The following is a 126,545-nucleotide window of genomic DNA, read 5'->3' on the forward strand; positions in this document are numbered from 1 at the left end:
GGAAGGACACTATGCAAGGGACCAGGCTGGTCCCGGGGGCAGGGGCTGCGAGGGCAGTAGTCCAAGAGGGCAGGGAGGGCCTGCCTGAGGTCATGGTGGTCGTGGTCAGTTCCCCCTCCCACCAGCTGTGGAATGTGAGGCCTGGCCTGGGAGATATTTTGGCTGTACTTGGAGCCCTCCCCGCCCCCTGGAATCAGACCCTGCTCACTCCATGCCATAACAATGACGACCACTTCCAATTGTTTCCTAGCTGGAGGGGGGGGAGGGGAGCACGGTTTGGGAAAGGAGGGGGGAGCCTGGGGGAAATGCTTCTAGTGACAACAGTCCTTTCTAAATCCGGCTGGGGACTGGGTGCAGGTGGGGGTGGGGGCGCCCTGCTTCCCCATATATACAGCCCCCGCCTGTCCAGGTCGGCTCCACAGCTCTCTCCTGCGCTCCAGTCTTCTCTCCTTGCTGCTCTCAGGTAGGGGCTGGGAGCTGGCGGCCCTCCTCTGGGATAAGGGGCCCAGGTTTAAGAAGGGGCTCCTCTAGGAACAGCACACTGCATTCAGGGCTTCATGCACAGTGTCAGGTCCAGTCACTGAGAAAGCATGGGCAGGTCTAGACGTGTGTGTACATGCCAGGGGAATGGGGGGCTCATGTGTTACAGGGGGAGGTGTCTGTGTCTGACTGAGGATGTGGGACCAGAGCGGGGGTGTGTGTGTGTGTGTGTGTGTGTGTGTGTGTGTGTGTGTGTGTGTGTGTGTGTGTGTGTGTGTGTCTGTCTGTCTGTCTGTCTGTCTGTCTGTCTGTCTGTCTGTCTGAATGTTTGGTGAGGGAGGCTATGTGCCTCACTGACTGAGACACAGAAATATCAACAGGGAGACGAGTTTATGATCAGGCCCAAGGACATGTAGGAAGCGGCAAGAGGACAGCAGAGAACAATTATTTAAGAAGTTTGTGCATAAAAGCTAGTTCTGTGAGGTTTGCACTGGGTAACTACCCACATTCACACACACACAATGGCTCGTGTGTGCAGCTGGGAGTCAAGCCCGTGGGAGTATGTGTGCCCCCTGCAAAAGTTGCTCCCGGGCACGGGAATATGGTGTCCAGTCTTCATGCCCTTGACACGGTCTCTGTGCTAGGCACAGACTGAATGTACAGCTTGCCACATGCCTGTTGTGGAGCACATTCAGCTGTGCCATGGGTGTGTCTATGAGAACATGCCCACGGGGGCTCCTCTTTGACAACATCTACCACCACTGACCATAGAATGGGGACAGGATGGATGAGAACTGGCTCCGGAGTCATGAGACTTGGGTTCAAGTACCGGCTCCACCACTTACTGTGATGTGTTTTTGGACAAGCAAGCTCATGAACCTAGATTTCCTCCTCTGTAGAATGGGGTGAGGACTAAGGAGGAGGACGGGCATGAAAATGCTCTGTAGGCTGTAATGCCCCAACCATGTGACCACTGGTTGTATGTCAGGTGGCTCAAAAAGGCAAGCTTCACTAGATGGGGGAGGCCAGGGCAGGGCCATCGGCCAGGAGTGAGGAGTGAGGGGCTCACTGAGGTGACATCAAGAACCTGGGTGGGAAAAGCGAGAGAGAGAGCAGGGCCAGAGAAGCCCACCACCACCGCCCACCCCTTTTCAGGCCTTGGGGTGGAGGGGTGCTGAAGGGTGGGGCCGGGGTGAGGCAGGGACACAGCCCTGACCAACCTTCCTTCTCTACAGGCCCCTGCCACCTTGAGCCCCTTTCCTCTCGAAGGCACGTTCGAGAAGCCAAGGTAAGGAGAGCCGAAGAACGGGTGGAGGGATCTGGGAAGACACACAACTCTAGTTTCTGCCTCGCCTTAGGGAGCATGGCCAGGAGTTCTTACCTGTGACTAGTGAAGGAGTCAGGTGGTGAAGAGGTTCAGAGATGTGTGTAGTGTGTATAGTTAGCTTCCTGTTCCCAGAAGACCAGGACACTCTGCCCTCCGCTAGGAGGGCCCCAGGCTGGACCAAGTTAGCCTCCGCCTCTGCCCTGATAGATTTGCGAGGGCTAGGAGATGAGCTGAAGGAATGAGGGACTCTCGGTGACCCCTCCTGACCCATGAGCACTGTGCTAGGCTCTGGGGCTCCTGCTGCAGGGGAGAAGAGTGGAGGGAAGGGCAGTCAGCTCCTTCTCCCTCCCTTTGCAGCCGCAGCCATGGTGGACGCGGAGATGGCCGCGTTTGGGGAGGCCGCCCCCTATCTGCGCAAGTCAGAGAAGGAGCGGCTGGAAGCCCAAACCAGGCCTTTCGACCTCAAGAAGGACGTCTTTGTGCCTGATGACAAAGAGGAGTTCGTCAAGGCCACGATTTTGTCTCGAGAGGGTGGCAAAGTCACCGCCGAGACGGAGCATGGCAAGGTGGGTGGCGGGGCCAGCGTGAGAGGCCACCCTGGATGCCCCCCAGGCCTGGGGTGCCTGGAGGCGGGTGCCACCAGGATGCACCCCACAGAGATCTGGTTCTCCCTTCCTCTGGGTAGGGATCTACTCTCTCCAAATAGCCCTTCTCATCCCCAACATCCCGTCTATCTTTTCTGGGACCCTGGATTCTTTTCTCATGAACATGGTTCTCCTATAACCTGCCTAACTCCCATCCCTGTCCGTGGGCTGTTGCAGACAGTGACTGTAAAGGAGGACCAGGTGTTGCAGCAAAACCCACCCAAGTTCGACAAGATCGAGGACATGGCCATGCTGACCTTCCTGCACGAGCCTGCGGTGCTGTACAACCTCAAGGAGCGCTACGCCTCCTGGATGATCTATGTGAGTGCACCCCCGGACAGCCCTCTGAATCGAGTGGCTTCCTGCTCCAAGAAGCATGTCCACTTCCTGGAGCCCAGCGTGTCTGTCCTTTGTGCCCAGGCAGTACTTCACTCTGTCCTAATCCTTACATCTTTGTGTGTGCTAAGCTGCTTCAGTCATGTCCGACTCTTTGTGAGCCTAAGGGCTGTCGCCCACCAAGGTCCTCTGTCCATGGGATTTCCCAGGCAAGAATACTGGAGTGGGTTGCCATTTCCTTCTCCAGGTGATCTTTCCAACCCAGGAATCAAAGTCGTGTCTCCTGCTTGGCAGGTGGATTCTTTACCACTAGCGCCACCTGGGAAGCCCACCTACACCCTCAGGTCATTCTAATGACCCGAGGGTTGGGATTGCTCAGATGGACTGCGTTCATACAATTTCCTTTCTCTCCCTCTCCTAAGACCTTTCTCTAACTCCGAAAACTGCCACCCCTCCCGCTTCATCACTTCATCAACTCACTTCTTTTCCTCCCCTAGACCTACTCGGGCCTCTTCTGCGTCACCATCAACCCCTACAAGTGGCTGCCGGTGTACAATGCCGAGGTGGTGGCCGCCTACCGGGGCAAGAAGAGGAGTGAGGCGCCGCCCCACATCTTCTCCATCTCCGACAACGCCTACCAGTACATGCTGACAGGTGACAGGCCCCAAGCGAAGGGTTTCTTGCGGGCCCCTCCTCCCGAGGGGTTCAGGCCTCTGGGAGAGAGGCAGGGAGCTGGGGCAGGGTGGGGAGAGCACAAAGCAGCCCGTGCAACTCCTGACTTGTCCTCCCCATCTTCTCCCCACAGACAGAGAAAACCAGTCCATCCTGATCACGTGAGTGTGGCTCCTTCCTCTTCCCTTCCACAATCTCCTTGAGCCCAGCCCCCGTCAGGACCCAAAGCCCCCATGCACAGACTCCCAGTTCTCTTTCCCTCCACCTTCTAATGCCAGCTCTGGCCTTGACCCTGGCCTTCTCCTTGCTCCTCCCCTTTCTTTCTCCTCCCCACCCCTCTCTTATTTTTCCTCTCCCATCTCCTTCACTCATGCCCCTCTGATTCATCACTCATCTATCCATAAGCCTGGGAACACCGTGTCTTCTTCCCCTCTTCATTTTCCTTCATTTTTCCCTTCAGAAACCCTCCCCATTCTTCCAGCACCACCCATTCTTTTCCAAAATGGCCTGGGCCCATCTCCTCTGATTGACCTTGCCCAGCCGAGACCATATTGAGCTGTGCTTAGTCGCTCAGTTGTTCACGACTCTTTGCAACCCCATGGACTGTAGCCCACCAGGCTCCTCTGTCCATGGGGATTCTCCAGGCAAGAATACTGGAGTGGGTTGCCATACCCTCCTCTAGGGGATCTTCCCAACCCAAGGATCGAACCCAGGTCTCCCGCCTGCCCAAACCCACTTCTTCTAGCACATCCTTCCTAGTTGCTACCCTTGACCCTGTGTATGTCAGAGCACAGCTGTGTGGCTGGGATGCATATTATCTGGTGGCTTCCTGCTGCAGGGCTCCCCCTGCCAAATAAAGCTAGGCAATCTCTCCTGACTCGAGGCTTGTGGTCTCAAACAATGCTTGTTCACTGCCTAATAAGCCCGACTGTCCCAACAGCGGAGAATCCGGGGCAGGGAAGACGGTCAACACCAAGAGAGTCATCCAATACTTCGCGGTCATTGCCGCCATTGGCGACCGCAGCAAAAAGGAGCAGACCACAGGCAAGGTAAGCCTACTGTCCTCCAAGGGCCTGTATCACAGAAAGGGAGGAGGAGGAGGAGGCCTCTCACCTGCCATCCTTCTTGACCTCCGCAGGGCACCCTGGAGGACCAGATCATCCAGGCCAACCCCGCCCTGGAGGCCTTTGGCAACGCCAAGACCGTCAGGAATGACAACTCCTCCCGCTTTGTGAGTGGGCCCTGCCTTTGGACTTGGGATTTGGGCTGGTCAAGGGCTGTGTCAAACAGGAGCCCTCCCTCAACTCATCACCACTTTTCTCCATGTCTCCAGGGGAAATTTATTAGAATCCATTTTGGGGCGACCGGCAAGTTGGCGTCTGCAGACATCGAGACCTGTGAGTGTCACAGATCTGCTAGGACTCATCCTGACCCCGCCCTCACTCTAACTGTCTCCGTCTCAGTCTCTCTCTGTCACTGGCCAGCTCTGCCCCTCCGTCTCTCTTCCTCTCTCCCTGTCTCTGTGTCTCTATGTCTATATATTCCTCTCCCTCTGAGACTTCCTCTGGTCTTTCTCCATCCCTGTCTCTGCATGTCTATGTGTCTTTCTCTGGGACCTTCCACTGCTCCTGGGACTTCGTCTCCCATCTCCATCTCTGTGTGTGATCTCTGTGCATCTGTGGGCGCATCTCTCTCCCTCTCTTGTCTCTCCCTTTCCCTCTGTCCTGTTCTCTACATTTATCAGTCCTTTTTCTCTATTTCCTTATACTTAAATCCTAACGTTTTCTTCTTCTCTTTCTTCTCCCCTCCTATTCACAGACCTTCTGGAAAAATCCAGAGTTATTTTCCAGCTGAAAGCAGAGAGAGATTATCACATTTTCTACCAAATCCTGTCCAACAAAAAGCCGGAGCTGCTGGGTGAGTCACAGCTACCAACTGAGACCAACTATCTCCATGGCAACCTGGTCCCCTCCACTTGCAGCTGCTTGTTGACAGGCCCTGGGTTTATCACATGGCTGGATTCAGTTCCATGGGATGTAGGACCCCATTAAGCCCTATCACGTGCTCTTTCGCAGGTCATGTGTCATGGCAGATAGCCCCAGAGAGGGCCAGGGGTTTGAGCCCCCATTCTAACGTCTCTCCTCCCACCCCCCAGACATGCTGCTGATCACCAACAACCCCTATGACTATGCATTCATCTCCCAAGGAGAGACTACTGTGGCCTCAATTGATGATGCTGAAGAGCTCATGGCCACTGATGTAAGTGTGTGAGGACACAGCTGGGAGGCAAGGGGATTGGTGGTGAGGGGCAAATGGGTCCAGTTCACTGGCCCAGAAATAGAGCTAAGACCCTGGCTGGCTGTTGTTCCTTCCTGAGGGCCAGAATGTGCCCTGTGTCCTGAGTGTGCTGGGATACAGGTGAGATGAGACAGGGTGGGCCAGTGACTGGTATTTTCAATCAAAGCAGAGAGGGTTGAAAGCCATGGACAGAGAAACAGACAAGCCAAAAAACAAAGCATTACTAAGGGAAAGGGGCGGGTGGTGGTCATGCAGCTGCCGTGGGGCTAGAGAAGGCTGTTAGGTGAAGAACAGGTATTGATACATATGGGAGACCCAAGCATGGATGTAAGGGAAGGGCCTAGAAGAGGGACAGAAGTAGGAAACATTAGTGGGTCATCCAGAGCAGCCCCAGAGAACAGCCTAACTGCTGATACCCCGGCCAAGGCAGTCCACACCCACCTGGCTCTTATACTTCCCAGCTTAGTTGTGGGGTTCCCCACTGGGGATGGGAGTCTCAGCACCCACAGAGATTCAGGAGATAAGATCTCGCTCAACTGCAGAGGGGTCTCATTTACCTTCCATACTCCCTTTTCTGGGGTCCACCACCATGGGTCCTGCCTACAGAATGCCTTTGATGTGCTGGGCTTCACTACGGAGGAGAAGAACTCCATGTACAAGCTGACGGGCGCCATCATGCACTTTGGAAACATGAAGTTCAAACAGAAGCAGCGAGAGGAGCAGGCCGAGCCTGACGGCACCGAAGGTGGGAGTCAGGGGTGCGGGGAACAGCTGTGGAGCCATGAAGCCTTCGTCTGCGGAGGAGGCGTCCCTCTTCCAACTCTGCCGTCTGCCCTTTCCTTCCAGAGGCCGATAAGTCCGCCTACCTCATGGGGCTGAACTCAGCCGACCTGCTTAAGGGGCTGTGCCATCCTCGGGTGAAGGTGGGCAACGAGTACGTCACCAAGGGGCAGAATGTCCAGCAGGTGGGTCATCTTCAGGTGTTAAACGGCAGAAGTGCTGGCCCGGTGCAGCCGTGGGAGCTTTGCAATCAACTCTTCCCACCACTCTCTCATGTGGGTTTCTCCCCTACCTTCCAGGTGGCGTATGCCACTGGGGCGCTGGCCAAGGCCGTATATGAGAGGATGTTCAACTGGATGGTGACGCGGATCAACGCCACCCTGGAGACCAGGCAGCCACGCCAGTACTTCATAGGTGTCCTGGACATCGCCGGCTTCGAGATCTTTGACGTGAGTGGGGAGCCCAGGGTCTGGGAGAATAGGAACTCACTGGTTCACACAGGCAGCCACCGCTGGCCAAGCCCCGGGGAATGCCGTGGGCTCCCCAGGGGTGGAGATGGCCATGTGTCTTCAGGGGGCGCTCCCTCCCTGCCCTGACCAGAGAGAGGCCAGCCACACCCATTGCCAGGCTGGACGCCACACAGCCCTGCCCGCCTGACCTACTCCTCCCCATCCCCGCCCTGCAGTTCAACAGCTTCGAGCAGCTGTGCATCAACTTCACCAACGAGAAGCTGCAGCAATTCTTCAACCACCACATGTTCGTGCTGGAGCAGGAGGAGTACAAGAAGGAGGGCATCGAGTGGGAGTTCATCGACTTCGGCATGGACCTGCAGGCCTGCATCGACCTCATCGAGAAGGTGCTGCCTCAGCCTCTCTGCCTGAACTCTCCATTCACGCCCCACACACATGAATGCCCCAGAAGAATGGCCACCCCACCCTTCTGGGCATCGTGATCTAGCTAACGGAAGAAGCCCGAGCCCTAGTTTCCAGAGCCTTGTGCTATCCCTGCCACCCGGGACAGGGTGGTCCTGGAGAGCTGAGTTCCAAAGCTTGAGAGTGGACATGCAGAGGATGGGCACTTCAGGGATGGCCTCCCACACCTGTGTGTTTACTGACTCTGGTTTACCTATCAAGGAGCAGGAAGTCTGAGGGTGGCGTGGGGAAACATAAGACAGCACTTCTTTTCAACCCCAACATCTCAGGGATCTGGGCGATGGAGTAGGGTGTAAAGCACCTATAGCATCCATGTTCCCAGACGTTCACAAAGGTCCCTTTGAAATCAAAGTACCACCTTGGGAAGGTTTGAACAGGTGCCAGTCAACAGGTAGCTGCTGAGAGCCGAAGTACCAGCTAACAGGCAAAGGGGCATCTCCATCGACACTAGAGCAGGCAGGGTCCATCTCCCTCTGCTCGAAGCAGGCTCAGTGACGCTCTCCTCTCCCCACTCAGCCCATGGGCATCATGTCCATCCTGGAGGAGGAGTGCATGTTCCCCAAGGCCACCGACATGACCTTCAAGGCCAAGCTGTACGACAACCACCTGGGCAAGTCCCACAACTTCCAGAAGCCGCGCAACATCAAGGGGAAGCCGGAAGCCCACTTCTCCCTGATCCACTATGCCGGCACGGTGGACTACAACATCATAGGCTGGCTGCAGAAAAACAAAGACCCGCTCAACGAGACAGTGGTGGACTTGTACAAGAAGTCTTCCCTCAAGATGCTCAGCAACCTCTTTGCCAACTATGCTGGGTTTGACTCACGTAAGTGGAGACTGGGACCCAGGGACCGAGAGCAGGTTTCTACTGTGGTTCTGAGGCAGGTCAAGTGCTAGCCCCCCACCACTTCTGTGTCAGGCTGGGCCCCGGGGTTTACAGATGCAGTGAGGGAATTGGGCAGAGAAGTTGGAGCACCCACAGTAAAGACCATGGCCTGCAACCAAATGTGGAGAGAGGTTGGGATTCCTCACCTGCTGCCCTGACTCTGCACATGCCCACTCGTCTCCTTTGCTTGACTCTCCTTTCCATAGCTATTGAGAAGGGCAAAGGCAAGGCCAAGAAAGGCTCATCCTTTCAGACCGTGTCAGCTCTGCACAGGGTGAGTGTGTGATCGGCACCACCCCAGCCCTGCTTGTCCCCTGCCTGGCTCAGCCCTGACTCCTCCCACTCAGTCTTCTCAGTCCCTTCCTGACCCTCTGCACCCTGTCTTCTCTCCCCTGTATCTGCTGGCCTCGGCTCTTACTCCTTTCTCATCTCCCCTGGCTTCTTTATCCCTTTCACCTCCCACCGTTTCCTCCTCCGTATCTTCCCCTAGCCCTCCTTCATTCTCCAGCTCCTTGCATTCTCTCTTTCCTTTCCTTCCCCTCTGCTCTCTTTCTTACTTCTCTTTCACTTTCTTAACTTCTCCCTCTTGGGTTTTGGGCCACAGGAGAATCTGAACAAGCTGATGACCAACTTGCGCTCCACACACCCCCACTTCGTGCGGTGCATCATCCCCAATGAGACAAAGTCTCCAGGTAAGCCCAAGAAGCCAGGCCCAGCCCACTGCTGAGATGTACTGCCCCAGGGGCAGGGTCTTTTAGATCACCTCTTGAGCTCCCACCATGGAGATTTCCAGATCACATTCTTCCCCTCCTATTCCCCAGAGAGGCTCACACACAGCCTCCCACCTTGGCCCCAGAGCTGCCCTCCATTTAGAATGTGTAGCTCAGGGTAATGTGCAACTACTTTGATGGACATTCCCTCCTAAGTGCCTTACAGCCCCTGATGAGACATGTAAGGATTGTTTCTCCCTTTCTGAATCATAAGGAGATGGAGGAGTTCAGGTGTCTGGGTTCCGGTGCCTGGCTCTGCTCTGATCAGTTCAGTGATCTTGGTCAAGTCCCTTAACCTGTTAGGGCTTAGAAAATGGTCTATATTGGCCCTGGCTACCACCTATGAAAATAGGCATAAACCCTATAAAATAAGGACTGTGAAAGCCTTTTGGTTACTCTCAAAATTTATGGCAAGAAAAAAAAAATACTGACTTGCTAAGGTTACAAGCCCGTCCATGACAGAGCCAAGATCAGAACCCAGAACCCTCGGCTCTTAGCCCCATGCTCTCCCCACACACTCCTCTCCCTTCCCTCCTGCTGCAGGGGTGATAGACAACCCCCTGGTCATGCACCAGCTGCGCTGCAACGGCGTGCTGGAGGGCATTCGCATCTGCAGGAAGGGCTTCCCCAACCGCATCCTCTACGGGGACTTCCGGCAGAGGTGGGTACCAGGCGCTGCAGGGCCCAGGGGACGGGGGAGCCTGGGCAGCCTTAGCAGGACGCGGAAACTGCGAGTGGCCTTGGATTCTGTGGGCAGAGCCGATCACTGCAGAACATAGGTGACACGGGGCACCTCTCTCCCAGGTATCGAATCCTGAACCCAGCGGCCATCCCCGAAGGCCAGTTCATTGACAGCAGGAAAGGGGCAGAGAAGCTGCTGGGCTCCCTGGACATTGACCACAACCAGTACAAGTTCGGCCACACCAAGGTAAAGAAAAGGAGGGAACGAACTGACTACAGGGAGACCTCTCTTGTCCTTTTGCTCTATGACTCCTTTCTTTTTACCAACCATCATTTTACCAATACTCACAAGCATTACTGAACCACATGCTAGCCCTCCCCATGGACCAGACAGCCCTGCTCCCCCATTCTAGCTCCAGTTGCCACTGACCTCCTTCCTCCAGTTCTTTCCTGCCTTGTCACCCTCCCTAAGATAAGCCCCACTTCATCCCCCTCCTGCCTGTCCCAGTCATGTCCACACACTACTTCCCTGCAGGTGTTCTTCAAGGCGGGCCTGCTGGGGCTGCTGGAGGAGATGCGAGATGAAAGGCTGAGCCGCATCATCACCCGCATCCAGGCTCAGTCCCGAGGTGTGCTCTCCAGAATGGAGTTCAAGAAGCTGCTGGAACGCAGGTGAGAGATGTTAAAGGGAGGGTCTCAGGCCTCGAAGGCCCAGGTTGGCTCAGAGCAGTGGACGGAGAAAGAGCGCCCCAGACCTTCAAGTGACAAAGGGCCACAACACAGCTACCAACAGCAGCGGTGGGCGTGGCAGGGGTGGGGGTGCCTCACTGTCACAGGATGGATGGAGGAGCCAGGGCCTCTGGGCGGGAAGGAGGGAAGAGGCTGTCTCACCGACCTTCTCGCTCGCCCCTGCAGAGACTCCCTGCTGATTATCCAGTGGAATATTCGGGCCTTCATGGCGGTCAAGAACTGGCCGTGGATGAGGCTCTTCTTCAAGATCAAACCACTGCTGAAGAGCGCAGAGACAGAGAAGGAAATAGCCACCATGAAGGAGGAGTTTGGGCGCCTCAAAGAGGCGCTGGAGAAGTCAGAGGCTCGGCGCAAGGAGCTGGAGGAGAAGATGGTGTCCCTACTGCAGGAAAAGAATGACCTGCAGCTCCAAGTGCAGGCGGTAAGACCCCCAGGCCCCTGCCCACATCTCCCACACACCCTGCACCTCCCTACCTGGGGGTCACCATCCTGTGCCCTCATAAGCAGAGAATTCTGGAATCAACACTTCCAAAGGCCTCCAAAGAGAAAGAAAGGGAAGGGGAGAAAGGATTAACTTAAAAACACAGGTTTTCCATCAGGATTTAACCTGGACCCATAGCTTAATAATTCTGTGACTTTGGGCAAATGATGTGTTATCTCTGGGTCTCCATGTCCTCATCTCTAGACAGGGAATAAAGCTGCCCATTTCACCAGGCTGTAAATATGCGAAGTGCTGACATCAACAAATGCAGTTCCCTCCCCTTTGATGGAGGAGACCAGAGGAAGAGGGCTAGATAAAGAGACTTCTGGTTCCCTTCCTCTCTGCTCTCATTCCCCAGTGCTCCTATCACATTGCCCTAAAACTCCTCCTCTCCCCATCCTTCTGAGGTTCTTCTCAGCTGGGGAGATCCTGGGGTTGCCCTCTTACAGTGAAGGTGGAGCCTGTCCCTCCAAGCTTTTGCCATCTACCCCATCCACCGAATAGCTTCCCCTCTGCACCTTGCCCTCAGGAACAAGACAACCTGGCTGATGCGGAAGAACGCTGTGACCAGCTGATCAAGAACAAGATCCAGCTGGAGGCAAAGGTGAAGGAGATGACCGAGAGGTTGGAGGACGAGGAGGAGATGAACGCTGAGCTCACTGCCAAGAAGCGCAAGCTGGAAGATGAGTGCTCTGAGCTGAAGAGGGACATTGATGACCTGGAGCTGACACTGGCCAAGGTGGAGAAGGAGAAGCACGCGACAGAGAACAAGGTGAGGGCGGCTCCCTTTGACTCCAGACTGAGTCTCAGGATTCCCAGACCTGAGTGTGGTCCTGGCCCCTGGCCTTGGAGGTCTCCATGGATGTCTCCGGGTTGGTGATGTTTAGCCCTAAAGCGGATGGGGTTCTTGGTCAACAGGTGAAGAACCTGACAGAGGAGATGGCTGGGCTGGATGAGATCATTGCTAAGCTGACCAAGGAGAAAAAAGCTCTGCAAGAGGCCCACCAGCAAGCCCTGGATGACCTTCAGGCTGAGGAGGACAAGGTCAACACCCTGACCAAGGCCAAGGTCAAGCTGGAACAGCATGTGGACGATGTAAGTAGACTGTTACAAGGGCCTAGATATACCAGGTCCATCAGTGTCTGTGCGTGCATGTGTGTGTGTGTTTGGGGGTGTGGGGTTAGAGAGTGCTTCTTCTCCTGATACCTTTCTAGAAGGGAACTGGGGAATAGACAAGGGGAGGGGTGATCAGTTCTGAGCTATGTATCTCATTTTGCTGATGTGATCAACAGTAGAGATGGGCTTCCTTCCTTCACTTTAGGTTCAAGCCTATATGTCTGTCTTCAACCACAGAATTTAGAGGGTTATCTCATAAAAACATAATAAATTTCCTTGGGAATTTTCCCTTGGGATCTTCACAAAGATCCTCCTTGAGGATCTTTGGACTTCTAATATTTTAGCCAGGATCTGGCACTCAGTGATCACTGTTCCCATAGGTAGTCCTTCGCGTATATCTCTCCTGAATCATTCTTTATTGCTCTGTGTTATCATTATTGAAGTATTGGTCCCAGCCACAGACTGGAAGCTGCCTTTAGGTGGAACTTCGTTTTATTCAATTTTGTGTCTACAGTGCCTAGGATGGGGCCTGGAACCCAGTAGGTGCTTATAGGATGCAGATTAAATGAAAGTAGCTTTGGGATTTTAACCTAGTCATTCATTCAGTCATTTATCATAGTTACTGAGCATCCCTTCATGCTAGGTTCTCTCACAGCCCCCTGGCAATATTTGGCCCATTCTGGGGAAGTTTTCCCAAGTCTTGACACCTCTGAGGATCCCGCAACCCCAAAAAGAATGAGTTCCCAAATTATCAAGTCAGGATACTTGGCCTAACAGGTCACACTGGTCCTTCTCTTCATCAGCTGGAGGGATCCCTGGAGCAGGAGAAAAAGGTGAGAATGGACCTGGAGAGAGCCAAGCGGAAGCTGGAGGGTGACCTGAAGCTGACCCAGGAGAGCATCATGGACCTGGAGAACGACAAGCAGCAGCTGGATGAGCGGCTCAAAAAGTAGCGTGTTCCCTGCCCCATCACCCATCCTCCTCCCACACCCAGCAGCCTGTTCCACCCATGGCAATACTAGCTGACCCAACAGATCCATCCTCAGAGGCAACAGCTTCATGCGGCCTCCATACGGGGGTGCAAAACTGTGGGCAGAGCCTCCAGGAAGAAAGCTTTCCTCCCCCAGACACGCACATCAGGGCCCAGCAGGCCTCCCTGGCAAAAGTCTAACCCAGATCCCTCCAGCCCTCTCTTCCTGCTGGGCACTTGCCCCCTTTATACACAAGTCTCTTTGGAGACCAGTTGCTTAACACAGAGGAAAGTTCCACACAAAAGCCTCTCAGGAAAGTCCTTTCAGGTCCTTCACAGAGAGCCCAGAGGACCACAGAGAAATTCAGTCAGCCACCATACGTGAGCAGTGCAGGGTCTGGCTGCTTCTTTGTTCAATGGTCTTGTGGTTCCAATTCTTATTGCAAGACCTTCCAAAATGTGTAGATTCACATTTCACACCTGGCAAAGAGTGAGTCTGTGGGACATATTCGATAATCAAAGATCTTCTGTTGCTTTAGGGTCAGGACTCTGAAAGCCTCTGAGACTCATCCTGATCAACAGCCTCCCCAGAAAGTCTTCACACTTCCCCAGGCACAGTACTTACTGAATGAATGAATATATGATCCCACTGATCCTCAAATGACCTTTTAAGAATGGTACTTTAACCTCACTTACCAAAGAGGAAAGGAAGGCTCAGAAAGGTTACCAAATTGCCCAAAGTAACAGAGACAGAATTAAAGACCATCAGACCTAAAAGGTGCCTTTGAGTTGATCTAGTCCAATGCCCTCATTTTACAGACCAAAGAAGGGATCATCTTGGAGCCCAGGTCTTGTCACTTCACCTCTCCACCTACAGTGCTCTTCCTATTGTAATTCCTATTGAACTTCAATCCTCCAGCAGGTGTTACACTTTCAAGGACCCTACAACAGCCCTGGAAGCTGTGGTTTTTTTTTTCCCATGAAATCCTGCTCCTCATTTGTTTCATTATCATTTCCAACCACTGGCAGCCCCTCCTTGAGCCTGATCAGCCTTCCTTGCCTCACGGTCCCTTCTTCCTCACAGGAAGGACTTTGAACTGAACGCCCTCAATGCGAGGATTGAAGATGAGCAGGCCCTGGGCAGTCAGCTGCAGAAGAAGCTCAAAGAGCTTCAGGTAAGGCCCCTGGGCTGGTCCTCAGGCTCCCGACGCTCCTCCAGGCTGTTCTCGCCCAGCATCACAGGCACTGGCTCTGTGTCTGTGAAGGGAGATGCTGGCTATCACAAATCCCCCATGGAGCACTTCCAGGAGGGCCGGCTAATCCAAGGATGACATAGGAAGAGATCTGGAAACACTCACCGGTCTGAGGACAGAAATCCCAGCTTCCTATGTCAGCTGTTGTTTAGCTGGTGACCATGGGGAGCGCACTGCCAATCTCTGGATCTATATGTCCTCCTCTGTTCCCCATGGCTTTTCAGGACCCTTCAGCCCAGCTGGGCTGTGACTTCAGTTCTTACCTCTAGAGTGGACACTGTGTTGGGTCTTAGTTGTCCGGTCAGACGAACCTGACTCTCTCATTCCAACTTCAATTATTTTTGCCACAAAACTGCCTAAACTGTCCCTGGAACACTGGTCCCTTTGTCCTTCAGCCACTTTCCTTCCCATAAAGAGAATGTAGCATGTTTTGGCCCAAAGGCAGGCTAACTCAACTATCCAAACCATCTCACCGAGGTGATCCTTTTATTTCTACTTGTCCCCTGGTGGGACTAAGCTGACAAGCCAGGAGCCTTCTAGAGTCCTGGGAGGGGGCTCCGATAGAGGGCCAAGGGGCTGGGTCTGAGCCCCCTCCGTGTCCCGCCCAGGCACGCATCGAGGAGCTGGAGGAGGAGCTGGAGGCCGAGCGCACGGCCCGGGCCAAGGTGGAGAAGCTGCGCTCAGACCTGTCCCGGGAGCTGGAGGAGATCAGCGAGCGGCTGGAGGAGGCTGGCGGGGCCACGTCCGTGCAGATCGAGATGAACAAGAAGCGCGAGGCTGAGTTCCAGAAGATGAGGCGGGACCTGGAAGAGGCCACGCTGCAGCACGAGGCCACGGCGGCCGCCCTGCGCAAGAAGCACGCCGACAGCGTGGCCGAGCTGGGCGAGCAGATCGACAACCTGCAGCGCGTGAAGCAGAAGCTGGAGAAGGAGAAGAGTGAGTTCAAGCTGGAGCTGGACGACGTCACGTCCAACATGGAGCAGATCATCAAGGCCAAGGTGGGCCCGGCTCTCCTCTCCTCTCCTCCAATTCCCTCCACCTGCCTCTGCTTTCTGTCCACATCTCCTCTCTTTGTCTTGTTCAGTTTCCTGCTTCCTTCTTCTACCCTGTCCTTGGACTCTTCCTCTATGCCTTCCTCTTTCCCTGCTCCTTTAATTGCACTGCTCGCACCCCATCAGCCCCCTGCATACACCGTATAACTCTCCTTCCCATCTCAGGCTAACCTGGAGAAGATGTGCAGGACCCTAGAGGACCAGATGAATGAGCACCGAAGCAAGGCTGAGGAGACCCAGCGTTCTGTCAACGACCTCACAAGCCAACGGGCCAAGCTGCAGACCGAGAATGGTGAGCCCTACTCTTGTCTTCTGAGTTCCTGAGCCAATCCAGGCTTGGGTATGCACACATCTCTCCAGAGAATGGGACCTGAGGGTTAGGGGAGGGGTGGGGGAGAGAGGAGTGACCGGCCCTTGAGAGTTGAGTGTGCTTCGGTGCCTCTCCAGGTGAGCTGTCCCGGCAGCTGGATGAGAAGGAGGCGCTGATCTCCCAGCTGACCCGAGGCAAGCTCACCTACACGCAGCAGCTAGAGGACCTCAAGCGGCAGCTGGAAGAGGAGGTTAAGGTGAGGCCAAGAGTCAGGCCACTTGTCCAGCATACTGGCTGGCCTTGCATCCACATCACTTCTTTCCCAAGAATGAGGCTTGCTGTCTACCCAGTATTTTCCCATTTTCCAAAAAGAAAATGCCCAGACCCTACCATGTGTATGTGTATGTGTGTGTACATTCAGTCAAGTCCAATCTTTGCAAAACCATGGACTGAAGCCCGCCAGGCTCCTCTGTCCATTGGATTTTTCAGGCAAGAATACTGGAATGGGTTGCCATTCCCTCCTCTCGGGGATCTTCCAGACCCAGTAATCGAACTTGTGTCTCCAGCATTAGCAGGCAGATTCTTTACCACTGAGCCCCCTGAGAATCCCAGGCCCTACCATATGCCTCCTAATTCTACCTCCCACTCAGAGGCCCTCTGCCTTTCTGCAGCCATCTCGGGAGGGCATGGAGTAAGAGGTGGGGGTGGGGGTGGGGGGAATGAGATGAAGAGAGGAAATAAATTAGAGAGCCGTGATGGCCTTGGCTGGGCATAGGTATGGGATGCAGGAACTGTACAAGTGGTCCTGGGATTTGCAGGGCAATCTGAAAACTGGAGAAAGAAACTCAACTGGATTCTATTTCGAGCACTTTGCAGGGCTCATTAAAAAGGGGAAAGAATATGAATTTTTAAAAAGGTCAGGGCTCAAATCCTAATCCGCCTCTTAAGAGCTTGGTGATCTTGGGGAAATTGCCTAATATCTCTGAGCCTCCGTCTCCTCCGCTGTAAAATGGGGGTGAGGATGGTAAAGCCTGCTGCGTGAGGAGCATGAGGGGGGTGGGCACAACGCACTTTGTAAACAGTGCGGCACTGTATGGACTTTGTTAACAGTACTTGGTAAACTGTTCCAGGTCCACTAGGGATTTAGAAACAGGTGAGACTGTGGGAGGATGCTGAAATTAGAGTGGGGAGACAAGCAGTGCATCACAGGGCAAGCTGAGCCCCTCTCGGTGCCACCCCTCGCAGGCAAAGAACGCCCTGGCCCACGCACTACAGTCGGCCCGGCACGACTGTGACCTGCTGCGGGAGCAGTACGAGGAAGAGACGGAAGCCAAGGCCGAGCTGCAGCGCGTCCTGTCCAAGGCCAACTCAGAGGTGGCCCAGTGGAGGACCAAGTACGAGACAGATGCCATCCAGAGGACCGAGGAGCTGGAGGAGGCCAAGTGAGTCCCGGGCAGCCTGCCTCTGGCAGGGGCCCCTGTGTCAGCAGGCCGCAGCCCAGCCCACTGCTCACTGGGGCCGGCTGAGGGGGTGGATGCTAAGCTAGGTTTTGACAATGCAGAGGACCCTGCCCCGGCCCCACCTCCTTCTCCTCTCAGGAAAGCTTTTTGCTCGCGTTATGTTTCTCATCCGAATATAAGACGAACAAAAGGTTTGTCTGAGGGCAGAGTGCTCCCACCTGGGGCAGGGTGCCATGGCAGGTGAGAAGCGGGGTGCTGGGACTGCATGCGTCCTCCAAGTCTGCAAGCCTAGAGGCTGGCCCAGGGTGGGAGGGATGCCTCGCAGAAGGCTCCCTGGGTGCTGTGGGTCTTCACACCCTGTCCCCCAGACCCTCCAACTGCCTTGCTTTCTGCCCCTGGGCCTGTCCTCAGGCTTCTCCAACAACGCCTCTGAGTTTTCAAAGACTGTTTTCCGCAAGACTCACCATGTTTCCCCTTGTCCAAATCCACACCCTCCATCTTCCCCACCCACTCCCACCACTACTCCCCCGCCCTCACCAACACGGGCAGGAAGAAGCTGGCCCAGCGGCTGCAGGACGCTGAGGAGGCCGTCGAGGCCGTCAACGCCAAGTGCTCCTCGCTGGAGAAGACCAAGCACCGCCTGCAGAACGAGATCGAGGACCTGATGGTGGACGTGGAGCGCTCCAACGCGGCCGCCGCCGCCCTGGACAAGAAGCAGAGGAACTTCGACAAGGTGGGCCCGGGCTGGGGGCCGCAGCCAGGGGACAGAACAGGTGGACAAGCTGGAGTCAGGAACATCCTCCCAGGAGGCTGAGGCCAGGGGAGGCTGGGCCTAGGAGGGGGACCTGGGTCCCGGAGGCGGGGCTGCGGCTGCCCCTTGAGCCGCGTCCGTCCGTCGGGTCCCCGCAGATCCTGGCCGAGTGGAAGCAGAAGTACGAGGAGTCGCAGTCGGAGCTGGAGTCCTCGCAGAAGGAGGCGCGCTCCCTCAGCACCGAGCTCTTCAAGCTCAAGAACGCCTACGAGGAGTCCCTGGAGCATCTGGAGACCTTCAAGCGCGAGAACAAGAACCTGCAGGGTGCGGGCGCAGGCCGGGAGGGGCGGGGCAGGGCGGGTCCGCACGTGGTGCCGCCCCGCTGCTCCTGCAGGCCTTCCCCCGTCGGAGCAGGCAGCCCCCGACTGAGCTGCCCGCCCCTCCCACAGAGGAGATCTCCGACCTGACTGAGCAGCTGGGCTCCAGTGGCAAGACCATCCACGAGCTGGAGAAGGTCCGCAAGCAGCTGGAGGCCGAGAAGCTGGAGCTGCAGTCGGCCCTGGAGGAGGCCGAGGTGCGCACACCGGAGTGGAGGAGGTGCAGAGGGCGGGAGAAGAAGCTGAGGGCTAGGCTATGGTCCCTGTTCTCATCTCCTCTTTCCTTTGTTCACGGGCCCATCCTCAGAGCCTAGGACAGTGCCTGACACTTAGTAGGCACTCAATAAATATTGGGGAATGAACGAAAGAACCGGTCACTCACTTGCCTTCACACAGACATTTTACCTATTACATCTTAGACAAGATTTCCTGTTTCACTCCCCCTCTTTTCACCTCTGCCTCCCTCTTTGAGCTTTTACATTCTGTGCCTGATTGCCTCTGTTTCCTTGGCAACACCACTCTCTTCATTTTCCTCTTTGTCTTTATAGCTCACTCTCCTCTATAAAAGCCTGAATCACCTTCTCTTAGGCCTTTTTTTTCCTTTCAAATTCTTTTCTTCTTCCTCCTCCTGCTTCTTTGACTGAACCACTTATACCACTCTTGAACTGACTTTGTATCCACGATTCATGGACAGCCCCCTGGCCCCATCCTGTGCCCTGAATGCCTCAGACCTTCTCTTCCCAACCCCCTCCAGGCCTCCCTGGAACACGAGGAGGGCAAGATCCTCCGGGCCCAGCTGGAGTTCAACCAGATCAAGGCAGAGATGGAGCGGAAGCTGGCAGAGAAGGACGAGGAGATGGAGCAGGCCAAGCGCAACCACCTTCGGGTGGTGGACTCGCTGCAGACCTCCCTGGATGCAGAGACGCGCAGCCGCAACGAGGCCCTGCGGGTGAAGAAAAAGATGGAGGGCGACCTCAACGAGATGGAGATCCAGCTCAGCCATGCCAACCGCTTGGCTGCCGAGGCCCAGAAGCAAGTCAAGAGCCTCCAGAGCTTGCTGAAGGTACACGGTGATTTTGGAAGCAGGAAGTCGCCTCATCCAGAGAGGGGCAGTGGCATCCCACCATCACAGCACCAGCTCGCTCCTGCCCCTGAACCATCACTGACCCCTCCCACAGGCCCTGCCCGAGCCACCACCACAGGCTCCCTGCAGCATCCAGTTCAGCTAACAGCCTTCTGATGGGTTGAGCCCAGCTCCCTCCCTCATGCATCTCTCTTGATGCACAGGACACCCAGATCCAGCTGGACGACGCAGTCCGTGCCAACGACGACCTGAAGGAGAACATCGCCATCGTGGAGCGGCGTAACAACCTGCTGCAGGCCGAGCTGGAGGAGCTGCGGGCCGTGGTGGAGCAGACGGAGCGGTCCCGGAAGCTGGCGGAGCAGGAGCTGATCGAGACCAGCGAGCGGGTGCAGCTGCTCCACTCCCAGGTGAGCAGTGCCCTTGGGCAGTCCCAGAGGGGAGCACAGGCAGGACTCCGCAGATGAGTTTCAGGAGGCAGGCGTGGATGCTCAGTGCTGCTTTTCCTGCTCTGCCCACCCCAACCCTCAGAACACCAGCCTCATCAACCAGAAGAAGAAGATGGAGGCAGACCTGTCCCAGCTTCAGACTGAAGTGGAGGAGGCGGTGCAGGAGTGCAGGAACGCCGAGGAGAAGGCCAAGAAGGCCATCACGGATGTGAGTCCCCCTGCCGGGTCTGCGTGCTCCACGCCAGGGTTTTCTTGGACTGGAAGACTTAGACCGAGTATCACTTCTCTCCCATGCGCAGGCCGCCATGATGGCGGAGGAGCTAAAGAAGGAGCAGGACACCAGCGCGCACCTGGAGCGCATGAAGAAGAACATGGAGCAGACCATCAAGGACCTGCAGCACCGGCTGGACGAGGCGGAGCAGATCGCGCTCAAGGGCGGCAAGAAGCAGCTGCAGAAGCTGGAGGCCCGGGTGCGGGAGCTGGAGAACGAGCTGGAGGCTGAGCAGAAGCGCAACGCGGAGTCGGTCAAGGGCATGAGGAAGAGCGAGCGGCGCATCAAGGAGCTCACCTACCAGGTGTGGACCCAGCAGCTGCTCCCGGACGGGGCCCTCTGCATCATGGTCTGAAGCCAGGGTGACAACCACCTCAGAGGGATGAAGTGTTCTTTCTTAGCCTCTTAGAGGGCAAAGAGCCGGAGTACAGCCTATGGCTACCCAGTTTCTATTCTGCCAGGCCCTGTTCTACCCTAAGTGCCGCTGGCTCAGGGGACAGTCTCTGAGCCTTCTGGCCTTCAAGCTCCCAATCAACATTCACCATCAACCTGTCCCTTCAGGACACACCCGGAGCTCCAGCAGAGCTCACCCAGCACAGATGACCAGAAAGCAAATATGTAGCCAGATCTTAGCCTGGCATCATCACCACCAAAATACACCAAAGCCATTGGAATGAATCTCAGAACTTTTCAATTACTCAGGGAAGCATAGACTTTAGCTTTCATGGTGTTTTCCAGAATCAGACTATCAATTAGATTTTGTTTCCGTTCCAGTCCAGAAAGTCACCATCCCTCTATGCATACTTGTCCTTAACCTAGATCAAGTCTATGTCATTTCCCAGCAGTCCAGGAAATCCCATCAGGCCTGCAGTCCCAGAGTTCCTGCCAGCACATGCTGGGTTTATCCTCCGTGGGGCCCCAGGAACCCCCCAGGGCCCACTTCCAGAACAAGGCCCATGCATAATTTTGTGTGCAATTTCAGGAGGCCCATCAGCTCCCTAGACTCTTTGTTGGCACATACTATTAAAAGTATGCATATGTTTTTGATAAGAAATTGTAAGGAGAACTCAAGTGTTTGGTGAGGATCAGAAACTTGAATTGGGTCAGGATACTACCTTCAGGGTAAAGCCGATGAGTGCGGGAGGGGCCATACTGCTTCCTAAGACCATGCCATACTCACTGCTGCCCGCCTCCTTCCCCACGACCCCCAGACAGAGGAAGACAGGAAGAACCTGCTGCGGTTGCAGGACCTGGTGGACAAGCTGCAGCTGAAGGTCAAGGCCTACAAGCGCCAGGCTGAGGAGGCGGTAAGTGACCCTGCTGGGGCCCAGGCCTGGAGGAGGGAACCAGGCAGTCTCATAACCCCTGGCTCCTCACCTCATCCTCTCATCCCCTGAACCCCCACAGGAGGAACAGGCCAACACCAACCTGTCCAAGTTCCGCAAGGTGCAGCACGAGCTGGATGAGGCTGAGGAACGGGCGGACATCGCCGAGTCCCAGGTCAACAAGCTGCGGGCCAAGAGCCGCGACATCGGCGCCAAGGTGGGTTCCCCCCACGGCAGCAACCCCACAGCCCCTCAGACAGAGCCCCTCACACCAGGACTCCTCCCCTTCACTTACTCCTGCAGCCAAACCCCACAGCCCCAGAGGCGAGGTAACTCAGTCCTCCATGATTTTTAAGGTTCTTCCCACTCTCACTTTGAATGGTTTTTGATTCCCAGCCCTACGGTGGTCAGCAGAAACCCTAACTGACACACATTTAGAGTGTCCCAACTTCCCCCAACAGCTATTTCTGCTTCTCTGCCACCTGGTTTAGACCTTCAGTCTTGTAACTCCCACCTGAGATGTACGTCCCAGAGGACCTTGTCCTTGAGGCAGCGTCCCTCCGTCTGACCCCAGGGCCCTTCCCTCCAGAGCCCTCCTCTCCACACTGACCCCTAGGGCCCATCTCCCACCACCTTGGGGCCTCCCTCAGGCCACGCAGTGGTGCTCCCCACCTCGGTGCCCACCTCTGCTTTGCTGCTTGTACCCATCCCTGCCCAACACCCACCTCTCCGGAGCTAGTGTGGACTGTGTTTCCTTCCCAAAGGGCTTGAATGAGGAGTAGACGCGCCACATCTTCTTGGTCTGCCCCATCCTGAGGGTGCAACGAAGCTCCCAGTCCCGGAGCCTGGAGAGCTGCCCCTTTGGAAGAAGCAGAATAAAGCAATTTTCCTTGAAGTGAGATCCTGCCTCTAGACTCTTCTTCACAGCCTGGCAGCCACAGGAACACGAGGACATGACCACGGGACGGGGTGGGGGATGGGGGCTCCAGGGGAGGAGGCCAGACCCAGGAGGCCTCCCTGGGGAGCCTGGGAGGCTCCGAACTTCCTTGGTGCAGCACTGCCATGTTCTCCAATTATCTCCTTCTCAGCAGATGACACCTCTCCTGTCAGCCCTCTCCCTGGCCTAGAGACCCTCGGGGTTAAAGGAGATTTAGAGATGCCCCTAAAGCTCTCCTAGAGCACGTGAGCCCATCTGTGTTGACCTACGCCCCTGATGTGATCCACACTGCCCCCCACTGCTGACAATACCTGGGCTGGGCCACGGGAAGGAAGTTTAGTGTGTGAGGGTGCCCTCCAAGGCATGACCCACTTAAAGTAATGACCCCCCAGTCCCCATGTGAGCTAAGTGTCTGAGAGGGCACAGGACTAGCATCCATAGCTCCTTCCCCTTCCAGACACAGCCTCTACTGTCTCCGACTACCTCCCACCATGACCAGGAGAACTGCACTCCAGCCCACCTCCCCATCACCTGGGACCTGGCCTGTGGTCCAAGACACTCTATTCCTCTCCCTCATTACTTCCTACCATAGCTTTTGGCCTTGCTGGAAGATGGAGGTTCTTTGGCCCATTTAGAGCAGGTCATCTGGAGGGGAGGCAGGCAAACGAGGGGCTGGGGAGAGTCACAGCGAGCAGGACCCTGGGGAAGGAAGGGGCTGGGGAGGATCACCAGAGGGCTGAAAAGTGGAGGAAGGAGTAAGCTCCCTCTCAACTAAACAAGCCCAGTCCTCCACCTCCCCCAGACTCAGTGCCGCACCTGGGCTGCTTAGGGAAAGCCTGGACCACAGAGCACAGGGACTGAGGAGGCCCTGGCCTGAATCCTTCCCAATGTACTACCCATGGCCACTCCCAGGCCCTCTGGGCTCTGAGCTCCCAATGCAGCAGCTAGAGTAAGTGCCCATTCCAGGGAGGAGAGGAAGAGGAAAGAAGGGGAACAGGGAAGGAAAAAGGAAAGACCTAAGGAGGTGGGCAGTGGAGAGAGAGGGAGAAGGTTCAGGAACCCAGAGGATGGTGACCAAGGAAACCAACAGAGAGAAAATATAGAGGAAGTGAGGTGGGTGCCCTTGAAAGACCCACAGGCTGTCCCATCTTTCTCTTCACATCCTCCTCCACTCTCCCTGCCTAGCACCAGTCTTCCTAGGACAGACTTGGAGAACAACGAGGAGATAAGTGGAGGAAAGAGAGGGACACATGTGAAAAGGGAGATGTGGGGGATACTCAGAGAATCCAAGCTTCCAGAGCAGAAAACAGAGGCAGAGAGAACAGCCAGCGACCATGCAGCAGACAGGCCACCGAAGGAGGGTGCTGAGAGGGGGTGGGAGAGGAGACAGAGAGGGCCAGCCTTGGATAGAGAAGCTAGAAGAGCCAAAAGGGTCTGGTACTGGGCAAAGGAAAGAATCCTGGGTCACCCTCAGATGCTGGCAAAATCAGGAAAGTGGAGAACAGTTAGGTTCGAGAGAAGTGGATGAAGACCCAGGAGCAGGATGTGCAGGCTGAGATGGGACATGCAGAGGGTGAGTAGAGGCTGGGCAGAGAAAGGCAGAGATGTGAGGAAATACAGGCACGTCAGATCGTGCGATGCACAGAAATATGGCGCCAGGGAGAACGGGAGCCCAGGTCCAACTTTGAGACAGGGAACCAGGCAGAGGGGAAGGGAGACAGACACAGAGAAGGACAGACATACAGGGAGCCAGGCAAAGGCAGGGCAAAGCTGGCCCTCTCTCCTCGGCTCCTTACCTGCAGCAGGAGTGTCCAACCGGCATGCTCACCCTCCAGGACTCCTGGCAGAATGAGGAGCTGCTTCGGGAGGACAGAGAGTAGGGATGGATGTGAGAGGGGGCTAGGATAGGGAGAGGACGGCAAACCAGACCAGACGGGTGGGGCAGAACCCTGGAACTGAGTTAAGCCCTCCCCTCTTCCTCCTTCCATAGGAAACAGTGGGAACCGCCTGCCTACCTCTCACCACCCGCCAACTCCATCTATACCAGTCTGGCTTGCTCAGGACATAGGGTTCCCTGAGGACAAAGCCTAGTCTTTGTCACCTGGTCCTGACCCAGCCTGACCTGATGTTCTCAGCCCCTTATCACGTCCCCAGGGCAATGGGAACCAGGCAGTGACGCATTGGGCCTCAGACTAAACCCCCGGCTTGCATACTAGGTCCTCGAGTGACCTGGAGCAGGGGACAAGTAGCTTTCATCCCAGGGGGAAATGAGTTGGCATATGAACCTGCAGGAGATGGGAAAGTGGGGTTGACTAGGGTCCCCCCAAGGACATGGATATAGGGTACAAGTCCCCTGGAGACAGATATGTATTCCTGAGTCCAATGATGGGGCAGTGGAGGGCCCTAGGGAGCTGAGGACCATGGGGGAGAGACCACATATTTGGTGGAAAGCAAAGAAGTCGACCCCCATCTGTCCTACCCACCTCCACACTCTGGAGCTATATTGAGAGGTGACAGGAGATGGTTTGGGAGGGGGAGCTTGGGAGCATGTTCCTGGGTGTGAGGGTGTAGGGAAAGCCAGGGCAGCGGAGTCTGGCTTTGTTTCCTGAACACAATGTGCACTTAGTCATAACAGGCATGGCCTGCTGAAGACCTGACACCTACTGCCTCTGAGAGGTGGCATCACTGGAGGCGGGGAGGGGGGCCATGAGGGCCTGGGGCGCTTGGGGACACCCACCAAGAAGGACATGTGAGTATGAGCCCCACGAGGGTTGAGAGGGGACACCAGGGTTCTACCTGGGGAGACGGGAGCGGACTGCAGAGCCCCCACCCAGTGGAATGCCGAGCTTGGGGCCCAGCTGGTGTAAATCCCGGGGATTGCCAGGGCCCCAGCCAGCCTCAGCAGCACCTGCACCCTCTGGCAGCCCAGAGAGGCGGAAGGGAGCACCCCCACCCTCACCCCTCCTGCCTCAGGCCCCAGGGATTAACGCCTCTCCCTACCCCCATCCCATCCCACAATGGGAGCAGAGGATGGCAGTGAAGGGTAAAAGCTTCTGTGTGCAAATGAGTGTTTGGGTGTGTAAAACAACACAGAGGAAAATCTGCAAACTGAAGTATGCAAGTGTGGAAAATCCTCATGTGTGTGTTAAGACCGGGCATGGACGTGCGGTGGTCAAGTCTGGACGGTAGATTACTGGACTGCGGCTCTCTGTGCACATCTGCCATGGTGGCATGGGGCAACTCCGTCCTCTGCTTGACAGGTCAGACAGTGGCCACTGTATCAGGAGCGTCGGGGAGGGGCTGGGGGCTCTGGATGTGTCCCTAATGTAATGCAACCTCACGTTCCCAGGAGGACACCTGCCTGCAGACTGGGGAACACACAAAAAGAGAAGGCAGCACAAAATCCTTTTCCTGTCAAAGGGAAACTGAGTCAAGGACCCGGGCAGAGGAGCCCCTCCCTGGGCATCCTGGCTCCAGCTGCCAGGCCCCAGCACCGTGGTCCAGAGAGGGTGGGGAGTTGCTCCCAGCCTGGGGCCGTGTGAGGACAGGCCAGGGAGGAAGGGAGGAGGGGAGCCCGTGGCTGGGAGGCAGGGGACAAGCCTCTGGTCTGCAGGAGAAAGTGGCCCTCACTCCGTGTGCTCAACTCACCCTTCTGGTTAAAAATAACCAAGGTAAGGGCCTGATGGGGGGCGGGGGTGAGGTGGTGTGAGAAGTCCTGTCTTGCCACTATCTGCCCATCAGTCCTTTGGAGGGGAGGAATGTGCCCAAGGACTAAAAAAAGGCCCTGGAGCCAGAGGGGCTGGGGCGACAGACCTTTCATGGGCAAATCTGGAGGCCCCAGTTGTCCTCTTGTCACCTCCAGAGCCAAGGGATCAAGGGAGGAGGGGCTGGGAAGAGAGAGAGGTGGAAGGGAGGGTCCCTCCGGAAGGACTCCAAATTTAGGCAGGGGGTGGGGGCAGCAAAATATAAAGGAGTGTGCTCCAAGGACAGACTGACACTCCTCTGAACCAGGTAAGATGGGGCTCAGGGTGGGAGCCCCCATCTCGAAGGGAATGGGGTGAGATCAGTCGGAGGCCCAAGGGTTCTGCTTGAACTATCCTGCTCCAGCCCTGGGAAGTTGCTCCCGACAGAGGGGAGGTTCCCAGGGGAAAACCAGCAACCTCTTTTCTTCTCCTACCTGCATGTCCTCCCCGGCTTTCGTCTCTTCCATGTGCTTTCTTCACCTTTGTCCCTCCTTGGATGGCTTCCCTCTTGCAGTCCAGTTTGTTTTTGTTTTTTTTTAAAGGGAGCATAGTTACAATATTGTGATGGTTCTTGCCATACATCAACATGAATCAGCCACGGGTGGTTCAGTTTTATTTTTCCTCCTGGTCTTTGTCAGCACTTGTCACTATCATACTTCCTGGTCTGTCTCTCTTCCTGCCCCTCTTGGCTGTGTGGTCTTATCTCCTTGCCTCTCTCTGTTTCCCACTCGGATTGCACACCCCACTCCTTGAACTTTTACTAACTCTGCATCCTTCCTTTCCTGCCTCTCCACCGCTCACCTGCCCCTGACTGCCCCTTTCAGTCTGTCTGGCTCGGCTGACTCTCTGGGTTGAGACTCGCAGGTTACTTCTGCCCATGGGCTGCCTCCCTTGTTCTTCATTCTCCTTGTCTCTTCTTCTCTCTGCCTGGCTGTACCTCTGTGGCTCACGGTCCAGGGTCTTCAGGATTCTCTGTGAAGAGGTCACCAGGTGAGAACCACCCCAGTTTTCTCCTGGAAGCCAGGTTGCTGGACCAGGGCCCCCTGTCTCTCCTCTGAGTGGCTCAGCTCCTTGCCTTAGCAATCTCCAGTCCATTCCAGCTCACACAAACCCCTCACAGATTCCCCTTCAGCCTCATATCAGAGAGCGAGAGAGGGCTGGATGCAGGCCAGGTGCTTCTCAGCTGGGGAGGTGAGAGTGACAGGACCCAGGTGGTGAGGAGATGCGGCAGGGAATGGGGGCTGCAGAGGGCAAGGCCACCCACTGAGGCCCGGGCCCTCCTGTCTCGGCCGCAGAGGGTCGACAAGATGACCGATGCCCAGATGGCCGACTTTGGGGCAGCAGCCCAGTACCTCCGCAAGTCAGAGAGGGAGCGACTGGAGGCCCAGACACGGCCTTTCGACATCCGCACCGAGTGCTTCGTGCCGGATGACAAGGAGGAGTTCGTCAAGGCCAAGATCCTGTCCCGGGAGGGAGGCAAGGTCACTGCTGAGACAGAGAGTGGCAAGGTACGTGGGACACAGCGCAGGGCGGGGGTGCAGGGCCGAGCCACATGCAGCGGGTGCCGAGGGGCCCTGGTGGAGGGCCAAAGCCAGTGGGGGTTCAGGACGACCTCCCCTCAAGTGGCCCAGCATCTAGGTGAGAACTGACTGTTCTTGTTGGATCTGAGCAAGCATAACAAGGCCACACCAAGGATGCCCACCCCTTGCCAGGAAGGATGCTGCAGGCAGGGAACCTCAGCTGGTTTCCTCTTTCGAGGGGTTATGTAGCTAAAGAGGGCACAGACACTGCATCAAATGAAGCTCCCTTCTCAAACCTGCATCCCTCCACTCTGTGCCTTAGTGTTCTCCATGGACCAACTCTCCCCAGTGCTCCCCAACCATACCAAGAGCAAATTTTACAGATGAACACAAAGCAGGAACTCTTGAGCCAGATGCTCAGTCCAAGGCTGATGACTGGCACTCAGAAGCCCACGGTCCCTGGTCCCTCATGCCAGCCGTGAGAACTGCCACCCGTCAGCAGCGGTGGCTCTGAACTGTGTGCCTTGTAGACTGACTGTCTACGAGTCTGACCGTCTATACTGGCTGACTGTCGCGTCCCCTTGAGGTGTGCAGTAACAGGCCACAACCACTGGGGGCTTTAACTATAATCCCAGCTCTGCCACTAGCAGCCACCATATACTGGCAAATCATTTATCATTTGCTCCACTGTACAAAAAAAAATGCTGGAATACCTACTCACAGGATCTCATGATGCCAGGGCATGACAAACTGGCCAATGGCAGTCAAACCATTTGATAGTGACCAATGAAGACTGTAGAGTAGATGGGTGAGATGTTTCTCCAGTAGCAGCAAAGTTTGCCTTGAGCAATTGATGCCCTCAAGCATGCCCCCAGGAGTCAGGGTAAGATGCAGATCAGAGAGCCTCTTGCCCCAAGACCCTCAGGCAGGGACTGAAAGGTGATGCTCATGGGCACAGAGTGTGGGGAACGGGCAAGACACAGAGACTCTAGGACAATCCATAAGAAGGGAGAGACAGAGGGCAGGTGAATTATCTGGCATCATAGGAAGCTATGGGGTAGGGCCCAGGCACTATGAGAAAAGAACCAGAGGAACAAGACCAGGTCACAGCCTGTGTTCTGGGAGGAGGTAAGTGGGCAGGGCTAGAGAGGGTCCTGGTAGACGTGTCTGTCCTACCCTGCCCCCCCAGACGGTGACCGTGAAGGAGGACGAGGTGTTGCAGCAGAACCCACCCAAGTTCGACAAGATCGAGGACATGGCCATGCTGACCTTCTTGCATGAGCCTGCGGTGCTTTTCAACCTCAAAGAGCGATACGCAGCCTGGATGATCTACGTGAGTGCACCCTGCACACGGCGGGCAGCGTCCAAAGTCAGCCAGGGCAACTTTCTCAAGGGAAGGGGATTGGAACTCTCCCTCTGCTCCCTCCCCATCCCCGGTTAGCTGCAGGAAGACAGGAGTCAGCTGGCATAACCGGGGATGCCTCTGCCTAGCACCACTGCCCATCCCAGGCTCTCCCCTCCGATTTCTCGTGACTGCCCTGTCTCCTGCTTCAGACCTACTCAGGCCTCTTCTGCGTCACTGTCAATCCCTACAAGTGGCTGCCGGTGTACAATGCTGAGGTGGTGGCTGCCTACCGGGGCAAGAAGAGGAGCGAGGCACCTCCCCACATCTTTTCCATCTCCGACAATGCCTACCAGTACATGCTGACAGGTAGGCTGGCAGCCCTGACCTGTGGCCCCTCAGCGCCACAACAGAGACTGAGGCCCTGAGCCCTGACCCCACTGCCTCTCCTCTTTTCTCTTCCAGATCGGGAAAACCAGTCTATCCTCATCACGTGAGTGAGCAGCACCCATCCACAGAGGGACCTGGTAGAGGGGAGGCCCAGGCTGATTCCTGGGGTGCTAGGGATGGTTTAAGGCTGTGGTTGCCAGGAGCTGGGCTCTCTGAGGAGTGCCGGAGTGACCTACGGCAATGGGCAGATTCTGCAAGGAGCTAGGCCCTGGGAGAGGAGATTAGATGGCTGGGACTTTGAGGGTGCAGTACTGAGCTTCGAATGGAAAACAGTGGGAATCTGGGTTCTTATGGGTCCATGTTGCCTCCAGCGGAGAATCCGGGGCAGGGAAGACTGTGAACACGAAACGTGTCATCCAGTACTTTGCCAGCATCGCAGCCATAGGTGACCGTGGCAAGAAGGACAATGTCAATGCAAACAAGGTAGGAGGTGGGCCACAGGCTCAGCAGAGGGGTTTGGGGGGCAGGCTAACCAGGTGACCCTGAGCCCTGCCCTGGGGAACAGTGCAGACAGCATCCCTGAGCCCAGTACCCGAGACCTTCCCAGCAGGAGACACATTTTCTGAGGTCTGAATATGGCCCTCTTGAGCTGCAGACCCACCAGCAGTCCATCCCATTCCACCACCACCCTCCCCACCACCACATAGAGATGAAGCCCTGTGCTCTGCCCCCTCTGCAGGGCACCCTGGAGGACCAGATCATCCAGGCCAACCCCGCCCTGGAGGCCTTCGGCAATGCCAAGACCGTCAGGAATGACAACTCCTCCCGCTTCGTGAGTGCACCTGACCACCGCCCACAGGCTTCATGCAGCGTTGATGAAAAATAGGGTAGAGGTGTAGTTTTGCCAAAAGTCTCCACACCTGGCTGATTGTCCTGCATTTGGTTTTGGGATATCGACTAACACACACGCACACTCCAAACCCTCCCCACTCAGCCTGGCCCCCGAGTTCTGAGAACTCAAGAAAAGAGACCCAGAGCCACCAAAGCTATTGGTTGCAGAACCAAGTCATCGGGCTGACTTGGGTAGCATTCTATATTTTTTTTACGACTGTTCCCAAAGCTCTTCCACGCAGTAAGTGGAAGAGCTGGAAGGAAGACAGCAGGGGCTTTTGAGCCAATTCCCCAGCCTTCAATCTGTCCAGCAAGTCCCCACCCCTCTCTGAGCCCCAGGTCCTTCATCTGTGAGACCAAGGTAGTAGTCTCTACCTTGCTGGTTTTTGGGAGGATTACATGAGATCATATCAGAAGCACAAACAGGACGCATTCTATTTTGTTCATGATACTAAACTGGGACTCCAAGGAAATCATTTACATTTCCAAAATCATCCAGAGCATTCTAGGTTGCACTGAGGTGCAGGATCTCCATCTGTCTCTTCTAGCCCCCTTCCTCACTCTTTGTCCCATCTACCCTCAGGGGAAATTCATCAGGATCCACTTTGGAGCCACTGGAAAGCTGGCTTCTGCAGACATAGAGACCTGTGAGTATGCAGGGAGCCTGGCCCCCTCCTCCAGAGTCCTCCACCTCTGCCTTCATTCCCCACTGGGCGCCATCTTCTGTGGACATTTCCCCTCTGTCTCCTGTCTCTCTCTACTTGCCATGAGAGCCTTTCTCCCCTGACCTCCACCCTTGAGCTGATTGGCTCTATTCCTTCCTACCTGCCCTCCCACACCTCCCCTACTCCAGATCTCCTGGAGAAGTCCCGGGTGATTTTCCAGCTGAAGGCTGAGAGGAACTACCACATCTTCTACCAGATCCTGTCCAACAAGAAGCCAGAGCTGCTGGGTGAGCCCCGTCAGAGGTCCCTGCTGCCCCTGGCGCCCCCCGCAAGCCCAGCGGTGCAGGGCGGACCCCTCCTCCTCCTCACCCGCCCCGCCCACCTGTCACCTGTCCCCTCCCTCCATCCGCCTAGTACCTTTCTCTTCCTCCTTCACCTTGGACCCACCTGTGTCAACTCTTGCCTCCCTTTCACACCCTTCCTTCTCTTCTTTCTCCTCCACTTTACTTCTTTTTTCCTTTTCCTCTGCGTTTGTCTCCCCCTCTCCCCCCGTCACTCCCCCACCGTCCTCACTCCCCGTGTCCCCACCACCCACTTTTCCTTTTCTTCTGGATCCTCCCCTCGGCCTTTGCTGACTGTCCTCCTCTCTACCTGCTCCCGCTTCTCCCTTCTCCCCACCCCTTGCCCCACTGTGCCCCACTCCCTTCCCCTTGTCCCCGGCCCTGCCCCTCGGCTGGACAGACATGCTGCTGGTCACCAACAACCCCTACGACTACGCCTTCGTGTCTCAGGGGGAGGTGTCCGTGGCCTCCATCGACGACCCTGAGGAGCTCATGGCCACCGATGTGAGTGAGGAGGCAGTGGCAGGGCTCCGGGGGCTCCTGGGCCACCCGCCCCATCACCGACTCTGCCTCTCTCGCCCCGCCTCAGAACGCCTTCGACGTGCTAGGCTTCACTTCTGAGGAGAAAGCCGGTGTCTACAAGCTGACAGGCGCCATCATGCACTACGGAAACATGAAGTTCAAGCAGAAGCAGCGGGAGGAGCAGGCAGAGCCCGACGGCACCGAAGGTTCGAGGACAGGAGGCCAGGCTGAGAAGGCCTGAGGGGCAGCGTGTCTGCCTCTCGTGCAGGGACAGTGCTCCGGGAGCAGAGTCTCCTCCATGCCACGTCCAAACGGGGTGCCTGTCAGTGATTCTTAAGGAGCAACATTCACAGCAGCAATGTTAGGACCACAATACAGAAAGTGGGAGGAAACCCAAAGCAGGAGAAGCAGGTGGTCGGAAGGTGGTGCCTTTTCCCAGGGGTGGGTTCTCCCCACCTGATCTAGACTCGAGGTTTTCTGTTCCATTATAACCTAGCCAGACACCACCCTCCACCCCGAACAGGCTGGATCCCAGAGGACCTGAGGCTTGTGGTTGGGTGAGGGCAGGGACATGGGAGAAGTGGGAAGACAGGAGGCCCCTCGCAGTCCTGCTAGTTTCTCAACCCCAGCTGCACCCAGCAGAAGTGAAATGGAGAGATTTCTTCCTGTGCCCAAGACTCTGCCAGGCCCAGGAAAGCACAGACCTGAGTTCTGAGTATCCCCATCACTAAGGCAATGTGTATGTGAGGGTGTCCAACCCTCAGGAGAGTCCCTCACAGGCTCTGTGCCATATTCTGCTGGGAGACAGGAGGCCAGAGGTAAGGACACAGCTCTGGGCATTGGCACATCACCCACATCACTGGGTCTCAGCTTCCTCCTCAGTGGAATGGAGCAGTAGCCCTTCCCAGCTCCCTCTGAGGCTGATTCAAGAATCCCTTGAGAAGGAGATGTGAAGGTGTAAACAGGGCTGGGAAAACGCCTGAGAATATTCCTCTTGACCTACCTTCAAGGATCCCTTCTCTGTATCTATCCAGATCAAATGCCAAACCTGAGTTTCACAGAAGCATGTCACCAGTTATCATAAAACTCTCAAAATTAAACCAAGGAAGTCTCCTCTAAATAGAGATCATGGGGCTTTCCAGGTGGTTCAGTGGTAAAGAATCCACCTGCCAATGCAGGAGACACAGGAGATGCAGCTTTGATCCTTGGGTTGGGAAGATCCCCTGGAAGAGGAATGACAACCCACTCCAGTATTCTTGCTGAAAACTCCCATGGACAGAGGAGCCTGGCAGGCTATAGTCCATAGGGCTGCAAAGAGTCAGACACAGCTGAGCACGCATGCACGCACACACACAAATAGAGTTCATATGTTGGATAGCACATTTGGAGAGCTGAGGGTCGGTGGGCTGACCAACACACTGTTAGGAATCTTGATTTCCCAGCGAGTCAATTTGGTGGACACATAGATTCACTGTAGACCAAGCCCAGTCCTGGGCTAGGTCCTGGGACTGGGGACAAAGGCAGCACGGAGCAGAGGACATCATCAGCCACAGTCCCTGCGCTGAGAGAGGAGAGGATGCATGAGGGCAGGGGACATGCCTACAGCTGTGCTGGCAATGGGCCAGGTCCAGAGACATGCAGGAGAGGTAAAGATGGAGGTGAGGTGGCAGGGTGGCGGGAAGTCTGGGGTGACGGAGGGGCCTCAGGCACACACTGGCTATGTCACTGTGGCAAGCCCTGTGCCCTTCGGGCCTCAGTTTGCAGCTCTTTAATGAGAGGGTTAGGACATAGTGGCCCTGGGCAGGGAAGGACAGTCTATGGAAAGTGCTTCCCTTTCTTTCCCCACCAGATGCTGACAAGTCCGCCTACCTCATGGGGCTGAACTCAGCAGACCTGCTCAAGGGGCTGTGCCATCCTCGGGTGAAGGTGGGCAACGAGTACGTCACCAAGGGGCAGAATGTCCAGCAGGTGTACTACTCCATCGGGGCGCTGGCCAAGGCGGTGTATGAGAAGATGTTCAACTGGATGGTGACGCGGATCAATGCCACCCTGGAGACCAAGCAGCCACGCCAGTACTTCATAGGTGTCCTGGACATCGCCGGCTTCGAGATATTCGATGTGAGTGGGACCGGGAGAACGGGAACTCACTGGTTCACACAGGCAGCCACCGCTGGCCAAGCCCCGGGGAACGCCGTGGGCTCCCCAGGGGTGGAGATGGCCACGTGTCTTCAGGGGGTGCTCCCTCCCTGCCCTGACCAGAGAGAGGCCAGCCAAACCCATTGCCAGGCTGAACGCAGCCCTGGGCTGACCCCTCGGGCCACAGACCCCTGCCCGCCTGACCTACTCCTCCCCGTCCCCGCCCTGCAGTTCAACAGCTTCGAGCAGCTCTGCATCAACTTCACCAACGAGAAGCTGCAGCAATTCTTCAACCACCACATGTTCGTGCTGGAGCAGGAGGAGTACAAGAAGGAGGGCATCGAGTGGGAGTTCATCGACTTCGGCATGGACCTGCAGGCCTGCATCGACCTCATCGAGAAGGTGCTGCCTCGGCCCCTCCACCCGGGTCCCTGCACCTGCCATCCCAGACGAAGTGGCAGCCCTGTCCCTCGACACCCAGGAAACTAGTCCCCACATCCCCCAGCCTCCTTCCTGGCCCTGCTTCCCCTCACTGTGACATCGCAGGCATACACAGGTCCAGCCCTTCCTTCTCTCCCCAGCACCTAGGCCCTTGTCCCATATGGGGGACACCTCCCAGGGCCTGAAGAGAGAGATGTAGTGAAGGAGGGGACTCCTGGCCCCTCTGACGCCCCATGAGAAGCAGCATTCGTGGAAAGGACCTAGGCTGAAACTAGACACATTGGCTTCCCATCCTCCCCCAGTTGGCTGAGGATAAGCCAGTCTTCAGGCCCTCTTGTCTGTGGAGCATCCTCAGAGGACACCCCTTGTCCTGGCTTGCTTTCAGTGAGCCTTTGCTGAGGGAGGCAGAGCCCGCAGCAACTGATGGTCCCCCAGCCCAGCCACGACCAGTCTGAAATAGGGGCCTCCCCCCACAAGCTTTGCCTAGTGATCCAGGGCCCTGCGCTTCTGGAGGCCTCGGATTCCCCCGAGATTGTATGGAAAAATGTGTGTGGACTGGTGGGGTGGGGGTGCATACACAAGTATGTATGTGCAAGCGAATTCTGGGGAGGAAGTCTTGGGGTTCACCAAATTCTCAGTAGGATCCTTGTCCCAGGAAAAGCCAAAAGCTGCTACACTTTCTGAAGTGCAGGACATCGTGCAGAACCTGAATCCCTCTAACCACTCCTTGGAACACTGTTCTCTGACATACAGGCACAGGTCCGGCCTGCCCTGCAGTCTGACACCTCCCATCCCATCTGTCCCATCCTCATCCCACTCTGGGGCAGGGACATCCAGGAAGAAGGGGCTGTGCTCTGAGCCCTGGGGGTAGGGACTGGGAGTACAGGGCTCTTCTCTGGGTCCACCGGGCCAGAAAGAGGCTCCCTAGGCCAGATCTGAATGTTCTCAGATTTAGGTTGAATTCAGGAATGCTGGCTTCCGGTACCAGGACATGAGGTAGCAGCACGGGCTCTCTATGGCCTGCCAGCTACACAGCTGCAGTTTCTCCTCAGTCAGGGTGTGGGGTTCTGAAAGCCTGGGGATGTGTTCAGTGACGCTCTCCTCTCCCCACTCAGCCCATGGGCATCATGTCCATCCTGGAGGAGGAGTGCATGTTCCCCAAGGCCACTGACATGACCTTCAAGGCCAAGCTATACGACAACCACCTGGGCAAGTCCAACAACTTCCAGAAGCCGCGCAACATCAAGGGGAAGCCGGAAGCCCACTTCTCCCTGATCCACTATGCCGGCACGGTGGACTACAACATCATAGGCTGGCTGGAGAAAAACAAAGACCCGCTCAACGAGACAGTGGTGGGCTTGTACCAGAAGTCTTCCCTCAAGCTCATGGCCACGCTCTTCTCCTCATATGCCTCCGCCGATGTCGGTAAGAGGGCAGCCCTCCACTGCCAGAGCAGTTCTGGAGGTGCAAGGGGCCAGGGGCCCCCTGCTTCAAACCACGTGACTCCAAAGGCAGGAGGGGGTCTTCCCTGGTGGTCCAGTGATTAAGGCTTCATGCTCCCAATGGTGGGGGCTGGGAGTTTGATCCCTGGTCAGGAAACTAGATACCACATGCAGCAACTAAGAGTCCACCTGCTGCAGCTGAAGATCCCACATGCCACAACTAAGACTGGCACAACCAAATTAAAAAAAAAATACTTTTTTAAAATTAAAAAAGTAAAGGCAGGAGGGAGCCATAAGAGGGGGGACAAGAGAGCCCACAGCAGCCCATCGGTGCCATTTCTGTGGGAGTGTGATTTTCCCCTCTGAGTTATGGATGTTGGTATACGTGTTCTGCATCTCTTCAAGACTCAGAGCAACTGAAGATCAGTGCCAGAGGCACCCGCGCCACTGCAGCAGGCCTGGCATAGAACCATGTCTGCAGGAGGCCACAGTAAATGTTGAGAGCATCCCTGAACGTGCAGTAGAACAAATGAGCCTCCCCTTCAGAGAAGGGAGAGAAAGAGTGTGGATTGAAACGAGGAGGGTAAAATACAAGAAAAAAAGTAGAAAGTGGAAAAATGTAAGCAAGGTGTGGGAGGTTAGAGAGAGAGGGAGGAGAAAGCACTAACGTTATTTCAAGACCTACTGTGTGCCAAACAGTGGAGAGGCAGTCTAAAGCTTTGATCTTTTCTAATCTTCTCTATACCATTTAAAGGGACTCACTCTCCTCTTCATGGGAAAACTGAGACTTGGAGATAAATTGTCCAAAGTCACACAGCTAGTGAGCAGCAGAGCCCTGCCCTTGCTCAAAGGGTCTCCGATTTCAAGCCCTGGTTCATCATTCCTTCTCTTATTAGGGGACAGCAGTAAAAGCAAAGGAGGCAAGAAAAAGGGTTCATCATTTCAGACGGTGTCAGCCCTCCACCGGGTAAGAAGGGCCCAGAGATACCAAGAGACTTGTGGCGGGCAGACCCAGCCCAGAGCATTTTGTCTGCACCACCCCTAACCTGATGCTCTTGAGTCTGGGGAGGAAAGAAGCTAGAGTTATGTGATTGTTTTTGGCATATAAATTCTACACAAGCCTGAATTCACATCATAAGTTATATATCACCTCCCAATCCCTTAGAGGGTTCTGGTGACAGGTTGTCTGGGGCCCGGGGTCAGGGACTAAAGGGATGGTCACTGTGGCTCCTGACCTCCACCTCTCATCTGCCTCCAGGAGAATCTGAACAAGCTAATGACCAACCTGAGGACCACTCATCCTCACTTTGTGCGCTGCATCATCCCTAATGAACGGAAGGCTCCCGGTGAGTGACGCACAAGGGTCTAGTCTGGATAGGGCATTTGACATCCACTTGTCCTGAGGCTGACCCCCTGCCTCTCCCCTCCTGCCGCAGGGGTGATGGACAACCCCCTGGTCATGCACCAGCTGCGCTGCAACGGCGTGCTGGAGGGCATTCGCATCTGCAGGAAGGGCTTCCCCAACCGCATCCTCTACGGGGACTTCCGGCAGAGGTGGGTACCGAGGAGCCGCCGGACTCAAGTAACAGGGAGACCCTGGGCAGCCTTGGGGGGAGGGGAGTCTGTAGCTGGCCTCAGATTCTGTGAAAGTGAAAGTGTTAAGATTGCTCAGTTTTGTCCGATTCTTTGCAACCCCACGGACTGTAGCCTGCCAGTCTCCTCTGTCCATGGAATTCTTCAGGCAAGAATACTGGAATGAGTAGCCATTTCATTCTCTAAGGGATCTTCCCGACCCAGGGATCGAACCCAGGTCTCCAGCATTCCAGGCAGATTCTTCACTGTCTGAGCCACCAGGGAAGCCCCTTGATTCTGTGGGCAGAGCAAATCAGTGCAGAACATGGGTAACTCCAGGCACCTCCCTCCAGGTATCGCATCCTGAACCCAGCGGCCATCCCCGAGGGTCAGTTCATTGACAGCAGGAAAGGGACAGAGAAGCTGCTGGGCTCCCTGGACATTGACCACAACCAGTACAAGTTCGGCCACACTAAGGTGAGTCTGGAGGCCCTTAGGGTGGAGGTATAGGATACCCAGCCACACTGAGTGGAACAGCTGGGAGTTCGGAAGGCAGACTCTGATTTCTGGCTTCCCGTGTCAACCAAGAGTTGGGACCCAGCTTCTTTTCAGTCTTGTTTTTCACATTTCACTCCCAGGTCTAGGGTATGCAGGTGTTGGGGCCCTGGGAAGCTCAGCCAGGGTCTCCCACACTCTCCCTCCACCTTGGCTACCCTTCTCTGAGGCTGCGGTCCCCTTGGCTCTACCCCTTGCCCCCAGGTGTTCTTCAAGGCAGGGCTGCTGGGGCTGCTGGAGGAGATGCGAGACGAGAGGCTGAGCCGCATCATCACCCGCATCCAGGCCCAAGCCCGGGGTCAGCTCATGCGCATTGAGTTCAAGAAGATCCTGGAGCGCAGGTGAGGCTTGGAGGGAAAGGGAGACGCACTCTCAGAGATGTAAGAGGCAGACAAGCAGAGCTCAGAGGTGTGGGCCAAAAGACCTAAATTCAATCCTGGCTTCATCACTTACTAGCTGGTCTGGACAAGTGACCAGTCTGGGTCTCATTTTGAGTTCTTTTTAAAAAAAGAAAATTCCCCATAGTGAAGTGAAAATTAAGACTCCAACGAGATACCATTTTAAAACACTAGACTGTAGCCTGCCAGGCTCCTCCGTCCATGGGATTTTCCAGGCAAGAATACTGGAGCGGGTTGCCATTTTCTTCTCCAGGGGATCTTCCGGACCCAGGGATCAAACATGGGTCTCTCACATTGCAGGCAGACTCTTTACAGTCTGAGTCACCAGGGAAATGTGTGCAATCTCTTTGGAAAACAGTTTATCATTTTCTTTGGAAGTTGAACCGTTACATAGCTTTCCACTCCTGAGGGCATTCCCACAGAGAAATACCTGCATGTGAGAGAAACACCTGCATGTGTTCACAACATAGGACAAAAATGAATCTTTATAGCAGCATTGGTCAAAATAGCAAAGTTCTGGAAACAATTTGAGTTTTCATCTGCAGGAGAATGGGTAAATAGTAGTAAACTCATTTGGGGAATATTATCAAGTAATGAAAAGGAAGGGACTAAAACTACATGGTACAATACTTTTGAGCCTTAAAAGCATATTGCTGAGTTAACCGAAGCAAGTCACAGAAGGATACATATATTGTGATGCAATTTTTATAAAACTCAGTAATAATTTTAAAAGAGCATCCTCCTGCAATGCAGGAGGTGCACAGGAGACTTCCCAACCCAGTTGGGAAGATACCTCATAGGAGGGAATGGAAACCCACTTCAGTATTCTTACCTGGAAAATTCCATGGACAGAGGAGCCTGGCAAGCTACAATCCATGGGGTCGCAGAGTCAGAAGTGACTGAGCACACACACACATCATTTAAAAATACATACACATATGGTTAAAATATTTTTGAAAGAGTTAGGAAATGAAAAACACAAGATTTGAGGTAGTGACTGCTTCTGGTGAAAGGACCAGAAAGGGGATGGAGTGAAGTCTACAAGTAGAATCAATGAAGGCAATGCTCTACTTCTTGTCTGGGTGATGAGTTCACAGATAAACCATTTTGCTTCATTCTTCATAACTTACACATACATTATAGACATTCTTAAATGGAAAATACCATTTTCTTAACATATTTGAGGTTCTTAGGATATTAGAAACACTGAACACAGTAGAGATGCTATCATTGGTCGCTTCCATAGCTACTACTACCCCAGTAAGGAAGATATAAACTGCCCTTTTGTTGAATTGATCAATTAACAAACATTTATGGAGCAACTCCATGTTCAGTGTGGTAATGCTGGGGTGGGGTTGCATATCAAGGCTACAAGAGCAGGTTCCTGCCCTCAGGTGCCCAAACTTGTTCAGATGTGCTGGGATCCCAGTGCAGTGGGATCTGGGCCAGTGCAGCTGGCCCCATGACTGGAAAGTGCTCCTTCACAGTGCGGGCTCCCTGCCTCCATGTTCCTTTCCCAGGGATGCCCTGCTGGTAATCCAGTGGAACATTCGGGCCTTCATGGGGGTCAAGAACTGGCCCTGGATGAAGCTCTATTTCAAGATCAAACCACTACTGAAGAGCGCAGAGACTGAGAAGGAGATGGCCACCATGAAGGAGGAGTTTGGGCGAATCAAAGAGACACTGGAGAAGTCGGAGGCTCGGCGCAAGGAGCTGGAGGAGAAGATGGTGTCCCTGCTGCAGGAGAAGAATGACCTGCAGCTCCAAGTGCAGGCGGTGAGACCATCTCTCTATTCCCCTCCCCTGGATCCTAACCCATCTCATCACCAGGGACTATGAGTCTCCAAGCTTCAGCTCTCTTTAAACACTCTGGATCTCTCCTCTCTTTCATCACCAGCTCTCCTCTCTGTCCTCTTCTCTCAGGAACAAGACAACCTGAATGATGCGGAAGAACGCTGTGACCAGCTGATCAAGAACAAGATCCAGCTGGAGGCAAAGGTGAAGGAGATGACCGAGAGGTTGGAGGACGAGGAGGAAATGAATGCTGAGCTCACTGCCAAGAAGCGCAAGCTGGAAGATGAGTGCTCTGAGCTGAAGAAGGACATTGATGACCTGGAGCTGACATTGGCCAAGGTGGAGAAGGAGAAGCACGCGACAGAGAACAAGGTGAGGGCGGCTCCCTTTGACTCCAGACTGAGTCTCAGGATTCCCAGACCTGAGTGTGGTCCTGGCCCTTGGCCTTGGAGGTCTCCATGGATGTCTCCAGATTGGTGATGTTTAGCCCTAAAGGGGATGGGGTTCTCGGTCAACAGGTGAAGAACCTGACAGAGGAGATGGCTGGGCTGGATGAGATCATTGCCAAGCTGACCAAGGAGAAGAAAGCCCTGCAAGAGGCCCACCAGCAAGCCCTGGATGACCTTCAGGCTGAGGAGGACAAGGTCAACACCCTGACCAAGTCTAAAGTCAAGCTGGAGCAGCAGGTGGATGATGTGAGTAGGAACAACCATGCTTCCTTTGTCTCTCTCAGGTCAGGATTTTGCAGGCAATGCCAATGGCAAGGGGTTTGCAATCACTAAAACTAACTTCCATCCCCCCGGGGACCTTTTCTTCCTGTGCATGCTTGTCACTTCAGTTGTGTCTGACTCTTTGCAACCCTATGGACAGTAGCCCACTAGGCTCCTCTGTCCATGAAATTCTCCAGGCAAGAATACTGGAGTGGGTTGCTGTGTCCTCCTTCAGCAGATCTTCCTGACCCAGGGATTGAACCTGCAGCTCCTGCATTGCAGGCAAATTCTATACCACTGAGCCACCTGTGAAAGCCCCTTTCTTTCTACAGTTCTTCACTAGGCTGGGTCTCTGAATCCTTCATGTCTGCCGGGATGACTCTGCTGGCTTGACTTCCAGTCCCACTGGACTTTGGGTTTAGAAGGGAGCAGAGGGGGATGTATTGTGGACCTCAGGTTTTCTACACCCTGTTCATTTTTACTTTCTCCACCAGCTGGAGGGATCCCTGGAACAGGAGAAGAAGGTACGCATGGACCTGGAGCGAGCTAAGCGGAAGCTGGAAGGTGACCTGAAGCTGACCCAGGAGAGCATCATGGACCTAGACAATGACAAACTGCAGCTGGAAGAAAAGCTCAAGAAGTAGGAGCTTATGGAGGCCAGGAGGGGGTCCTGGGGGTGTCTGGCCTTAGCGTTAGAGCTCAGGGTGCTGCACGGCCTCTGGCCAAGGTTGCCCAGGGCACAGTGGGAGCAAGCAGGTCAATCACAGCCCTTCCCCTGCCTTCACTCCTGGGGGCCAAAGGGAGAGGAGTGGTCCTTGCATGCAGAGGCAGGAGGAGAGGATGAGGGCAGAGAAAAAAAAACCACCTGTCACCTCCTTCTTCTCCAGGAAGGAGTTTGACATTAATCAGCTGAACAGTAAGATTGAGGATGAGCAGGCACTGGCCCTTCAGCTGCAGAAGAAACTGAAGGAAAACCAGGTGAGGTTCTTTTGGGTGCAGCCATCGGGGAGCTCAATGGCGCTGAGACAGCTGGGACTGCAGGATCTGCTTAGGGTTCTAGACAGTATCTAGACCTCTGAGCTCCCCGGAGGCCCTGCGAGCCCTGACTTCCAGGCACCTGGGAACATCAGCCTTCCCCCATTAAGCCAATAATGTCTTATTTCATCTGGGCTATTTGGGGAGGTAGGTGGGGATCATACTTACTAAAACAGCTTCTCTTGCTGAGCTATACTCTGCCTAATGGGTTTTCTTGTGCTTACTTGCTCAGTCGTGTCCAACTCTTTGTGACCCCATGGACTGCAGTGTGCCAGGCTCCTCTGTCCATGGAGATTCTCCTGGCAAGAATACTGGAGAGGGTTGCCATGCCCTTTTCCAGGGATCTTCCTGACTCAGGGATCAAACCCAGGTCTCCCTCATTGCAGGCAGATTCTTTACCATCTGAGCCATCAGGGAAGCCCAATGGGCTTTCTGCCCTGGGACCATTAGTAGGGCTCGGTTCTCCTCCAACCCTTCCTTTGGTGCTTCTCTCCCCTCATGGGGGTGAGAAAAGCCTTCATGGAGCCCCTTCTCCTGGGGAGCTCTGTTCTTATCCTTCCCAGGTACTTGCCTTGCCACTAACTTGGGCTGAATCCCCACAGAGCACTTGAGTCAACTCCTGAGACCTTGAGCAAATCACTTCCCCTCGTGCAACTCAGATTCTCCTCTCATCTGTAAAATGGGACTAATGACCCCTGCCTTGCAGAGGACCAGAAGAGATACTGTACAGGAATCCACGTTGTCAATCAGGAGGCTACGTATACATGTGATTTTTAGTATAGCTCAGGTTACAGAAGTCAGCCAGCCCCTTGCAAGATGTTCGTTTGTCTGCCCATGGCTTTCCCATCCCTCTGCAGGAGGAGACTGAATTAACAGCCAGAGTCTCCCTTGCCTTTCACGCACCCTGAATTTTAATGTGCTTTTAGTCCTGTGTTTGTCAGAAGAGCCCTGGAGGCAAGAGAGGCAGGTACTCTCCTCCTCACTTCAAAGCTGCAGAAGTTGCATGACCACATCTGGATACAGTGACTCCCAGGCCAAGGGGATTCAGCTATTGACCCCCTCATTTCCTGAAGAGATTACAGCTGGTGGAGAGGGCCAATCTCCCCTCCGCATTCAGGGCCGAGGGTCCAGGCTGCAAGTGACACGTGAACACAGTTCCACTCCTCTGGGGGCTACTCAGGGGTTGGCCTGCCTTCAGTGATGCTCTTACCTCCCATCTTCTTGGGTGCCCCTTCTGGGTTTTAGCCAGAATATTAGAACATCCCCAGGTTCTTCTACCCTGGGTCTGGGCAACCTCTTTGACTCTTAGACCCAGAACAACAGTGCAGTTAGCCTCACCAGATTCTGGCAATGCACTGTGGTTCCTTCTTCCTGTCCAAGCTCTTGCCCCATCCTGGGAGCAGAGGTATCATGGTCCTCTCTCTCCTGCTCCCAGGACCACCCCCTCTACATACACACACACACACATTCCATCAACACCACCCATAACCACAGATGAAAGGATCCCACCAAACCTCCCTTTTGCTCCTGGCTAGTCAGACAACAGATTAAAAGGTAGATGGGCCAAGGCTAAGGCCAAAAAAATGAGGTGGGAACATGATACAGAAAAGGGCATCCTGCTAGCACTCTCCTGGCCTGGAAGGGAACAATCAAGCTGGAACCCAGCCATGGGCATAAATACAGTAGGCTCTGGAGAGTGAGGAATAGGTTGATTAGACTTGGTGGTTAACTCAGAATATTATAAAAGTTTTTGATTGAGGCATATTGTTATAAATATTTGTAAAACACAATCACCAGCTTTCCCGTCTCATCATTAGCAGAGTCTAGTGAATCTGTGGAATTTCTGAGATTCAGGATCTCACGGGATCTCAAGATCCCTCTCAGAACACAGATTCTCAGGATTCAGGGCAAGAGATGCTCAGACTGGGTCTGAGATGCCCCTCCAGGAAACGCCTTAAAGGTGTGGCTTCACCCAAATTCCTATTGGTGGTCTGTGCATTATAGGATGTTTAGCAGCCTCCCTGGCCTCTGCCCACTAGAGGCCAGTAGTAACACCTCCTCTCCAAGTCGTGACAATCAAAAATGTCTCCAGACCTTGTCAACTGTCCTCTGGGGCACAGACTGTCCCCTAGTGGGAACCACTGCTCCGCAGGACCTGGGCATCTTGGCCAAGAGCCTTCTAGAGTCCTGGGAGGGGGCTCCAATGGAGGGGCCCAGGCACTGGGTCTGAGCCCCCTCCGTGTCCCGCCCAGGCACGCATCGAAGAGCTGGAGGAGGAGCTGGAGGCCGAGCGCACCTCCCGGGCCAAGGTGGAGAAGCTGCGCTCAGACCTGTCCCGGGAGCTGGAGGAGATCAGCGAGCGGCTGGAGGAGGCCGGCGGGGCCACGTCCGTGCAGATCGAGATGAATAAGAAGCGCGAGGCTGAGTTCCAGAAGATGAGGCGGGACCTGGAGGAGGCCACGCTGCAGCATGAGGCCACGGCGGCCGCCCTGCGCAAGAAGCACGCCGACAGCGTGGCCGAGCTGGGCGAGCAGATCGACAACCTGCAGCGCGTGAAGCAGAAGCTGGAGAAGGAGAAGAGCGAGTTCAAGCTGGAGCTGGACGATGTCACGTCCAACATGGAGCAGATCATCAAGGCCAAGGTGGGCCCAGCTCTGCTCTCCTCACCCTCTCCTCCATCACTGCCTCGCAGGGTGCCTTCCTTCCACTTCTTCTCTCTGCCATCGCTTATTCTCACTCCCTTCCTCACCCTCTGGTCTCTCTCCCTCTCACCCTTGCACCCGCCTTGCCCTCCCTCTGCGTGTCCATCTCCTCACCACCTCCCCCTTCTTTAATTCATGCACCCCCTTCAGATGGTGCCCCTCCAGCCCCACCCCATGTCGCCTCCCCATCCCCCCACTTCTGTGTTCTCTCCCACCTTGGCCCTCCTGTCCCTCCTCCAGTCCACCCAGCCCCTCCCACATTCACCTCTCCCGTGTCCCATACCGTCTGAAGGCCAACCTGGAGAAGATGTCCCGGACACTGGAGGACCAGGCCAATGAGTACCGGGCGAAGCTAGAAGAGGCCCAGCGCTCCCTCAACGACTTCTCCACCCAGCGAGCCAAGCTGCAGACCGAGAACGGTGGGCACCCCTCAGCAGCCCTGTGCCTGCCCCGGGGTAGAGCATCAGTCGCCCCCTTCCCTAGCCCACAAACCCTCCTTCCCACCTGCAGGTGAGCTGTCCCGGCAGCTGGAGGAAAAGGAGGCGCTCATCTCCCAGCTGACCCGAGGGAAGCTGTCCTACACCCAGCAGCTGGAGGACCTCAAGAGGCAGCTGGAAGAGGAGGGCAAGGTGAGGCCAGCCGGGTGGGCAGTGGACGGGACTGAGAGCTATCCTGGGGCAACCAGCCTCAGGAATGGAGGCTGGAGTGAGGCTGGAGACTACAGATAGGCCTCCAAAATAGAAAGACTTTCAGGCCAGGTTCTTCTACTCTTCAGCTAAGCCACACCCAAACATTACTGAATGCCTCCTTCCCTTTTGCTTAAACAAACAAACAAAAAAAAATTATTTATTTGGCTGCACCAGGTCTTAGTTGATGCACCTTTTTTTTTTTTTTTTTTTGAGGCATCTTTACTTGCGGCATAGGGAATCCTTTTTTTTTTTGCACATGGAATCTTTAGCTGTGGCATGTGAACTCTTAGCTATGGCATGTAGGATCTAGTTCCTAGAGCAGGGGTCAAACTCAGGCCCCCTGCATGAAAAGCACAGAGTCTTAGCCACTGGACCACCTGGGAAATCCCCCTCCTTTCCTATATGGGACAAGGTGGGCAAACTGGGAAGGTACCTCAAGATGTTGAGATTCCACAACACCAGCCCTCACCCCAAAGGAGGCTGGGACCTGATTCAAGCTCATAGATATGAAAAGATCTGAAAAATGGGGAGAGGGTCTTCCCTCCCACCTTCCCAGAAGCTGAGCCCACCTGCTGGTTCCGCCCCTCCCAGGCGAAGAATGCCCTGGCTCACGCGCTGCAGTCTGCCCGGCATGACTGTGACCTGCTGCGGGAGCAGTACGAGGAGGAGACCGAGGCCAAGGCCGAGCTGCAGCGCGTCCTGTCCAAGGCCAACTCAGAGGTGGCCCAGTGGAGGACCAAGTACGAGACAGATGCCATCCAGAGGACCGAGGAGCTGGAGGAGGCCAAGTGAGTCCCGGGCAGCGCCCCCACCCCAACTCTGAGAGAGGAAGGAGCAAGAGGACCTCGGGGGAGACAGGCAGAGTGGGCATGGGAGCAGATTTAAGAGGGAAGACAGGAAGTGGGGAGAAATGTGGTGGGCAACAGAGGTGCTTGGGAGGGAGCCTGGATCCTGCACTCTTGAGTGACCCCTGGCTGGCCCCGACTCACTTCCTGTGACGGGCGAGCTTTTGGCCCGGGTTATACCTGATGCTCACGTATAAGACGAGCAAAAAGCTTGTTGGTCAGAGGAGCTACCGCCGATCAGCCTGCGTGGGGAGGGGTAGAGACTGCCACCCAGAGGCCGCTGCGAGTAGGGAGGAAACTCTGTTTTAGGCACCCGCAGCCTTGGCTCCCTGGAGGCTGGGCTTCCAGAGCATCCCAAGGAGCTGCGGGGAGGGGCCTGGTTCTTCTCATCTGGCAGTTCTGATACGGGTGGTTCCAAGGCACCACGGTTCCCAGGTAGAGTCACACACACACACCCAACCACCCTGGGCAGGAAGAAGCTGGCCCAGCGGCTTCAGGACGCCGAGGAGGCCGTCGAGGCCGTCAATGCCAAGTGCTCCTCGCTGGAGAAGACCAAGCACCGCCTGCAGAACGAGATCGAGGACCTGATGGTGGACGTGGAGCGCTCCAACGCGGCCGCCGCCGCCCTGGACAAAAAGCAGAGGAACTTCGACAAGGTGGGCCCGGGCTGGGGGCCGCAGCCAGGGGGCAGAACAGGTGGACAGGCTGGAGTCAGGAACATCCTCCCAGGAGGCTGAGGCCAGGGGAGGCTGGGCCTAGGAGGGGGACCTGGGTCCCGGAGGCGGGGCTGCGGCTGCCCCTTGAGCCGCGTCCGTCCGTCGGGTCCCCGCAGATCCTGGCCGAGTGGAAGCAGAAGTACGAGGAGTCGCAGTCGGAGCTGGAGTCCTCGCAGAAGGAGGCGCGCTCCCTCAGCACCGAGCTCTTCAAGCTCAAGAACGCCTACGAGGAGTCCCTGGAGCATCTGGAGACCTTCAAGCGCGAGAACAAGAACCTGCAGGGTGCGGGCGCAGGCCGGGAGGGGCGGGGCAGGGCGGGTCCGCACGTGGTGCCGCCCCGCGGCTCCTGCAGGCCTTCCCCCGTCGGAGCAGGCAGCCCCCGACTGAGCTGCCCGCCCCTCCCACAGAGGAGATCTCCGACCTGACTGAGCAGCTGGGAGAAGGAGGGAAGAACATGCACGAGCTGGAGAAGGTCCGCAAGCAGCTGGAGGTGGAAAAGCTAGAGCTGCAGTCAGCCCTGGAGGAGGCGGAGGTGAGGGCCTGGCTCTGCCTGGACCCCTGCCTCTGACCCTCTCCTACCCACCTACCATCACCCTCCTGTCTCTGACCCCCTACTCTCCCTCACCCGGTGGTGATGCTGACCGAAGACAAACTCTATTACATCATTTTCTTAGTCTGAAGTCATATACCCGGTACCCACTACTACCTTCAAAACCAGAGTCTGCACAGAGGAAAATGCCACAGCTTGATCATAGGTTTTTGTTTCCCACTGGGTTTGTAAAGTTGAAACCTGGCCATCATAACAACTCAGACAGGGGGTGAGAGTGTCAGCTCCAGAGTCAAACAGATCTGAGTTTGAAACTTGGCTTGAGGACCTCCGCTGTGTCATTGGGCAAGTTCCTTAACCTCTCTGTACCTCAGTTTTCTCATCTGTAAAATGGCATTAATTGTACATACCTCGATCCCTGAGTTAGGAAGATTGCCCTGGAGAAGGAAATGGCTACCCACTCCAGTATCCTTGCTTGGAAAATTTCATGGACAGAGGAGACTGGTGGGCTACAGTTCACAGGGCTACAAAGATTTGGACAAGACTGAGTGACTAACACTCATAAGATTTTCAGTTCAGTCATTCAGTCATGTCCAACTCTTTGCGACCCCATGGACTGCAGCATGCCAGGCTTCCCTGTCTATCACCAATTCCCAGAGCTTACTCAAATTCATGTCCATTGAGTCGGTAATGCCATCCAACCATCTCATCCTCTGTCGTCCCCTTCTCCCGCCTTCAATCTTTCCCAGCATCAGGGTCTTTTCAAATGAGTCAGTTCTTCGAATCAGGTGGCCAAAGTATTGGAGTTTCAGCTTCAGTATCAGTCCTTCCAATGAATATTCAGGACTGACTTCCTTTAGGATTGACTGGTTGGATCTTTTACGCATGACTATTATGATGATTAAACAAGGTAACGCACTTAAGAATTCAATATATATTAGCCATTGTTCACTGTTCATTTTTAAGAACCTGGGACTTCCCTGGTAGCTCAGACGGTAAAGAATCTGCCTGCAATGCGGGAGACCTGGGTTCAATCCCTGGGTTAGAAAGATCCCATGAAGGAGGGCATGGCAACCCACTGCAGTATTCTTGCCTGGAGAATCCCCATGGACAGAGGAGCCCGGTAGGCTAAGGTCCATGGGGTCACAAAGAGTCAGACACGACAGGGACAGTACAGCACAGCACAGACATAGCCCTGAGATTTGGGGCTTCTGACTTTTTTCACTATAGGGTGAGGGACTTGGGAAACAAAGAAACGTTTGAATTTGTAGTTGTAGAAATCCTTCCTTTTTCTATAGTATGTTAGATGGGTCAGGATCATGCAATATTAATGTTGGAGCGTCTTAGCAATTGTGAGGTCAAAACATTTCCTTGATGAAGGAACCCCAGGGTATCCAGCATGTCCTCCCCCACAGCACCCAGGTGGCCTGGGATGCAGGTCCTGCCTCACTGTCTCCAGCTGACACCTTGCACCCTCTCGGCCTCCCTCCATGACGTGCCCTGAGCCCTGACTGTCTAATTTGGTCCCTCTCCCCTCAGGCCTCCCTGGAGCATGAAGAGGGCAAGATCCTCCGGGCCCAGCTGGAGTTCAACCAGATCAAGGCAGAGATTGAGCGGAAGCTGGTGGAGAAGGACGAGGAGATGGAGCAGGCCAAGCGCAACCACCTGCGGGTGGTGGACTCGCTGCAGACCTCCCTGGATGCAGAGACGCGCAGCCGCAACGAGGCCCTGCGGGTGAAGAAGAAGATGGAGGGCGACCTCAATGAGATGGAGATTCAGCTTAGCCAGGCTAACAGGACAGCCTCAGAGGCCCAAAAGCACCTGAAAGTTGCCCAAGCCCATCTAAAGGTAAGAGAAGTGAGGGCTCTCGGAGAGGGATAAGTAGGTTTGCTCATAGGAATGGTGAAGGCCCGAGGAAAGGGTCCTGGGCTAACAAATATGAGAACATGGGGACCACCAACCTCCTGGATTCGGAGGCTTGAAGGAGGAGAACTGATCAGGCCCTGCAGCGTGTTTTGGACCAATCCCACCTGTGGGCCTGGAGATCTGAATGTGTCTCCTGAGGTTAACACGAGCTTAACACTATAGGGAGGTTAACACTATAGGGAAGGGTGTATCAGATCCCGAATGGAGGCCCTGATGGGGGCCTCCCCACATCACCCCTATCCCTGGCAGGACACCCAGATCCAGCTGGACGACGCGGTCCGTGCCAACGATGACCTGAAGGAAAACATCGCCATCGTGGAGCGGCGTAACAACCTGCTGCAGGCCGAGCTGGAGGAGCTGCGGGCCATGGTGGAGCAGACGGAGCGGTCCCGGAAGCTGGCGGAGCAGGAGCTGATCGAGACCAGCGAGCGGGTGCAGCTGCTGCACTCCCAGGTGAGGAAGCTAGGGGAAACCTGCTGAAGGCCAGAGACAGGATGTCTAGCAATGTTCTGAACCCGATGCCCAGAGAAAGCGTATGTCCAACCAGAATCATAAATTATTTCATCTCCAGCTTACACCTATCAGTCGTGGCTGCAGAACTACTACCTTGAGAAAGGGGTCTAAATGTAAAAGCCAGTCTCAATTTGCTGTATTAATGGGACTTGTGGAGTTTAAAGACAGCTTCCTTTGTGGCTCAGATGGTAAAGGATCTGCCTGCAATGTGGGAGACCGAGGTTCCATCCCTGGGTCAGGAAGATCCCTTTGAAAAGGGAATAGCTACCCACCCCAGTATTCTTGCCTGGAGAATTCAATGAACAGAGTAGCCTTTAAGGCTACAGTCCATGGGGTTGCAAAGAGGTGGATGACTGAGTGACTAACACACACATCTATTTGCAAGTCAGATTCTCCACAGAGCACCATTTTTGTGCAACCCCATATACACTGTTTTCAGCTATACTCAGCAATGAGTTTTTATGTCCATCTTATTGCACTGCCCTGTGGAATTCTGTTCCATAATCTAGTACATATGGGAATGACATCACCCACTGACATCATCCTCTCTTCCTTACCTCATTGCATTCTTTCTATAACTACAATCTCTTCCAGGATACAGTCCTTTTAAAAAAGTTGTACCTGTTTTTCTTGGACTTCCTGCAAGGAGGGATTCCTTGGAATTTCCTTTCATTCCCCTACGTAGACATGTTACTAAAGAGCTCACGAGTAGAACTACAGCCCCTTTCCTGCTTGAAGTCTTCAGATCTGAGTCATTTTCCATATAATGTCTAGAGTACACATATTTTCATAGGAGAAAAAGAAAGCAGATACAAAACAAGGAAAATACTAAAAGCAAGGCATGTTTTTTAAAAAAACTAGTTCTAATTTTCTCTGGATAAAGGTGTAGAATCATGTAACAAAGGATATACATCCAATAGTTTTCTTTACCCTTTTCTAGAACACCAGCCTTATCAACCAGAAGAAGAAGATGGAGTCAGATCTGACTCATCTCCAGTCAGAAGTGGAGGAGGCGGTTCAGGAGTGCAGGAACGCTGAGGAGAAGGCCAAGAAGGCCATCACGGATGTGAGTCACTGCACCTTCCTGCCTCCCCGAAAGACTCAAACAAGGGCTCTGGGCCCAGGCCAGGCCACTGTGCTGTAACAACAGTGACTCCGCCATTCTGTGGGCTTGAGGGCCTCCAGGACCAAATGTCAGGATGAGAAATGGGTGATCCTTACGGGAAAGAAGAGCCCCCCCCCCACCCCCCAGCCCTGTTCTTTTCCATTCTCTCCCGTGCGCAGGCCGCCATGATGGCGGAGGAGCTAAAGAAGGAGCAGGACACCAGCGCGCACCTGGAGCGCATGAAGAAGAACATGGAGCAGACCATCAAGGACCTGCAGCACCGGCTGGACGAGGCGGAGCAGATCGCGCTCAAGGGCGGCAAGAAGCAGCTGCAGAAGCTGGAGGCCCGGGTGCGGGAGCTGGAGAACGAGCTGGAGGCCGAGCAGAAGCGCAACGTGGAGTCGGTCAAGGGCATGAGGAAGAGCGAGCGGCGCATCAAGGAGCTCACCTACCAGGTGCGGGCGCTGGGGCCACGCCCTCAGAAGTAGACGTGAAAACGTATCCCTTGCCCCACCTCCTGACCCACGCGGGCTCTGCGCAGAGCCCCCCTGCCACCTGCCTCTTGAGAAGCTGTCTTGGGATTGGTTTTCTTTCACATTCTCTGAAGACAGGTTGGCTTGAGTCCATGAATTTTCTTTTAGCAAAGGGAGAATCTGCTTCTACTTCTTGAAAGCTCCTGAACCAGCATTTTCGTAGATGTTTAATAACCTGAAGTGCTACCATGAAGGCTTCAGAACCGTCCAAGGCATCTTTCCACCAGCCTCAGAGGCAGGGGCGTTGTGTGGCATTTAGTGATAAAATCAGGGATGGGAAAAGACTCAGATCTTCCATGGAATTCCTGGGACAACAGATAGAAGGCCTTAGAGAAGGAAGATTCCAGAATGTTCTCATCCTTCCATCTGAATAGCTCACAGCTTTTGTTTTTGACCTATTACTTCCCAATATGCCTGGGCAGGAAGGACAAAAAAAAGAGCTCATTGGTTCATTTGACAGCTGGCTATGAGAGGCATGGGAAAGAGGTACAAATGAAGAACTGCAGGTGTGTTGTGTGGGTGTAAGTAGAAACAGCATCCTAGCAGAAGCAGTGATCAGGAGTGGTTAAGCGATGTAGGAACCGTTGATCCTGGTGCTCAATACCTGACCCAGAACAATATATACTAGGTTATGATAATTAGAATGATCTGGATTATGATACTCCCTTCTTTCTGCTTTCCTCCTGAGTCCTCTCGTCACTCGAGGCTCACTGCTAAGGAGAGCATCTGTGGTGTTCCAGATTAGATCTGGAACAGCCCTGACCTCTCCACATTATCAAATGAAGAAATCCTGTTTTGTTCCAAGTCTCTCCTGTTTCTCACCTCAGGGCCACAGCCCTCTTTGCTTTTTAGACCCTGGCATGAGAACTTTGCCATGCCCTTTGACCTACAAGTTGCGTCAGAGATGAAGTTTGTGCACAACCTCTTTGGCCTGGCCCATGGGAGGGAGGGGCGGCTGAGGCGTGGGAAGAGAATGGGATGGTGAGGGAGGGAGAGATGACTGCTCTTGCTCCTTCCCCAAAACTGACCTCTCCCACCCGTTTGCCCCCAGACGGAGGAAGACAGGAAGAACCTGCTGAGGCTGCAGGACCTGGTGGACAAGCTGCAGCTGAAGGTCAAGGCCTATAAGCGCCAGGCCGAGGAGGCAGTGAGTTCATGGTTTTCTCCACTTCCTGTGTTGTCAGAGCCGACAAGGGTCCACCCCAGTGTGGGACCCGGACGGAGGGATTGCTGTTTACTTTAACTCTCAGAGATGTGGCAGGCACTCCTGAGTTAACAAAAGCAAAGCTTATTCGACCCAGGACCTACCCACAAGCTGCTTATAATCCATGTACCAGTGAGCCCAAGAGAAGGCAGTGCAGCTGCTAATGCAGCTTGGAGGGCAGCCAGTGCTGAAAGCTGAATGGTGGCAGGGGAACTGGGCCTGGAAAGGGGCCTGAGCAGGCACAGCACGGTGGGGAAGACATCCCAGTGAGCAGAGGTGCGGCTGTGAGTTGCTGATGAACACACCCGTGCAGGAACCCCTAGGGGTCGGGGAGCGTCTGTCAGGGTCACAGTTGGACCGGGGTGGTCAAGCTGGATTCTGAAGGGGACGGACCAGGCAGCATGGGATTCCTCTTGGGCAGTGGGTAGCCTGGATTCTGAGTGCTGGGCAAGTTTGTGGAGAGTGCCAAGCCAGGAGGAGCAGGACACTTTTGTTGCAGGAACATGGGTGATGCATGACAGGGAGCCCCTGGATTAGGAGCCTGGGCACCCCCTCACCTCATCCTCCCATCCCCCTGAACCCCCGCAGGAGGAACAGGCCAACACCAACCTGTCCAAGTTCCGCAAGGTGCAGCACGAGCTGGATGAGGCGGAGGAGCGGGCAGACATCGCCGAGTCCCAGGTCAACAAGCTGCGGGCCAAGAGCCGCGACATCGGCGCCAAGGTGGGTCCCTCCCCAGGCCCTGCCACTCACCCCCATGGCAGTGCAACCCCAACATCAGTGGCCCTGAAAGCAGGCACTGCGTCCTGTATGTGGTTAGTCCTGAGGGTCCCACAGCCCCCACACCTGGGCATCCCCCTCCTGCTCAGACAAGCCCCCTACAGGCTGGAACATCCTTAGAAAGTCCAGTCCCAACCTGCCTAAACCACAAAGACCTCTAAAGGGGACCCCAAGATTCCCAAGGCCTGAACCTCTCCCCCTAAGGGCATCTCCCTCAGGCCCCTGAAAGCCCCGGAGATTTCTCCCCACACCCTTCCTTCCTCTCACCAGCTGCTCCCTCACACCTTTTATTCTTTCTCAGCAAAAAATGCATGATGAGGAGTGACGCTGCCTCGGAACCTCACTCTGGGTGACCTCCAATAAACATGAGTGCCAGACTTTGCCTGAGCCCCTGTCCTTCCCGCCGGCTGGCCAGGAGCCGTCCTGGACTCCTTGGGGGGAGGGTGGCCTGGCCCCTGCACCAGAGCTGGAGGAATCAAGACACCCCACATCTCCAGGGAAGGAGATGAGGACCAGAGGGGTGCGGCAGCCTGTCTCACCTGATCCCCACACTGCTCAGTCAACCAGCCACAGGGGACGGGAGGGAGACATTTCAAAAATGGAAAGAACAAAGACATACAGAGGGTGATCCAATTCCAGACACCTAGAAACAGAATTTCACTGCTGGAACTGAAGCCCTCCTCCACCTACCCCACCTCCGAAGCCACAGGGGTTATAGGTGTCCTGTTCCCTCCAAAACGAACTCCCCACTGATGCCAGGAGAGGCTCAAAGCTGGCTGGGGATGGAGATGGGATGGCACAGGTGGTTGGAGCCTGGGTGTGTGGGCCCCACCTCCCCATCAGGGCATCCTGAGACCGGAGCCAGCTGATGCCAAGCTGAACTGAAGTGCGGTATGGACCAAACCTGGGCCTTACGTGCCTCACGTTGACCTCCCACACACACGAGCAGAGCACGCAGACGCACACCACAGAGCACATCTCTGCTCCTTCCAAGCTCCCACCAGGGACAGGCTGGCCTGGGTCACACAAGGGACAGGGCGGGTCCTGAGCCCCCTCTGCCAGCAAACCCATGCTCCCCGCTGTGCTTTATGGCCAGGCTCTCCTGACCACCTTCTCATCCCTTCACTGCCCCCCCATCTCCTGGACTCCCCAGCTAAGCCCTTCTGATCCCTCCTCTGAGGCCTTCACCACCCCCTGTCCAGGGTCGATCACCTGTCTTGAGAAGGGCCTGTACAGAAAGTCCTGAGAACCGTGAGCAAAGACCAAAGAAACACAAAATTCAGTTGGTTCTAGCCCTGGAAAGGCCACCGGCCGTGGTGAGGAACCAGGATGTGAGGACAGGAGAACAGGACGTAGGAGGCAGGAAAAGCCAGACCAAGAGAGGCAGGTGGATAGCATCAAGGGGAGCAGAGTGCCTCTACCAGAGCTCAGGTTCAGGCAGGGATTGGGGGCCAGGGCCTGCATCTGGACAGAGCACCCGAGAAAAAGGAAGACATTTCAGGGCAGGGGCACATGAATGTTGGAGAGGGGCTATGAGCAAGTCAGCTTGGAGGAGCTCGGCCATTTGGGGATCTGCAAGGCTGTGCAGGGTCACCCCGGCCACACTGGGCTCTCATGAGCCGGGAAGGGCAGACTCCAAACTCCCTCTGAGCTGTGACTACCCTTCACTAGAAGGTCTCCTTTCCCATCTGTGAGGCTCAAGGAGGGGAGGCTGCTGGCCACCTCTGAGTCCCTGGGGCCCAGCACAGAGTCTGCTCATGAGATGTTCAGGAAGCATCCTGCTGGGGTGCTGGCAGTCTGGGAAGGTGGCCCTGTTGGTGGATAGAGATGGAAATGAAGCTGGGCCATTTTTAATGAGCTTCAAGGGGCTCAATATAATATCCAGAACAGCTGTTGAGGTGTTAGGAGTGCCGGGCTCCAGCCCTGTGTGTGTGCTCAGTCATTCAGTCGTGTCTGACTCTTTGCGACCCATGGATTGTAGCCTGCCAAGCATTTCTGTTCATGGGATTCTCTCAGCAAGAATACTGGAGTGGGTTGCTATTCCCTTCTCCAGGGATCTTCCCGACCCAGGGATTGAACCCGGGTCTCCTGCATTGCAGGCAGATTCTTTACCGCTGGGCCACCAAGGAAGCCCGGGCTCCAGCCCTAACTCTGTGACAAATAAAGAGGTCACTTCCCCTAACTGGGCATGTCCTCTCTTATGTGAAATGAGGGCATTGAACCAGCTGGTACCTGAGGGCTTGTCCAGCTCCAGTAACATGGGAATCTCCCTCTTACATCAGATGCTGACCTCTCCCTGGTGACCTGTGGGTCAAGTCCTCCCCACACCACCAGGAAGAGCTCTACACATGCCCCAGGCAAGCAACCCTGGACAGGTGGGCCTTCCTGTCCAGGCCTGGGGAAGGCTTGTGCTTTCTCAGACACAGGACCCGCGGTGCCCAGCCACCAGGCTCACCACAAGGTAGCCTTGCACCCAAGAGTCATGGCATGGAAATTTTGTGCTGAAGGGATATCCTTCAACAGCATCTTCAGTCTAAAGCCCCACTTGCTCATTGTTCAGACCTGGTCCCAGAGAAGGGACCATGACCTGCTCCATGCAACATTCCCATGAATACTCCTAGCATTCCTGATCTGCCTAATTTCTGAGGAAGAAAAAGATTCACCAGTAGGATTCAAATCTTTTAATTTGGGAATAACCAGCTTCCTCCTGCACCCTCCCTTTAGTCCATAACACCCCCTCCCTGGCTGAGCTTCATCAAATGTCAGACTAGCCCCCACAGACAAGTCCGCGTGACTTCGCAGGCCTGGCTCCATCACTGTAGGCTGGGGTAGTAGACAGTAGGCTAGGGAGCTAGTGAATCCAAAGGAGAGGAGTCTGGGCTCCCCTGTCCCACTTTCTGGCTGGGCTCAGAAGCCAGGTATCCCCAGGGTCACTGCTGGTCCCCTGTGAAGATGGAGCCAGGTGGGGTAGGGCATGGGTGGGGTAGCTGGGTTGGGGGGCAGGGGGCATCTCCTCTCCCCAGAGGATAGGCACTCACCCTGGGCAGCCCTGGGCACCAACTCGGTCCGGTAGATCTTGAAGGCATCATAGGCAAAGACAGAAACCAGGATGATGCCAAACACCTGTGGGAGCAGGAAGAGGATGCCACAACAAAGGCCAGCGAGCCACTGGACACTAGGGAGAGGGAGGTGGGTGATTCGGGGCAAGGTGTGAGCCAGCCCCTGGGCACTGACGAGAGGGGGCTGGGTGGACAGAGGCACAGGAAGTGTGTGACCATCAGCCAGAGGTCCCCGGGGTGGGGGAGGGGAGCCGGAGAATTCTGCGGGGCTGGACTCACAAAAGCAGCAATGGCAGCTCCATCCCGGGAGGTCACAGCCGCGAAGGAGACCACCAGGAAGATGATGATGGCGCTGACACAGCGGAGGAAGTCCTGGAGGTTGGGGGTGCAGGGTCAAAGGGAAGCAGAGGGCAGGCAGCATCAGCCTGGAGTTTTCCAGGCTAGTCAGCGGCTTGACCCTCAGGTACTGGGAATCCCTACATGGAGATACCCTTGGACACAACAAAAGGCGCTTGAGAGACAGAAAGCAAGAGAGAGCTCACACAGCTCCCCGGGGAGGGATGCAGATGGACGCAGAGGGACAGGGATCAAGATGAGAAGCCAGGGGGCTGGGCTGGGGCTGGACCTGCATCGTGGAGCAGATCTGAAGGATGGGGTCAAAGCCATGCTTGAGTATAGGACGTGGGGGCTGGATTCCTTGCTTACCCAGGAAAAGGAGAGAGGCTAGAAGAGGAAAATTCAATGTTGAAAGGAGATGAAAGGGCCCAGAATGGGGTGGGGGAGGCAGCACGGGGGGAGGCAGACCCTCACCAGACAGGGCCAGTTCAGCCGATCGAAGCGCTGGTAGTACTGGGTGGCGTAGAGGAAGAGGAAGGCTAGTGTGATGAAGAACTCCAGCAGCGCGGCAGCCATGTAGGCGGAGATGGAGGCCGTGAAGCAGATGAAGATGATGAAGGTCAGGGCCTGCAGGACGGAGGGTGGGACGTGTACCAGGGAGGGAACACAGGCCCGGCCAGGCCTTTGCCTCCGTCTTTCCAGGAAGCTCCCCCAGCCGACACACCGCCTGCCCTCGGAGGTCTTGCCAACCCTGGTGGCAGGAGCCACGCCTAGGGCCTTTGCCCATCAAGGGCCAACTCCAGCCTCCCACCTCTGCCAGCCCAGGCTCCCCCTGCTCGGGGGCCCCAGCAGCTCCAGCAGTTTAGCCAAGCTGCACGGCTCTGGGGAACACCACTCTTTGAAATCCAAAAGAGAGTGGGTCCCCCTTTAGCACTGGGAACACCAGCCCCTCGAGTGGGGGACATCAGCCCATGCCCCCAGGAGGTACCCCATGCCCCGTAACAATTCCAGGATGCCTAAAACTCCTCTAACAAGGACGAGAGCCCCTGGTTCCATGCCAAGAGGCGAGGATTAGAAGGTAGATGCTCCAGAGTGGACGTGAGTCCCCTCAGCTCTCAAATGTAGGATGAGGTATATACTGAAGACTCAAGTTTACCCTGAGGTCTTGCTAAGCAAATGAGGGAAGGTACTTTCCGAAGACAGATGTTCACAGGGAGCAGGCAACAGATAAAGTGGGGCTGCAGAAAGTCTGCCCTTTCGGGTAACTGAACTTCTTGGACATGCTGAGAAGTGGCCATCTGAGAGCCCAGGGAGAGGCCGGCTGGTGTTACCCCCGTCCCAGCCCATCCTCAGGCTCCGTCAGTGTCCCAGACAGTGGTCCTCTGTCTAGCTTCAATCCTTCCTGAGGCACTGAAACCCACTGTAGCCGCCTCCAGGTGAAGGAGCAGCAAGAAGGCAGGGGAGGGGAAGCGGGGAGGGTCGTTGGGGCAGGCGGGGTGTCCTGAGAGCCGGGGGAGGGAGGCTCCTGAGGGGTGAGCCCTGAGGGGCCAGGGGGTTGGGAGGTGAAGCTCTAGGCTGGGGAGGTGGCTGTTACCAGCTCAGTCTCCAGCAGGATGCCTTTGAGGGAGGAGAGGAAGGTCTTGTCCACCGCGAAGCCCTCCAGCCCTGCAGCTGTCCCCGCCTCGGGGGGCCGATCCCGACGACTCCAAGCATTGAACATCTCCAGGAGGCCCACCGGGTTCAGCCCCCCACTGCCACCAGCCCAGGAAGGAAAACAGGAAGATGGAAACCTGGTGGGATGGGGAAGCAGACAGGAGCAGGAGAGGCACTGTGAGGAACCTGTAAGTGAAGCGGGCAGGCCTGCTGTGGGGCCCCAGAGAAGGCGGCAGCGGGGTGGGGGCGGGGGGGGGGGTGCTTGCCCAGATGGGCCTTCACCCAGCTGCCCAGAGTGCCCTGCTGGGGCCTGCACTGGTCCCCAGGAGGCACGTGGAAGAAGAGGGGCGGGGAAGAGGGGAGGGGTCAGCTCTCCTCTTACTTGAAGCCTGACCCCGCCCACCCGCCGAGGAGGAAGGGAGGAGGGGAGGGGGGGGCGGACTGCGGAGAAACCGGGAGGAGCTGGGAGGTGAGCCAAGAAATGGGCGAGACGGCTGCTGCTGGCGAGACTAGGAGCCCCCAAAAACCCAAGACTGAGGAAGTCTGCTTCCTCCCTTCCGTAACCTTAACCCTCTTCCTCGCCATCCTTTCTCTCTTTTCCTTTTAGGAAGGGTGGGAGCTTCAGCCCGGCCCAGGCAGCACCCCTCAGGACCAAGCTGTAGCAGCCAAAACTGAGGACAAAGGCAGATTGTTGGGGGGACAAGGGGGCGCTGTGTGCCTGCTGCAGTGCCTCAATGGGCCTCTGTTTCTCCAGTATGCCAGGAGGGCAGCCTGACCCCCACCCCGGTGTTTAGGGCTGGGCCAGGGAGCCAGGGAAGGAGGGGGGACCACAGCGGAAACTCTGGAGGGCAGTAGGTGAGGGCTGACAGTGGGGAGGAAATGGGACTGGGCTGGGGACCACAAGATACTCAGGCACCAGGGATGCCAAAGACAAATTAGGCCACTTTTAAGTACAGATTATTTATTTGAACAATTCTCTCCCTGCTCAATAACAGCCTCTTCCTTAGCAGCATTCATGTCAAAAGACTAGCAACTCCACCCGGAGGCTTAAGGTCGGTGCTCCAAAGTCGATGCTCACTAAGTGTTTGATGAATGAATGAAGGAGCGAACAAACTAATGAATTGAAGGGCTCTCCACTGGAGAAGGGAAAAATATCTGAAAGTGCCTGTGCTGCACCAGGGCAGCTGGGGGTGGGAGGAAAGAAGAGACAGACATAGCAGAGCTTTGAAGACCTTTCCCAGAAGGAAATGACAGGATGCCAGTTTCCAGGGACCATAAACAGCCGCTGCTGCCTTGGATTTGTCCTGCATTTCTCATCCACTCCAAAAAGTGCAAAGTGCGGTCCCCCGAAAGTCCCCCATCCTGTCCCAAGATCCTGCTGCTACAGGTGGTCCTTTGGAGGGGCTGTGCCTTCGGGTGTCCTGGTTCACCACAGCAGGTGGTTGTCCAACCAGCTCCAGTGTTTGCCCAGGGACCAGCCATGGTCGGCACAGCTAGGCCATCACACGGGGCCGCACGCACACGCAAGCCAAGGAGACACGGTATAGCCTGCGTTCCAGGCAGTAGCCATGGTGGGCGCCCTGCTGTCCTGGGCACGGCCGCCGGTAGAAGACGGTCTGGTTGTGGTAGAGCAGCTCTGAGTTTCCCAGGGGGTCCATGTGGGAGCCCGTCTTAAGGCTGACACAGTGTGGACACAGGCAACGTGCATGGTACAGATCCTGCGGGAGCCGGTCCAAGTCTCTGTCCAACCTGTGGGGCGGCAAGAGTCAGGTCCTAGAAGGAGGCTGGCTGGGAGACCGGGGGACCGGCCAGGAGCAGTGAGGACCCAGGGTGGAAATGCCAGGGCTGTTGTCAGTTCTGTGGCTTTGGTTCCAGCTCTGGTACCCACAAGCCAGGTGGCTGTGAACAAGTCACCCCCTCTTCCCTGGGATTTATTCTCCTGAACTGTGAGGGTCGGGGATGGAAGAGTGACTTTCCAAATGGTCCCGGAGCCCTGAGGGAGGTGGGCCAGGTGGGGAGCTCCACTGGGGCTTATACCAGACCAGCTGTGGTTCCATGTGATATATATGCTGGGTTCTAGCATCAGGTTTCCTTTTGTGATTGTTAGTATAGGTTTTTTTTTAATTTTAAAGTAAAAATTGCTCTTATATCCAAGTATAAGAAAGCACAAAGTGAAGACTGACAGTCTGTCTCCCACCAGCCCGACTCCCCTGAGGGAGTTACTGTCTGCCGTGTCCTGCCCATCCTCCAGATTCCAACTGTGCATGTATTTATAAGCACATGTTAGGGTGTATGGTAAGACTTATTGACTTATTCTGAAAAGGTTTCATAGCCCCCAGAAGATGTGAGAAGTCAGTGCTCCAAAGGCCTGTGCTCCAGAAACCCAGTAGGAAACAGACAATAGTTTAGAAAACCATCCTCCAAACAGACAGGCCGTCGCAAACTGGGGCTCAGCTAGTGTCCTATTTCCCAGAGTGGATTCCTTGATAAATACACTGTAGTGGAAGGGGTCTGTGGTCAAATGATTCTAGGAAACGTTGAGTCTTCTCTCTGTGAGAAGCAGACTTCTCACTGTGAATGTGCTGAGCACATTGAGAACCTCCAAGGGGGTGGGGACTGCAGCAGTTTTCCCCCCGCTTACACGACATCATCACTTTTTTCCTGAGGAACAGCTTTTGTGACACATGTTGCAAAGCACATGCTTCAGGGAAGACCAGCCCAAGTGGTTATCAAGGGTTCATAGCCCAGGTGTCTAGACCCCAGCCAAGTCAGCCGTCTGGCACCCAGCATCCCCACAGGGGTTCCCAACCTCTTTAGATTTAGTCTAGAAGATAGCCAGGCTACTGAGACCAGTTCAAAGCATAATGGCCTGGAGTCTGCACCCTTGATCTAGTCTCAATCAAAGCTGGCCCCCTCCCTACCCACTGACCTTCTCCTCTCATCCCCAAAGCCAAGGCTAAGCCAGAAATAGACTTACGGTGGGTGGAAACACAGATACCCCATGAGAGTGCGCGACAGGAGGAGAAATATGTTTGGGATCCCTACAGTACTAATTTTTACTATTTTCATTCATTGTCCCAATTTCAGTACTTTCTAATATTTGTTTACACCATGACATAGAGAATTATAATATGCGGCAGCACATGGAGAAAGAATAAGACAGTTCATGATCAAAGACAACCAGCCTGGAGGTCCAGCCACCCAGTTGCCCCCCTAGAGCAGAAAGAGGGTATAATTATAGCCCATCCGTGGCTCAAGGCACTAGCATTTGGTATTGGGCTGCATTGCTCCTATATTGTACATTATTCCATGATATTTTTAGAAATTGGAAAAACACAGCCATTGTAGGGGAAAGAAAAGGAGAAGGGAGAGGAGGAGGAAAGATAGAAAAGGAGGAAGAGGGGAAGAAGTAGACGAAGAAGAAGAAAGAAGGAAACCTACATTTTCTGTACTAAGTTTAGATTTTTCACTCTTGATTTCATATGATCTGCATCAATAGGCTATAGAATATTATTTCATTTTACAGATGGAAAAAAACTAAGCTTTGAACCCTTGAGCGATTGGCCCAAGGTCACCAAAAAATGTGTCAGGGCTAGACCTTGTCTAACACCCAAACTGGGTAACCTCCCTGAGGTAAAAGGGGGGCAGATAGGCTGGAGTTGGCTGGAACTCCCCTGGTCCCTCACACACATCCTGACCAGCACGTGAGCAGGCGTTTAGGAGGGGGCAGGGGCTGGCAGACTCACTCATATATCCAGGGGGCGATGGAGCGGCTGTTGAGGGGTCCATCCTTGCTGGAACTGCAGGATTCTGGGTGGTGGGCGAGGCTGGTGGTCTCTGGGGGAGACATGAGCATACTGTTCCACTTCAGCCACTCCTCAGTGGGGTTCTGTCCTTTGCTGGGGCAGCAGCCGGGCCAGTGGGTGCAACGCCTCTGGGACCCCAAACAGAGGGTGTGGGTTCCCATGACCATTGCCAAGAATGCCACCGCCTGTGGGAAAAGGCCAGTGAGAAAATTGCTCCCACCTAGTCTGGATGCCCCCTCCGCCAGCTGTTCTCTGAGATTCTAATTCAAGCCCCATCTGGTCCGCATGAGCTCCCTCCATCCCCAGCCACATCTCTGCTCCTGCCTCACTCAGCACCATCCCAGCCAGGCCCCTGAACACTTACCTGGTACATGCTGGATGCTGCTTGCCAAGCCTCAGTGCCACGCTGGCTGACAGCAAGGCCTTGTGGAAGCTGTTTGACTGGAGCAGTTTAGGAGTCCTGGTTTTATTTTCAGCAAACCTGTTTTGTTTATTCAAATTTATTTCCACTACCTTTTGGAGGGTGTGACCTGAGATTAAAAAACAAAACAAAACCCAAGAAAAAAAAAAAAACTTGAAAGTCTTTCCAAAAGCTGCTTTAAATGCCAGACTCATGGAAGTTGTGATTAACATGTCGTAAGCCTATTGAGTAAACGTTGTTCTTTGCCCTTTTCTGGGCGTGGGGTCAAAGTAATAGTATCCTGTTATTCTGTGCCTTGGGGAACAGGCATTATGAGAATTCTGATGGTTCACTTGATAGCCAATGTTAGGCACCATCACTTGGACTCTCTCTAAGAGGCCTTGCTGCTATAATCCCTGCTGCTCCCACCCAGGGTCTTGTCTCTTCTCTTCCCTTTCTTCTCAGATGTCCTCAGGATCCTCCACCTTAGCAAACATCTCCCTCTGTCTGCTTGTTCTCTGACCCCTTCCTCACCCTCCATGACCCCAACTTCTATGACCACAATCATCTATGACTTCCCAATGCCCATTATTTCTCCCCAACTTCCCCTTGCCCTCCCCAAGGGCCACCCACTCCCATCCCTGTGCATCCCCTGACCTCCTCTGGACTCAGGATACAGGCTTAACCCCATAGGCTGCCAGGAAGGCCTGGACTCCAACAATGTGTTGGCTGGATGTGCAGGGTCTGATGGAAGAAGTGGTGGGTGAGTGTTCCCATGGCACAAATGAGAAGGCAGGGCCAGGAAGAGAGGCAAGGTGACAGCCTTAGCTGAGAGCCAGCAGAAGCACCCAGCTCCCAGATCAGCCTGTCCCACCCCTACTCACTAGTTGAGGAGCATGGCAGGGGGAGCTGCTACTCTCAGGCCATGGGGTAAGGCCATGCAGTCACAGGTCCGTGGACCAGTGTCAGCCAGGAGAGGATATGTGTGCTCTGGCAAGGTTTCAGCTGGGCCTGGCCGCAAAGACACAGGTCAGTCAGGGGCCACCCATCTGGGGGGCTCTCTGCCTATTTTGCTCCAGTCTTTTTCTCTGCATCCTTGTTCAACAACTCTCCTCATCCCCTCACCACCACCCCCCCTCACTCCAACACACTCATATACAGACACCGTCTCTAGAGTGATGTATCCTGATTTGCATGTGCTTTCCCTTAGAAAATACTCCTCTGGTAACCAACGACTCAGGAAATAAACAAAAGGAACCAGGAATAACTTAAATGGCCAAGTGATAAGGAATCTTTTGAATGCTTTAGGGCAAAGCAGCCCTAAAACAGAGGCGTGATGAGGTCAGAGGGCATTCGGAAGTGGGTGAAGCTGATCTGGTGGTTCTGAGGGTCCTAGAAGTGGACAAGCGGTGAGAGCTTAGGGTCAACAGGTGATGGCTAGGAGAGCAGGGCCAGTGGGAAAGAGCACTGGGCCCAGGAATACACTGCCCCACTCCCACTCACCCACTCTCTGGCCCTGTGCTCCCAGGCACCCTCTCACTTCCATCCGCCCCCTCAGCTCCTGAGATCATGTGCCAGGATGGTGCCAAGCCCTGCACATGCATCAGCTCGTTTTACCTTTATAATAAAACCATGAGATGGCAACTACTGTCCCCATGTTAAGATGAAGAAACTGAGACCCAAAGAAATTGAGTAAGCTCATCAAGGTTGCACAGTTAGGAGGAAGCCGAACTGGTTCCCTCCCAGCCCTGAAAAACTCCAAAGCTAAGCTCCTGGTATGGAAATGCCACACTGTGGTGACCTCTGGATGGAAGGGAAGCCCCTGCTATAAGGGATTTCCTACTCACCCAGGTGTGGGCTGGACAGATCTCACCTAAACCCGCCCGAGGCCACAGGGCTTTCCTGCCCACTCAGGCATTCAGCCCAGCTGGCTGGGATCCACAACTCCGGCTACCTCTCCCCCAGCCTCAGGTCTGCCCCTTGGCCCCCAGAGTGGCTTCTGGTGTTCCCGAACAACCCCCAACCCCAGCAAAGGCTTTGCGGGGAACTTCCAGAAGTGCTGGATCCCTCGGGTTTCCCCAAAACCGAACAGAGTCTCAGAGGCTGACACAGGCCCAGACCTCTTGATCTGGGCCCGCATCCAGGACAGCATGCCTGAAAGAACTGGAAGGGAAACCAAACACTTGTTTCACTTGCTGACGCTGCATATGACCCACACTGATTGCATGGGATGTTCCCTCCAGGAGAGGCTGTGGGGTTGTCCCCCTGCCTCTGTACCATGACTTCCTCTGAGAAAACTGCTGAGAGGCATTCTCCCCTGTGATGACCAGGCCTGACACAGAACCTGTCCTTTGAGACACACACCCCTGCCCCCCGCCCCCGCCCACCTCCTTGCAGTTGCTCAGCCTCCACCCTTATCTCAGGAGCAGCTGTGGGTCTCCTCAGGGTGACTCCCTGCCATGAGAAACATTTTCCAGAGGGTTTTCCTCTTGGGGTGACTAAGAACCCCTGAGTCACCTCAGCTTCCAGGGAATCCCTGGGGGTGTAGAGAGATGGGGGTGGCCATGGGGGAGAATGTGGAGGTAGAAGCAAAGTTCGTCCAGTATCTGATATCAGCGGTGCCTCCCCATGTGTCCTCACCTGCCTGGGGCTGACCTGGCAGCCACAGGGGAGATCTGAGCATGCCACCCCAAGCCACTGACACAAGGTCAGCCCCTAGCAGGAAAGAAGAGGGAAGATGTGAAAGGGAGCATCCCACCTGGGCCAAGAAAGCCTGAAAGATGCTACAACGGCTGTCCTGCCCTTCCTCAGAAAGATATTCGCGTTCTCATCCATGGCCTTGAAGTCTTGCCCCTGCCCCTGATCAGCTCTTCACCGAGGGCCCTCTCTTCTTGTTCATAGCGATGGGCATGCTTGGTGGGAGGCTGAGGGGGAAGCGGGCAACAAGGATGGCCGCAAAAATATCTTCCTGGTGGCTCAGACAGTAAAGAATCTACATGCAGTGTGGGAAACCTGGGTTCGATCCCTGGGTTGGGAGGATCCCCTGGAGAAGGGCATGGCAACCCACTCCAGCATGCTTGCCTGGAGAATCCCATGGACAGAGGAGCCCGGTGGGCTACAGTCCATGGGATCACAAAGAGTCAGACGTGACTGAGCAACTAACACAAAAATGCCAACCAGCCTAGCAGCCCCTGAAATAGTGCTGAAACCACAGGGCTCCGCAGGGCCATGGACGCTCAGGTGCACTCACCTGAAGGGACAGTAGGGGCGGCGGTGGTTGAAATGTAAAAAACACTTCTGCCCCCTGCTGGTAAATAGATGCTGTCCTAAGCACTGGAGCACCCCCACACTGCAACCTCCCTGGGATCCCACAACTGAAGGAAGACTGCCTGGCCCAGATGGAGGCCTTCAGAACAGACTCCCATGACCTGTTAGGGACACCATGATGGCACTGGTTACTAATTATTTATAGGATCACCTTTGGTTACAAAGATTCCCCTGCCTTCAAAAGGAGCCTGCCTTCGTGTGAAGTAATTAGCCTCCAACTAATAAAAAAATTTAAAAAAAAAAAAAAGGAGCCTGCCTTCAAAGAGAACCAATCTTGCCTGGGAGACACGCAGAGAATCAGAGCGAACAGGACAAAAGGCTCAGCAACTCCCTCCCCTAGCCAAGGGCTGGTTCTTCCCCAGGCGGGCCTTTGCCTTTCTCAGTCCTACAGTCATGGCTGCCCTGTTCATTCATCCATTTGCCAAACATTTATTGAGCACCTACTAGATGCCAGACACCAGTCTAAGTGCTAGGAAGGCAGAGGAGGACAAGTCAGATAAGGCTCCTGCCGCATGAAGCTTATGTCTTAGGAGGAGAGGGATGGTAAATAAGGAAACAAGATAATTTTTGATAATAATAAGTGCTATGAAGAAAGTGAAACAATGTTAAGAGATAGGGAATTACTGGGGGTAGGGGATTGGTGGAGGGAGAGGGCAACTTTAACTTAAAAAGTCAGAGAAGCACATTCTGAAGATGTGGAATTTGACATGATGCTGGAAAGGTTCTGGGGAAAGAGTGTTCCAGGCAGAGGGAAGAGGACAACAGAATCCTAGAGGTGGAAGGTCTTGGCACATTTAAGAGACAGAAAGGACAATGTGGTTGGAAAACAAAAGCTAAAGAAGAGTGTAGAATGAGATGAAGTGAAGAGGTGGGCAGGGGGACTTCAGTAGCTAAGACTCCTTGCTCCCAGTGCAGCGGGCCAGGGTTCAATCCCTGGTCAGGGAACTAGATCCCACATGTCACAACTACAGATCCCAAGGATGAGGACGAGATCAGCTGGAGGGCTCTGCTGGGAAGGGACACGAGTGGGAGAGAAGACTGGGACCCAGAAAACCCAATGGAGGAGTTCCTTCCTTTCTACCCCGTGGACAGTGGCAAAGGCAAGCCCTGAAGCTGAGGGCCCCCTGAGGCAGCCGCCCACCCAGGATCTTAGCTACCCATCCAGTCTGGGTTTTTCCCAACCTAACCTGGGACCCAGAATTCCCCCTGAACAAGTTAGAATCATGTTAAACCTCTGTTTGCAAAGGAGAGGGCAGAGATGAGTCATAAGGACAATGAGAAGGCTTCACCTGCCCTTGACACAGAATGCTTGGAGCTTTCATGCAGGTACAAGCTGGGGGGGTGGGGTCATGGGGAGCTAAGGTGAAGAGGGAAAGTCATAATGCTAATCACTTCACATGTATTCACACCTCACCAAAGTCACTATTCCAGATGAAGAACGGAGATTCAGAGATGTTCCAGAATTTGACCAACTTCACACAGTTGACAAACCAGGATTCACCCCCCACCCCCACCTCTCCCCGGGGCTTCCTGGGTAGCTCAGCGGGTAGAGAATCCTCCTGCAAAGCAGGAGACCCCAGTTCAATCCCCAGGTTGGGAAGTTTCCCTGGAGAAGGGATAAGCTACCCACGCCAGTATTCCTAGGCTTCCCTGATGGCTCTCAGACAGTAAAGAATCTGCCTGCAATGTGGGAGACCTGAGTTCGATTCCTGGGTCGGGAAGATTCCCTGGAGAAGGGAATGGCTACTCACTCCAGTATTCTGGCCTGGAGAATTTCATGGACAGGGGAGCCTGACAGCCCACAGTCCATGGCCTCGCAAAGGGTCTGACACGACTGAGCGACCTTCACTTCACTTCACTTCACTTCACCTCTCCCCAAGTCTGACTGGCTCCATTCCCTACCTGGGCATTCCAGAAGCACAGATTCATTTGCACTCTGCTCCCCTCACCAGGGACTTCCCTGGTGGCTCAGATGGTAAAGATCTGCCTACAATGTGGGAGACCCGGGTTCAGTCCCTGGGTTGGGAAGATCTCCTGGAGAAGGAAATGGCAACCCACTCCAGTATTCTTGCTGGGAAAATCCCATGGATGGAGGAGCCTGGTAGGCTACAGTCCATGGGGTCCCAAAGAGTCAGACACAACTGAGTGACTTCACTTTCACTTTCCCCTCGCCTAGCTACAGGCACTAGCTAGATGCTCAGCTACAATGAAGGCAGTGAGCCTTCTTGCCCACCTCCCAAACCACCATTCTGCCAGGTCCCAGCACTTCCTTCCTGCTTAGTCTTTTCCAGTCTCTATCTATTTCCCGTGCACCAGTCAGAGCATTCATCTTTAGAACTGGGTTTCTTGCCCACCTCCAATTTGCCTTGCCACCTCTTGAGCCCCAAATTGCCTTGGCAGTCCTCTGGGCAGAGATTGTACCCCTCACTCCCCAGTAGCTGACTATCTGTATTCCAGGCAGCTAGGCCCCTAGGGCTGGGGTCTGAAAGAGGCTGGACCAGGCTGGAGCTGGAATAGGGAATAGGAGCTGGAATAGCGAATAGCTGGAATAGGGAGTTCTCCCATCAGATGCATCTGAAAATTTAAAAGTTCCTCTCCCATCCCAAAGGAGTCTGAGTTTGTTCATAGGTGCCCAAGCAATAGGGAGAGGAAGGCACTGGGGCAGGTGTCTCTCCCTCCCCTCCTGGCAAATGCCTGGACTTGTGGGCCTGTGGAATGTGGAGGTGGGGTGGACGGGAGGAGAGGTAGAGAGCCTCTATCCAAGGCCTCAGGTTCACAAAGGGCCTTAAATTAGACTTCAGATGTTATCTCCAGATGAGGCTATGCATAGAGCGATTGTCTATTGTGTTTGAGTGTTAATACATTAAATGTAAATATTGAAAATATGCTGCTGCTGCTGCTGCTAAGTCGCTTCAGTCGTGTCTGACTCTCTGCAACCCGATAGAGGGCAGCCCACCAGGCTCCGCCGTCCCTGGGATTCTCTAGGCAAGAACACTGGAGTGGGTTGCCATTTCCTTCGCCAAAGCATTAAAGTGAAAAGTGACAGTGAAGTCGCCCAGTCGCGTCCGACTCTTAGGGACCCCATGGACTGCAGCCTACCAGGCTCCTCCGTCCATGGGATTTTCCAGGCAAGAGTACTGGAGTGGGGTGCCATTGCCTTCTCCTGAAAATATGCTACAGCTTTTCAATCCATATTGGCATCTCATTTTTTTAAATTCTAGGACCCTCAAAAACAGAAGAAGGCTTCTCCAGTGCCCCTGAGGGGGCCTTGAAGTCTTCTTTCCAAGAGAAAGAACGCGGGGAGGGAGTGGGGAGCTGGAGGGATGCCGGCAGACGAAGGAGCAATAATAGGGCCGACAGGTGTGGGGACCAGAGCCTCGTCCTTTCAGCTGAAGCTCCCGGGGGTCCAAATCCCAGCTTCTCTGCAAGTGTCCGCAGGGCCCACTTCTACTCCACTCAGCAGCAGGAGTGAGCCAGAGTGAGGGCAGAGGACAGGCCTAGACTGGCAGAGGAGCGTCAGAGGCGGCACAACCCGCCAGCTCGCCCGCCCCAAGCTCCGGAACCAGCCGCCCAGGCCTCACGTTCCCTCGCCCGGGCTGGAATCTGTGTCAGCTCCAGAGACCCGGCCGGCCATCCCTGCGGAGGCCACGCCAAGCGAGCAGAGAGGCTCCGCGGAGGACCCCAGAAAGGCGGAGGGAGCGTGCTCCCTACCAAAGGAAAGACAGATGTGGGGCTGATGAAAGGGAAGCCGAGAGGCGCGGGGCTGGCGGGCGAGAGCGGGGGCGTGAAGGGGAGACGAAAGCTCCGGGGAGGGAGGGAACCAGACCACCTGGAGGTCCGCCGCGACGTCGGGCTGGAGCAGGAGGGGGAGAGGAGCCGGGAGGGGGCGCGCAATTTAGCCCGAGGGTCCTGAGCTGAAACTCAACACCCGCCTTTGGAGGGATCTTCCCCCTTTCTCCTCCGCCCCTTCCCTTCCCCTCCCTTTTCCCCTCCCTCCTTTCTCTTAATCCCCGGGACTGATCCCCGCGCCGGAGCCGAGAGGGCCCGAGGGGAGGAGAAAGGAGCTGCACCCAGGGGGCGCCGGGAGCCTGGGAAGGGGAGGGGAGGGGAGCCGCGAGCGGGGGGTGAGCCTGAAAGCCGCGCGCGACCCCCGGACCCTTTCCAGCGCTCTCAGTGGCCCCCCCAACCCCACTTCCAGGCGAGTCCGCAGGACCCTGGCCTCTGCGCCTCCTTAGCCTTCTTCTCTCTGCTCCTTCTTTTGCTTTGCGGCCTTTCTCTCCGTTCCCAGAGACACCCGGGCCGCCACCAGCCCTGGGGCGCTCAAAGGGGCCCCGCCAAGGGCGCGTGTAAGCGGGGCGGCGGGGGCCAGCGTCCTGGGCCAGGGGGCCGAGGGTGGGAGCGGGAGTACTGGCGCCGAGGGTTGGAGGGGGGCGCGTGGGAAAGGCCGTCCCGCCCCCTCGAGCCCGGTCCGCGTGCGCGTAGCGAGGCGCGGTCCCGGCGCCCCCAGACCCCCAGGCGCGCTGCGAGCAAGTGTGCGTGCTCGGGAGCCCGCCTTGGGGGCTTCGAGCGGTGGGGCAGAAAGCCGCCACTGGGGTGCTCCAGCCCAGCCGCCCTGCTCTCCGAGGCCTTTGGCTCCAGCCTGGCCTCCGCTGCCAAGTCGAGCGACTTTGAAGAGAGACGAACTTCTCGATTTTCACTACCCCCGCCCCCTCCCTCCCAGCGGAGCTGCGGCAGAGCCCCCGACGCCCGGATCTCAGCCCCGGGAGCACCGCTCTCCGGCGCGGCTCCGGGTGGAGAAGGTTGGCCCCTAAACTCGCTCGTCCAGCCCGACCGCCCCGGCGGCTTCTCCCTGCCCTCGGGGCCGTCCTGAGCGGCCCGGAGAGGCGTCGAGCGCAGCCCCAGCTCCCACCTCCTCGCCCGTCCTGGCACTGGAAGGGAGCTTTGGGCCCATGTGGACCCGGGGTGCCCCCGCGGCCTAGGACAGGCAGCTCCGGGGGGCCTGGCCCACCCTGCAGCCCTCGGGAGGCCGCGGGGACGGGGCAGAGCGCGCGCCCTTGGATGAGGTCCCGCAGCGACGCCCCGGCCCGCCCCGCTCCTCCTCCTGCCCGGCCAAGCTGCCTCCCATTTGGGGAGTTTTGTGGGTTTTCTTTCTCCTCCTCCAACCTCCGGGGAGGCCACGATTCAGGCGCCGCAGCCGGGGGCCGCCTCCATGGTGCGGGTCAGCCGCTGCTGAAGTCAGCGAAACCGAGCCTGGCCTGGAGCTGGCCACGAGGAAGGCCAAGGCCATGGCCATAGCCACGTCGGTGAGTCCAACCAGAGAGAGGAGGCTGACGGGCAGAGACCGCCACGGTCTGTCCTGCACTCCTGTCACTTTTATTTCTGCCTTCTCTTTGTCTCGCTCCTTCGTCCCTTGCTTCTTCAGGAGACTGTGTCCCCCTTCTGTCACGTTGGTTTCCCTTACCTCCTCTCGCCTCTCATCCCTAACTCCTACTGGGTCTGGCCTCCCCTTCTCTCCTCCCCTTCCCATTCTCCTCTCTTTCTTTCTGGAGGCTGCCCCTGGAAGGAGGGGAGGGGGCAAGCTTGAGTCCTATCTCCTCTTCTATGGGCGGGAACCGATGGCCACTGGAGGTTGGCAGGGGGTTGTGATTGGGAGGGCAGTAAAAGGTTGGAAGGGAGCTGAAAGAATGGAGGTGGCTCCAGGAAAACCGGAGGGCAAAAGGCCCAAGGAAGCCCTGCTCTAGAGGGGGGATGGAGGAAAGGAGGGGAAATAGCGTAAAAGATGGAGATCAGGCAGGGAGCAAGGGAAAATCGAGAGAGGAGGGGAGGTGATGTCAGCCAGCCTCTGGCCACTTTCCTGGGACTGGGGACAAAGGGAGGAGACAGCTGGCATGATGGGACAGTGGGAGGAGGCCTCCCAGGGAACGTGTGGCTCACTGCCACCCCTCTTTAAGGCGGCCACTCCCTCACAAGTCAGCTGGGCCCCTGAGGAGGGAGTAGAGCTGGGGTGGCCACACCCATCATCAATCAGTCTATCAGAGACTCTAGCCCAATTCCCGCAATTGCACGACCCGGAGGTTTGATCCCATTGGACAGAATTGAAATTGAACACAAGGAGGAGCTCTTCACAGCCCCGCCCCTGGTTTCTGAGTTGTACTCCTGTAGCCTGAATCCCAGCAACTATATCCCGTTTCTACCCTTCCTAGGCCCTAGGATGCCCAGGGAAATCGAGGCACCTGCTTTCTGGACCCCTCTAATGGGCATTCTGGGAAGGAGGATTGTGACGCTGGGAAGAGAAGCATGGCTCCTCACCTCCTCCCACACCCCTCGAGGATGAGTTAGGTTTTCACTCCTCAGACCAAACTCCTCTTAGCTTCTCAATCTATATGATGGTGAGAAGACCCTAGTTCAGAGCCAGAAGCGGGGAGGTGGGGGTACTCCGACATAAAGATGCTTCCTCAGGAACCAGCTAATCATCTTTGTAATCCCAGGAGGTAGATCTTTCTTTTTGCTTGGAAGGGGAAAGTGTTGGTATTTATGCTTGTGAAACATACAGGACCCTGATAACAGCTAATCTTCTTCGAGTATTTACTGGCCCTAAACTTTGTCTTGGTATGTCCCGGTTCTTTGATGCATTGTCTCATCCAGTACTCACAACAACTCTGAAGCTAGTACTGTTATTATCTGAAAGTGGATATTCAGCTATGGATATGGAATTCTACAAAGGAGGAACCTGAGGCTTGGCGAGGTTAAACAGACAGCCCAAAGTCAGCCAACTTGAAAGCAGCAGAGCCGGGACTCAAAACTCAGGTCTGTCTGGCTTAGAAACAGTGCTCTTAACTGCCTGCCTAGATCCAAAACACCAATTTCTAATTTACAGTTAGGAAAGTGCCAAGCTAACCAGGAATTTGTGTTATCTGGCTAGCATGTTTGCTTTCTGTGGCACAATTGCCTTTAGAAGCCAAAATATAATCAGAAAAGAGTTTGATGAATTTGGAATCAGGCAAGAAGTCAGTTTGTTGTTAATATCATCCAGCCATAAAGGTCTGGACAACGTCGCCACCTGAGGGAAAAATCAGTCAAGAGGAACATGGACTGTCCCTGGCTGAGCAGGCCATCCTTCGCCCAGTGTCTGTTGGCCAGATGCAGCCTACCTGATATCTTGGGCTTGAGAAGTTTCACCATGTTAGTCAATCCACATGGATTACCTGCTCAGTACTAACTACTCAATACCTAACTACCTGTTTTCTACCATCACTGTATAAGCCACTAGCAAACATGTCGGAAGTGGAATATATTTTGATAGTGTGAGTGGCTTAAGCCTGATTCTACCAAAGGACTTGGTGGAACCAGAGTCCAGTGATGAGTGACTGGCAAAGGGAACTTGGACATTGTGAAAACTTCCTATGAACTTAAATCATGTTTGAGCTATGGATCCTCTTTTTTTTTTTTTTTTTTTGACGTGTAGTTGATTTACAATGATGTGTTACTGCCCTACAGCAAAGTGATTCAGTTATACATATACACACATTCCTTTTTTAGTATTCTTTTCCACTATGGTTTATCATACAATATTGAATATAGTTCTCTGTGCTCTACCCTAGGACCTTGTTGTTTATCCATTCTGCATACAAAAACTTACATCTGCTAACCCCAACCTCCTATTCCATCCCTATCCCAACCCCTCCCCCTTGGCACCAGCAGTGTATTATTTACATCTGTCATTCTGTTTCTGTTGCACTGATAGGTTCACTTGTGGCATATTTTAGATTCCATGTATAAGTGATGTCGTGTGATGCTTGTCTTTCTCTTTCTGACTTCACTTAGTATGATCATCTCTAGTTGCATCCATGTTGCTGCAAATGGTGTTTATTCTTTCTCTTTATGGCTGAGTAATATTCCATTGTGTGTGTGTGTGTGTGTGCGTGTGTGTAGTTTATGGCTGAGTAGTATTCCATTGTAGTAGAATTCCATAGTATTACATTCCATTCCAATACTGAGTAGTGTTCCATGTGGATATATACACCACATCTTTATCCATTTATCTGTTAATGGACATTTAGGGTGTTTCCATGTCTTGACTATTATAAATAGTGCTGCGATGAAATTAGGGGTACATGTATCTTTTTGAATTATAATTTTGTCCAGATATGTGTCATAGGCCCTCTTGACTTTCCTACTGTTACTATACAAGGAGAAAAAAGTAGATTCTTTCTTCTTGGCCATGCCCCACAGCTCGCAGGATCTTGGGTTCCCTAAGCAGGAATGGAAAGTGGGCCATGGCAGTGAAAGTCTGGCATCCTAACCACTAGGCTACCAGGGAACTCCCCAAAAGTAGATCCTTATGCCTGTGGTTGTGAAAAAGAGAGTGCAGCCTCTGGAATCACACAGCCTGGAGTTCAAATCACGCTTCACCGGCTGTATGTCATTGGGCAACGTACCAAGCTCTCTGTTCCAATTTCCTTTCCAAACAGGGATAATGATGGCTCCTCCCTTATCAAGCTGAGGATTAAATGAGATGAGATGATTAGTGCAAACACTTGTTCAGTGTCTAGATATATAATTTGCACTTGGTGTCTGTGATTTACCTGAGCTTATAGTGTCCAGGTGGCACTAGTGGTAAAGAACCTACCTGCTGATGCAGGGGACACAAGAGATGCGGTTTCCATCCCTGGGTCAGGAAGATCCCCTGGAGGAGGGACTGGCAACCCACTCCAGTATTCTGGCCTGGAGAATCCCATGGACAGAGGAGCCTGGTGGGCTACAGTCCATAGGGTCACAAAGACTTGGACATTACTGAAGCGACTTAGCAGGCATAGCTCTCAAGGGCTTCCCAGATGGCACTAGTGCTAAAGAACCTGCCCGCCAATGCAGGAGACGTAAGAAACGCAGGTTTGATCCCTGGGTCAGGAAGATCCCCTAGAAGAGGGGATGGCAACCCATTCCAGTATTCTTGCCTGGAAAAGCCCATGGAAAGAGGAGACTGTCAGGCTATGGTCCATAGGGTTGCAAAGAGTTGGACACAACTCAAGTGACTTAGCACACATGCACATAACTCTCAAAGGAAAAAGCTTAGATATCCCCACCAGGAGAACTGGAAACAGGCTGATAAATCTTTGCTCTTGGTTGGTCCACTAGCCCCCTCTACACACACACACACACACACACACACACACACACACACACGAGCGTATATACTCCATGGTAACGTCAGCCTCTGCTATTAGAACCTTACTTGCTAAGACTGAGAACAAAACAATTGCTTTGGTTTCTGTTTTCTTCCCTGTTATGCCAAGGCACTGTCGGGGCTGGACTTCTCCCAGTCTCTCTCAGAATGAGGTATCTCTGCAGCTGCTTAATCTAACCTGCTTGTAGGGGATACTGACTGGGAAACAGGGAAGGTGAAGGAGATTCTATGGGAGACCTTTGCAAGATTTCCCTGTGTAATTCAACATATGTTCATGGAGGACTTACTCCAGGTCAAGCCTATTGTAGGGGCTAGGAATATAACAGTCCCTTTTCTCACAGGGCTAACAAGGGAAGAAATCTAGTTTTAAAAAGTAGACAAATAGTATGGGCTTCCCTTGTGGCCTAGCTGGTAAAGAATCCACCTGCAATGCAGGAGACCTGGGTTTGATCCCTGGATTGGGAAGATCCCCTGGAGAAGGGAATGGCTACCCACTCCAGTATTCTGGCCTGAGAATTCCATGGACTTTATTGTTCATGGGGTCGCAAACAGTCAGACATGACTGAGTGACTTTCACTTCACTTCACTTCAGACAAACAGTATAAACTATTGGGAAGGAAGTAATAGGTGGAGACAGACACAGAAGGATGTGGATAGAAGAGGGAGAAGGAGACATTATTTATTTTTTGGCCATGCCCTGCAGGATCTTAGTTCTCTGACCAGGGATTGAACCTGCGTTATCTGTATTGGGAGCACGGAATCTTAACCGCTGAACCACCAGGGGAGTCCCAGGAGAAGGAGACATTTAAGAACTGAAGGGGCTCCCTGGTGGCTCAGTGGTAAAGAATCTGCCCCCCAATGCAGGAGACTTGAGCTCAACTCCTGGTCTAGGAAGATCCCACACACCTCAGAGCAACTATTGAGCCTGTGCGCTAGAGCCTGGGAACCTCAGCTACTGAGACCATGTGCTGCAACTACTGAAGCCGATTCACATAGAGCCTGTGCTCTGCAATGACAGGAGCCACGGCAGTGAGTCCCACGCACCACAACTAGAGAGTAGCCCCTGCTCTCCGCAACTAGAGAAAAAAGCCTGTGCATCGATGAAGACCCTGCACAGTAAAAAATAAACAAAATTAAAAAGAAGAACTGAAGGATGAAAAGGTCTAATCAACAGAAGAGTCAGGGAAGGGTAAAAAAAGGGCCAAGGCCCCGAGGTGGGAAAGAGCTGGTCTAGATCAAAGAATAAATAGACGGGAAGAATGCCGGGAATGGCACTGAAGACAGGCCGGGCCCATCAGGAAGAGTTGAGTCAGGAGGTCAGATGTTCAGCTTGAGGAAACCGGGGAGCTCTGTATTTTGAGCAGGGGTAACATGACCTGATGATGTGTGTGAAGACCCCTCTTCCTGCTCCCACCTCACCCACCAGGCGCAGCTGGCCCGGGCGCTATACGACAACACAGCGGAGTCCCCGCAGGAGCTGTCCTTCCGCCGCGGGGACGTTCTGCGGGTACTGCAGGGGGAAGGCGCTGGTGGGCTGGATGGCTGGTGCCTCTGCTCCCTGCATGGCCAGCAGGGCATCGTGCCTGCCAACAGAGTGAAGCTCCTTCCGGCTGGCCCAGCACCCAAGCCTGGCCTCTCCCAGGTGCCCCCAACCCAGCCGGGCTCACCACATGCAGCCCCAGAGCATGGCAGTGAGGACCAGGAGGTGAGCACTGGAGCCCCCCAGCCCCGATCCTGGACAACCAGTTCCTCTCTGCTGGTGCAGGGGGACAGGAGGAGCCCTGAGACCCCGGCTCTGCACTGACTGCTGTTCAAATCCTGTCTGCCAAGTCTTTCTGGGCTCTTTCTCCATTGGAACAGGGAGGGGGTTGGAAGGTGTCTAAGCTCCTCCCAGGCGCACACTATCTGATGCCCTGCTCCCCACTCCACCTGACCCACCTGCCTGTCGATCCCCCAGTTGTACGTGGTGCCACCCCCAGCTCGACCCTGTCCTACCTCAAGACCTCCAACTGGACCCTGCCCACCCTCCCCTGACCCCATCTACAAGGTCCCCAGAGGTGGTGGGACCCAACTGGCTGCCCCTGGAGCTGCCTTGGAGGTGAGGGCTAGGGGTTCATGTGTCTGTTGGACAGGGGACAGATGGTTCTCAGAGATGGGTTAGAGGAGTGGGGGGCCCACTGCCAAGCCTGAGAGTGAGTAACTTCTTCCTCTGCAGGTCTACGACGTACCCCCCACTGCCCTCCGCGTTCCCTCCAATGGCCCCTATGACTCCCCAGCCTCCTTTGCCCGCCCTCTGGCTCAGGTTGCCCCCCAGTCCCTTGGAGAGGATGAAGAGCCCTATGATGTGCCTCTGGCCCCAAAGTCACCATCAGACCTGGAGCCAGATCTGGAGTGGGAGGGGGGCCGGGAGCCAGGGCCCCCCCTCTACGCTGCCCCCTCCAACCTGAAACGAGCATCAGCCCTGCTCAATCTGTACGAAGCACCAGAGGAACTGCTGGCAGACGGGGAAGTTGGGGGCGCTGACGAGGGCATCTATGACGTCCCCCTGCTGGGGCCAGAGACACCCTCTTCTCCAGAGCCCCTGGGAGCTTCGGCCTCCAGTGACCCGGACACCCTGGCCCTCCTTCTGGCCAGAAGCCCCCCGCCCCCACACAGGCCCCGGCTGCCCTCAGCCGAGAGTCTGTCCCGCCGCCCTCTGCCTGCCTTGCCTGTGCCGGAGGCCCCCAGCCCTTCCCCGGCTCCTTCTCCTGCTCCGGGCCGGAAGGGCAGCATCCAGGACAGGCCCCTGCCCCCACCCCCACCGTGCCTGCCTGGCTACGGGGGCCCCAAGGTGGGGGGGGATCCGGAGGGCAGGGAGGTGGAGGACCACCCGGCAGGATACCACAATGAGTATGAGGGCATCCCGGTGGCCGAGGAGTACGACTACGTCCACCTGAAGGTGAGCTCGCCTCAGTCAGCCCCCCAGAATGCCTGAAGGAGAACGGGGCTCAAGATCTGAGGTCCCCCCCCCAAAAAAAAGACCTGAGGTCCCAGAGGCAGACCCTGGCTTCCTCCATTCCCTCCTTCCCCTCTGCTGACCCTGCAGCCTGGGCCACATCATTTGTATCAGTACTGCAACCCAACCTGGGGTCCCCAAGCTCTCTGACCTGCCACTAGGGCTCTCCCAGACCCAGAGTCAGGAGGCTGCAGATCTGATGGGAGGAGAGACCTTCAGGAGGAAGTGGGAGTGGGGAGGAGCGGGAAGACCACAGGGGCTACCTTGCCCTGCTCCCCTTCCCCTGCACTGAGGCCCTTATACCCCACTGCAGGGCATGGATAAAGCTCAGGAAGCCAGGCCTCCAGATAAGGCCTCCCCAGGGGATCCCGAACAGCTGGAGAGGGGGCCGCCAGAGCAGCAGGTAACCCGGTGCGGTTGGTGCTAGAGAAGGGGGCAGGGGAGGAGGAGGAGGGACTAGGAAGAAGGGGTATTCTTAACTGAAGCATCAAGGGAAGTCTATTTAGGAGGGGGGTAAGAGTTCAATGAAACAGGACAGTTGGGGTAGAGAGGAGTTAGAATCCAGAAAGGAGCTGGAACTTAGAAAAGGATATCAGGAATTCAGAAAGAGAGGAAAGAATGTGTTGGAGAGGAGTCAGGAAACCAAGCAGTCAGGGGAACAGAGTTGGTGGGCCAGGTGACTTCTGAGGCTCCTTCCAACTGTGAATTCCTGGGTTCCTAAGAGACCCGGCTCTTAATTCCAGCTCCACCACTAAGAAGCCAGGGCCTCTGAAGCCGCCAGTTAATCTCTCTGGGCCTCAGGGAAATGAGACTCTCCTTGACTCATGGTCTAGAATGGTCCTAATCACCATAGCCGCTTCTGCTGCTGCAAAGTCATGTCCAACTCTTTGCGACCCCATAGACGGCAGCCCACCAGGCTCCCCTGTCCCTGGGATTCTCCAGGCAAGGATACTGGAGTGGATTGCCATTTCCTTCTCCAATGCAGGAAAGTGATAAGTGAAAGTGAAGTCGCTCAGTCGTGTCCGACTCTTAGCAACCCCATGGACTGCAGCCTACCAGGCTCCTCCATCCATGGGATTTTCCAGGCAAGAGTACTGGAGTGGGGTGCCATTGCCTTCTCCGAATCACCATAGCTACCATCTGTCAAGTTTGTACCAAGCACCAGATCCTGTGCTCAGTACGTTGCACCTGTCAGCACTCATCATAGGCATACTTAGCACTCATATGGTGCTTACAGTTTGCAGTGCTGTGTTCTCAGCTCTTTCTATGTACCCTATCAACGAATCTTCACTGCAGCCTTAGGAGGCAGAAAATACAAGAACTGCACTATCCAGTGTGGTAGTCACAGCCACATGCAGCTACTGATCCCCAAGTGTGACCAGTCTAAACGGAAATGCACTATAAATATAAAATGCACACCAGATTTTGCAGACTTAGTATGAAAAACAATTTCAATAATTTTTATACTGATTACAGTGTTGAAACTATAGCATTTTTAATTGTATGGAGTTAGAAAATATGTACATTTTTAATGTATGGAATTAGAAAATATGTACCAATTTCTTTGTAACTTTTCTAACGTGGCTACTTGGAAATTTGAAATAGCATGTGTGGTTGGCATTATGTTTACATTGGACAGTGTAGTGCTTGGCTCCCCACAGATAAAGGAGATAAAGGAACGATGAAGTTCAGAAACTTGTTTTTGAGGTTGTTTGAATCCAGATTTACCAGACATCAATTCTGGGCATCTTCCTGTCACTCACTAAGAGAATCTAAATTGTCTGATAGGCAAAGGCACAATCTAAGGGGGTCGAGCTCAGGGAGAAAGGAAGGCATGAGGAACAAAGGGAGGGAAGGAGAAAGGAAGTAAGAACGGAAGTGGCACTGGCCAAGCAGTCCCGCTGAACACTCTTCTCACCCTCAGGAGGCCCTGTCCCCCGGGGAGCCACTGGTTCTGCCCACTGGAGATCTACAGCTCCTGCACTTCTACGCCGGGCAGTGCCAGGGCCACTACTCAACACTGCAGGCGGCTGTGGCAGCCCTGATGTCCAGCACCCAGGCAAACCAGCCCCCGCGCCTCTTTGTGCCCCACGGCAAGCGGGTGCTGGTGGCTGCTCACCGCCTGGTGTTCGTTGGGGATACCCTGGGCCGCCTGGCAGCCTCTGCCCCTCTGCGAGCACAGGTCGGGGCCGCGGGCACAGCGCTGGGCCAGGCATTGCGGGCCACAGTGCTGGCCATCAAGGGGGCCGCCCTGGGCTACCCATCCAGCCCTGCAGCCCAAGAGATGGCGCAGTGCGTGGCGGACCTGGCGGGGCGGGCCCTGCAGTTCACCACTCTGCTCGCCAGCCTGGCCCCCTGAGCCCCTCGTCTCCACTCTGCCTTCACCTGCCTCCCAGAGCCACCCCAGTCCTCAGGTGGCTGGAGGGCTCTGTTTTCGGGTCTAGGAGACACTGAGGCATCTTTCCCCCTTACTGCCCTTTCCAGGCATCTCAGCCTCTCACTGAGGCCCCTCCTCCCCTACCCCACAGCTTTTTGTACGAGCCATTTTGTATAAATTATTTATATTTAATATTATTCCCTGCTTTGTCAGGGGCAGGCACCAGGCCCTCCAGGGACCTTCCTCCTCCCTCAGCCTGGGGTGGAGGTTCTTAGACTCTGCAAGGCCAACCCCCTCTGGAATCCTAACCCCACAGAGAGCCAAGTAGCTGAAACCTAGAGCTGCCAGGAGCCCCTTTTTTGTCCTGTGTCTAGGCTCTGGAACATCAGCGCCTCCCTGTTAGCTGAGAGCAAGGGCAAAACGTTGGCAGCCCAGAGTGGGAAGGTCTGGGAGAGGCCAGAGGACTCCTCCACACAGAAGCAGGAGAGCTGGGCCTCTGACATGGTGCACCTCAATAAATCGGGCTTTCTGGTTCCCCGACTCTGCTTCCTGGGAGCCTGGGGTGCAGGCCTGGCACCCTTGGCCAAACTGTTGGGACACACACTGTGGGCAGTCTGCCTTTAGGCTTTGTGGGGAAATTCTGCTGTTCCTCCAACTATTCATCTAGCAGGTTCTCAGCTCCCATGATGTGCCAGGCACAGTTCTGAAGGTCCATTGTGGGGGTGGGCTGGATATAAACAAGTCAGTTGAAACAAGTGAATAAAAAAAAAAGGAACCTGCCACAGAGTTGATGGTTGCTGGTAATGGAAATGAACAGGGTGATATGTGACTAAGTAGATGGGGAGAGGCCATTGGAGACTTTAGACAGGATTGCTGGGGAGGTGGTATCTGTGCTGAGACCCCGAGGATGAGAGAACCAAGAATAGTCTGCAACATAGCATTCTGGAAAGGCAGGCCCTGATTCCTGACCAAGGCCTCTCCTCCAAGACCGATGTCAGATGATGTCATTAGAGAGGTGTACACATGGGGAGGGAGGCCATGAGAGAGCCTTGATGGTGCCCTGCTGAAGAGGTCACCCCCCCTGTGACCCACTGGAGAGAACTGCTGGCCTGGGTGCCCTCTCCCTTAGGTTAACCCAAGAGGGTCTAGTTCCTTAAACTCCCCTTCCTGACTCCCTGCTGACTGTCCTTCCGGACACACCACCTTTTAGAGGAGCTGAGGGGCCAATAAATTCAATGTGTTGGAAGTCCATAGTGCACAGGGCCTTGGTGAAATTGATGGGCCACGTCCTAGACAGGGGATCACTTTAGCCGTTCGCGACAAGGGAAGTCCAAGCCACAGATTCATTGCTTAAGCTCTGCTTTCCCAAGATTCTACCCTGGCACAGTGACTGGACTGGAGGTACCCCATGGCCCTTGGCCCCTCTCCCCATGCATTTGCCTCCTCCATTTGAGATTCTTTGTTTTCATTTCACTCTCAAACAAAACTCATTTCCAGAGGCTGGGGCCACCAAAATTCACCCGTAGGTGCTGGCATTAAAGACATAACAGAGGCCATCCTCCACCACCTTCCAGAAAGAATTTCAAGAGATCAACCTGGAATTAGAGTCAGAGGTCTCAATGCAAGTTTCCGTGTACCTGTGTCTGCAGGTAAATCCCATCAGATCCTCAGAGTTCTAGTTTCCTCTCTAATATGAGAAGGAACATGATGATCTCACAGGGCTGTTGTGAGGCCCTAGCAAGATAATGCATGTGAACAGCCCAGCAAGGCAGAAAGTTACATGGACTACAATTCCAGGACAGACACGAGGACACTAACAAATAAATCCCCAAGGAATGCTGCCTGTAACAGCACCAAAGTAAATCCTGAAGAGATGCTGAAATGGGTTGGGGTGGGCGGGAGGCTGTTTATTGCATTAGAAGTCTTTCCCATATCTGGAAAATTTCTGAACAGAGGGGACAAATTAGAAGTGTGGTTCAGTGGAGACTAGATGGAATGGATTTCCTGGTTGAGATTGACAGGACATCCTTTTCAACACTTACCTGGGATTAGAGAATAAAGAACCTATTAGAAGTCAAATCTCAAAAAAAAAAAAAAAGGGAAATCAAATCTCTTTGAGAAGTGCATTTCTAACTTCAATGTACGTATACCTGGGGATCTGGTTTAAAATGCAAATTATCTGAAAATAGTCTTCGATTCTACATTTCCAGCAAGTTCCCAGGTGATGTGGATGTTCCTGGTCTGTAAATCATACTTTGAATAGCAATTCAAGGAGTTAGGGGAGACTTCTCAGGCAAATATGCTTGAGCTGACAGATGAAGGAGAACTTGACTAAAGTAGAGGAGACTTGTAGGCATAAAGACCAGCTTATTCAAGGGCCCTGTAGCACTGGAAAAACTGAAAGAATGTCAGTGTGACTAGTGTGCAGAATTTGGAGAGAGAGAGAGCTGCAGAGATTATGGGATCACTGTGAGGGCTAGAATATTGCATTTACCTTGACGGTGAGAGGACGTTGATGGTTGTTAAATACGAAAGGAACACAAACATCTGCATTTTGAAAAGATCAGTCCATCTGCATTATGAACAGATGGGGGGGAAGGATTGGAAACGAAGCAGATATAGAGCACCGGTTAAGAAGTGGGAGGCTAAAGCAGTCTGCACAACAGGTAGCTTGTCTAGTGGTGCCAGAGATAGATGGAAAGAAGCAGAATATCTGAGAACTACACAGGAAATCAAAGGGATAGGATTTTGTAGAGGATTTGACATGGGGTAGAGAGCGGGGGTAAGGAAGAGGGTACTCTAAGGGCTGTCACCTGAGCATCTGGCCACAATTGGATGGTGAAAGTGCCATTCAATGAGGAAAGAGCTAGAAGACAACCAAATTGGGGAGACAGGGAAGACATGACCGTGAGTTTGGTCTTGGATGTATTGACTTTGAGATCTTTGTGAGTCATCCAGGGTAAGAAACCAAAGAGGTGGCTTCAAGGGTCAGAAGAGAGGTGGGAACTGGAGATGTAAATCTGGAAATCAAGTTTATATTGGCTCATATTATTTATACTGAGTTTGATGGAAGCTGCGGGCATAGGTGAGATTCTGAGGTGGAGAGAACAGTGTGAGATAAGAGGAGGACCTAGAATCAAGTCTCTGAAGATCACAGGTGCTGACTGATGAGGAGGAGAATGAATCTGTGGTAGAGAAAAGAGTAGCAAGAGAAAGAAAATCAGGAGAGTATGGGACCTGGCAGCCAGGGAAGAAAGAGTTTAGAGAAAGGGGTAGTCAACAATGCCAAATGCTGTTGAGAAATGATGGAAACTCAGCCAGGGTGGGGGTTGTGAAATCAGAGACGTGGTCTTGTAGAGGACTAAAGCCAAGGCTGAGTACAGTGCCCAGTGCAGTCCACCATATGCATGCCCTGTAGCATCCTTCCCAGTATACCTGTCTATCTCCTCCGTAAGCCACTCTGAGGTCGGTCTTGTCCATCCTGTTATCCCCAAAGACCAGTACAAGGCCAGAATATAGCAGACACTTAATAAATTGTACTGATCAGTGATGGATGGATGGGTGGGTGGATGAGGAGGAAGAATTGGAAGCAAAAGAGGAATCGCTGGCACCTGCCTGGGATGTACTATCCTTTAGGTACTCCCTTTATACCGCAATGGCCCGCAGACCCAAGGAACAGAGACAGAGCCCCATCTTCTCCCTCCCCTGGGTCCCGGCCCCCCTTCCTCTCTCTGACGAAGAGTCTGGACCGAAGGTTCTGCTGACGTTGGAAGGGGAGGAGAGTCTGGAGGAAGGGGAGGGGAAAGCGGCGCAGAGATCGCAGAGACGGAGGAGGCGCCCGCGGCTGCAGAGCTGCAGAGCGGGGTCTCTCGGCTTCTGTGTCCGGGCAACGGGCGCGCCACTGGGCCAGAGGACAGCGCATCCTTTCCGTGCGGGCCGCCTGGGCCCCTGCGGTCGGCAAACTGGCTCCCCGGGTAGCCACCGGGACCCCCGAGCCCAATGGCGGGGGCGGCAGCAAGATCGACAGCACTGTAGAGATCACCCCCAGCCCCAACGGAGTAAGTGCCCGCGCCCTGGGGGCTACGCCATCATCTCCCCGCACCCCGCGACAGGCGCCTGGCATTTTCCTCCCGCGCAGCCCCCGCGGCAGACCTCCCTCCTCCCTCTGGCGCCCGCCCTCTTCCCTTACCCTGCGGTTTTCTCCGCTTCACCCTTCTCCTGCCACCCCTCCACCCCCCACTCCCACCCCCAGCAGGTCGGGACCCTCGGAGATGCGGTGCCCACGCAGCAGCTGCAGGGTGAGCGGGAGCGCGAACGCGAGCGGGAGGGGGAGGGCCACGCGGGCGGCGACGGGATGGGCAGCAGCCTGTCGCTGGCCGTGCCCCCCGGCCCGCTCAGCTTCGAGGCGCTGCTCGCCCAGGTGGGGGCGCTGGGCGGCGGCCAGCAGCTGCAGCTCGGCCTCTGCTGCCTGCCCGTGCTCTTCGTGGCGCTGGGCCTGGCCTCCGACCCCATCTTCACGCTGGCACCCCCGCTGCATTGCCACTACGGGGCCTTCCCCCCCAACGCCTCCGGCTGGGAGCAGCCCCCCAACGCCAGCGGCGTCAGCGTGGCCAGCGCGGCCCTAGCCGCCAGCGCCGCCAGCCGCCTCGCCACCAGTGCGGACCCCTCGTGCAGCGGCTTCGCTCCGCCGGACTTCAACCACTGTCTCAAGGACTGGGACTATAACGGCCTCCCGGTGCTCACCACCAACGCCATCGGCCAGGTGAGGCGGCCCGGGGGCCGCGGGGCTGGGGGCGGGCCGAGAGCCACCAGCGAGGGGTCTCACACCCGCTCCTCCCTCTCACCTCCCCAGTGGGATCTGGTGTGTGACCTGGGCTGGCAGGTGATCCTGGAGCAGATCCTCTTCATCTTGGGCTTCGCCTCCGGCTACCTGTTCCTGGGCTACCCAGCAGACAGGTGAGGGCTCAGCAAGTAGAGAGGAGGGCATGCTAGGGAGGCTGGCCCAGGCAGCTAGCCTTCGCAAGAGGCTGAAGAGGCTTTGCTCAACTCTGCAGTGTCCTCTGGATTTCTTCTGTTCATTGACAGGCGGCCCCACCACTGTCTCAACTTCACTCCCCACCAAGAAATACTCTTTCCATACCTCTTCCACAGAGAAGAACTCTCCCCCCACTGCCAGTCCCACACCCATGAATCAGTGGCCCCATCCCTACTCACCAAAACCCCCAGGTCCACAGAAGTCCTAACTCCTCCTCTATTGTCCTGTTACCACCAAGCTCCTCACTTGCCATCTTCATAGATTAATCCCTGATAGCAGTACTGTCTCCCTGGACTGTTAGCTCTATCTCAGTGGCCTCATTCCTAAAGATCATTATGTTAATTTCTAAATATCAACAGCCCCATTCACACTGGCCAGTAGTTCAATTCTTCAAACAAATGACTACCCTCTTGGGGGGAGGGGGGTGTCCATAGTTTAACCCCCATGGATCAGTGACCACAATAGCACCCCTCACCCCAGGCTAATAGTCCCATCCTCATGGATCATTAGTGCTCTCAGATCCTTTCAGATCAAAAGCCTCATTTCCAGGAATCAGTGGTTTCATCTCAAAGATCTACAAACCCATCCCCACCAACCAGCAGCTCTTCCCAGGGGTCAAAACTCCATCTCTGATCCTCGACACATCACCACTGACCAGGTGCTCAATCCCTGGGGATTATTAGACATCTCCACTGGTCTACAGTCCCATCCAAATGGCTTTATAGTTCAACTCCCATGGCTCAAAGGCAACCCACCATTCAATAATCCAGTTTCCTAAAAACAATACCTATCCTCACTGCCCAATAGTCATACACCCCTGTGGGCAAATGATCCTAAACCCATAGGTCAATAGCCCAGCCTCATGCCTCAGTGGCCTCATACCCCCAGACCAGTAGCATCATTCCTCTGTAATAATAGCCTCATACCCAAAGACCTAAATTCAGCCTCCTAAATTCAGTAGCCTTAGCCAATAAACTCAACCCCATGGAAAATGGTCTCACCCTACTGGGTCAGTAGTTTCACTCTCAGGCATCAGTGTCCCCTTCCCAATGACCAGTGACCCCAGTCTACATCCACATTACACCAGTGCTCTTATCTCTAAAAATCAGTAGCCTCGCCTCCAAGGATCAGTAACCCTGTCCCCACTGACTCACAGTCTGTGACCATCACCACTGACCAATAGTCTCTCATATTCTCTGCTCTGTGACCCCATGCTTACCGATTATCCATATGGATTAATAGATTCATCCCTCCTGGCCAATAGTCCCATCCATCTTGACTGAAATCCCTACCCCAGGACTTAATAGCTACATCCCCAAAGATCAACTGTCCAATCTTCAGAGGTTAGTGATCAGCCCCACTGATTAATAGTCCTGTCTCATGGATTGAGAGCTTCACTCTCATGGATCAATGGCTCCATCTTCTGGTCAGTGACCCCATCCCACTGACCACTCCTATGGGTTAGTAGACCCATGCCCCAATCCCATGGAAAAATGGCTTCATCCCCCAAAATCAACTACTCAGTTCCCAAAGATCAAGAGCTCCATTTTCATTGACCAATACTATCCCCGTGGACAAGTGGCCAATGGCCCACCTCCTTATATCAGTAGTTCTAACCCTGTATGTCAACAAGCCCATCTCCTCTGATCAGTCTGAGCAAGACAAGCTCCATGCCCACTGACCAATCTCTCTATTGCCAAGGTCTCAGGGATCCAATTCCCTAAGCAATATCCCAACCCCACTGATGGCTGGTCTCACTTCCATGAAGAAATGCCTTCATCTCTGACCAATAGCCCTGAGAGTCAGTGATCACAGCCCCCACAGAACAACAGCCACGCCCCAGTGCCCAGTAGTCAGGGTCCCCATCCTTCCTCATCTCCTGTAGCCTTAGTCCAATCCTCGTTCCCCTGGCCTCATCCTCATATCTCCATCTCTAAAGTGGGCAGCTGGACCCCACCCAGCCACTCCTCCCTCAGGAAGTCTGGGTGACCAGGGGCTGTCCCTGCCCTCCAGGTTTGGCCGACGCGGGATTGTGCTGCTGACTCTGGGACTGGTGGGCCCCTGTGGAGTGGGAGGTGCTGCTGCAGGTTCCTCCACGGGCGTCATGGCCCTCCGATTCCTCCTGGGCTTCCTGCTTGCTGGCGTTGACCTTGGTGTCTACCTGATGCGTGAGTGGCACCCTTCCAGAGCGCCTTCCCTAGGGGCTCATGCCTGCCTGTCTGGATCCCCAGGTCATTGCCACTGCTCCCTAGGACCCCTCAAGTCCTTTTTCAGCTGTCTGGAATCTCGGCTCTCTCTCTGGCCAGGCCTTTAAAGGATCCAGCGGTCTTGCTTCTCACACGCCCCTCTCATTCCATGATCTGTAAAGCTTTCCCTGCCCTGGACTTACTGCTGTCAGGGAATGAGCCTTATTTTTAAAATGAAATCCTGAGTAGCTCTACGACCTTGAACAAGGGTTCATGTGAAGGTCAAATAAGAGGTCTGATGTGAAAGGGCCTGTACACTGGGAATGCTGAGCCCCCGCAGGGACTTGGAGCCTCAAGCCCTCCCAAGTGTGAGCAGGAGAGAGGAGAGGACCAAACAGCCTCTCACTCTGCCTTAGAGGATAGTCTGTGGGAGGTAGTGGCTGCAGCCTCCACTCAGGGTCTGACCTTGCTTTCTGTCCTCCTCCCTCCCCTCCCCTCTTCTCTTCCACGCCTCCTTCCTCCCCGGCCTCTCCTCCCTGTCCCTGCTGTATCTCCAGGGCTGGAGCTGTGCGACCCAACCCAGAGGCTTCGGGTGGCCCTGGCGGGGGAGTTGGTGGGGGTAGGGGGGCACTTCCTGTTCCTGGGCCTGGCCCTTGTCTCTAAGGACTGGCGATTTCTTCAGCGAATGATCACCGCTCCCTGCATCCTCTTCCTGTTTTATGGGTCAGTATCACCCTCCACCTGTTGTCTGGCCATTCCCATCTCTACCTCCTACCTGTAGCTCTAGCCTGCAGACCCCTCCTCTTCTCCACTGCCCCTCGTCCAGGCCTCCTCCAGCCCCAGCCCCTCAAGAGGTGGGAGTTTTCCATCCTGGTTCAGTAGACCGAAAGCCTCACAGTGCACCCCTTCCCCCCTCCCCCAGCTGGCCGGGTCTGTTTCTGGAGTCCGCACGGTGGCTGATAGTGAAGCGACAGATTGAGGAGGCCCAGTCTGTGCTGAGGATCCTGGCTGAGCGGAACCGGCCCCATGGGCAGATGCTGGGAGAGGAGGCCCAGGAGGCCCTGCAGGGTAAGAGGCAGGGGCCCCACCCATGTAGGAGGACCCTGGGTGCTCAGCTGTTCCTTCTAACAGCTCCTCTCTCTCTCCCAAGACCTGGAGAACACCTGCCCTGTCCCTGCAACATCCTCCTTTTCCTTCGCTTCCCTCCTCAACTACCGCAACATCTGGAAAAATCTGCTTATCCTGGGCTTCACCAAGTGAGCCTGGGTGTTGGGGTCAAGGGCCAGGCTGGTAGCTAGGATGGGGGCTGGCTGGGTGGGGAAGGCCTGAGGACCCCTGCAGAGGGCAGCCAGGGTGGTGAAAGGCTGCAGGTGACAATGCAGACACCACAGACGCTGTCCTCTGCCTCCCCGCCCTGTCTCACAGCTTTATTGCCCACGCCATTCGCCACTGCTACCAGCCTGTGGGAGGAGGAGGGAGCCCATCGGACTTCTACCTGTGTTCCCTGCTGGCCAGCGGCACAGCGGCCCTGGCCTGCGTCTTCCTGGGGGTCACTGTGGACCGATTCGGCCGCCGGGGCATCCTGCTTCTCTCGATGACGCTCACTGGCATTGCATCCCTGGCCCTGCTGGGCCTGTGGGATTGTAAGCACCCTCCCTTCCCCGCAGTGTGGGCTCAGCCGAGGAACCCCAGCAGAGGTGCCCCACGTGGACTCAGCCACTGCTTCTGGCTCAGGCTTCCCAGGACCAGACCAGATCCTGCCCAGATCTTTCACAACCTTCCCCCTGGCCGCACACTCCAGTCTGTTCTCCCAACTGATCATCAAAGCCCAGGCACACCCGGCTAGGGATCAGAAGGGGTGATGGCAGAGACAAGGCCAAGCATGATCTGCCACCTCCACTCACACGCCTCGTCTTGTCCCTCCAGATCTGAACGAGGCCGCCATCACCACCTTCTCTGTCCTTGGGCTCTTCTCCTCCCAAGCTGCCGGCATCCTTAGCACCCTCCTTGCTGCCGAAATCATCCCTACCACGGTCCGGTGAGAGCTGGCGTGCTGCCAGGGCGGCCTCCCGGCCTCTGTCTGAGGACAGGGCCTGAGGGATGCAGGAGGAGCGGCCGCTGGGGAAGGGTGGGGATGAGGCCCACAGCCGCAGGCTCAGTGCCTTGTCGTCTCTCCCAGGGGCCGAGGCCTGGGCCTCATCATGGCACTGGGGGCGCTCGGTGGGCTGAGTGGCCCAGCCCAGCGCCTCCACATGGGCCATGGGGCCTTCCTGCAGCACGTGGTCCTGGCGGCCTGTGCCCTCCTCTGCATCCTCAGCATCATGCTTCTGCCGGAGACCAAGCGCAAGCTCCTGCCGGAGGTGCTCCGGGATGGGGAGCTGTGCCGCCGGCCCTCCCTGCTGCGGCAGCCCCCCCCCAACCGCTGTGACCACGTCCCGCTGCTTGCCACCCCCAACCCCGCCCTCTGAGCGACCTCTGAGCACCCTGGCAGGAGGCTGGCCCATACCGAAAAGTGGCACAAGGCCCTGGCAAGGAGAGCGGGAGGACTGAGTGAGCTCGGCAGGGCTGCCCAAGAGGCTCAGAGGCACCTTGGGCCAGACATGAAGGAGCGCTCAGAGGGCTGCCCTCACCCCATCTCCTCCCCACTGCTGCTTGGTGTTCACTTCCTTGGCTAGAGTCAGGGGGCAGGGAGAGAGCTCCACACTGTACCACCAGGTCTGGGCTCCATCCTGTGCCCAACCACATCCTCCCAGACCTCATTCTTTCTTGCTCTATCATTCTGTTTCAATAAAGACATTTTGAATAAATGAGCCTACCATAGCCTGGACTTCCCTCCCTTCTGTTGTCCTCCTGGCTGTCTCTTGGGGGAAGGTGGAATCCAAACCATTAACCATCTCCTTCTCCTTCCCTGTGCCCTGCTCCCTCTTCCCGCCCCACTCCCACCTCCATGTTAACTTACAGACAATTAACCACCCCTTACTGATGGCTTGCTCTGCTGCTAGGACTGGGCTAGGCACTTCACAAACTTCATGTAATCATTTAATCCTCGCAACCTTGCAAGGTAGGTGTCTGGATCTATTAAAGTTTTTGTTGTTGTTGTTGTTGCAGGCAGTAATAACTGACCTACTCTAATGAACTTAGAGCAACAAAGGGAATTTATTAGAGGGATTTGGTGGGGCAGGCTGTGGTTCTACCCTATGGGGAAGCTCATGGGGTAGAAGGAAAAGCGGAACTAGTTATAAAAGGCCAAGAACCAGAAAGGGCAAGAGAGTCAGTGACTGGCTAGCTTGCCTATCACAACCACCCCCACCCCCATTACTGACAACTGCAGAGGGGGAAGCAGTACCTGCCTGAGTGCTGCTAGCAGAAGACTGGATGTTGTACAGGTAAAAAAAATGGATGCCCACCACAGCATTCCTTTTCTTTTACAGATGACAAAACTGACACTCAGAGACTCAGTAACTTGCCCAACATTAGAAAGTTAAGGAGTGATAGCTGGGGTGTAACTGGATCCTGGAGCTGGTGCTCTCTAGTGACGCACACCGTGGCCACCTTCCCAATCCTTCCAATCTTTGTACACTACCCTTGGAATCGAATCGAGGAGTGAGTCTCTAGCCCCCGCCCCTGCCCCGGGAGGGGGCAGTAGGAGAATGGTCTTCACCTCAGTGCTAGGGCCTGCCTCTAACTAACCCTGGCCTGGCTTTGGGCCAGTTTCTCAACCTCCAGCCTCCTTCAAGGGCTGCTATGAGGATTAAACAAGATAATGTATGTGCCTCCAATTATCGCACTAGATGGTAAGTTCCTTGAGGAAAGAAACTTTGTCTTACTCAACTTTGAAACACCAAAGCCTGATCCATGATAGGTGTTCAAACAGTTGTATTTGTTCATTCTTTTGGCAAATCTTTCCTGTGCCAGATTTACAGACCAGTACTATCCTGGATATTAGGATTTCAAGGAGCTTGAAATCCACCTAACACTGGGAATATTAATGAGGAGGAAAACAACAGTGGTTGGAGCATCAAAAGGCTGCCTCTTGAAGGAAGTGGGACTCAGAGAGGCAGGAAGACCTCAGGCAAAGACCCAGGAGACAGGTACATTGTTCTCAATTCAAAGGCCATAAAGCAGGGGGCTTCCCTGGTGGCTCAGTGGGAAAGAACCCACCTGCCAATGCAGGAGACGTGGGTTCAACCCCTGGGTTGGGACAATCCCCTGAAGAAGGCAATGGCAACCCATCCCAGTATTTTTGCCTGGGAAATCCCATGAAGAGAGGAGCCTGGTGGGCTACAGTCCATGGGGTCACAGAGTCAGACACGACTGAGTGACTAAAGAACATGGAGAGCAGAGGCCTTGAGGGAGGAAAGGCTGAGGCGGCCCTAGAGGAGGAATTCTTGGGAAAAGCAAGTCTGGAGGCCAGCCTCTTCCGCATAAGGGAGCCCAGTACCCACAGGTTCCTGCAGTTCCTATCTCCTTCCCCTCTGCCAATCCAAGTCCCCGGCCCGGAGCTCTGGAACTAAGCCTCACTTCTGAGTTCTCAGTCACTGGAGAACTCATGGGAATCCTTCTCATTTAATCTTCAGCCCCCTGAAATAGGTGTTAGTAGTTTTATCCTATTTAGCTACTGAGGGAATGGAAATGAGAGAAATGGAAGGAACTGCTGTGAAAGGCAGAGCTAGGACTTAAACCCAGGCCTTCCGACTGTTCTTTCTACTACCAGAGTTCCCACACAGCTAGACATTCTGCATCATACATTCTGCCCAACAGTGTCTGCGCCATCTGAACTGACTCCAATGTTGACTTTTTTTTTGGCCGTACCGCATGGCATGCAGGGTCTTCATTCCCTGACTGGGTATATCAAACCTGCACCCTCTGCAGTGGAAGCGCAGAGTCTTAGCCACTGGACTGCCAGGGAAGTCCCAATGTTGACTTTTTAGCTCTGAGTGGTCAATGATAACACAAGAGAGCATACTCATCGCTGCCTCCAGAGATTCTGCGGAGAACCAACAGAATGGTAGATAAATACATTTTGGAAGATCCCATGTAAAGCCAAGGAGTTACTTATATGCTAATGACACTCTCTAAAGCACACTGTGAGGAACAGTGTCAAAGAGGCATTTCAAAGAACACATCCTTTGCATACCGCTAGAAAAAGTTCCAAGTAAGGAAAACAAAAATACTCAGGAAGCTAGGGCAGCTCCTGAAGCAGGGTAGGTAAGAGAAAGCAAGCCTCTCCGACTTCTAGCAAAGAGGTAAAGGCAAAGAAAATGGGAGCATTCGAGAAGCATCAAGGAAGCCCAGGGGAAGATAGGGTCCCTCCACCCCAAGCAATTCGCGGTCTAGGTGGGAAGGAACTATGTGTGTCGCTGAAACTGGCAGCTTGTCAGTTGCTCTAAAATTCACCAACCACATGGTCTCCTTGGATCCTTATCAATACCCCAGGAAACATGGCTATTTTCATGTTTTTCAGATGGGAAGACTGAGGTTTGGACCTCAGTCACTTTTGCAGTGACTGGTAGAGTAGCCAGATCTTGAGAAATGAGAGCCTGCAATCTTCTTATTGCGCAGTAAATAATTCTAAACACCATGAAAGAAAGTATTACTTATCCTGTAATATTAAGTTGAGAAGGTACCCCCAGGAACCTGGAGATCATTTTCAGACAAATAAGGAAACAACTACTTTCCCTGAAAAGGTTGTACTGATGAAATATGAACTGTTTTTAGAAATGTTTTAGTTGGATTCACAACTAAAAGCCATGATGGATTATTGAGGGAGAAATTAAAAGGATATACAGGTTTACATTTCTAACCTTAAAAAGTTACATAAAGTGATATGAAAGCCACTTCCATTCTTCATTCAGTCAACCTAGCCTGGCTACCTTGCAACTGATTTTTACTGATTATCCACTACTTTCTGGTGCTGCCTCAGGTCTGGGGAGCATGGTCCTGGCCTGGAAGAGCGCAGAACTCTGGGAGATAATTACTATCCTATACAGAAAATGCAAAGAAATGGAAGAAGTGCTGCAGCACCTCAAGAAGGATTGGATATATTCTATTGGAGGCAGTCAAGGAAAGCTTCTCAGATATTTGGATTGGACCTTACAGGTAAAGTTGTGAGCTTGCCAAGGACAGAAAGAAAGAAGAAACAGTGCAAAGACTAGAGACATGACAGAACATGGTATATGTGGAGAACACCACGGAATGGAGAACGTGGTATACACAGAGAACCATGGAATAAAGGGCAGCTATGAAAACCCACAGCTAACACTGTATTCATCAGTGAAAGTCTGAAAGCTTTTCCCCCAAGATCGGGAACAAGACAAGGATGTCTGCTCTCACCACTTCTATTCAACGTCCTGGAGGTTCTAGCCGGAGAAATGAGGCAAGAAAACGAGATACAGGCATACCTCAAAGATACTGTGGGCTCGGTTCCAGACCACTGCAATAAACCAAGTTACACAAATTATTTGGTTTCCCAGTGCATATAAAAGTTATGTTTATACTATATTGTAGTCTATGAAGTGTGCAATAGCATTCTATCTATAAAAGACAGTGTACATACCTTAATTAAAAAATAACTTCAGTGCTACAAAATGCTAACCATCACCTGAGGATTTAGTGAGTTGTAATCTTTCCATTGGTGGAGGGCGTGAAATATTGTGAGAACTGCCAGAATTGCCAAAATGTTACACAGAGACATAAATTAAGCAAATGCTGTCCGAAACTGGTGCCAACAGTCTCGTTTAATGCAGGGTTGCCACAAACCTTCATTTAAAAAAAAAAATGTAGTTATCTTCACAGTGCAATAACGCAAAACCCAATAAAATGAGATATGCCTGTAAAAAAGCACAAAGAAAGGAAAAGACAATGTAAAACTATATTTGCAGGTGACATGATCTTGTATATAGAGAATCCTAAAGAATCCACACCAAAAAAAAAAAAAATACACAAAACCCCTTTAAGAACTAAATAAACAAGTTCAGCAATATTACTAAACTTGAGATTGAACTTGGAGGACACAAGATCAATATACAAAATGAACTGGGGTGTTTTGGGTTTTGTGGGGTTTTTTTTGTCCACACCATGCAGTTTATAGGATCTTAGTTCCCCAACCAGGGATTGAACCTGGGCCCCTGGCAGTGAAAGCTCGAAGTTCTAACCACTGGACCACCAAGGAATCCCCAAGATCAATTGTTATCTTTATTTTTTTAATTGTATTTTTATAATAACTGCAATGAACAGTCTGAAAATGAAATTAAGAAAAGAATTCCATTTAAAATAGCTAAACCCCAAATACTCAGGAATAAATTTAATAAAAGAAGTGCAAGACTTGTACACTGTGTTCATAGATTGGAAGACAATATTGTTAAGATGCAACCTTCTACAAATTGACCTATAGATTCTACAGAAATGCATTTCTCTGCAATTTCTGTATAGGACTGTAACTATCTCCCAGTGTTCTGAGCTCTTGCAGGCCAGGACCATGCCCCCCAGACCTAAGGCAGCACCAGACAGTAGTGGATAATCAGTAAAAATCAGTTGCAATCCCTGTTAAAATCTTAAGCTATCATTTTTGCAGAAACTGACCAGCTGATTCTAAAATCCACATGGAAATGTAAACGACCCAGACTTGTTAAACAACCCTGAAAAAGAGCAAAACTGGAGAACTCATACTTTTCACTTTCAAAACATTACAAGGGGCTTCCCTGGTGGCTCAGTGGTGAAGAATCTACCTGGCAAGGTAGGATACATGGTGTAGATCCCACAAGCTGTGGAGCAGCTAAGTCCCTGCACCACAACTACTGATCTTGTGCTCCAGAGGCCGAAAACCGCAGCTACTCAGCCCATGTGCCACGACGAGAAGCCACTCACTGAAACGAGAAGCCCATGCACTGCAACTAGAGAAAAGCCCTCGCAGCAACAAAGACTCAGTACAGCCAAAAATTAAAAACAAAACTCCAGTAGCTAAAACAGTGTGCTAACTGGCATAATGACAGACATATAGATATGTGGAACAAAATTCAGACTCCAGAAATAAACCTGCACACTTAAGAGTCAACTGATTTTCAACAAGGGTGTTAAGACCATTCAATGCGGAAAGAATAGCCTTTTAAAAAAATTATTTATGTATTTATTATTTTTGGCTGCACTGAGTCTTCGTTGCTGCACTCAGGCTTTTAGTTGTGACGACTGGGGGCTGCTCTCTGGTAGCCGTTCAGGGGCAGAGCAAGGGCTCTAGGTGTGTGGGCTTCGGTAGTTGTGGTGCAGGGGCTTAGATGCCTCAAGGCGTATGGAATCTTCCCAGACCAGGGATCCAATCAGTGTCCCCTGCATTGGCAGGTGGATTCTTAACTGCTAGACCACCACGGAAGTCCAGAATAGCCTTTTAAACAAATGGTGTTGAACAAATTCATCATTTGCATGCAAAAGAATGAAGTTGGTCCTCTACTCATACCATACACAAAATTAATGCAAATGGATGAAAGGCTTTATATAACAGCTAAAACTATAAAACCCTTAGGAAAAAAACATAAGCATAAATCTTAGTGACTTTTGTGCTTCAAAGGACACTATCAAGAAAGTGAAAAAACCCACAAAATTGGAGAAAATGTATTTGTAAATCATTTATCTGATAAAGGTCTAGTATTCAGAATATATCAAGAACTCATACAACTCAACAATAAAGACAAATAACCCAATTAAAAGGTGGGCAAAGATTCTGACTATCTTCATAGAAGATATACAAAAGGTCAGCAAGCACATGAAAAGATATACCCAAGAGAAACGAAAACATATGGTCACACAAAAACTTACACACAGATGTTTGGAGCACACATTCATTCCTAATGGTCAAAAAGTGGGAATATCCCAAATATCCACCACCTGATGAATGATAAACAAAATGTGGTGTAGGTATATAGTTGATCCTTGAACTTGGGGGTTTAGGAATGTCGAACCTCCATGTGGTTCAAAATTTGCAAAATTCTTACAGCCTACCCTTCATGTCATAGGTAGCTCTGTATCCACGGGTTCAACCAACCATCAACCATGTACTTACTACTCTAGTACATATTTACTGAAAAAAACCCACATTTAAGGGAGCCCATGCAGTTCATGATCAACTATATAATGAAATATTCAGCCATCAAGAGGTATGAAGTATTGGTAAACACTACATGGATGAATCTTGAAATCATTTTGCTAAATAAAAGCAGCCAGGCAGAAATGGCCATATATTATATGAGCCTATTTACATGAAATATCCAGAAAAGTCCTATCTGTAGATACAGAAAGTATATTAGTGGTTGCTTGAGACTCACAGGGGAAAATTGGGAATGCTTGCTAATAGGTATAGGGTTTCTGTTTGCTGTGATGAAAATGCTCTAATTAGTAATGCACCATTAGGTAATGGTGATGATTACTATATACATATGTACATATATATGTATAAATAATATGATCACTATAAATACATCTGCTAAATATCGCTGAAATTTAAGTACACTTTAAAGGCAAATTTTATGGTATAAGAATCGTATCTCAAAAAAACAAAGAAATCCATAGAGCCTTCTGCTGGGATGAAAGGCAGAAGTCAGAAATCTTGCAAGCTTTCTTAAGCAAATAACACAATTTCCTTTACTTTTAAATAAAAGTTTTTGTTTTACATCTTAAGGATTATTATTTATTTGGCTATGTCAGGTCTTAGTTGCAGCACTCAGGATCTTTAGTTGTAGCATGAGGGATCCAGTTTCCTGACCAGGTATCAAATCCGGGCCCCCTGCATTGGGAACATGGAGTCTAGACACTTAGAATTAGTGTCCTTTAGTACCTTTTTCTGTGACAAATTTGAGCATCTAGAATAGTGTCCAGTACTTGATTAAATATTCAAATATCTGTTGAATGAATGATTACCATAGGCATAAAGGGGGAAAAGGCATTAGCTGGATCAACATTTTAAAACTAGATAATCTGAGAAAGCTTACTCATCTAACCATATAAAACCGAGGAAAGCTATTGCATTATGGAAAAAACGCAGCCACTGCTTTTTTCTATTGCTGGTGACAAGTTGGGCAAATTCTGAGAAAGCACTGGGCTGTCCTCATTCATTTTGTATCACATAGTCCCTCTTGATTCAGACCCACTCCAGAGAAATCTTAGACCGGCTCCCCTAATCCCTCCTCAAGGACACTTCCTGCCTACAGAATCCAAATGAGATTGGACTCATTCCTGCCCCATTGGTTAAGAGAGTTTACTAGGAATGACTGACAGAAAACCAACCAATCTTTTTCAAGGAAAGCAACTTGCTTCCCAAGCTACTTCCTCTAAAATCACTGAGGATGATACATGAATAATGAAGAGACCAGGTAGCACAGGAAATTTAATTCTTCTAAGGATAGGAATCAGCAGGTCCAGGAAAAAGGGACCATCCAAGGTGAATGATCACTTTCTGCACACCTAAGTGGCAGGTGCCGTAAGGCCATACAAAAGGCACAATCCACATCCTTGAATTTTTAGTCTAGTGGGGAAACAGGGATGGAATCATTTAAATTATGAAACCATTAAGTTCCAAAGAGAGAAGCAATTTGCCCTGAGTGCAGACATGCTTCTTTCTGCCCAGGTAATCAAGTTAGTTTCCTGGCTGTGGTATTTGGCTTATACACCTTGGCTTCTATCTTAGCATTCTGACAGAGTAGATGTGATATGCATAGCAGGCTAAACAGCAACGAGCAATACATGAAAATTAAAACTAAAAAAAAAAAAAAAGAAAAGAAAAGAAAAATTCAACAGGAGTGCACAGTGTATCAGATGTACAGCAGGATGTGGCAGGAAAAATCAATCAGGATCAAATTGGGAGAAGCCTTAGTTCCACACCTAACAGCATATGGGCCTTTCCAGAAACATGAATTGGAGCCACCAATCTGCCATACCACTACAATTAAGATAAGAACTGTTCAAACAGTTAAAGTCGAAGACATATAGGATATTGATACCCTGACTGAACATAGAAAATTATAAAAACTAAGGTTCAAAAAAGCAACTCACCCTCCCAAGAGCAAACAAGTTTACAGAATTTATATAGTCACTTACTGCCCCCTGGTGGATAGACAATACCTCCCCAGCATTAGGAACATCAAGCATTAGATGTTGCACATTTTCCTAAGCTACTTATCCAGTCTCTTGCTAATCAGCCTCTGAAATTTCCATACTCAGCTTACAAGACACTGTTCTAGTTCAGTCTAGACAGAGAAGACTCCCAAATACCTAACAAAGGATGTAACAGCAGGTAGTACAAATGATCAAATGCTCAATTACTGGATGGTCAATACTGACCCAAAATTTCAAGCCATTTGAGAGGCAGACGAAGGCTCCATGAACATGAAAAGCTGTTTCTTTAACCTAAGATTTATCAAAAAGAGCACCTACGTTGAAGTCAATCATGAACAAAACATCCTAGGAACAGAAGTGAATGGTTCAATAAAACAGAGATTTAGATATTTAGAAACCCTGTAAATAATGCAGCCTACAAAGGGTTGGGGGGTGTGACGCAATACCCAAGGACTTTTACTTAGAATACAAAAATGGAGAAATCAGGTTATTAATATGACCAAGCAGCTAAAGGATATTCAATGACTAGTTTTCCTAATGGAAACACCCAAAATAAGTTAGCTGAACATATTAAGTGGCCACAAATTGCTAGAGAAGATAACCTAAGCTTTGCAGTTTTCATTAAACATTACTTTTCATTTTTGAAGGCAGCTTGGGGTGCAGAAGCCAAGAAAGGCTACCCAGACCCCAATATAAGAATCTAATGCTGGTATGGGTAATTCATTTGTACATAAATCTTACTAGCCATTCTTTTATATTCCCAGGCTCAGTTAATTTACTTCTCAAATGCCAATCAAGACTGCATGATTTTCAGAAAACTCAAACACACAATGTTCCTGCTAATTGTAATTTTAACTCCTGCTCCTTAATTTAGGTCGCAATTTCCCCTCCACAACACCAGCATTTCCAGAAATGAGAATTAACAGCCATCTGGGATTTAAGAAAGGACAGGTAGATAAATAATCCATACACCCAAAAGGCCAAACATTTTTTATTTTCAAAAACAACTTTATTCATGACACATATTAAAAAAAAAACTCCCACCCCCTGGAAATGAGCTAAAAAAATAAACAAAATCCACCTCCCACCTCCCTGTTCCCACTTCCTCCCATTCCCTCCAAATAAAAGGGAAAAAAAAAAGGCAAAGAAAAACAAAACAAAAAAACTGAAAAACAAAAAACACCCCAAAACCCCCCAAAACAAGGTAGTGCATTTCCCCAGGGGGAAGGGGAATTTACACTGGAGCCGCTGGGAGCGGAACGGAGATCTTCCGGCTACAGAAACCTGCAAAGAAAGACACTCAAAACAGAAAAAGAAACACAAAAGGAAACAAAATAGATCACCAGGCAATCTGGAGGGGCAGGGAGCCAGAAAAGAGGGGTGGGGTGGGTGGTAGACCTGGCAGGACAGGAGCAGGCAGGAGGGGACTGTGAAAGTTAGGGAGAAGATGGAGGGAAGGTAACAAGCAGAACAGTTTGGTGTCCTTCCAGAGCCCTGGGTAAAAAAACCCCTCCTACCACCCATGCCCACCTACCCTTGAGCAGCCCCCAAGGGGGCAGAGGGGAACAGGGAAACAGGGGGAGCAGCTTGCGCGATTGAGACGTGTCCATGGCGAATCCCCAGAGTGAGTGAGCAGCCCCCTGCCCCACTCCCCGGGCCTCCCCCTACTCCCCAAAGCAGGTCCCCCCTCAGCAGTTAGTTATGGGATTCTCCCCCCTTCCACAGTATATCTTTTTTTTTAAAAATATTTTTTTTTTCCATCAAGGTCATCTTCTGTTTTTCTTTTTTTTTTTTTTTAATTCTTTTTTTTTTTTCCTTCTTTCCTCTTTTTTTCCTCTCTCTCCTCCTAATACACACTTTTTTTTAGTAAGGGGAATACCATGATGTCGCTCTAGCCCGGCCCCTGGAAGAAAGAAGGAGAGTTAGGTGTTAACATGATCACTAAAGAGTTCAGCACAAGCCCCTCCCCCGTGGGCCCTCGCCCCAGTTACTGTGAAGGGAAGAGGGGAAAGAAGTTGCCAAGTCCTAAAACTGATCCCCACAATCCCAGAAACAGTGACACACCTGGCAAGTGGGAGGGGAAATTAGCTGTTATTACTTCGCCAAACAGTGGCAATAAAAAAATACATCTGAGACACAGGGGCAAGAAAAAGGACTCCTTGTTTATACAGTTTTCAGTTCTCCACAGCTCTTAAATGCAAGGCTCTCACCAATAAATCTTCCCTAATTCCTCCAGGGAGCAGAGAGGCAAATCTTGTGAAAAGCCAAGATCTATACACCTAATCCCTCTATCTAAATGTACAAAGATGGAAGTACAGAAACAACATGGATGCCACACCAGGCCCAGCATGCACGTTAACCTTGCAAAAGCCTGGCTAGTTATTAGAATAGTAAATATCTTGATCCTCCCACATCGCGTTCCAGGAGGATCAACTAGCCTCTGGTTTTCTTCAACCCTTCCCTATCTCTGGGAAAAGAAGTAAATGTCCAAGTAGTACTTTCACTGCTCTGAGGCCCTGTTCTTCCCAGGCCTCCTGTGTAAACATTTTCACTGTCGTCAACTTTCATGGAAAAAAAAAAGCTGGGAGAAGCAGCATCTCTCAGAACAGGGTGGAGAGATCCAGCCCTTATCACCAATTCCGGCTCCAGAAAAAAAGATGAGACTGGCCACCTGGCCTGGCCTGGCCTGGCCTGCAACTACCTTCCTCACCCTGCACAGGCAGGAGACCAAGTCCCTGGAACCAAGGGGGAGGGTAAAGGAGGGAAGTTCCTCAGGTGAGGAGAAAAGGAAGGGTTCACGGGAGGCGGGGGAGAGGAGCAGCCCATCTATCCTGACCTGTAGACGCGACCCCGGGGCCTGCTGTTAAAACCACTGTAGAATCGAGAGCGGGAACTGTTGTAGTTGGTGGTTCGGGCACGGTATCGGGCTCGTGGGAAACCTCGGTCTGTTGTGCTGATGCCTGGTCTGTTGGTTCGTTTAGGGATCACCTGAGAGTGACAAGCACAACAGAAAGCCTTAGAGTCAACCTGGGGAGTTTACTGAGAACCAGAATGATGGGGTGGGGCTTACCTTGATCTGTCTTCCTCTAAATAAGGATTCATCTAAGGCCAGGGAAGTCCTCACTGACTCTTTGTCTGAGAACTCTATATACGCAAACCTGAAAAGAGTAACTGCCACTTTATCTGAGGTTGAACACAGTAGCTCATAGGTAAAATCCAATTTGCAGGCATGCTTTGAGTACAATGTGTTCACATTTCTAACTACTTGTCCAAAACAATTCTTAATGGAAGATTTTAATCAAAATTTGCACCTACTCCTGGAAAATTATAAAATAGGATCAGAGGGCCCTGGATTTCCAGAGGGTGGAACAAGGTGAAGCCAAGCAGAAGTCGACCCTCCATTCTAGTTCATGATCCCACCCATACCCGGCCCTCATCTTGTTACCTCTTGGGCCTTTGAAAGCAATTTTAAGTATAATACCTGATACATAACATTAATGCCCTATCTTAAAAAAAGATGATGACTACTTACTTTAACATCCAGCTAACTTACTGCTCAATATAAAACATTATTTATTTATTTTTTAACTGTGATTAAAATGACCTCAACTTCCCCACACTTACCCTTTGGGATGGCCACTAAATTTGTCACAGAGTATAGTAACGCGGTTGACTGAACCACAGCCATGAAAGTGTGCTTCCAGCTCTTCTGCTGTTGCACCATAGTCCACCTGTTGGGGGTACATTTCACAGGCAATAGGCAGACTCTCATCTCAACAGATACCCTGCCAAGCCTTTGGGCTGAGCCATCTTTGCGACCCCATGGACTGTAGCACACCAGACTCCTCTGTCCCCGAGAATCTCCAGCCAAGAATACTGGAGTGGGTTGCCATTTCCTTCTCCAGGGGATCTTCCCAACCCAGGCATAGAACCCACATCTTCTGAGGCGGCACGAGGACTCTATCACTAGTGCAACCTGGGAAGCCCCCATATACACCAAAGCACATCAAATCTAGTTCTCTAAGGAACTCTTTTCCTTCCAACCCAAGAGCCTCTGCTAATCACCATTAACTTTCACTTCATTCTAACCTTCCCTCCACTCCTTAAATCCACCACCTATCCTGGAAAGAGTTTCCATCAAGACTCCTATTAAATAATCTCCCAAACTAAGAGTTCCCCCAACCCCAATCAAGGCCCTCGTACATACATTGCCAACATAGATGGAACGGGCATCAGCCTCCATCTTCTCCTCAATGGACATGATCACTGGGCCAGCTTTGAAGAAAAAATAATCAGAAAATAACCCTTGTTTTCTACTTCGCCAATATATGCACCACTACCACCACCATCACCACCGTTAGTAAAGGTAAAGATTTTGGTCTGTTCAATTCCCTGTTGTACCCATTACCTAGAAAAGTCTAGCACATAGTAGGTGCTTATTAAATATCTGACAAGTTATGGCACACATAAACACATTCTTAAAAATCAAAGAAAACAGTACATGAAAGCCCTCCTGCTCCCAAATCAAGTCCCTATTATACCTTTGGTTGAAATTATTTGAAAAATGAACAAAATTATGTGGGCTGAGACTGGACATTTCGAGATTAGAGAAGCCCCCTGCAGCCTGGCATTTTCTCTTAGAACTTCTAACTAAAGGGTCTCCAACTGAACGAAGAACTATTAGACTTGAAGGTCAAACACCAGCTGGCAACCTCCACAAAGAGTAGAGGAGGACTAGGAACAAAGAGCAACACACTTGTAACAAGGACAAAGGGAGGCACAAGACTACCATCGCGAAAACACAGGCCTTGTCTCACAAAGGTCAGAGAAACGCACAATGGACTATGACCACGGCAACTGCCCAGTAATTGCTCAGACAAGCAGCTCCAAGGTTCCGAGTATCTAATTCCATATAAACCGTACTCTCATAACCCTTTCAATCCGAGGACCTGGGCTCCGCGTGCAACCGCCAGTTACTCACCATTGCCCGGAGGTGGACTCATATTCATCTGCTTCTCTACCTCGTTCTGCAGCTCCTTTAGCTTCTCAGCTTCTTCCTCCATCTCCCTAACTCGAGCTTTGATCGCTTCCAGCTCCTACAATGAGTGGGGAGGGTATGGAGAAGAGCTTAAGAGGAACCAACGCAGGGGCTCTGCCCTGCTCTCGATCCGCGCGCGGCCGCAGCCATACTCGGCCATTTCCTTCGCCCCACGCGAGGGTCGTGAAGAAAAGAAGAGCAAGCTACCTTCTCTAGGACACTAGGCACCCATGACGCCGGAGTCAACCCGGCTGGGCCCCTTCTGGCGGTCGAGGCTGCGTCCCCGGCCCGGCCCCAGCCACGTTATTCCCCGCCCACCCCCACCCCCACCCCCCTCCCGCCTCCCGCTCGCTCGAGCTCTGGGCCTCCCGTGACACGGCCGGTCGCCGGCCTCCTCGCTCGCCCTCTTTCCCTCACCGGGTCCTCAATGGCGCCGTCCCCCGGGTCACCCTCGACCAGTCCCGGCTCCTCCTCCTCCTCCTGGTTGCCGGGGGCTCCCGAGCCAGGCCCAGGGCCCGGAGCTCCCGGTGGGGCGCGGGGCCGGGGCGGCTCCTCTTCGGGCTCGGGCTCCGGCTCGGGCTCCAGCAGCAGCTCCTCAGGCTCCAGTTCCTCAGACTCCAAGCCGTTCCCGTAGTCCCCTGCGCCCCCCGGGGCCCCCTCCCCGGCCTCCCCACCGGCCCCGGGCACAAGATGGCGCCGCCGCCCCGGCCCGGAGCCCCGACCGCCCGCAGCCCCCGCTGCTGCTGCCGCCGCCGCCGCCGCCGCCATCGCCGCTCAGACTGGGGCCCGCCGCCCAGCGATTGGAGAGCTGCGCCGGCTTCGCCGAGGATTCATTAGTCAAGCAGCCTGCCCGTCACCACGAGCTAGGGCTCCATTGGGGAATATTACTTGGCAATCAAATAAGACCCCACCCTCTAAGGCGGGGAATTGCGCCAAATTCTCAAATCCCGGTAGGGGAAATCGGTCTGTCAATCAACACACGTCCCACCTCCTCTCAAGTCCTTAGGTAACAATAACGCCAAGCTGTGACGACGTTACTGCTTCTCCCCCGCCTAAGGGCGGGACTGCGAAGTATAACGCTCGGTGATTGGTCGCTGGCAAGGCGACGGGAAAGGAAGTCTTCCGACCGCCTAGCCGAAGTGGCCCAAGCCTCAGATGCTAATTGGCTCGCGAGATTCGGAAGAGTTGACACCCATTTCGCGACAGGTGAACCTTGTCCCCGAACGGACTGCCGGGTCCCATCGAGGGAAAACCCGAGGTCACATGACTAGTTTTTAGGAGGCCGCCATCTTGATGCTGCTGGTTGCCAACTAGTGAGCTCTTGGAAGGTAGAGGCCGGAAACTGCGGCGGTTTCTGGAAACCGGTCTTCTATCAGGAATGCACCAGTAGATGGGATGTTGCAGCAGAGGGTTCTGAACGGCGCTGTCCAGAAAGGAGTTTACCTTTCCTACCTAGGTTATTGGCACCACTATTTATCCACCATCCGTCAGGTCTCCCCAAACCAGAAAGCAGGGAGTAATCCTCACTTCAGTACTAGTCAGGAGTCCTCTATGTGCTGTCTTTCTGCACAGGCATACTTTGCAAGCATTCTGTTCATGCCCCAGTTTCAGCCTGTTCTCTTGCTTGACTTATTTACAGCCCCTTAATGGATCAGCTTCCAATGGGTCACGACCCCAGTTCACACCAGATAAAATCTCAAAACTCCTTAGCTAGACCTTAGAGAACTCCAGACGAGGCTGGAGTGAATGCTATTTCCACGCTTCTCATTCCAGTGGGTGTGTCTGTACCAGGTCTGTGCCTCTGCATATGCATTCCCTCTTCAACCAGACCACAGCAAACCCCATCATCACCTCCCCTGCGAAGCCTTTCACTAGCCTCCCCTCCTCTCCCATGAAAAGCGGGCCTACCTCCTCTGAACAGTTAATCATTTTGTGCAGCCTTTCCTAACTAGTGCTTGTGAGAGCTTGGGGATGAAAGGCTGGTCTCTAATTACATTTGCATCTCCACCTTAGGGCAATATGCCTAGCACACAGTAAGTGTCCAGATGTTTGTTGACCAGAAGATACATTGCCTGGGGATCTGGGTGTCACCCTTCATTTACAACGCTTTCTGAGACTCCAGACCCTGCTTCAGACCCCAGAGGAATTCCACCACACCATTGCACTCTGAGATACCAGTGAAATTTAGTCCTGCAAGACAGGGTTGCCATAGTTTAGTGGTGCTCCTACACATTTATTAAAAAGGAAAGAATGACGGTGCTAAGTTTGCAAGAGGGATAGTTATAGCCAGACCAAGCTACAGTTTGAGCGCCAGATTCACCTGAGCTTAACCAAATAGTTATTGAAACAACCTGGAGACATGTGCATAGCTCGGTAGGGGGTTTTGGATAAGAGGAGATTCCTATTAGCAAACCAAAAAGTCAGAGCTTCACAGTATACCCCACTCTTCCCCTCCACCCTCAATTTTTTTTTCCCCACACAGATCCTTACCTCAGGAACAGGAGAACTTGGAGCAGAGTCACAGTTGCTTAAAATTTCACCGAAAAATACTTCATGAACCATCGCAGCTTCAGTGGTCTGGGAGAACTAAGTTTAGCACCAAAGACAAGCTCTAAAAAACCGAGTTGGCTGGAAGAAAAATCTTTTCTACTGATTTTAACCAAGTCAAGACTTGGATGTTCACTGGCACCTAGTTTAAGAAAGCCAATTAAGGGAAATGGGATTTTTAAAATAATGCCTTTAAATCCAATTTTGTTAAGCACTTGATTTTGTAACAGGCACCATCCTAGACTCCTTGTTATGTTATCTTATTGGATTCTTAAAACAACATTATGAAGTAAGGAATCACAAAACCACAAACTTTTTTAGGGATGAGAAAAGAATGAAGTAATTTGTCCAAGTCATGGAACTAATTAGAAGCGAGCAGGGAATTCAAAACCAGATTTAAAAGCTCAGATCAAAATTACTATAAGGTCCGTTTTAATATACAAAGAGAACATTATGTACGATGCTGAAGTTGGAAAAAGACTAAATTCCAACAATAGACAAATGTTTAGGCAACCTATAATTACATCACAAGATTATGCACTGGTTTTTTAAAAAAAAGGTTTACACTGATAATTTGCAAAAATTTTTGTTAGGCCAAAAAAGTAGAATGTAAAATTGTATATAAAATGTGATTAAAGTTATGTATACCTGGTTTAAAAAAAAAACAACAACTTGGGCGTTGGGGGGAAAACGAATAAGAACCAAGACAATCTTTTCTATGGCAATATGCAACATATTTTTTAAATATTGAAAATTTTAACCCAGTAATTGTTTCTTCTAATCTGTTCTAAAGAAATAATCTAAAACCTAGATTAAAATTTGAGAATAATGATGTTCATCAAAGTGAAAAAAAATGTAAACAACAATGTCCAAGTGGGCATTTTTCAGGGAAATTATTATACAAGCATATATTGTAATTTTATATAGTCATTATGTCTTCAAAACATGTGTAATGACAAGGAAAATGCTCGCATTATAATGGTAAGCAGAACGGCAGTATACAAAATTATGTATACAGTATGATCATAATATATAAGCAGACAACAGAAAAGAAATATACCAAAATGTTAACAGTGATCCTCTCTGGATAGTAGGATTATGATTAATCTTCTTTATAATTTCCCATGTTCTATGTTTTTTCCACAATATCAATTATTATTTTTATTTAAAATTTTAAAACATCCACCTTTCCAACTTACTCAATAAACATGATTACTTTTACAAACACATTTTTAAAAGATATTTGAATGGTGATTTGTAAGATACTTTCCTATTAGGCTGTAAACTGTAAACGGCAGGGGCACTTTCTTAATTATCTTTGCATTGCCATTGACTATCACTGCTCAATAGGTGCTAACTGAATGGATGATCTTCTGTAATAATCTTTTTAATTTATATTTAATTGGAGGATAATTGCTTTACATGTAATAATCTTATATCCTGTGTTTGTTGATGCATAGAGAACATCAAAGAGATGTTTTCCTCTGTGAATGAATTTTTTAAAAAATTGGTATGTAATGATACAAGGTTCACCCATTATAAGTATACTTTTCCTTCAGTGGAAGTGAAAGTGTTAGTTGCTCAATCCTGTCCTGTCCATGCGGCCCCATGGTCTGTCCATGGAATTCTCCTGGCAAGAATATTGGAGTGGGTTGCCATTCCCTTCTCCAGGGGATCTTCCTGATCCAGGGATCAAACTGGGGTCTCCTGCATTGCAGGCAGATTCTTTACCTTCTGAGCTACTAGAGAAGCCCCCTTTCCTTCAGTAATAACCTATAAATAGAAGGCCATGGAGTTTCAGAAAAACTGTAACACAGTGATGTTGTGCCCTAGAAAGAGGAAAAATGCCTTAAGGAAAGTGAGTGGTCAGTCTAGTTGAGAAAAGGAGAATTAAATCCGTAAAAATGGATGAGGGCATGTCCAGTTCTGTCCAGAAGGGAAAAGTTTTCTCACTAAATATATAAATACTTGGGTTCCTAATATAGTTTCATCCTTATTTTTAACTCCTGCTTTGAAAATTTTTCCTTGACTGCTGCAATAATTCCCTCTAATCTATAAGTACATTGTTTAATATGGTAGCCACCAGTCACACATGGTTACTCTGAGCACTTAAAATGTGAAATGGTCTGAATTGAGATGTACTGCAACTGTCAGATATACACTGAATTTCAAAGACTCAGGATGAAAAAGTGACTAAAATGACTTAAAAATTGTACAACATTAATTACAGATTGAAATTATAGTAGTCTTTATATACTGAGTGTAAAAAATACTATTAAAATTAGTTTTACCTGTTTCTTTTAGCTTTTCTTAATGAGGCTACTAAAATATGTAAAATACCTATGTGGCTTGCATTCTATTTCTATTGGACAGTGTTGACACAGAACCTTGGAACCTTGATCATTTACTTACCTCTGTTATGAGTCCATTCCAATTATTTTCTAATGCAGAGTCTGCCCTGGCCTACCTTAACTCCCTAGGTCCAACCTTGAGGGGAAGTGGAGTTGCCATTAGTGAGAAGGAACCTCTGTTGGGCTGCTTAATCTCCATTCTGCTTGGTTAACTTTTAGAAGACTTTGTGCCCTTAAAACCTTGTTTAATATGCTGTACCTTATAAAATGTGTTCCTTATCAAAACTTCCAAAAATACTGATAGCAAAAAAAATAAAATTACCCATAAAATCCACCATCCAGAGATAATCACTAATGATATTTTGGCATATGCCCTTTCTCAAACTTTCAATACACACATACATATAGAGGTATATGTATGTATGTGTGTGTATACATATTTTTTTAGCAAAATGGGATCATACTGTATATATTGTTTTCTACTCTATTTTCTTTTTTACAATAAGATACAGAAGCATTCTTCCATATCAATAAAAATATTTTTCCAATTTCATTTTTCATGACTTTATTCAGAAGTTACATTAGAAATGAGGACTTTTCTGATCATTCTATTTATCATTGAAATTTATACATACACCTTCCCAATCCTACCCTAATGAGATATTTTATTTTTCTCCATAGCATTTGCCCCTAACATGAAATGTTATGTTAATTAATGCTGTGAAATTTATTTATGTAGGTAGGTAGGTAGTTATTTAGCTTTGTTTGTTTCCATTACTCGAATACAAGTAACATAAAGGCAGAAATTTGTGTCTATTTGTTCACTTCTCTAGCTCAGTGCCTAAAACTGTCCTCAGCACACAGAGGATGCTTGAGTGTTTGCTGAGTGAATGATTGAATTAATAAAAAACTATATCATTACATTATATTATCTTTTTTGGTTGATTTTTTAAAATATTTATATCTCACCTGTATCCACATTTAAGACAGCTTTTAAAGTTTTCAAAGGATCTGCTCTCAACTAAAAACAGAATATCTATAATCCATCCATTTGCTAGAAAGTACAATTAAATGTTGGCCAATTTTCATCAGAAGTGTCATTTGGAGAAATAACATTCACAGAGAACTGTGTGAAGAATAAACAATCCATCTGTCCATTTAGATAGTCTGAAATTTAGCCCTATTTTAAACTATGGCATCAGAGAGCATATTTGGGCTAAATTGTGATGATTCTGATAAAACAAGCTTAGGACCTCCTGAATCCTCCTTTGGTGTTTCTGCAAGAAACGGTAGTGTAAAACTCAACCTCGTATTGCTATCAGGTGCTATATAGATGGTGATGTTCACTAATGGTACCCAGTGTCTTCTCTGAAGAGCCACAAAACTTTTTGCTACCTTGAGGAACTGAAAAGTTTTATAAATCCTAAAAGGGATGTGAATCTCATTGTTCACCAATTTTCCTTAGCTGCCAAGAAGCTCAGAGTTGAATTCATAGCCTACCTTTAGTATTTGGCAATACTGCTTAGAGAATGCTTTTCTGTGTTAATTGTCCTTTTGCTGTCATTTTATTGTACTACATCAATTTTCCCTTTACCCTTACTTTAAAAATCTACATTTTCCTATTGTTTTTTCTTTTGTATTATAGTAAGATATTACAAATGCTTTTTGGAATTAGGCAAATTATAAACCAATCAAACCACAGTAGGAATAAATCCACTAGCTAATATAGCCTGGTGATAGGAACTGTTAAGACCATCTAATTCCCTTTTCCCAAAAGCCATGCTCACTAAGCCACTCTCTGATTTTAATGGCTTGTCCTATAGATTTTTCTATATAGAGAGAATAGAAATGCAACAGTACATTCCTCTAAGCAGTGTATTTCTCACTGCACTTTAACACATAAACCAAATACCATGTTATTGTATTGGATTATAGAAAGACTAGAAACTCCCACTTGTAATTTCAAATTAAGATACTATTCTTGTCAGACATGACTTTGATATGGTCCTAGACTAGAAGTACAGAGGGATGGGCTAAACAATTCTATAGATCCCATCCAGTTTAGCGGTTCACATTAAAATGGCTGAAACCAAATATCTCAGGGGACCAGCAAAGTAAACAAGGGCTCCATTTTTGCCAGACTTAAGTCTGAAGTAGATAGCAGGATATTGAGAAACGTTCATCATCACACACTCCTGATCAGAGGCTAAACCACAACTGGGGACTTGATTCCATCATAAAGATTTTTGATAGGTTTTCTTTGTTTCGTTTTGGGTTTTGTTGTGGCTATCCCAAAGCACCATATACACGCACCCTCTCAAAGGCTTGGGTTGGCACAGATGCAGTTCTTGGCTTTGGCATTTGGCTGAGATAGGGGGGTGGAGGAACAACTGATTTTTTTTTTGGCCCGGCTTTCAGGATCTGAGTTTCCTGTCCTGGGATCGAATTCAGGCACTTAGGCAGTGAAAGTGTGGAGTACTAACCACTGGACTGCCAGGGAATTTCTTCTTCTTCTTTTTTTTTTTTTAATTTTTTATCTCAATATTTTCCCAAAGCCCTATTAATCTAATTCTTGGCCTTAACAAGGTCATGATGAAATGATTAGATCAAGAAATGTCCTGACCGCAGGCTATACAGTATAGAAGTCACAAACCCTGCTCAGTCCTTCTCATTAAACTTCTGGGCTTTATTTATTTATTTTTTTAATACGACCATTACATATTACACAAAAATAAAAGTCAAATGAACTTGGTATTTATAAATTATTAAATAAAAATACAGGAATATATATTTATATTTATAGAGCTTTTCTTCTCTTCTAAACTAACCAAATCTGTTCTCCCGCCGCTTTATGATTTTAAAAAAGTAAAATAGTGTATGCCCCAGGATAAGTGGGGAGTGGGGTTAATAAGTGCAGGACCTAGTTGCCCTACTTCTGCTCCTTCCTTGGCCTAAGCAAAGTCCATATTTGTCCCTTTGGGCTCTGGAGAGCAAGAAACACCCTCTCCACCTATTTATTCTCTGAAAAATGGCAATAAGATTTATTTCCCTCATTTTTAAAAAAATGAAATGGATTTAAAAATTGGGAGCCATACTCAGCCATCTTGGCCAAGAGCTAATCCCAAGGAACTATATGGCTCTAAAAGAGAGTCTCTAGTTTTCCCTGACAGAAGTCTCTGGGGTTTCCATTCCCTCTCAGGCTAAGAAGGGCAGGACATGTCAAAACTGCCCTCCGTGGTCCCATCCAAGCTATACCTCTGGAAATCAGCCCACGCCCTTTTCCCTTTCAGAAAACAGCACTCCTTCCACCCAGGTGTGAAGGCCTCCGAGCAGGGCTTTTTGGTGACTGACCATGGTCCCTGCCTCCCCTGTCTGCTACAGGTTCCAGGAAAACTACGAGGGCTGGACGTTCTGTGGTAGAGGGGCGAGGGAAGAGTCTGCCCCAAACCTGGGGGAGCACAGGCTCCCATTTGGAGCCGATGGTCTAGTCAGTGGTTTTCCAACTTTCTTTTTTCAGCAGCAAACCCCTTAATGCAAAAAAAATCTTACCCTGAACCCCGATATGTAAGACAGCTACAGGGGAGCTGTTCTGTTTGAGGGCAAGTCGCCTAGCCTGCTCAGCACCCCTGCTTCGTCTCCCCCAAGGACTCCTGAGGCAACCCCTAGGAAACTTCAGGATCCTGCCAAGCAGGTGGAAAACCAATGGCCTAGTTTGTCCTGAGCAAGTCAGAGACACCCCCCACATACCCCAAAACTGCCTGCCACAGACCAGCTCTGAGTGCCTGGTACCAGCATACTCACAACAGACCAAGTGGCCCATGCAGTCCACCACCTCCCCTATAAATATCATTAAAAAGTGCAGCCCTCCTCAAAAGCAAAAGTCTGAGCTAAACACCTGAGGCCAATTTTGGTCCCACGTTCTGGTGAGTACAACTATGTCGCCACATTCTAGGACCAGTGAAAGTCTCCAAGAGTCAACCATGGTCTAGCTAAGCAGGTCAGTGCTCAGGATCAAGGGCAGGGTTCTAGAGCACTGTGTCAGAAGAAGTCAGCATTGGAAAGCAGCAATTTTAGCACCTTGGAAAGTGCAGCAGTGAGGTCTGGCTCAGGACATGCATCTGGAGTGAAATCAATCATGTCTTTCTCAAAAGAAAAAGCTGTCATCTGAATCTGTTCTAGAGGACTGTGCGTTCTAAAGTTAACATCCTCAGACTCTGAGGTACGGACAAGTAACACCCATGCAAACAGTGTGGCTTCCAAGAAAATATCAATGCTTCTAGGTCATGGGAGGTACTCTGGAACCCAGACACCTGGCCTTTAATGAAGCAGCACCAATGCCCACCACATGGACCAGGCCAGCCACAGAGTTTACATGTCACCCTCACACGGGGTTCAGAGCTGGAATGTTCCTCTCAAGGCATCCACAGTCTTTCCGAGACACAGTGCAGGACCAGACTGTATTCCAGGTCTGCATTTACCTCCACACACTCAAAAGGAAAATTAGTAAGAGCCCCAATTTAGAGTTTAAGTTTGGATACAGAAGGTCCCAGAGATAGGGAACCCTTTAGGCACCAAGGCGCCCCAGTGGGAGAGGAGGGCAGGGGCAGCTCCAGCTCCCAAAGCCCCCACCCACCGCAGGCTCCACAGCCCTGCCTTTCTGTCAGAGCCCAGGAGGCAGCAGCAAGTGTATGATGCATAAGGAAGGGGGATGATGAAGGAACAAGGCCAGCTATAGAACTGCTCTTCTCTCCAAAGCCCTGCTGACAACTTTCTGCAAAAAAGTGGCCAGAGCCCTCAGCCTGGATACAGTGTTTCTCCCTCAGCCTTGAGGCAGCAAGACAAGGGGGAGAGGGAGGGGAAGGTTGGGAGGAGGGACAGAGAGGTGCCCTTGTTCTCACCACTGCAAGAGGGAGTGAATGTTTTCTCTCCAAGGAATCTCACCCCCGCCAGATTAGACAAGCAGCCCAGCATGCACACGAGCACTCGTGCACATGCACACTCGTGTCTCAGCAGCCCTCAGTCACAGCACCTCTTCCTAGCCCCTGAGAACCCCGAGCTCCCATTCCAAAGGGATGTGCCTTCTGTATTTGCCCCAAATCCCACTCATTGAATGGAGATGCCAACCCCCTCTGCAAGTCCACCTCCCTCAGGACAGCAAATCAAGCTCCAGGCAGAGTTTCCTGTGCCTATACCTACAGGCATGATCCTTCCCACCTCCCCCCAACCCTGGAATGACTCCATCTCCTGACTTTCCAAATACATTCCACAATGTCTCCAGCTCACTCTTTCAATTGCCTGCTTGGCACACTCAGCTCCCTCACACGCCACCTTTCCCCTTCCAATTCCCGTTCCATGCCCATTCTTTCCCCCACTTCTTCCAAGGGCATTCCTCCACTCTGCTCCTGCTCTCCTGCCCCCCAGCCACACCTCACCCCACCTGGCCCTGGACTTTCTCACTTGCTAGCGAAAAAGGCCCCTACGGTTACCAGGGCCCCCAGTGCCACGGCCCCCGTCAGCACTGTCCTCACTGAGGCCCAGTTCCCCTCCCGCAGACGCCGCGCCTCCTCCAGGGCCCCGTCCCCGTATAGAGCTGTGAACTCCGCCTGTGGGAGAGAAGGGAAGTAGGAGAGAAAGAAGGAGAAAGGGCCATCAGGAGAGGGAAGAGTGGAGAAAAGAGGAGAGGAAGAGCTCCAGTTCCATCCACTGCAAGCACTACCCCACCCCCAGCCCCTCGGATCCCCCCTGAGCACCTGGCTCATTTGCCCTTCTCTACCTCAGGTGAATCCCATCTGAAATTTCCCTGGCCAAAAATTCTGCTCAGAACTGGCATCCTTTGTCAAGGCTTGTCTGGCCACCAGCCATCCCTGATCCCTGACCAGGTACTCAGGTGTAAAAAATCTGTGATGGTTGGATGCCGTTTCTGTGCAGGCCCTGCCTGGCTACCGTGTGTTCTATCCTCTGCTTTGGGCCATGAGCCCCCGGAATGATGACTGCATGGCAGCCCTGGAGTGCAGAGTTCAGAGATGCCCATAGTGAGGGCACCTGATTCCACCCAAACAGGCAGACTCGGCCCCCACGCCTCACTCCCAGCACGGCCGCCCCCCAGGTCCAGCCAGAGCCCCCCGTCTTCCCCCTGGAGACCCCCTTTTCGGAGGGATATGCAGAGCAGCAATCAAGAAGCTCCTTACCCAGCCCCCGCTGCTGTGGATCCAGTCAGCCAGCCGCGTCTCCAGGTAGGCCACCATCCACTCCTGCACTTGTCCCACAAGTGGCTCCATCTCCTTGTTGACACTCTCAGCACACAGTGCGGCTCCAAAGACAAAGAAGGCCACAAGGCGGCCCCAGTTGGGGCCCCCTTGGAAGAGTTCATCAGAGACCTGGGTGAAGCGTTGCTGGGCCGAGCCTGGGGTCACATGCAGCTGAGCTGCCAGATCGGAGAAGGTGCGCCGGAAGCGGGTCTCGAACTCATCTCCAGCTGCCCGCATGGCTTGGTGTAGCGGGTCAGCTGCTGGGCCCTCCCCAGGGCCAGCTCCACAAACATACCCCTTCTGCCTCAGCTTATAGCCCACAAAGTCTGCCACTAGAGCCCGTGTGTCTGGGGCCGAGGCTGGGGTCGCCATCCGGGCGGCTGTTGGAGTCAAACATAAAAGACTGGCATAAATATATGGTCAGAGGCCCGGAAGGAGGTATTTCAGGTTTGGCCAGCCCATGAGACAGGCAGGGAGGTGAGGGGAAATCTCAGAGACCTCTGGGCCGAGAGGGGTGAAAGCAAAAAAATTAGGCCATGGCGAGGGGCACCACGGCTAGAGGGGCTGGCCCCTAAATTCGTAATATGCCAAATTCAATATAACACAAGTAAATTTCATCTAAAATACTTTAGATTCTTTCCATAACAAGACAACAACAGCTCTATGACACCCCTACAACCCCTCCCCCTCCAGTACACACCTTTTTGGCTAGAGGAAGGGGCTTGGGGCCTCCTCAGGGGCAAGATGCGAAGATGCTGGCAGAGGCACAAGATGGGGGAGGAGACAGGGGCCGAAGGGAAAGCGGGGAAGCAAAGGATTGCCTGGGACAGAGAAGGAAGGGGACACTCACCCAGCCTGGATGGCAGCTCTTAGGACCCAGCACTGGTGGCAAGGAGCCCCCAGCTGGGGCCTTTCATCCTCCTGCCCAGCCTGGAGCCCTGGGAAGGGGAGGGGAGATCAGAGCTAGGTGGGGAAGACTAGGAATCAGGGTCTGGGCTGAGAAGGGCTGGGGTTGCAGCTCCCGGGATCAGGCCCCTGCCCCCAACGCTCTACCAGCTGTGTGGCCGAATCCATGTTTAATGACTGTCCTCCCGGGAAACCCAGGGCCAAGGGCTTCCTGCCGACACCATCTCTGCTCCCGGCTCCCCTCAGTGCAGCCCAGAGGCCCAGCTCCTCCCTCACCCCCACCCTCAGCCGGGCTCCAACCCCGCCTGCCTGCCAGGTTAGGGATCTCACGGGTCAGGCCGCTGCCGGGATCCGGCCGTTTCCTGGTGCAGGAGCTGGGAGGGAGGGAGAGAGGGAGGAAGGGAGGGAAGGAAGGAGGGAGGAGAAAGGGGGGGCGGGAGGGAGGGCCCGGCGCCGGGTGATGATGGGGCCCAGAGATGCGTCCAGAGAGGGGGCGGGGCTGGGACGCAGGCTTGGGAAGAGCCACAACTCAGGAAGGGAGAGGGCCGCTGGAGGCCAGGAAGAACAGGGCCAGGAGGGCATCGAGGGCCAGGCAGGCTGTGAAGAGAAGCCGCTGGGCCTCATGAAACCTTGCAGCAAATTCAGCATTTCCAGAAGATCTCTGATATTCCATGCACTTGTTGAACTCTTCCAGGACTGGAGTGGGTGCCCAGAAAAGAGGAACAGTTCCCATGCTGGTGGGAACTGCCTGCCAGGTGCCTTACCCCATGGGGCTGGCAGACATGACACAGACAGCAGACACTTCCTCTTCTCTCCCGGACCTTTAACCCAGTGGCCTCTGTGTGAGCTGGGGCTTTAGCCAAGCATCGGGGAGCCAAGACTCGGATATGCAAGCAGTTTCTGCAGGTAACTTTTCTTCATCTTCTTTCTTCCTTTTTAAATAACCAGATTGGTTTTCTTTTTCATTCTTTCTAACCAGTGCATGAACTTACTCTCACTATGAAAAAGTCATATAATATAGAAGTGTAGGGGGAAAAACACCAGTCCTCAGTCCCTCTGCCACTCCCAAAATCCCACTTCCCTTCCTGCAAGTTGCCAATGTCAAGGCTGATGTTTATCCTTTCAGATTACATATATGTACACACATACACGAATGCCTATTATTTATACCAGGCAGTATGTTTACACAGGGTGTGAAGCCTCCTGACCACAGCCGATCCACACGAGGGCACCCTCAGGCATTCTGGCTGGGGCCCACCAGCTCTTGCAGCTGGCACTTCCTACAGCTCCATTTGGAGGACTCTCCAATCAAACCAAAAGAGGTAACCCAATTCTCCTTCCCTGCTGGTTCCTTTGCTTCCACCTCCAGTCCAAGTCTTGGTATTCCCATCTGCCCCAAACTCAAGAAGAAAGGTCTTTTTTGTAACAATGGTAACAACTAACACATTTTGAAGATTTATTAGGTATTAAATGCTTTCTTTACATGCTTAATATTTTATCCTCACACCAGTCCTTATGTCGTGTTATTCTCATTCTATGGATGAGCAAAGTGAGGCTTGGAGATGATAAGTAATTTTCCCAAAGCCACATACTGAGAAGATAGGCCTCAACCTAATTGTGATTTGAAAGTGTTTTTTTGTCTTAACTTTAACATTGCAGTGCTTCAAGGTCCCTCTTTGCTTCCGGTAATCAGTGTTGTTATCATGCCCTTTACGAGGCCAAGCCAAATCCACACCAGTTACCGACCCAAATTCAGTTCTCCCCAATACTCTGAACCTAACATCTATTTCACTCCTTTATGACTGTATCCTTTCAACCACCTGCATTTCTTCTTTGCTCTTGGGATAGTCATTCCAGATGCCATCAGCAACGTTGCCTTCTTTTTCAGAGAATAATCTAGTCCTTCATTTGCAGTCTTGATTTCTTCTAAGATGTTTACTTGAAATAAAAACACTTTTAAGTCTCAGGATCCAAATAGATTTCTCTCTGCCTGCCCATTCATTTATAAGCTCGGTGAGAGCAGGCACTGAATCGTACTACTTTTATGTCCTCATGGCCTAATACACCTTCAGTAAATGTTGACTGAAGAAATCACTCGATGCCTCTGGCCAGTTATTGAGCAGGCCCAGTCAGATGTTTGAAGATCACTGCAGTGGCTACTTAATAAACAAAGACTGTTGGACCAACACAAATTACACCAGGTCCAAGGCTGTGTGCCTCAAGGATCTTCTCAGACCAACACCACAGAGCCAAGGAATGGCAGCTCAGACAATAGAGCTCTTCCCAGAAAACCTTGGGCCATGTAGGCTGACACTGAACCTTACCTGTTCCGTCAATGACATATGGTACAAGAGCAAGGAAGACAGTTTTAAACTGCTTGACTATAACACAGATTACTGTAGCATTATTTCATACCCTAAAATATGAAAAGAATGTGTCCATGGATTACATACGTATGTGTAAAATAAGAAACTAAAACTCAGTATCACTTTAAAAATGAGTCCTGGCTAAAGGGCATTGCTATGCTTAATACTGGAGTTAAAATGCCAACAGGAATAAATTGTATAATAAAACAGTATATGTCTCACTATTTATTTCCAACTTAGTCACTTGTGATTTTACAGTTAAACTCCCTTGTTGCTTTAGAGATTCCATTTCTACTCTAACATTCCATATTTCAGTGCTCGGAGAAAGTTGATTATTACCACGAAATGTTTTAATCCACTTAATATAATTAAGTGTATAAAATAGTAGACTCTAGAACTGAACTGTTGAGATTCTAATTCCAGCTCTCCAAATATTAATTTATGTGACCTTGGGCAACAGACCTACCCCCTCCCTTCAATTTTCTCATCCATAAATTAGGCATAATCCTCCCTCTCCTATGATGAATGTACTATATGAGTTAGTGTTTGTAAAACAATGGTACCTAGCACATTTTAAGTGCTATGTAAGATCAGTAGGGAGTTAGAAAAAAAATAAACAAAACTTCACTTTTTTCCACAAATACAGGGGGGGGAAAATGGAGTAAAAAGCAGCTCTATGCTCTTCTTGGAGCTCTCACTGGAATTACAACTCCACAGTTCCAATTCCAAGAAAGATATGTGATGATTCATTCAATAATTTGAGGGCCTACTATGTGCCGGAGAAGGCAATGGCACCCCACTCCAGTACTCTTGCATGGAAAATCCCATGGATGGAGGAACGTGGTAGGCCACGGTCCATGGGGTCGCTAAGAGTCGGACGCGACTGAGCGACTTCACTTTCACTTCACACTATGCGCTGAAACTCACCATGAATCAGACACAGCCTCTGCTGGTCAAAGAGCTTACAGTCAGGTTAGAGATCAGAATTTTAATCCACTTTTTCTTACAGATGAGAAAACTGAGGTCCAGGGAAGTTGTGCCTTGCTCAAAGTCACAAAGCTAAATAGCACCAGAGGTGAGACCAGAAACTAGGTCTTTCCACAACTCTCAGCTCAGAACTCTTTCCAAAGGGCCACCCACCTATTTGAGCGCCACATCTCAATTTCTATTTGAGGCTCTACCTAGCTTTTGTGACTTTCCCATATTTGCACCCACCACTACCATCCTCCCAAACCTGGAGCCTAGGGTTTAGGAAAGAAAACATTGAGCCCAGAAGAGAAAGTTACAGGCTGGGCGATTTGAACCTTTCTCTAAAAGAAAAGGTTACTCTCTACTCCTTGCTTAACTCATCCGGTGCCGGAAAGGCTGAGACCGTTAAAAAGAAAAAAAAAAAAGGAAGAGTGGTCCCACTCTGGACCGATAGAATGAAGTGCCCGCCTCCTGGTGCGGCAGCATCAATGATAGATGGGGAGTCACTTGTCAGAGGGCTGTGGGCGGGGGCCAGGCCCAGCGAGGGCCGCGGGACCTCAAGCGCGGGTAAGCGCAGGCTCAGAGGAGACAGCCCGCAGGAGGTGATGGTCAAAGACCCTGGGAGAAGGCGGCCAGTGGGAGGAAAGGTAGTCACTTGGGGACGAGGCAGAACTGCAGAAGGTGGAGGATTCTGGAGGTGACAGCAAGGACAGCACACAACTGCGAGGGGTGGCTGAAGCTTCTGTGCGAACACCGGCCGGGTGGAGCTAAGAAAGGAGAGCAGCGCGCCGGCGCTGCCGGAGGGTCCCGCCCGGACGGCGGGGTGCCATGTCTCGCGAGCGGCACCCGCGCACCGACATCCCCCGCAACCTGAGCTTCATTGCCTCGCTGACAGAGCGAGCCTACTACCTCAGCCAGCGGCCCAGCCTCGAGGAGGAGCCAGAGGAGGAGCCAGGGGAGGGAGGGACGCGTCTCGGGGCCCGATCCCGAGCTCCAGGTCCGAGTCGGGGGCGCCGGGCTCGTTCTGCGCCCGCCGGAGGCAGCGGGATCCGGGCGCTCCGCAACCACAGCCCCGATACCCGTAAGAGAGTGCGTTTCGCTGACGCGCTGGGGCTGGAGCTGGCAGCCGTGCGCCGCTTCCGCCCGGGAGAGCTGCCCCGGGTGCCCCGCCACGTGCAGGTCCAGCTGCAGAAGGACGCCCTCCGCCACTTCGCGCCGTGCCAGCCCCGCGCCCGAGGCCTCCAGGTAGGCTGCAGAGGCACTCCGCTTCCCCAGGACTTCCTCAGCTTGGCCTCGGCGGACGTGTGGGAGTGGATTTACCTAGAAACACCCATCTCCATCCCCAACCCTGGGCTTGCTCTCGCTCACCCGCTTTGGGGTTCCCTTTGGGGAGTTCCCTAGGCCACTCTCCCTGCTGTCCCCAGACTGCCCCGACGCCAGGGTCGGCCTCTGATTGGTCCGGTGCCTCGCCCTGACCCCGCCCCCGTTCTCCCCCGCCCCTCTCCTTCCCGGCTCCCTCTTCCCCGCTCCTCCTTTCCCTACAGGAGGCGCGCGCCGCCCTGGAGCCGGCCAGCGAGCCCGGCTTCGCCGCCCGCTTGCAGGCTCAGCGCATTTGCCTGGAACGCGTCGAGGCGAGCCCGCTGGGCGTGGCCGGGAGCGCGCGCGTGCTGGACCTGGCCTACGAGAAGCGCGTGAGCGTGCGCTGGAGTGCAGACGGCTGGCGGAGCCAACGAGAGGCGCCCGCCGCCTACGCCGGCCCGGCCCCGCCCCCGCCGCGCGCCGACCGCTTCTCCTTCCGCCTGCCGGCGCCACCCATTGGAGGCGCCCTGCTCTTCGCCCTGCGCTACCGCGTGACGGGCCGCGAGTTCTGGGACAACAACGGCGGCCGTGACTATGCTCTCCGTGGGCCGGAGCACCCGGGCAGTGGCGGAAACCCGGAGCCCCAGGGCTGGATCCACTTTATCTGAGACGCAGGCGGCCGACGGCGGAAAAAAATCAAAGGCACCGGGAGGGCTGGGAGATCCCAAACATTTGCCTGAGAGGAATGGGAGAAACCGGGATTGGCGGGGAGCTGTCCTAAGGAGTCAAGTCAGGGAGGGCGAGGAGAATGGGAGAAACCAAAGGGGTGTGAAGAGTGTGTGGACTTAAAGCCGAGGAGACTGGGGTGGATGTGAGTGGATGAACCCACGTCATAGAAAAGGGGGAAGGAAGGGGTGCTGGAATATTAGAAAAGAAGCAAAAGGACGATGGTGACGCTGTCTTCCGTGAGTGGGTACTGGGAGAAAGTGAGTAGGTGGGTCAGACTTAGGTAGTCAAAGGTTGAGGACACCTCTTTGGTACTCAGGAGGTATTTTATGTGAACTAGAAACACACCACAGTTGAAATCATTTAGATTGCTGGTTCACTCCCTCTTACTGGTCTTTGCCACCCCAGGTCCCACAGCCCTGCTGTCCTAGCTTTAACTCAGCTATAATTACCTTGCTTAAGTCCCAGGAATTTGGCCATTGCTTCCCAGCCCCCGGCATTATGACAGGATTCCCTTGTCACCCCTGCAGTCCCTGGTTTCAGTCTTTGCTGACTGGCTGGGGAGTGAATGGCAGGTAACAGTCAGAACTCCTTCCTCCAGGCAGCCCTGGGGATGAAAATGAAAGCAAAACCAACTCCAGGCCTTGTAGCTAAATAATGTGGTGCCTAAGGGGTGAGTGCAATCAGGAGCTTCCAGAAAAATGCCAGCCTTACCTTTCTGGGTGCCTTCTAATGACCTCTAAGCACTTTATGGACTCTCTTTGTCAAGGGACAACACGGGGTTCTTTCTGCCTCAGAAGAAAAGGGAATCACTGACTAGCTGGATAACTTTGGGCAAGTTATTTCACCTTTCTGGGCCCGTTTCCTCCTTGAGAAACTGCATTTGGATTAGTTGATCTCTTAGGCCCCTTCTTGCTCTGACATTGTATGATCTGTGAGGGGAAGAGTGAGGATTAGAAGCCACATTCTCCAGCCTGCAGTTGGAGTGCTTACAGTTCAGGACACACAGTACCCCAAGCGTCTGGTTGGGCCTGAGAATGGTCCTCCAGTTTTTGACACATGTTCAGAGCCCAGGAAACATCCCATAGCCAGCCTACAGTCTCAGGGTATTCCAGGGCCTCTTTCACCCTCTTGCTTTTTGCTCTTGCCCCACAGACTTCCAGCCTGGGTGCTATGAGACAGCTTGTGGGAGGTGCCTCTCTCGGGGAAAATGATGCTTGGGAGCCCCTAAGATGAAACAGTGTTGGGGACTTTCTTGAGGTTAAAGGATTATTGGTATAAGAAATGGAAAACATTTCAAATAAAGAAGCAGAGCAGCTTGAAAATTAAATGGTGCCAGAAGATAGCAGTCTGTTACATACCCTGAGCAAGTGAATGGGAAAACTGGACTCTCCTACCCATTCACATTCATGCTTTATGTCTCCTGGTTAACCTCTGCTGGGTGTTTGTTTTTCCTCTCCTTTCACCCTGTTTCTTTTTTTTTTTTTTTCCCGCCCTGTTTCTAAGTTCTCTTTCCTTCTGCCCCTCTCACCACTTTCATTTTCTTTTAGCATGTAGGGTATTTACCTTCATTTCCTCTAGTTCCATCTGCCTCCCTCTTCATCCTTGTTGATCTCTGCTATTCCTTCTCCCTTCAGAAGAGGTTCCTTTTCTCCAAGACCATGGTTGGTCCACTTTGCTCTCTCAGGCTCCTTCTTGACAGTCTTCTAGAAGAGAGAAGAAGCAGTTCCTGATGCTGCAGATGAACATGGAGCTCCCAGGTAACCAGCTCCCCAAACCCATTTCTTTCTGTTAGTGATTTCTCAAAACTTTTTGGATTCCCCTTTTACCCCTCAGTGAGAGAAGGTAGACGCACACGTGCCTATACATGCATTCAGAATAGAGTATAGGGCTTGTTTATCATGCCCCTCCTCTCCAAAACCCTAATTCTTTACAGAAAAAAAAGGTTAAAAGAGAAACCCCAAGTACTCTAATGCCCATTTAAATGTCATCCTTATCTGATAAAGAAAACAAAGAATTTCATGTATCTTGTGGATCACCTTCAGGTCAGAATCCCAGCAGAGTGAAGAGAGAAAGTGTACTGGAAGCCACCAAGCAATGCACTTTTTAGTCACCAATGAAGAGCCCAAGGGAGGATAATGGAGTGGGAGACGGGGTCAAGGCTCAATGTGTAATCTCTTGCTTAATGTGTATGCATGACTGTTACCTTGTATTTAGCAATCTCAAGAGCCCACATTTACTTATCTATCCACTAAAATCTGGTTCCTTGCATGCATGATAATCCTGAAAACAACCTTATGAATGGAGTAATGTTATTCTTGTTTTAGAGAGAAAACAGTTTAGAAAAGCTCAGTAATTTATTCAAGATCACACAACTAGTAAATGGCAGAGCTAGGGTTGTGAACGCAGGAGATCTCCAGAGCCTCTGTGTATAAGCATGATGTCATAATATTTTCCTTTAAAAACAAAATTAAAACCTTGCCTTTAAAAAAAAAAAACAAAAAACAGAAACCCCTGCCACATATTTCGTACTAGGAGAAGACCAGTTTCTAATTGTTCTCTGCCTTCCCAGCCTCCTTAACTGGCTTGGGAAAGGCAAAGCACTGAGGGTCCTAGGCTTCATCTGCTCCTTCCAGAAGCTTGCTGCTGCTTTCTGTGACCCTGTCCCAGCTCCGTAGGATCAGCAAGGAACCACTTCGCCTGCCTGCTGTAGAATTTAGGAACCCATGTGAACTGCCTTCCCATACAGGGATTCTCTTCTGGCCCTAGGTAGTTTTAGTCCACACCTGTTGGCGTGCTGCACACCTTCCTACCCCACCCCCACCCCCCCACTAGCCTTGAACCACCCAGTTGCCTAAAATTTGCACTGGAAGGATTCATGAGTAGGCTAATTGCTGGATGGTCTGCTGGATGGTCCGTCTCCTGGAGCCCGAGTAATACTAAGGGGATAATTGCAAATGGATTTGGGGGCAGGGAACCAAGGAGAATTCATTGTTCTTGGGCTTTATCCCCAAGAATTACCATTGCTCACCTATTCCTCTGTTCTCAACTTCCTAGAGCCAAGACATGAGTCCTGTGGTTTTTCCATACAGAGTTGCCCCGGGGTAGTGGTGGGAAGGTGGTAAACGCTGCTAGTCAAATCTGACATGAGAAACACTAGGAATTTGGCAGAATCTTTAGAGGTGTGTCATGTGTTAAGCACAGGACTTTCCTGTAAAGCCTGATGACTCCAAACAGGAACAGTTCAGGGTATAACCTGTCAGTCATGGACTGGGAAGTGCCATATGAGAAACCAGTACCATGGTCACGGGCTGGGTCCTTGAAGCAACACAGCAGGAACACTTTTGCCCTTTCCTCTCATCCAGACCTCAGATGTCCTTCCTACATACTCTTCCTGTTCCTTTGTTTTCCTTTATGAATATAGCTCATCATTTCTCTTCTTAATAAGCCCTAACTCAGCTTTCCAATCTCATCCCACATTCCCTTTCTTCTAACTCCTGTGTTTTTCTGGAGCTCCTCTGGATCTTGGCAATCCATAGATCACAGAATTCAGAGACCTGAAAAGGCTTGTCTTTGGAGATCATTGGGTCTAGATTCCCCTAGAGATGAGGACACAGGTCCAGAGATAAGAAGGGACCCCAGCAGGGTCAGAGAATTTGTTAGTACAGCTGCAGATGGGACTTGAACCCAAGCCTCCTGACCACATCATATTCCCAGGCTACCAAAGAGTCCTCTCTCCACAGGAACAGACCCATGATTTTTCTTGGCAAGGGATACATCAGAAGTGTTTCATTTTCTGCTTCTAGTTTCCATTCCCTACTGCATTCAGGCAGAAAGAGAAACAAAAGGGACTAGTATGTCCTTAGCCTTGGCACTTGTTTCAATGATGTTGCTGAGGAACAGTGAAGTTGCTAAAACAAACAACTGAATAATCTACCCATTGAATGGCTAACCTAGGGAGGAAATAAAAGTGTCTTCTGTGAATCCCCCAAACCACTGTTCTCATCAGACCCTCCCTGAACCTCCCCACCCCCTTCACAGTGCAGCTTGGTTCTCTGGACCCCATACCTGCTGGTATTGTGCCTCATTTCAGCTTCCTCATGCAACTGCCCTCCCTTTTGGATAAAAGACCTCATATTTGAAATAAATTTGAAATTTGAAAATAAAGTATAAGATGTTGTGAAGTATTATTTTTGGGGGGCTGAGGGTGACAAGAGACCCAGAGGCAAGATTTCTTCCTCCCTCTCACCCCTTATTGCTTGGCCATCTCATTTCTTGAGATGAGAAGGAGATAATGGAGGAGTTGGGTGACCCTGTTACGAGACACCCCTACTGTATAACACTACCATTTGGGGGCAGTGGTAGGGAAAGTTACCAGGCCTGGCACTTAGCTCCCCTCTACCCTGCACCCAGAACCAGTTGCCACTGCAATTAAAGAGAATAGCTCAGGTAAAAGGTTTCCCCGTTTGGTGGGGTGCTCTTCTTAAGGGATCATCTAAATTACATTCTGCTCCTTAGTCTGTGGAGGGAAGATCAAAGCCCCTTTGTCAAGGGCAACCCTAAAACAAAGAACAAAAGCATGATGGAGAGGAAAAGCAAGGACCTTTGTCTAATACGAAATGAAGTGACAGATATTAAAGGGAAGTAACCTTGAAAAAGACTGAGTTCTAAAATAGTATTGACTCCCACATCACCTGAATGATGAAAGAGTCCAATTACCCTCAAAGTAATGAAAGGACATTCCTTATAGGGAAGCCCTAGCCCTAGAATAATCAGATGCCATGTCATTACATCATAATGGCCAAGTTGTGATGTCACTGCAGAGTACCTACTCTAGTACACACTGTAACTGAAACCAGATATGCTGAAGGGTAGAATCGGCATGAGGAGCAGACACCCAAGGAGAGGTAACTGAGGGCTTTTCAGGGGTTCCCTCCATGGCTTATTGCCTAGGGTTGCTCCATGGCCCTAATGTCTTTCCAGACTTGTCATGTCTTAGTTTGGTAATAGGTTTGTCTGAAATCTTTCTTCTGCAAACTCCTTTATTGCAGCTTTTGCTATCCTAAGTCCTCCATACTTGGCAGCTGTGATTGGTCAGCCCTCCCCTCCAGTGTTTCTCAGGACAGAGCATAGAACACTAGAGCAGGGTTTCCCTAAATGGGGCAGAAACTCACCATATCCATTTCATTCC

At 52.4% G+C, this 126,545-nt stretch overlaps 8 protein-coding genes across 21 annotated transcripts; 5 read left to right on the top strand and 3 right to left on the bottom strand.

Moving 5' to 3' along the window:
* Nucleotides 1–357: 357 nt before the first annotated feature.
* On the top strand, nt 358–22,351 carry LOC122443195 (myosin-7). Its single transcript, XM_043471145.1, has 40 exons — nt 358–463; nt 1,716–1,768; nt 2,165–2,373; nt 2,629–2,772; nt 3,285–3,441; nt 3,593–3,620; nt 4,400–4,508; nt 4,598–4,690; nt 4,793–4,856; nt 5,278–5,376; nt 5,615–5,718; nt 6,364–6,502; nt 6,604–6,722; nt 6,837–6,986; nt 7,223–7,393; nt 7,986–8,295; nt 8,562–8,629; nt 8,960–9,047; nt 9,669–9,786; nt 9,930–10,053; nt 10,342–10,478; nt 10,722–10,977; nt 11,567–11,809; nt 11,956–12,132; nt 12,957–13,102; nt 14,208–14,298; nt 14,985–15,374; nt 15,594–15,720; nt 15,876–15,994; nt 16,984–17,180; nt 17,748–17,931; nt 18,108–18,273; nt 18,399–18,523; nt 19,081–19,389; nt 19,614–19,817; nt 19,939–20,064; nt 20,156–20,431; nt 21,339–21,434; nt 21,535–21,669; nt 22,217–22,351. Exons 3-40 carry the CDS (start codon nt 2,173–2,175, stop codon nt 22,232–22,234), a joined length of 5,808 nt encoding a protein of 1,935 aa, XP_043327080.1. The 5' UTR covers nt 358–463; nt 1,716–1,768; nt 2,165–2,172; the 3' UTR covers nt 22,235–22,351.
* Nucleotides 22,352–27,089: 4,738 nt separating this feature from the next.
* LOC122443194 (myosin-6) lies at nt 27,090–53,823 on the top strand. Its single transcript, XM_043471143.1, has 38 exons — nt 27,090–27,122; nt 27,428–27,640; nt 28,842–28,985; nt 29,207–29,363; nt 29,460–29,487; nt 29,756–29,867; nt 30,124–30,216; nt 30,859–30,922; nt 31,129–31,227; nt 31,682–31,785; nt 31,871–32,009; nt 33,653–33,921; nt 34,171–34,341; nt 35,496–35,805; nt 36,719–36,789; nt 37,081–37,168; nt 37,259–37,376; nt 37,748–37,871; nt 38,154–38,290; nt 39,868–40,123; nt 40,271–40,513; nt 40,660–40,836; nt 41,346–41,491; nt 41,739–41,829; nt 44,139–44,528; nt 44,881–45,007; nt 45,099–45,217; nt 45,869–46,065; nt 46,595–46,778; nt 46,955–47,120; nt 47,246–47,370; nt 48,925–49,233; nt 49,561–49,764; nt 50,765–50,890; nt 51,109–51,384; nt 52,514–52,609; nt 53,255–53,389; nt 53,748–53,823. The coding sequence occupies exons 2-38, from the start codon at nt 27,440–27,442 to the stop codon at nt 53,769–53,771; spliced, it is 5,820 nt and encodes a 1,939-aa protein (XP_043327078.1). The 5' UTR covers nt 27,090–27,122; nt 27,428–27,439; the 3' UTR covers nt 53,772–53,823.
* A 2,289-nt stretch (nt 53,824–56,112) lies between these two features.
* CMTM5 (CKLF like MARVEL transmembrane domain containing 5) lies at nt 56,113–58,882 on the bottom strand. The gene is made up of 5 exons (XM_043471153.1): nt 58,436–58,882; nt 57,316–57,468; nt 56,785–56,877; nt 56,485–56,569; nt 56,113–56,390 (listed from the first exon to the last, which is right to left on the bottom strand). Exons 1-5 carry the CDS (start codon nt 58,559–58,561, stop codon nt 56,377–56,379), a joined length of 471 nt encoding a protein of 156 aa, XP_043327088.1. The 5' UTR covers nt 58,562–58,882; the 3' UTR covers nt 56,113–56,376.
* A 556-nt stretch (nt 58,883–59,438) lies between these two features.
* On the bottom strand, nt 59,439–67,615 carry IL25 (interleukin 25). Of its 5 annotated transcripts, none has more exons than XM_043471151.1 (5): nt 65,951–67,615; nt 63,358–63,444; nt 62,665–62,830; nt 62,241–62,485; nt 59,439–60,243 (listed from the first exon to the last, which is right to left on the bottom strand). In XM_043471151.1, exons 3-5 carry the CDS (start codon nt 62,671–62,673, stop codon nt 59,988–59,990), a joined length of 510 nt encoding a protein of 169 aa, XP_043327086.1. In that variant the 5' UTR covers nt 62,674–62,830; nt 63,358–63,444; nt 65,951–67,615; the 3' UTR covers nt 59,439–59,987. The 5 variants fall into 5 exon arrangements, with proteins under 5 accessions (XP_043327086.1, XP_043327083.1, XP_043327087.1 ...); XM_043471148.1 differs by having other exon boundaries at nt 63,358–63,711; nt 65,459–67,615; XM_043471152.1 differs by lacking the exon at nt 65,951–67,615 and adding an exon at nt 63,585–65,050 and having other exon boundaries at nt 62,665–62,741; nt 63,378–63,444.
* Nucleotides 67,616–71,198: 3,583 nt separating this feature from the next.
* On the top strand, nt 71,199–81,369 carry EFS (embryonal Fyn-associated substrate). 2 transcript variants are annotated; one of them, XM_043471146.1, is made up of 6 exons: nt 71,199–71,330; nt 76,638–76,916; nt 77,169–77,309; nt 77,427–78,149; nt 78,520–78,609; nt 80,131–81,369. In XM_043471146.1, the coding sequence occupies exons 1-6, from the start codon at nt 71,313–71,315 to the stop codon at nt 80,563–80,565; spliced, it is 1,686 nt and encodes a 561-aa protein (XP_043327081.1). In that variant the 5' UTR covers nt 71,199–71,312; the 3' UTR covers nt 80,566–81,369. The 2 variants fall into 2 exon arrangements, with proteins under 2 accessions (XP_043327081.1, XP_043327082.1); XM_043471147.1 differs by lacking the exon at nt 77,169–77,309.
* A 1,217-nt stretch (nt 81,370–82,586) lies between these two features.
* SLC22A17 (solute carrier family 22 member 17) lies at nt 82,587–90,614 on the top strand. Of its 3 annotated transcripts, none has more exons than XM_043471154.1 (10): nt 82,610–84,641; nt 84,836–85,345; nt 85,436–85,539; nt 87,632–87,786; nt 88,362–88,527; nt 88,727–88,872; nt 88,955–89,060; nt 89,230–89,447; nt 89,731–89,842; nt 89,984–90,614. In XM_043471154.1, the coding sequence occupies exons 2-10, from the start codon at nt 84,938–84,940 to the stop codon at nt 90,270–90,272; spliced, it is 1,704 nt and encodes a 567-aa protein (XP_043327089.1). In that variant the 5' UTR covers nt 82,610–84,641; nt 84,836–84,937; the 3' UTR covers nt 90,273–90,614. The 3 variants fall into 3 exon arrangements, with proteins under 3 accessions (XP_043327091.1, XP_043327089.1, XP_043327090.1); XM_043471155.1 differs by having other exon boundaries at nt 84,839–85,345; XM_043471156.1 differs by lacking the exons at nt 88,955–89,060; nt 89,230–89,447 and having other exon boundaries at nt 82,587–84,641.
* Nucleotides 90,615–99,879: 9,265 nt separating this feature from the next.
* Nucleotides 99,880–116,432, bottom strand: LOC122443201 (bcl-2-like protein 2). 5 transcript variants are annotated; one of them, XM_043471157.1, is made up of 7 exons: nt 104,360–106,803; nt 103,886–104,000; nt 103,112–103,179; nt 102,529–102,635; nt 101,975–102,062; nt 101,741–101,892; nt 99,880–100,807 (listed from the first exon to the last, which is right to left on the bottom strand). In XM_043471157.1, exons 1-7 carry the CDS (start codon nt 104,708–104,710, stop codon nt 100,768–100,770), a joined length of 921 nt encoding a protein of 306 aa, XP_043327092.1. In that variant the 5' UTR covers nt 104,711–106,803; the 3' UTR covers nt 99,880–100,767. The 5 variants fall into 5 exon arrangements, with proteins under 5 accessions (XP_043327092.1, XP_043327097.1, XP_043327094.1 ...); XM_043471162.1 differs by lacking the exon at nt 104,360–106,803 and adding an exon at nt 104,150–104,275; XM_043471159.1 differs by lacking the exons at nt 99,880–100,807; nt 101,741–101,892; nt 101,975–102,062; ... (2 more) ...; nt 103,886–104,000; nt 104,360–106,803 and adding exons at nt 111,503–114,443; nt 115,029–115,468; nt 115,939–116,026; nt 116,325–116,432.
* Nucleotides 116,433–119,905: 3,473 nt separating this feature from the next.
* PPP1R3E (protein phosphatase 1 regulatory subunit 3E) lies at nt 119,906–123,623 on the top strand. 3 transcript variants are annotated; one of them, XR_006269949.1, is made up of 3 exons: nt 119,906–120,574; nt 120,874–123,114; nt 123,400–123,623. XR_006269949.1 is itself a non-coding variant. In XM_043471164.1 (3 exons), exons 1-2 carry the CDS (start codon nt 120,158–120,160, stop codon nt 121,294–121,296), a joined length of 840 nt encoding a protein of 279 aa, XP_043327099.1. In that variant the 5' UTR covers nt 119,906–120,157; the 3' UTR covers nt 121,297–121,330; nt 122,992–123,623. The 3 variants fall into 3 exon arrangements, 2 of the variants coding, with proteins under 2 accessions (XP_043327099.1, XP_043327098.1); XM_043471164.1 differs by having other exon boundaries at nt 120,874–121,330; nt 122,992–123,623; XM_043471163.1 differs by having other exon boundaries at nt 120,874–123,623.
* The last annotated feature ends 2,922 nt before the right edge of the window (nt 123,624–126,545 follow it).

The sequence above is a fragment of the Cervus canadensis genome, chromosome 6 (genome assembly GCF_019320065.1).
Source record: "Cervus canadensis isolate Bull #8, Minnesota chromosome 6, ASM1932006v1, whole genome shotgun sequence".
Taxonomy (NCBI): domain Eukaryota; kingdom Metazoa; phylum Chordata; class Mammalia; order Artiodactyla; family Cervidae; genus Cervus; species Cervus canadensis.

Bases quoted from the DNA above. Each gene is read 5' to 3' on its own strand.
- LOC122443195 (XM_043471145.1), top strand. From the start codon at position 2,173: ATGGTGGACGCGGAGATGGCCGCGTTTGGGGAGGCCGCCCCCTATCTG. The intron at 10,479-10,721 runs GTGAGAGATGTT...TCGCCCCTGCAG, and splicing joins AAGAAGCTGCTGGAACGCAG to AGACTCCCTGCTGATTATCC. The intron at 15,721-15,875 runs GTGAGCCCTACT...GTGCCTCTCCAG, and splicing joins CAAGCTGCAGACCGAGAATG to GTGAGCTGTCCCGGCAGCTG.
- LOC122443194 (XM_043471143.1), top strand. From the start codon at position 27,440: ATGACCGATGCCCAGATGGCCGACTTTGGGGCAGCAGCCCAGTACCTC. The intron at 44,529-44,880 runs GTGGGCCCAGCT...TACCGTCTGAAG, and splicing joins AGCAGATCATCAAGGCCAAG to GCCAACCTGGAGAAGATGTC. The intron at 47,371-48,924 runs GTGAGGGCCTGG...CTCTCCCCTCAG, and splicing joins CAGCCCTGGAGGAGGCGGAG to GCCTCCCTGGAGCATGAAGA.
- CMTM5 (XM_043471153.1), bottom strand. From the start codon at position 58,561: ATGTTCAATGCTTGGAGTCGTCGGGATCGGCCCCCCGAGGCGGGGACA. The intron at 57,469-58,435 runs GTAACAGCCACC...TCCGTCCTGCAG, and splicing joins TCCTGCTGGAGACTGAGCTG to GCCCTGACCTTCATCATCTT. The intron at 56,570-56,784 runs GTGAGTCCAGCC...CTGCTCCCACAG, and splicing joins GAGCTGCCATTGCTGCTTTT to GTGTTTGGCATCATCCTGGT.
- IL25 (XM_043471151.1), bottom strand. The intron at 60,244-62,240 runs GTGAGTCTGCCA...GCCGCCCCACAG, and splicing joins ATCGCCCCCTGGATATATGA to GTTGGACAGAGACTTGGACC.
- EFS (XM_043471146.1), top strand. The intron at 78,150-78,519 runs GTGAGCTCGCCT...ACCCCACTGCAG, and splicing joins ACGACTACGTCCACCTGAAG to GGCATGGATAAAGCTCAGGA. The intron at 78,610-80,130 runs GTAACCCGGTGC...TCTCACCCTCAG, and splicing joins GGGGGCCGCCAGAGCAGCAG to GAGGCCCTGTCCCCCGGGGA.
- SLC22A17 (XM_043471154.1), top strand. From the start codon at position 84,938: ATGGGCAGCAGCCTGTCGCTGGCCGTGCCCCCCGGCCCGCTCAGCTTC. The intron at 88,873-88,954 runs GTAAGAGGCAGG...CTCTCTCCCAAG, and splicing joins GGCCCAGGAGGCCCTGCAGG to ACCTGGAGAACACCTGCCCT. The intron at 89,448-89,730 runs GTAAGCACCCTC...TTGTCCCTCCAG, and splicing joins CCTGCTGGGCCTGTGGGATT to ATCTGAACGAGGCCGCCATC.
- LOC122443201 (XM_043471157.1), bottom strand. From the start codon at position 104,710: ATGGCGGCGGCGGCGGCGGCGGCAGCAGCAGCGGGGGCTGCGGGCGGT. The intron at 101,893-101,974 runs GTAAGCCCCACC...TGTCACTCTCAG, and splicing joins TTAGAGGAAGACAGATCAAG to GTGATCCCTAAACGAACCAA. The intron at 100,808-101,740 runs GTCAGGATAGAT...TCTTTCTTCCAG, and splicing joins CCCCGGGGTCGCGTCTACAG to GGGCCGGGCTAGAGCGACAT.
- PPP1R3E (XM_043471163.1), top strand. From the start codon at position 120,158: ATGTCTCGCGAGCGGCACCCGCGCACCGACATCCCCCGCAACCTGAGC. The intron at 120,575-120,873 runs GTAGGCTGCAGA...CTTTCCCTACAG, and splicing joins CCCGCGCCCGAGGCCTCCAG to GAGGCGCGCGCCGCCCTGGA.